The 144,179-nt window shown below is 41.4% G+C and overlaps 2 protein-coding genes across 2 annotated transcripts; both read right to left on the reverse strand.

Annotated features, from left to right (window-relative positions):
- Window positions 1-44,687: 44,687 nt before the first annotated feature.
- Window positions 44,688-74,503, reverse strand: nup35 (nucleoporin 35). The gene is made up of 9 exons (XM_072579054.1): window positions 74,120-74,503; window positions 69,935-70,102; window positions 67,619-67,746; window positions 64,273-64,330; window positions 63,096-63,240; window positions 55,714-55,783; window positions 50,486-50,614; window positions 45,812-45,973; window positions 44,688-45,718 (listed from the first exon to the last, which is right to left on the reverse strand). The coding sequence occupies exons 1-9, from the start codon at window positions 74,130-74,132 to the stop codon at window positions 45,641-45,643; spliced, it is 951 nt and encodes a 316-aa protein (XP_072435155.1). The 5' UTR covers window positions 74,133-74,503; the 3' UTR covers window positions 44,688-45,640.
- Window positions 74,504-82,217: 7,714 nt separating this feature from the next.
- On the reverse strand, window positions 82,218-94,683 carry dusp19a (dual specificity phosphatase 19a). Its single transcript, XM_072579055.1, has 4 exons — window positions 94,209-94,683; window positions 90,919-90,965; window positions 87,697-87,849; window positions 82,218-83,253 (listed from the first exon to the last, which is right to left on the reverse strand). Exons 1-4 carry the CDS (start codon window positions 94,429-94,431, stop codon window positions 83,065-83,067), a joined length of 612 nt encoding a protein of 203 aa, XP_072435156.1. The 5' UTR covers window positions 94,432-94,683; the 3' UTR covers window positions 82,218-83,064.
- Window positions 94,684-144,179: the final 49,496 nt, after the last annotated feature.

The following is a 144,179-nucleotide window of genomic DNA, read 5'->3' on the forward strand; positions in this document are numbered from 1 at the left end:
TGATATAGAGTTGGAAGGTGTAGAATCTGTGTGGGTAGAGTTGAGGAAGTGGAAAAAAGATTCTAATGTGAGTTATGTACAGGGCCTCTGGCAATAATTAAAATGCGGGGAAGAAAATAAATCTGGAGATAGAAAAGGCATGTAAGAAAGGCACGTTTACATTAATCGTGCAGGTCCTCAATATGCAGGTGGACTGGGAAAATCAGGTTGGTGGTGGATCCCATGGAAAGGAATTCATGAAATATCAATCAAATTTTTTTTTGGAGTATCTTGCGGTAGAGCCCATTAGGGAACAGGCAGTTCTGGATTTGGTGATATGTAATGAGATAGATTTGATTAGGGGGCTGAAGTTGAAGGAATCCTGAAGAGGCTGTGATCACAGTATGATAGAATTCACATTGCTATTTGACAGGGAGAAGTTGGAGTCAGATATAATGATATTACAGTTGAGTAAAGGAAACCACCAAGACATGAGGGAGTTGCTGGCCAGAGTTAACTCTAAGGGTGGTTTAGCAGGAAAGACTATGGAGCAGCAATGGCAAGAGTTTCTATGGATAACTGGGGAGGCACAGCTGAAATTCATCCCAATGAAGAATAAACATACTAAAGGAAGGTGAGGCAAACATGGCTGACAAAGGAATTTAGGGACAGTATAAAAGCAAAAGAAAAATCATACAATGTGGTGAAGACTAATAGGAAGCCAGAGGATTGAGAAGTCTTTAAAAACCAGCAGAGGTTAACCAAAAAAGCAATAAACAGGGAGAAGATGAAATATGAGGCAATTTAGCGAGCAATATAAAAGAAAATTGCAAGAGATTTTTAGATATATAAAAGAGAGAGGCAAGAGGTTGTGGAGGCCAAGTCAATGAATGTATTTGACAGAGCTAGGTTCCTGATTAGTAATGGGAGCAAGGATTACAAGAAAAAGGCAGGAGAATGGGTTTTAGAAACGTATCAGCCAGGATCGAACGATAGAGCAGATTTGATGAGTGGCATGGTCTTATTCTGCTCCTATATCTTACTGCTTTGTAGTAAACATACTCAAAGTTGAGCTTCCACAGCTCTCGGTGATAGGGAATTCCAAATGTTCACAAATCTCTGAGTAAAAGTATTCCCTTTCATCTCAGACCAAAGTGGCTTCCCTTTATCCTTCAGTTGTGCCCTAGGACTTTAGGTTTCCCAAACCAGGAGAAAACATGAACTCATGGCCTCTGGTGAGATGACAGCCACTCAGCAGCTTCAGCACAAGGCTGCCTGCCACAACAAAGAGATGAGCAACCAGCATAAAATCTGCAGCCTGCCTGCATCACTTCAATCGGGCAAAGGTGAATTGCATACTCTAATCTGTAATGAGATGACATAGTATATGATGATATAACAGTGCCATCAGCAGTCACGTGCTAGAAACTTAAAGAGAACAGTATGCACCAGAGACACACACATTTACCTGTAGAGAAGCAGGTACTATAGTGTAAATAATAGCAGAAAGGTACCAGAGTCAGACTTTAGCTGCTCTTAGATACAGCAAGTTACTAATTTCTAAATGTTATATTAAATAAGGAACCAAACCACATACCATGAACCTCAAGCCCATTTCAATTCAGTTCTGATTCAATTTAGTCTCTAAGGTTAAACTATGAGGAGAAATTATGCAGACAAGGTCGTAATTTAGAGTATTGGAGGCTAATTTGATCAAAGTTTTCAAGGTAAAGGAGAATTGATGGGTTTCTGCTACCTGGTGAATCAATGACTAGTAGACATTGCCCAAACACTTCTTCACTCCATTATATAAATCTTTTCATCTATCATCCCTAAAAGCAGTTCACATTATATCATCAATTCAGGGTTGATGATTTCCATTAATCAAAATTCTTAAAAGAAATATCAAATAAAAATAGGTTTACTTATTTTCACAAATGCTTATCCAACTGTCAACCATGTGTCAAAGGTAAACACAATTGCAGCAAGCTCCTTCATCAATAAAGTTTTCATATTGAACCTTGGACATTCTTTTAAATAAATATATACAGGAATTCTTAAACTTTTATTTTACAACACCCGCAGTACTTTTAGGGTGAAATTCCAGAATTCAACATGATGGCAGCGAAGGAACAGCGATATATTTCCAAGTCAGGATAATACAAGTTTGGAGGAACTTTGCCAGTGGTGATGTTGCCACATGTCAGCTTAGCTTTTAGGGGGCAGGCGGCCACAGATTTGGAAGATGCTGTCAAAGGAGTCTTGACTAGTTGTTGTCGTGCGTCTTGTAGATGGGACATATCCACTGCTACGAGAGTGCGCTCATGATAGTGAAAATGAATACGTTTATTCATTCACTGAAATGTGGGATTAGCTGGAAAGGCCAGGATTGTTTGCCCAAGTCTAACTGCCCTTGAGAAAATACTGGTGAGCCCCCACCTACAGCTACAGTTCATTAAGTTAGGGTAGGTACACCCATTATGCTGTTTGGAAGGGATTCCAGGATTTTGATCCAGTAGTACTGAAGGAACAGTGATTTAATTCCAGTCCAAGTCAGTGTGTAGATTGGAAGGGAATTTGCAAGCTCTGGTGTCCACGATTGCCTTTTTAAGTGGTGAAAGTCACAGATTTGTAAGTGCTGTCAAAGCAGCGTGGCTGCGTTGCTATATGATATTTTATATATGATACACACTGCTCTGCATCAGAGATAGAGGGAATTGATGTTTAAGGTAACTAATGAGATGCCAACCAAGAAAGTGGTGTCAAATATCTTCAGTTTTGGAATTGCACGCATCCAGGTAAGTGAAGTGCATTCCTTCACGTTCCTGATTTGTGCCTTTGTAGGTGGTGGACAAGCTTTTGAGTGACAGAAGGTGAGTTACCTCCATAGAATTTCTGGCCTATGACCTGCTTTTGTAGACTTGGACTGTTTATATGGCTAGTCCAGTTCAGTTTCTGGTCACTGGTAGCCACCAGGGTATTAGTTACATATGGGAATTATTGAATGTCAAAGGAAGACAGATAGATGCAAGGTCTCTTATTTACGAGCTCAGCACTTGCCACATATCAGCCCAACCCTGCTATGCATAAACATGGACTGCTTCAGTTTCTGAGAAGGTCAAATGAAATTGGACAATATGCAATCTTCAGCAAACATCCTCACTTTTGACATTATGATGGAGGAAGAGTAATTGAAGCAGCTTAGAACACTACCCCAAGGAACTTTTGTAGCACTGTCCTGGGTTTGAGATGATTAGTCTCCATCAACAACCACCTTCCTTGTGCCAGGAATCTGGGGAGTTTTCCATCTAATCCTGTATTCAATTTTGCTCGGGCTCCTGGATGCCAGGTTGAATCAAATACTGCCTGATGTCAAGAGCAGCCACGCTCACCTCACTTCTGAGTTAAGCTTATTTTTATACTTAGAATGAGTTTGAAATCAAATTTGAAACCCAGTGCCCCTCAAGGGACCTATCTTAAACAAGTATGTTGCAAATTTAACTTGACATTACAACTTAATAACTCCATTTCACCAATTGTGCAGTCAGCACTATTCATTCAGACAATACCTATTCTAACAGAATGTTGCCATTGAACAGAAGATTATAGTATAACAAAGCTTCATCATCCTTACGATTCATAGGAATCTACTGAGCACAGTTTGTAAACTAAAATAATTGCACTATTTCGAGTTAACTTGTAACTAGCCAGTTCAATCAAATTTGATTTAAAATGCTATTTTGCTCATATTCACTTGTCTCTTTGCAAGGCATCAAATTTAAAAACAGGGTCAAAATGCTCTATTCCTGCAAACTCCTTGAAGTGAATGCATTGTAAAACTACCAAAAATAGAGGACTGTCTTAAAAGCAGCAGCAAAAACCAAACCATTTTAAATATGTTTGTGATTCTGCAAGAAAGGATGGTCCCTATCATAATTACCTTTCCACACGCAAAAGCCATAGTATGAATGAGCAGTTGATGCTTAAATCCAAGTTGTGGCTGGACACATATACATCACCTCTCAGTTGAACTTTTAGATCTACATCTCACAAACTTGCTTTGTTAAGTGTGACGCTCATAGATCATCAAACAAAGTGCAGCATGTGGGTACCTACGTTAAAGGGTCCTTAGGGGATCATTTTGAAGTTAACAATATATTTTGAAGAATGCAACAGCTCTAAGATGCCTTTGACAGAAGGCAATGACTGAAACTTTCATCAAAGCTTCAACATCTTCTCTTGACATTTGAATTCTTAACATGGAAACCTGGTTGAAGAAGACTGCCTTTTCCACCTTTAAATGTCTTGGTAATCCTTAACAGACTAAGCAAGACTTTGTTGAAGATTCTAGGCCCTGGTATATCAATGCTTTGTGCATGTGCTGTGAAAGAAATCAAAGCTGAAGATGTTGATTCATTATACATTCCCTCATGTTAATTCCCAAAAATGCGTTTATCATTAAGATAAGAGCAATAGTAGGCCATCTGTGCTTTTGAGACCATAAAAGGAAGTTGTGTCAGGATACTAATGTATTGCAAAACACGTTCATTCTAGAATACAACTGAAGTACAAGAGGATCTATCTCACTCTCAGGGATCATTATACATGGCAACCAGTCACCTTTTAATATCGACCCCATTGATGTAAAATCAACAATGATCATATGCCTGAAGTTAAGGGAATATTCTTCATGCAGTTGTCATCCTTGGTACTGTGGTGAAATTCTTACCTGTGAAGCAAAAGACACTTATTATTACTCAGCTGGAGTATTAGGTACAGCTTGTAAACTAAAATAATTGTATTATTTTGTACAGTTGTGCGCACCACATGATAGAAAAGATGTGAATGCATTGAACAGAGTGCAAAAGAATGGTTCCAGGGTTGAAAACTTTCAGTTATGAGGAAAGATGGAAGAATTGAAGACTGCTCAGCTTGGATATAAAAAGATTAAGATGCAATCTGAGGTTTATTAGATCATGAGGAAGTTGGAAACAGTAGATGGGGAGAAACTGTTCCCACTCATATAATGATCAAGAACCAGAGGCCACAGATTTAAAATGGTTTGCAAAAGAAGTAATTGCAAGATGAGGAAAAGCTTTCTCACACAGCAAGTCCTCAGGGTATGAAATGCACTGCCTGAAAGTTTAAGGGAGGATTTCATATTCTTGGGGCATTGACACCAGTTCTGGGCAAGGTCAGTACTGGCTGGACTACAAAGCAGCTGGACCGTGACTGATGTGCTAAGCAAAGTATTTGCTGGAGTGATTGGGGAGGTTTAAACTAAAATGGCAGGGGGATGGCAATCTGATGGGAGTCAAAGGAAAGGCAATCAAGGACAAGAACAAAAGACAGAAAATGGAATACGTAGTGATAGACAGTGAAATCAAGAGGAGAAAGTGAGGACTGCAGATGCTGGAGATCAGAGCTGAAAATGTGTTGCTGGAAAAGCACAGCAGGTCAGGCAGCAAGGTAAGGAGCAGGAGAATCGATGTTTCGGGCATGAGCCCTTCCTGTCTAAAGCCATTCCCAGCATCATCCCTACAGTGAAGAAGTCAATATACAACTGATGCTACCATTCTTTGCCCCTTGTGTTTCTCAGCTCTCTCTATACAGATTCCATTGCAGCTAATATCCTTCCTCACTATTGCGTTAATTTTCCCTTTAACCAGCAATACAACTCCACCACATTCTTCCATTTTGTCTGTTCTTCCTAAAGACTGAATACCCTTGGATATTCAATTCCCATCCTTGGTCACTCTGTAGCTATATATCTGAAATTCCTACTATATTATACCAGTTTTCATCTATTTGCATGGTTAATTAATGCACTTTATTGCAAAAAAATGTTTGCTAAACATTTAGGTACAAAGTCTTAAGGCTTTTATTTTAACATTACTTGTCCCATTCCTATTATTTTTTACTCTGTCCTTGTTTGAACCTGGCTCTTGATTTCAGATAACGCCCCCCTCCACCCCCCCCCCCCCCCCCCCCCCCCCCCCCCCCCACCAACCCACCGTCCCCTCTTGGCTCCTTCCCCTGCCACCGCAAGAATTGCAAAATCTGCACCCACACCTCCTCCCCTACCTCCATCCAAGGCCCCAAAGGAGCCTTCCACATCTATCAGAGATTTACCTGCACTTCCACACATCATTTACTGTATCGGTCACTCTCGATGTGGTCTCCTCTACCCTGGGGTGACAGGATGCCTACTCGCAGAATGCTTCAGAGAACATCTCCCGGACACATGCACAAAACAACGCCACAGTCCAGACACCAAACACTTTAACCCCCCTCTCTCATGCCCCCAAGGACATGCAGGTCCTGGGCCTCCTCCACTGTCATACCCTTACCACCCAACGCTGGGAGGACGAATGCCTCATCTTCCTCCTTGGGATCCTCCAACCACATGGGATTAATGTGGATTTCACCAGTTTCCTCATTTCCCATCCCCTCCACCTTATTCCAGGTACAACCTTCCATCTTGATACCGCCCTCACAACCTGTCGTACCTGTCCATTTACCTTCCCACCTATCTCCTCCACCCCCCACCTTCATCTACCTCTCGCATTCTCAGCTACCTTCCTCTCAGACCCACCCCCTTCCAATTTTTCTCTCATTCCCCTTGGGCCACCCCCTCATTCCTGATGAAGAGCTTATGCTCAAAACATCGATTCTCCTGCTCCACAGACACTGCCTGACCAGCTTTACTTTTCCTGCACCACACCCTTTGACTATTTCCAATGACAGGCAATCCAAAACCAGGGGATACAGTCCAAGGATTCAGGTTTAGTGAGATCAGTATTGAACTTATTTTGTACTGAAATAAGGAGAATTTCTTCACCCAGAGATTGGCAAATCTTTGAAATTTGCTTCCACAGAAAACAGTAGAGGAAAAAATCATGATTTCATGGAGTTGATATAGCACTTGGGCTAAAGAAATCAAAAAATATGGGGGAGAAAAACCGGGAACAGGCCATTAGGTTGGATAATCAGCCATGATCATAACAAATGGCAGAGCGGACCCAAAAGGCAAAATGGCCTCCTCTGCTCCTTTTTGCCATATTTCTATGAAGAGCCAATGCAGAAATGATGGGCTGAATGTCCTCCTTCCACACATAACACTTCTGTGTAAAAGTCATGGGTTCAGTCCAACAAAGAGACTTCAGCACATAATTTTGGATGGCACTTCTGTGTGGTGCTGTGGGAGTGGCAAGGGCAAAAGCATTAAAAGTCTCAGCCGGAATGCCGTGGGGGCCACAGACTTTGTTATACTTCTGGCACTGATGACTTGCTGCAGCTCCCTATCAATAGGACTCCATTGACTCCACAGTACGTATCCCACAGATCTGGGAGAAGTAAGGCTTGATTCCCCCACCCACTCCCAACATTAGTATTGCAGCAATTATAACTATTATTGAAAAGGAAAATGAATCACATTACAGAATTTATTAAGGCATTCACCTCTTGTTCATCTTGAAAATCTTGAGACATAATTATTGTGGCTGTGAAAATCCTCCCAAGGACCCACTGTGATGACGAATCCAAGAGAAATGTCAAGAACACCACCAGAAACTCTTCATTATGTTCAACAACCTGACCAAAGCATTGACTCAGTGAATCACAAGCATCTGTGGTTTGTTCGCCAGATTTTGATGTCCAAAAAACTCATCAAATCCTAAATAAGTTTCACATTGAAATCACTGCAAACATCTTGAGGAGGAGATCTGGAACTCCTCCTGGATCAAAATCGAGGTCAATGTCAAGCAACATTATATGATAATTTCCATACGGTTTACAACCTGCTTGACGGTGGCTATTCTTTCATTTGACTTGATTTATCATTGTCACATGTATCTAAGTACAGTGAAAAGTTGCCCTGTGTGCGGTACAGGAAGATCATTACACATAAATGATATGGTTATTGAACACAGTGTGGAATACAAAGTTACAGCTGCAAAGAAAGTACACGAAAAGCAAGATCAACATTAGATTTGAAATTTGAGAGGTCCATTCAGAAGTCATATAATGGCAGGGAAGAAGCTGTTCTTGAAATTGTTGATATGCATGCTTAGGGCTTTGTTTCTTCTGGCTGACTGGAAGAGATTGTAACTGGAGTGGGAAGGGGCTTTAATGATGTTGGCTGCCTTTCAGCGACAAGAGAAGCATAGATGGAGCCAATGGATGAAAGGTTGCCTTGCATGATGATCTGGGCTCTTCAAAGTTCAACCACACTCTTTGTGAATATTAAATACCTTCTAGCTGGAACCTCTCTAAATAGTAGACTCTATGCCAAAATTAAACTGACCATCATAGACATACATGACCTACAGATCACAAATGACTGCAGTATTATTGTACGCTCTGCAATAATTTGCAAGCCACTCTGTCTTTTCAATTCTGTCCACAGGAGACTTAGCCTGTCCTTAAATGTTGCCAAAACAGAATTCTGCAAACATTCCACTTTCCATATATTTTGAAGAGGAGATTCTGGAACATATTGAGCATTTCCAATACCTGACAAGTGCCTCTTTCAAAATACCTCTTTGACATTAAATAAGCTGCATTAACTCATCCTTGTACAAATCACAGCATCTGGTGTTTGACAACGAAGACGTCCGCAAGTCAACAAAGGCACTAGTGTACAAAGCAACTGTTGTCACCACACTCTTAAACAGTAGTGAGCCCTGAATTGTGCATCAGTGACACATAAGAGCAAAAAAGAAATTCCATTAACTGTGCCTCTTCCACATTCTCCAGATTCAATGAGAGCACCATCAAACAAAATGGACTAAATGCTGGGTCCAACTGTCCGTGAACCTTCTCCCCTGTCAGGTCCTGTTTCCTTAATTCTTAAGCGGCAGTGTTCCAGGAATGAACAAAGAAAATTGTACAAAGGCAGTCTGACCACTTCTTCTAGTGTGGCAACATTAACAATAATGGCTGGGAGGTGCTTGCTACTAATCATTCAAAATTGCAACAACTTTTCCATCAAGCTGCATCATGCTTTTAAGTCCAAGTTTAATATTGAGGCCAAGCAGCAGAAGAGAAGGGAAGAAAAGGAAACAAATCCTGCTTTCTAGATCCAACTACCTCTTGGGACATTGAGTCCCTTGTGTCCAGAGAGGTGTGTGTTAAGAATCAACTTGTTCAATCACAAAACAACACACAGTAGAAACTCACAACCAAGTAGATTTAATGTTCAAATCATGGGACAGTCAATGACAATGATGATAGCTTGGATGGAAGTACTAGGCTATTTCGGATAACATCCAATCAGATCAGACCTCAACCTAAGGCTCCATCTGCTTTCTCAAATGGGTATTAAAAAACATGTCACTATTTGAAGAACAGACCCAACGTTTTCTTCATTAAACAACATCAAAAACAGATGGTCTAATTATTTATCATAATACTGTTTGTAGACATTACTTGAGTGCAAATTGTCTGTTGCTTTTCATAAATTACAAGTGTGACTACATTTTCAGAGTCCTTCACTGGCTGAAACACACATTGTGAAATATTCAGCAGTTGTGAAAATACTATATAAATGCAGGACATTCACTTTCTCTTTTATGTGAGTCTCTTCTCAGTTTGACAGGTTACAAAAATCGCTGTCCTCTGACTATTGAATCAACCGCTTGAGGCATGCAAATTAAAGAAAGCAATAAAACTCATTTGCAAATGTTATACATTATCATGTTATTAAGACGTTGATGAATTACAATGCTCTTGAAAAATTGCAAACTCAACTACATTAATTGTCTTTTAATGCATATATTCGTTATAACTTGACAATGAACACCACACTTTGTCATTTCCTCGAGAAGAGTGGTTGTTAGATTTTGCATGTGTCCATTAGTAATACTGCACTTTTTTTTATTGATTTCTGACTGGTTTTATCTTTTTGAACATGTAATTAGGCAGCATGCAATATGGCACCCTCCCCATACATCTTTCTATCTATCATGCAGTAATTTCTTCAGTTCATTACCCCTCCTCATAGTACTCTTTCAATTTTTCTCATGCTGTATACTCAGGGCTCCATACATAAATTTATAATTTTTGTAGCCAAGAATATTCCACCATTTGTTTTGTGAATAAAAATGAAGGCTTTAAACACTGTTTAACAATAGATTTCTAAGAATTTCAAAGAAATTGATGGGAATTCGCAATAGATAAATTAGCAATTGTAGAGAGAAAAGATAAAATTATCAGTTCAAATCTAAACCCTCATGAGAAACTTCTGATTTTTATTCAGATTGTCTTCTTGTGTCAGTTATTTATTTTAGTTAGCATTTATTTACAATATTGAGCCATGGAAACATTGAATTTGTACATATTTAATAATACTGTAAAAGAATCAAAGGCTATTTATACAAGATGATAACGCTATATATTGGCATCCATCTTCAGCCAGAAAATATTATCTAAATGACCCATCTTAGTTTCGCCCAGAGGTCAACAACTTCACAATTGTCAGTTTTCAGTCAATTTAAGTCATTCCACATGATACCAAGAAACAGCTGAATGCACTGGATATGCAAAGGGATGGTCCTAACAATATTCTGTTATAGCAATAATATTGAACTTTACTGCTGTGGAACTAGCTGTACCTAGCCAAATTCCAGTACAGCTGCAACATTGGCATCTACCCAGCATTGTGAAAAATCGACCAGGTATGTCCTGTGCACAAAAACAAATAGGAAAAGTCCAACACAATGTTAAACTGCATTCAGTCAGGTCTTGAAGTAAAGTAATAGAAGGGGCCATCGACACTGCTAATTACTAAGGAATCTGTGGATGAGTCTTGATTGCACTTGCTATTTGATGTGTTCCAAGCACAGAATTGGATTGCTTCCAACAATGGAATCTTGCCAATGAATGTTTCCAATCCTTCAACGCCTCATATGGGTTTATTCACATCACAGATTCCCTGAGGTAACTTAAGGCCAACAGAGTACCCAGGAAAAGAGTCTGAACCATTAAAGATCTCCTAATGTAGGTTCTCATTTAGTCACACTCAGCTACTGTACTACACCACTACAGAATGGCTTCACGTAAGTTTTTGATGGACTGCAAGCTGTGAACCCAATATCTTCACCTACCTCATATGCTAAAGCCAAGAATCACGGTTCAGAGCTCATGATTAGGTAACACTGGAAATGGGCGAAGGTGAAAGAGTCTGAAGAAGGAATCGACAGAGAGAGGGTACAGTGATTGAGAAGCTGTAATAGCCAAGTTTGTTACCTTGCCCATAAGGAAACTAGCAATCTGATGCATTGAGACAAGAGATGACCAATTATATAACTTCTGGTTGCTCTAGAAGTAATTGCACTGAAATAAAACAAATCCAATGCGGTGATGCTCTATATAAACACTGAATATCACAGAAAAACTAAGCAAGATAGATCCACTGAGCTAGATAACAAAGACTAAGCATTGTAGCAGAATAGCACAGTGAGTAGTGTCATAGGAGACAAACAAGATGAGAAAGATTAAGAGGAATGATGTACTCTGGTCATAGTAACAAACAATATTGTTAGTAACATTGGTTAGGTGCTGTCGCAGTGACATGGCAGAGGCAATAAGATTATTGGAGAAAATCAAAAAGGGAGTTGCAGGAAAGATTAACATAGATGAAGAAGACAAGAAGAATGTTGAAGAGTAAAAAGAGATTGAACATGGGCCACTAGTCTCTGAAGTTAGATGCTAGTAGATAAAAAATGCAGTGAGCAACTACAGTCATGTGCAGCATTAGCACTAAGAACTGATTGGTTACCTTTTTAGTGAAAATGAGGCTGAAAGAGAAGAAGGCAAGACTAATAGATGAAATGAGAAAGACATTATGGCTGAAGAGAATAGTACTAAACAAAAACATAGGATAAGAAACACAATAGGGGAAACCAGAGGAAAGTTTGGTTTGGTAGGGAAGCAGGAGACAGAAAATAGAATGGGAAGTTAAAATAGCTCTAGGTATCAATTTTTGTACCAAAACCTTTACAAGCTCCTCACACTAGTTTTTGAGGTGAGTATGAAGTGGACACAGCAAAAAAAGACAGAAATATATCATTTGATATTATACATTAAAAAAGATGACAGATTTAAAGAAACAGTTTGTTCTAGAGATAAGAAGCTGAGGGGTTATCTTTGCACTTCCAGAAGCTTCTCAATTAGACCAGAGAAAAGTAAGATTCAAACATTCTTTCCATGATCTAGCACAAAGGCAGCGTTTGGTATGCTTTCCTTTATTGGTCAGAGTATTGAGTACAGGAGTTGGGAGGTCATGTTGCAACTGTACAGGACATTGGTTAGGCCACTGTTGGAATATTGCATGCAATTCTGGTCTCCTTCCTATCGGAATGATGTTATGAAACTTGAAAGGGTTTAGAAAAGATTTACAAGGATGTTGCCAGGGTTGGAGAATTTGAGCTATAGGGAGAGGCTGAACAGGCTGGGGCTGTTTTCCCTGGAGCGTCGGAGGCTGAGGAGTGACTTTATAGAGGTTTACAAAATTATGAAGGGTATGGATAGGGTAAATAGGCTAAGTCTTTTCCCTGGGGTTGGGGAGTCCAGAACTAGAGGGCATAGGTTTAGGGTGGGAGGGGAAAGATATAAAAGAGACCTACGGGGCAACTTTTTCACACAGAGGATGGTACGTGTATGGAATGAGCTGCCAGAGGAAGTGGTGGAGGTTGGTACAATTGCAACATTTAAGAGGCATTTGGATGGGTATATGAATAGGAAGGGTTTGGAGGGATATGGGCCGGGTGCTGACAGGTGGGACTAGATTGGGTTGGGATATCTGGTCGGCATGGACGGGTTAGACCGAAGGGTCTGTTTCCATGCTGTAAATCTCTATGACTCTATAACTGAACAAGTTGTGTGCCAAATTTTCAAATGTCCGGGCGATTTCGCTCTCCGTTGATGCTACCAAAGCTAATGGGTTTTCCCATCACCTTCTGTCATATTTGTTTTCCAGGAGTACTTTGACTTTAATTAGGAAGTCAGAAGCCATAGCAAAGTCAAGGTCTTAATATTGATAAACACATCAAAGGTGGAGATGAGGGAGAGGTAGAGTATATCAATAGTTATAGAATATTGTGGTAAATGAAAGAACAAGGTAAAAGGCCGCAAAATTTCAGCATGGAAGAGTAAATACATACAAAAGGTACAACTAGGATGCCATATACTTTGGATTTTTAATACTGAATTACCTCAGGTTGAATAAAAAGTGAGTCCTCGTCCCTCACAGCATAAAATGTGTCTCAAGTTAACCAATATTTAGCAAAACGCAAGATATCTTCTTGATCAATTTACTGAATATAGTATGTACTACCACAATGATTTCTCAACTTTGGAAAAGTGGAAGATGAAACATTTTATCAAACAGGCTAAAAATCAGATTGTAAACTGCCACATAGATTTAATAGACAGGAAACAGACAATAGTAAAAGCAAAGAACAAATTTAGATAACTGTTACATTTATATCAACTTGCAATACAGCAACAATTATAAACACTTTCCCATCGACACTCTGTATAAAACTGAATTTTATATCACAATCTCTTACATGTAGATTTGAAGCTGACCAATTAGAGACACTGACTTATGCCATCTCTGAATAATTCAAAATGACTTCAAAGCTCGCAAAAAAAATAAACATAAAGCCAAAGCTAGTAACAAAGCTTCTGTAAAATGGACATAAAGAATCATGACCCACTCTTGCTAAATACCTGACTCAAATTTTTCATTGATCCCAAGCAACAAAGCATTTTAAAACAGTGTTTGCCCACATGCAATCAAACACGTACTTCAATAGATCCACAGGATACTTTGTCTTTAAAGTGAATGGATTGTCTCTGCCTGGAAACATGTGATTGTGGTACACCTGACAGTAGTTGCAATAATCTATGGCCTATTGCCATCATCATATTGAATGTAATGGACAAGGCAAGGAAATACATAATGACGATTTCTGCATGCGTAGTCCATTGTTAGCTATACTGAACAGTTGCTGTGTTTCCTGAAGTGTTGTGCACTGAAAGGATTAGGACAAATGAAAACCATTGACCTATACTCCAAGACAATACAACAACATAACAAAATGATAGAAAACAATAGGAAATGGCAAAACAGCAACAGAAATAATTCAGAGATATAATGGCAAAGAAAAATGCAATTAATTAATCATTTTTACTATTAGGGAATGTATTTCACAATAAGCTTAATCAAAGAACACAAGAATACATAAAGAATTAACATTCTTGGAAACAGAACCTTGTGCAGTGACCACATCCTTGTACCCTAGAATACTGTGAATAAACGAAATATGACCTGCACTGGGTTTGTCAGTTTTGAAATAATCTGTGGTATTGTAAATTAACTTTCAATCTAGTAAATATGACAAAGTTATGGGTTTCCTCTGAAAAAAAATCAAGATGATCGTAAGCAATATGCTAAAGTGAAGGATAGAGCAGAAAGAAGGTTTAAAATAAATACTTGGTGTTTGCTTCATCATTTTGACAAAGCTGTAGTGCTTTTGACATACTGAATAAAATCTGGATATATATTAAACTATCCCTCAAAAGTTGGAGTAGAAAATAGCAATAAAAATAAAAAGTGATGGAAACAATCAGTAAGCTGTGTCAGTGGAGAGAGAAACAAAGATACAGAGAAAAAAAATTTACATCCTGTTGGAGTTGAGTCAGAGACAAGCAGGGAAAGAAAATCCTGGAAATCAATATCGGGTTGGAATCCAAATATGATCCTATCCTCTTCTGACTTACTAGGATTGAAGATGAGGGGGATCTTCTTAGGTGATGGCAATAATTAATTCACCTGATGAAGGGGCAGCACACCAAAAGCTTGTAATTTCAAATAAACCTGTTGAACTATAACCTGGTATCATGTGACTTCTGACCTACTTAGATGATGGCAATAATTAAGAAACTATTAAGGTTTGTTAAGTCTGATCCACGATTCCTGGTTTCCCAAACTCTCAGCAACTCGTCAGGGTCATCAAGGTGACTGGGTGCACAGGAGGAAGAACTTCTGCAGTGAAACTGACAAATTGGCAATGGTTTGATTGATTACACTGAAGAAGTCCAGCCATTGGTATTTGAAAAAAAATGTTGTCCCACCACTTTTCCTCTTTCGCTGCTTTGTAGGTAACCACCAACTTCTTGTAAAGTCCTTCACCTGACTTGTATTTCACTCACTCTCAGCCGAATTTTCCTGTTGCCTGCCTTCAATGCAGCTCAACACAGCATATTCCATTTTTACTGAGGATTAGCAGGAGAGGCCACACTAGCATCACAGTCCTAGCAGTAGTAAGAAAGTTGGACAGACTTTGAGTTCAACCAAAAGGAGACAAAACTCCCAACACAGACTTGAAAGGCTGAAGCTCAGTTCTCTCGACATGTCTGAGTCCAAATACTCAGGCTGAAGCTCAGTCCTTATAGGTCACTATTGATATCTGCAGCCTCCTGGAACAAGCTTCTGTTTTTGACTCGAGAATGCAAAATGCTGCAAAAACTCTGCAGTGGCATCAGTGGAGAGAAAGAAAATTAAAATTTCAGATCAATGACCTTTCAGAATTCAAAAAAGATAGAATGGAAGATCTTTTAAGTCAGTGGAAGGGGGAGGGGCAGGAAAAACAAAGGAAAAGATCTGAGATAGGGTGGATGACAGGGCAGTTTAAATAATAAAGATTTCTGATAGTGCAGCTAACATGGCTGTAAGGCTTAAAAAAGATTGTTCACTGCCTCCACACACTTTCTGCAATATGCTCCAGAAGGCACTCCTGAAAGGACAAACCTATGGGTCTAGCCTAGTTGCTGCAAAACTCTCCAAGTAGTTGGATCACTTGCATCACCTGCACTCCATGGAAAAATTTTGTACAGGAAAACAATGATCACGTATTCATCATGAAATAGTCAACAGGTAGCGTCCTCAAGACCCTGCCAGAAAGGGATCGGGTGAATCCTGTTGGGTGGTTCCCCGAGCACTGCTGGAAGGAGGAGGCAATCTTGAAGTAATTGTAGCAGAGCTGTAACATCTATAAGTTCTTGACTCTGCAACAACTACTGCAGCTGACAACAGGGTCAGTAAGATGTCCAAAACATGAACAAGATGCCCATCTCCCATTTGTGATTTTTTTTTAAAGTTCAATGGTCAGAGAAGCCCAAAAGCAACACAATATTTCACAACAGCATGTAAAGAAGGGACAACCAAGAAACAACATTAAAGATTTTTATAACTACCTTTCATGGTATACAAGCATGTCAACAAAGTCCAAATGCAAACTGTAATGTTATAAACCCCAAAAGTAATGCACAACGTGTGTTATGTGCCAAGATTGGCATTGGCACATCTGCAGATATCACTCCTCTTACCCATCTTACATGAGATGTATGGCCATAATGTGCTGCAGTCCACATATAATAAGCCAACAGATTACAATGGATCTGATATTCCATTCATTGATATTATCCATCTTAAGTGTCACTATAGCTCCTCAGGATGGACACACAAAGGGATGAAGACATGTTGTCGATACAGCAAGACTTTCTATGTGGCCATCCACAAGTTCGCTGATGACACCACTGTTGTAGGCTGGACAGCAAACAATGATGTGACAGGATACAGGAAGGAAAGAGGGAGCTTGGTATTGTGGTGCAATGATAACAATATCTCTCTCAATGTTGGCAAAACAAAAGAACTGACCATCGACTTGAGGAAGAAAGGAGGAGGACATGCCCCAATAGAGCTGAGATAGAGAATATCGAGACTGTAAAGTTCCTAGGAGTGACGATAACTGAAATTGTCCTGGACCTCCCGCATAGATGCGACAGTCAAGACGACACAACTCCTCCTCTTCTTCCTCCGGATGCTTTGGAAATTTGGCATGTCCACAAGGACCCTCACCAACTTTTACAGATGCACCATCAAAAGAAAACTGTCTGGGTGCATAACGGCCAGGTATGGCAACTTCTCTGCCCAGGACTGTAAGAAACTACGGAAAGTTGTGTGCACAGCCCAGAGCATCATGAAAGCCAACCTCCCCTCCACGTACTCCATTTATACTTCTCATTGCTGTGGAAAGGCTGTCAACATCAAAGAACCCTCCCACCTCAGTAATGCTCTTTTGCAACCTCTCCTGTCAGGCAGAAGATACAGAAGCTTGAACACAAGCACGAACAGGTTCAAGAACAGCTTCTTCCCTGCTGTTATCAGATTGTTGAATGGACCTCTCTAACTTCAAATCTAATGTTGATCTTGCTTTTGTGCACCTCCTCTACGCCATAACCCTGTATACCTCACTCTGTCTAAACACCCTATGATCTGTATGTCCTTACATCCTACAATCTGCCCATACTGCTCACAAAACAAAACTTTTCACTATACTCAGGTACATGTGGCAACAATAAATCAAATCATTGGTCTACCAGCATATAGAGGTGACCAGATCGTGAACAGCTGCTGACTTCCTTGGTGGAAAGGATGCCCTCTTCCTCCTATCCATAGGAGAGTTCCTCACCTCAGTTTGCTCGTCCATGGATCACTGTATAGCTAGTAGTAGCAAGGAAGGTGCCTTCACATTGATGAATATGTTCAGCATGTAAGAGAGTGCCATGAATGTTGTTCAAGAACTGCAGGGTTCCTCCAGATCATCCTAGAAAGTAGAAGTATTGTTTCTGCAATGTAATAGTCTGCACAATATAAGGCAGCATGGATTTTGTTATTGATATGCTGACAGTTTGTGTCATCAATGGACATCCTTTGCCATTCCAAGAGCCATGCTTCAGTAAGTCATAAGGCTCAAATACAGATGATACGGAAGCTACTTTAAAATAGAAGTATTGCAGCTACTGCCTGGAGACTGGACTTTGACCTGCATGATGCACAATGTATGGTTACAAATCAGCTGGACAGAGAAGGAAAGGAAGCCCTTTCAAGAACAGTATATCTTAGCACACACACTACTTCCAGCAAGAAACAATGAATTATACTGTACTCCCTTAGAAAATAGAGCCTCAATGACCTCCATTTGGTGGAACGGTGATGGTAAATTATGAGATGTTGGAAATAATCCCTGTTCCAGCATGGAGGAACATATAAAGATTCATGGTAACAGTCACCTTCACACCAAGTGGCAAAGTAGTTCTCACACTGCTGTGTGGTTGCAGTTGAGACAGCATGAGCTGGCTTATTTCTGTGAAAAATTCCTTAGTAGAGTATACACATCTGACATACTTTCTTACTGAACATCACTCACTCCATTCACTCTACAATGCTGTGGTCTGAGGTGAATGCCTACAACTGCACCTGGGTCTGGGGTGAAGTGCTTTTTACAGAATCTTTGAAGTCAAGACAATGGTCTTTCAGCACATGCCACATCACTCCCTTTAGACAGAAACAAACTTAAAAAATTATAGAAAGCAAAAGAAAATTCCATAGTTCTAGCAACTTGCAACAGAATTCAATCAGCAACCGACCCAAAAATATTTGATGATCTTTTTAAATAGCAAAGGTGGGTTTTATTCATGTTACTGAGCATATGTTAAGCTGTATGAGGTTAAGAAGAGACTTTGAGTACTGAAATCCAAAATAAAAACATTGGCATAAAATTAGTATTGCATGCTGATTGACTTAATGATCGGTCAATGCTAAACGCCTCCAATAAACACTGACTGTGCACTTGCAAACAGTCCCAGTAAAATGGCTTTTGACTTGACTCACCATTTTGAATCTCCAAGGCCTGACAGAGCATCCAGAAAGGAAGATTTTGTGACTTCTGTGGTTTTCTTTTCTTTCCTGCTGATAAAAAATTATTGTATGAAAACTCAATATTGATGTTAAGACATTGTTAATAAGCCTTCAGAAAAAGATACAACAATTAGCCATGGAGGAAAAGTAGAAAGACCAGAAATGAATCAGTTCACATGCTATGCTGGAATTGATTTCAATAATGGAACTGCTAAGCTCTTTGATGGAGTATTTATTCAATAAGGAGTTTGTTACAATTATTACATTACCCAAGTTTAGTCTGCTGATAACAGTAGAATACTGCCAAGGATTACTGGTCCCATCAGAAATTAAGCACCAATAGCTATCAAGTTTTATTAAGTCAACTCTACTGTGTTCATTGATATTTGTTCAGCTGAGCAGTGCTAGGCTCTGTCAATTAAAAATTAGCAAATTACTGTAAAATATGAATATTCTAATCAGCTATAAACAGGAGTCTACTTCATGGAAAAAAAAGGGTTCCTAAATAAATTACAAGTAGAATAAGATCCAAAAACACCAGTGGATTAAAACAACACAGTTCAAACAATAGAAATGAACTTTACCATTAGCTTTTACAAATCAAACTGCAGTGGACTTTTCCTTATTTCAAAGTGTAGTGAGTACAGTCAATTATACACATAAGAGGATAATTTGGATGGCTTAAGTGGTACTATGAGGCATCAGCAATAGCAAAATGATATATCACTATAATTTTCCAGTTTATGTCTTGGCATGTCCTCCAACTCCTTACTTACCATCAAGCCTTAGACTAACTCTGGTTCAATGGGGATTTCAGAAATGTGAGCAAAGAAAAGAGCAGGGCTTGCTTTAGAATTATATGACAGCCATGTGTTCTAACAAAGGATTTCCTGAATTCTAAACCCAACGAAATAATTTATTGATCGAGCTAAGAGACATCATAAGCAACAATTCAGGGAACACTCTGTAGTCCGAACATATCCAATGCACAATGATGACGGCTGGCGTGGGAGGATGGTTCCATATATATTCTGATCCATAAACACGACAGAACAAGGACAGTAATATCTTGGGAACACCACTACCTCTGACTTTCTCAATAGCCTGAATAAGTCATTTACTACTATGTTCTTTCATCACTACTAAGTTAGTACCTTGCAATTCTCTACTGAATATACTGTGGCAGCATCATTGCCATTGTTTTGACCAGATGGAGGAGAAAGAATTGACTCTCTTGTTTTAACCCCTCCTTGTGAATTGTAACAAATAATTTTATTTCTTTGTTAGCAGGCAGTCATCACATCTTAGTTAAATCTTGGTTAAATAAAATGGTAGAATCAATTTTAAAGATTTCCTTTTATGAAAGGAGGAGAAAATTCATGATCTATTAACCCCAAGAAAAAGATTAGAATTGCAATATAAAACATACACACAAACGCAGGTGCTAAGTTTAGAAAGAATAGGTGAAGGGTGTCTACTACAAACAGAAGGATAAAAACAGATACGGTTTAAAGTTCTTAGAGTCCTTGAGGTATGAGATTGCAGCCTGAGTCCACAGCTGTTTAGTTGTTGCCTTGTTTCCTCAGCAACAGTGAAACTTGTAGAATCTTGGAGCTCTTGGGAAATGGCTATTTTCCCAAGTTACTTTTCATCGGACACATCTTTTGAGAGATGGTAAGGAACAGGGTGTAAAACAGTTTTCCAGGTTCTGTTATTATGCATCATCTTTTTCTTTCTCTCTGCTCTATCAAGCAAACTATTGTAATATGGTTTGAGTCCAGCTCCACTGCCTTTCCAAACTGAATAGTTCTCAATCTTTAATCTCTCTACTTGTGAATTTATCATGAAGGTGTAAATTAAACAAGAGATGTACATTTCTTGACACTGTTTGAATTCCTGTTTTCATTGCCTTCAGGTAAAATGGTAATTTCATTGTGGTTGGCTTTGTGTGTATGTGTAGATTCCATAGACCTGCCTTAGCCTGCGATCAGATGGCCAAGGCAACCATTTTAGGTCAGTGTTGGTCCTCTTTCAAAATCACTTTCATCTATGAACATCTCAGGTTGAAAATAAGATGGTGTAAATCGAATATAGACAGTCTGTGTTTACTATTATCATAATAAAAACACACTGAATGCAGGGAAAAGACCTCAGAAAACATCAATGACAGGGTTGCAAAGTAGGAAAATGCTAAGAGATGGCAGGGGGTGAAATAACTCCACAGAAGCCAGTATCTCATCATCAAGTGATCCATTACTGACATGAAGCAGGACCTTGACACTGATACAGCTGGCTCTCAGAGTGAACTGAACCTCTGACACCCCTTCTTTTTTTTCTATCAGCCAGGGCTCCCTGATTGGACAGATTAATAGCCCCAATCTGGGAACTCCTATGCTATGAGGTCCACTTGGCTGACTTCATTACAATCATTATAGAAGGAGCCTCAGAAGACTTTCCACAAATTGTTAATACTCTGGAGTGTGTTGAAACATTCGACAGTAAGAAGGAAAATCTGAATGACAGACCTTGGTCAGTCAGACACATTAGTCTGTAGGGAAGACCTTGTCATTACTGCAACCATTAAATAACTTGGAAGGCCGTCACGCGGCCAGAACTAGAAGCTCTGGAAGCTTCAGTTACATTGGATTTATATCATCCATAAGCAGAGGCCATGATAATGTCTTCTGTTAAGGATTTTCTCTGAAACTTCCTTGGAGGCTACTGTTTGGTTTTGAAATGCCCCTTAGGTCTAAAGATTTTGGTTTCCAACTTGACTGTTTTCAAAGCAGAAATTTGATCCTCCATTAAAGGATATTATCAAAAGAAGAGACTTGGTGCTGGGAATTTAAAAACTAAAAAACTATTATTTCCCTTCATCCACCAACAGCTTGTACAAAAATGATCAGACTCTTCTGGATCAATTAGGCTCCCAACTATTTCCATTCACACTGCCAACTACAAAACAGACTCTGCAACACATGTAAAAAAAATCTAAGAGGAACAGAAAAATACTGAATTCACCCCACAATACTTCTTCTCCCTCTGCTCCAGGTCTCTCTACTTAATCTTTGCAAACAGTCTAGCTGACAAACATTAAAGAAAAAGAAAACCATAGAAAGAATTTTACTTTTTATCAATTATTGTTCCAGCAGTGCTTTCAATGCAGGAAAATCAGTCCTACGAGGTTTTAGAAGGAGAAAATCTTTATTTTAAAATGACTTGGAACATTACAGATATATGTGAGTAAATTATGCTGTAACTGTGGGAGTGAGCAATGTTGCCTTTGTCTTTCACCCCTTTCTCTCTCTGAGAGGCCTCTTTATACAACCCTCACAATATTCCAGTTTCTTCCTCTCTCTCTTTCTCTCTCTTTCTCACACACACACACACACAGGCAGAGCCATGTTACCCATACTGAATCCCAACCATCCTGGTTTCTTGCGCTCTCCTGGTTTATTGATGCTCTGTTCCAGCTCTCCAATAAAGACTACCACCTACCACCTGATTAAGGACTTTTCCCCAAAACGTCTATTTTCCTGCTCCTCGGGTGCTGTGCTTTTCCAGCACCACACCCTCGACTCCCACCACCTCTTGCTGACCCTTAATCATAGCTTCTGTCTCGAGAGGAGAGTAAATGCAAGAGAGAGGGAGCTTGTGATTGGAGGAGTTAGGCAGCAGCACTAGAACCAGACTGCGATTGGGGGAATAGCCCCTCACAGGTTTTGCCTTAGAGGTTCATTTGCAGCTGCTGCAGGATGTTATAGGTTCAGAACCTTGAAGGATTAATTAATTAGAGACCATATAATAGTTGTTGTGAGGAATTAGCAGTTATCAGATTTCAGTCAATCCAAGCATTTGATGTTGGAACAAGCAGTCCAATTTTCTAGGGTTACTGGAGATAAAATGCTGTCTCTGCTTTCACTTCACAGATGCTGCCAGACCTGCTGAGCTTTTTTCCAGCAACGTCTGTTTTCATTTCAGATTTCCAACACCCAATTTTCTATGCAGACAGGAATCAGAGCCTAAGATAGGTCAATACTACAAGGAAACATCAGCATTCTTCTGATATGGACAGATGGACAGGCCCCAAGATGGGCAGGGATTATTCGTGAGGAACAAAATGAGGCAGAGCAGGTAGTTAATGAGATAGGTTTGGTAAGATACAGCAAGAATATTTCTTAGGCACCACCGCAAAAATCCCTCCAAAAAAAAAAATTGATACAGTTTGAACTCAGCCAAAAACATTCATAAGATTCAACCTTACATATCTAGGATATTATTCACAAACAAAGCATCACATTGGGTTCAAAGAAGACAATCAGTGAATTTCTGGCACCGATGTATGTAAATGGTATACAGTGCTTCTTTGGCATGGTGAATCAAGTGGGAAAATCTTTCCCTAACCTAGTATGATGATGCTGCTCCTTGGTTTCATTTTTCCAGAGAGGTCATAAAAGCAGCGATTGCAAAAGTTCTAAGTTCGAAGGGTTTTAGGGCCAAATTGATTATAGCTAATAGATATTGTCTCAGACAAAAGGTGTTCAAGTTTTTAAAAAACTTGCACAATGAAAGGGGAGTGGCCAGTTCTCCCAGGTCAGCTTCTCTCTGGTTGGCTTTGGTTTTTGCAGACTGGCTCGTCACTGAAAACAGTCAGTGTGAAGCTGTTAAATCCAAAGCAGCAGGTCCATGCTGATCCTCTCTGTCTCTGATATCTGCCCTGTAAAACCCTGAGTTTTATTTATACTTTTGTTGCAAGTATTTGGAACAGCATCATTAAGTTGGGATAATCTGTTGGGTTTTCAGATAGGTTAAGTTATTCTATATTCTGTTCTCTTTTATTTGTGTTTCATTCAATAATCTGGTGAATAAATTCTGTTTTGTTTAAAACTAAATGATTTGACCAGCTGCATCATGCCTGGAACATCTGCTATACACCTGCTTAAAACAACTAGTAAAGTTAGAGTCTGGTCTACTTTCTTGAAATGTTTTGAGGGGGTCTGGCCTGGTCAATAACACTCATCAATTTTACTCAACCATACAGGAGCTTTTGAAAAATGGTCAGCAAGGTACTGGAGACAGAAACAGACTACAGAGAAATTTCGATTATCCGAATGAGATGGGCAGGCAATATTTCATTCAGATAATTGATTATTCGGTTAATTGATTATTCGGTTAATTGATTTCTTCTGGGGCTCAGAGTTTTCTGTGAAGTCTGCTTCCTGTTCAGGAGACCAGACAAAAGCACACAGTGTGCGAGACCCCGCCCTCTGTCCGCCCTCAACCCCGCCCCCAAACCATTCCCTGGCCATCCCCCAAGCCCGTCAGCTCCCACCCAGCCCCACACCCATCCCCCAATTCTGTCCAACACCGCCGCCCCCCATCCCCTCCACCCCCGCACCCCACCCCCACTACCCCCCAACCCTAGGACAGCCAGACTGGACACCAACATTAGACTGCTGCTGCCTTGGTGGGGTAAGTCTCCAAATAACACACACACACACACACCATTTTGACAGGTTCCACCTCTGCTCTGTACAGGACAATGTTGGAGAGATTATCTGGAAAAGGGGGGGTTTAGGGTTCACCCCCTTGTAGAACTCCAGGGAAAGTGTAGGGAGAGAGAGAGGGGGTAGGAGGTCAGTCTTTTAGAGACGGTGCCCGGACTGTTCTCGGAAGCATTTCATTGAGCCAAATTTGTTTTTAACCATTATACCTGTAAACAAAATACATGATCAGGGTTGAAACAGATCTTTGACATAATGTTTCTATCGAGACCTTGAGATCCCCTTCGGATAATCTGATATTCGGATAATCGAGGTTCCTCTGTACAGATGTTGAAATGATTAATCTTGTTTTTTATAAATCAGTTTTAGCATCTTACAATCTAGGCTCGTTTAATAAAGTAGCCCCATTTGCATCATCCATCAGAAAAGGGACAGTCCTTATCCAAGTGCAAATTGATAGAACAAGATACTGGTGTATTTTATGTCAAGAGCTTTTACAGAGACTGAACAGAAGCATGTTACCATAGGGAAGGAAGTGTTAGCAGTTGCATGGAGATGTAAAAAGTTGACTGACTACCTCATGGGACTCAAATTACAAATCAAAATGGATCACAAGCCTTTGGTAATATTATTCGTGATCAAAATAAATCTCAAAAGTTTATTTACAAATGACAAGTTTCAGGTTTGGACTGATGAGTTAGGACTATGGTATGGTCCATTTTTCAGCAATGACAAAGTCATTCCCCTGAGAGCAGCAATGGATCAAGTAGAAAAATATCTTATTCTTATAGAAGCAGAGTCTTATTTTACATTTATAACTGCTACTTTTTGCACAACTGAGGGCAAACCCAAATAAATTTGTGCAGCTCAAAAATCTGACAGAGTGCAGAAAGGTCACCAACTTTATCTGCAAAAGATACCATGACCCAAAACAACACTTGACAGGCTTAAAGATTTAACCATATAATGGTTATACCAAAGTTAATGAAAAGAGCAATCCTACAGAAACTCCTTGGAGATATCTAGGTACCACAAAGTACAGAGCCAATAAATTCATCAAGATTTCTGGAAAGGCCACGAGAAAGGTTAGCAACAGATTGATTTGATTTTAACAGGAGGGCGTATTTGATCCTAGTCAGCTATTATTCAATATGGATTGATATAATAAGACTTTATTCAACCACAGTAGACTCACTGGTCTGAACACTATAAACACCATTTGCAATACAGAGAAGAATTAACATTGGGAACTAAATCTTGATTCATGAATGGGGATTTCAGGAAGTTCAGTTTGGTAGCAGGCATCACCCGGGTGACAGGTTCTTCACTCTACTCTCAGTTCAATATAAAGGCAAAGTGAATGGCCAAGATTGTGAAGTCACTGATGCATAAGAATGGAAAATTGTAATTAACTCTATTGAATTTCAGAGCAGTCCCATTGAATAATGGTGCTACCCAGTGTAATTTGTTAATAGGGACAAGGTTGAGGTTGAAAATGGATGTACCAGTTTTAAAACACCAACACAGGCCAACCATAGCCTCTCTGGACCAAGAACATATAATCACTGGAGAAAAGCTACAAAAAAGAAGCAGAGATACTACAACTCAAGACAAAAAATTAAAGCCAGAGCAGAAAAGCACATTAAGGGATAGGAAGTTGGAAGCCACAATCATCAGGTAAACAGATCAACTGAGATCCAAAGGGTCATTCAGGAGCAACTAAATAATCCTTTGTTCTTACTTCAACTAACAAGGGCAGCACGGTGACTCAGTGGTTAGCACTGCTGCCTCCCAGTGCCAGGAACTGTGGTTCACTTCCTCCCTCGGGCGACAGTCTGTGTGGAGCATATTCTCCCTGTTTCTACATTGGTTTCCTCTGGGTGCTCGAGTTTCTTTCCACAGTCCAAAGTTGTGCAGTTTAGGTAAACTGCCCATAGTGTCCAGGGATGTGCAAGCCAGGTGGGTTAGCAATGGGAAACCTGCAGGGTTGCAGGGATAGGGTGGTGGGGGTGGGTATAGGTGGGCTGCTCTTTGGAGGGTCGGTGTGGAATCAATGGGTCAAATGGCCTGCATCCACACTTTAGGGATTCTGTGACATGAGACTGTGTCTGATTATCACAGGATACACTACAGTCATGCCTACACGACGTCAGACAGTTAAGAGATGGTGCCTCTATTCCTGACATGGTATAGCAACCCATCAGCCTCATATTGAAGTCATATTCTAGTCAGAATTGCTGATCAGTCTGGACTTGAGATTCAGACTTGTGGATGGGTGGTGAGATAGTGATAACGGCAATAAATATTTTAATATTACAAACACTACATCAGTTGTAAAGATAAAATAATGGAGTAATGCAGATTAAATAGAAACTTGAGAGGAGATGTGATAAAACAAGATGAATGTAAATCATTGTGATGCAGTTGCTGGCACGACTCTGACATCAATGAAAGGGAAGTACCAGTCTAGAATGAACATGTGAAGAGAAATGTCTAAGATACTACACTGTACTTTATAACCTATTACATATAGATGCAAATAGATGAGTGATACTGTACTTAAGGAATTGAGACCCTTACTTAGAAATATGGGTTAAGCATTCGTCTGCGTTCCAGGACAAAATGTTTGTGCTGACGCCCATAGCCAAGATACTCCAGCCTGGTAGCTGAGTGTGCAAGTAGTAGTATTGATCTAAAACAGAAGATTGAGCAAGAAGGAAGCGAGATTAAAGTTAACAACAAAGAAATTTTCAAATGCAAATAATCCCATAGAAAGCTGAGAGAATGGGAAGTAAGGATGGAAATAGAAGCAGAATAAACAAGCAAAATAGAGGTCCAAAATCAATCCTTACATATTTTGGTGAAGTGCACATTTAAGCTTAGATCACAGCTTCTCATAATTTGATGTGATTATTTATTAAGATTTTTGATGCATCCTATTTATGCACTTACATATTTTTATAACACTAAATGCAACACTAAGTGACTGATAGTTCTATCAGTCTCAATTTGTATTCTTGTAATCATTATCATGCCTCACAGGATCATGATATTACAGTTCACTCAGATTTATTTGCACAAATCTCTCTCCTAAATTGGAAGTAAAGTTACAATATTAATGTTGGCTGCAAGGAAATAGTCATGTAATTAAATGCATTAGGAATTCAGTCACCTTAGATTTGCAGATCTGCAATGTTGCATTTAGTATATTACACTGTATTAATTTTATCACAGCCACTAATATCAATTTTGTTTTCTGCAACTTGATTTTGTACTAGAATTATAAATGAGCAAAGTTACAACAATAAATATTCACTTTCATTAAACACAACAACTTGTATTTATATAGTGCCTTCAATGTAATAAAACATCCCAAAGCACGCCACAGAAGTACATATTATAAAGCAAAATTTGAGACCAGGCTACAATGATGAGAATTTGAATCTGAGATGTTGCTTGTCACCAATGACTGTAGGTCAGCAAGTACAGGGGTGGCAGGTTAGCAGGGCATATTTCAAGAAAGGACATAGAAAGAAGAGCTTCAGGTAACCTCAGGTTTACAGAGGTTAGAATGTAATAGACTAGCATTGGAACAGTCAATTCTAGAGGAACAAATACATGGATGAGATTTTCAGCAGCAGGCAGGGGCAGAGTCAGGCAATGTTACAGGGATTTAAATAGGCAATCAAAGTGACAATACGGATATGTGGTCAGAGTTCATTGTGGTGTCAACTATGACACTACGTTTTCAAACAGTTAGATTCAACTGGATAGTTTGTCAAGGACAGGATGAAATCTATAGCTTGGAAGGGTGCGGGGAAAGTTAGTTTAGAATAGCATTAAAAGGCTGTAGCTTCAATCTTTCCAATATCGAATCAAAGGAAATTTCTGCTCATCCACGACTGGATATTTGATCGGATTAGTTAAACATTATTTCACCATTACAAATCCCCACTGACTCTTCCTAGTCAAGTCACCTCTTTCCATGTGACTATTAATTCTATCCCAAATAATTGTTGCTAGAAACTTCCCCAAAGTTAATCCGACAGATCTGTAATTGCTGACATTATCCTTACATCCTTTCTTGAACAAGGCAATAACGTTTGCAATTCTCCAGTCTTCTGAAACCCACCAAATACAAGGAAAACTGAAAGATTATGGCCTGTGCTCTGACAATTTCTAGCCTCACTGCCTTTAAAATCCTGGGAAGCACCTCATCTGGTCCCAGTGCCTTGTTAACTAAGAACGACAAACTATCCAAGAATTCTTTTTTATTAATTTTAATAACTAATAACCATCCTGACATTATCAATTCTCTCTTCTTCTTGATCCTTCACACATCATTCACCTTTTATCAAGCAAACTTTTCTCATTATCTCTTCCTTATCTCATCGCAAACTTTTTTTCACAACTCTTGCAAAATGTTTTCACACCATTTGTAAATTAATTTTTGGGAAGTTCTTGTTGTTTTTATCTGTTACCAGTCACATACATTCAAGAGTTGTTAATAATGGCTATCCAGTCTTGAATGCTCCTGGATCTTATCAGAATATTGAAACCATGTTATAGTTCTATAATACTCACAAATTAACATTGCATCCCAATAAGTATGATGATTTTACACAGCTTTGAAGTATGATTGTCTGTTGTACATAGCTCTTTTCTATGATAAGAGGCCTCAAATGTTGTTTCCTGTCACAGTCCAGTAGCTCTTGGTTTATCTGTGAAAAAACAGCTTGCAGCTTTCAACTAACAACTTTAATTCAAAAGTCTTTCTGGCCTTGCAAAGTACGCTGACATAATTTTGTCAGTTTTCAATTTATTGGTCAAATTATGGCAAACGTGTATTCTTGCAAGTCAAATACAAATTCATGACTTTGTTAAGAGCAGTTTTGGTCCTATGACAGACATGAAAATGTAATTGGTGCAATTCAACAATACCTTCCAGGAAAGATGAACAGGGATAAAGAAGGCATCAACACATTCAAGGAGTTGGATAGGAATGAGGTTGGAATTGGGGTGGTGCTAAGTGCCTTTCTTTTGAGATGGGATGGGACACCTAAAAATGGATATTAACCCAAGACACAGTACTATTAAAGATGTCACCTAACATGAGGAACAAGGAGAAACATTCATGAAGTTGATGCTTTGAATGCAAGAGAACAGATTTAGAAATGAAATAGGAATTTGCAAATAAAGTATACTTTCTCCCACTACACATGTTTAACAGGAGTTGCTTAGAGCAAATTTAATCTTGCCCATTATGGGAAGCCATGGCCACTTAATTGTAGAAGAGGCAGTGTGTCAGGCTATGAGCGGCAAGGATACCTCCCACAATTAAGTCTGAGGCAGAAAGAAGCTGATGCAAGAAAATTTCATGCTTGTGGTGGAACATCAATGAGATTTCAATGAACCATTTGTTACCAATTATCCAAGGTCAGAAGAATTTAGTGGCAGGGGCTGGCACTGTAAATCACACTATTCTCCTATCCTTTGACCCCTTCCGTTGCCCCCATGACACCCTCCATGTCAACTCATGTTGGCTTCATTCACCTGTACTGAAATATCCTCCAGTCGCACTGATGGCAGGGGTCAGTCAGCCTATAATTCTCTTCCATCTGTAGGCAGGGCAGCATTCCTATCACCAGGCTTCTGAATCCCAGTGATTAGGATATGCCTGAAGGACACTGAAATTAGTCAGATCTCCCCCACGCAAGTGCCACTGAGGTCTCATTAGTTCTCTAACCTGTGGATAAGACCCCATGTTGTCCACATTAAATCCAGCCTCCTGGTTTCCATGGTGAAAGAGACTTGAACAGGGAGACATTATCTCCTATCATGCTCTACATTCTTACGTTCTTAAGAGTGCCTTGAATTTGACATTAGACACTACTGGAAAAGAAGTGTTGCAGATTCTAGGGAAACAGACAGCACACTATCAGAAATAATGGACTAGGAATGTGTTAAGATTTGTCAGATCCATTGGAAAATTGCAATACAGTGGAAACTCGATTATCCGAACAAGGCTGCTGCTGCCTCTGTGGGGTAAGTCTCCAAATAGCACACACACACACACACACACCTTTTTACTGCAAATTTTTGACAGGTTCCATGTTTGCCCTGTACAGGACAATATTGGAGAGATTATTCCTGGGGTGGGGGGCGGCACGTTTATGGTACACCCCTCTGTAGAACTCCAGGAAAAGTGTGGGGAGAGGGAGGGTGGGAGGTCAGTTATTTGCATTTGGAGAAAGTGCCTGTTTAATCACTGTAAAAAAAAGACGTGATCACTGCTGGAAACACATCTTTGATGTAATGTTTCTATCAGGACCTAGAGATCTCCTTCAGATAATTGGTATTCAGATAATGATTTGGAGATGAAAGCAGCTCAAGGTGGAGTTTAATCCACACCAATGTGAGGTGCTGCATTTTGGGAAAGCAAGTCTTAGCAGGGCTTATAAACTTAATGGTAAGGTCTTTAGGAGTTTTGCTGAACAAAGAGACCTTGGAGTGCAGGTTCATAGCTCCTTGAAAATGGAGTTGCAGGTATCTACAAGCTGGACCAAAGGGTCTGCTTCTGTGCTGTACATCTCTGTGACTCTATGACTCTAAGAAACCTGATTAGAGACATGGCAAATAGTGATGAGACCTCCATTAAATAGTCTACACTTCCAGCATCTTTCCCTTTAATTAAATAAATCATGACAAGGAAACAAAAGAGAAGAAATTAAAAATGGGTAACACCCTCAGTTTTCCAACTGTTATCTGAGAATCCAGGTGTGCTCTCATTTGCCCATTCTCTCACACTGACTCTCAGGTTATTGAGATAGCTGCAATGGGGTTTGAAGCATTCGAGCGGGGGGTATCAATGCATAGCAGGCATATCAGACCATCCTGTCTCTAGAACCACACGGACTCTGTTCTGAAGAGTTCTGTTCAATAAAGATTGAGTCATATGAAATCCCTGAGAATCAGCTCAGGGGATCTGATATGGGCAAACAAGTTTGTGCTGGAATCCAACCAATTATTTTCATTCTGTTTCATTGGCTGTTGGCACCAATGGTTAAACCAGCATTGGTTATCCATCCCTAATTGCCTTTGAGATGGTGGTTGTGGTAAGCAACTTTCCTGAATCACTTGCCTCTGATAGGACTTAAAGTGGCACTACTTGAAGTGTGAGATCATACCAGACATCACTGTAATTGCACTGCCTAACTGAGAAGGCCCTGAACTAATGAGAAATCCCCAGGACAGGACATGAACAAGAGGCCTTCAAGAATTAGATGATCACGTGAGAAAATACAGGCACCAGAGTTCACATGATCTTTATGTAACCATTGGGTCTACTTTCACATTGAGTAATATTCAGACAGATTCAGAGCGAAGTACAAGTGCAAAACTCACCTTGATAGTTCTGCCTTGAAAACCAGTAAGCCTTAAGAGTACTGACCATTCAGCCACGTGGTGAAGGAGACAAGTGGTTACAAATGTACCTGAGGTGGTGACACAGACTGTATAAGTCCTCTGGGGATTTGGGACTCAGAGGCGAATGGTTTCCCACCCTCCAGGGCTGGCTGGAAGTCTTCAGGATTGTGAATTAACTTTCTGGAGACCACTACAAGAACATCAAGAAAGAAATTAATGACAGGATATTAAATTAAGACTTTTGTGAAGATCTGTAAGCTTGGTTGTCATTAGAGTTGTTGATCGGTTCACCAAGCTAGTTGTTCCTTTTTGCAAACGTTTCATCTCTCTCCTGAATGACATTTTAAGTGTAGGGTAGCCTCCAGAGACTACACAGCACTGAAGATGTCACCCAGGAAGGCCCTTCATCTCAGAGGTCATTCTTGTAAACATCCTCCAAAAGCCTCTCCAAAGCCAGCATGTCCTTCCTTAGATACAGGGTCCAAACCTTCTCACAGTATTCCTAATATGGTCTGACCAGAGCATTTTACAGCTTCAGCAGTGCATCTCTGCTCTTGCATTCGAGCCCTCTTGAAATATTAAAACTGCATTTGCCTTATGAGCTACCAACTTAACCTGCATCTTAACCCAAAGAGAATCCTGAATTTGGATTGGTAAGTTCCTTTGTGGTTCAGATTTCCAAAGCCTTTCTCCATTTAGAAAATAGACTACCTCTCTTCTTCCTTCCAAATTACATGACTTCACAATTTCCCACGGTATTCCATCTGCCACTTCTTTGTCCATTCCCCTGAACTGTCCAAATCCTTCTACAGCCTCCCTACTTCCTCAACACTACCTGTCCATCCACCTATTTTTGTGTCATCTGCAAACTTAGCAATAATGTTCAGTCCCTTCATTCAATTCGTTAATGTATAACATGAATATTTGTTTGAAAACACAACTGTTCAGAGCTTTGCTCCTTCTTCAGATGCTAGGCTCTGAAAACTCATTTTCAAATAAACCTGTTAGACTATAACCTGGTGCCGTGTGATTTTTAACCTTGTCCAACCCAGTCCAATACCAGCACCTCCACATCATCAATGTTTGTAGTCCCAACATGGACGCCTGTTGAACTCTACTAGTCACCAGTTGCCAACCTGAAAAAGACCCCCTATTCCCCCTTGCTGTCTTCTACCAGTCAGCCAATCATCTATCCATACCCGTACCTTGCCCTTAATACCATGGGGTCTTACTTTATTCTGAGCGGCATCTTGTCAAAGGCCTTTTATTTTTTTATTAGATTACCTAGTGTGGAAACAGGTCCTTCGGCCCAACGAGTCCACACCAACCCTCTGAAGAGCAACCCACCCAGACCCATTCCCCTACATTTACCCCTGACTAATACATCGGACATTACAGGCAATTTAGCATAGCCAATACACCTGACCTGCAATTTAGCATAGCCAATTCACCCGAGTGTGAGAGAAAACTGGTGCACCTGGAGGCAACCCACGCAGACACGGGGAGAATGTGCAAACTCCACACAGCCAGCTGCCCGAGGCTGGAATTGAACCCGAGTCCCTGGTGCTGTGAGGCAGCGCTGCTAACCACTGATCCACCATGCCTTCTGCAAAGACAAACAGATCATGTCCACTAGTTTTCCTTTGTCTAACTTGCTAGTTATCTCCTCAAAGAATTCTAACAGATTTATCAGGTATGCCCTTACCTTGATGAAGCCATGATGAATCAGCTCTATTTTACTATGCACTTCCAAGTGCTCTGCAATCCCATCCTTAATAATGGAGTCTGAAATCTTACTCCCAAGGTCAGGCTAACCAGCTTATTTCCTGTCTTCTGCCTGCCTCCCTTCTTAAATATTAATTGTCTAGCCCTCAGATCTTCTTCAGAACTCTGGGATGTAGTCTATCAAGTTTAGGTGATTTATCCACCTTCAGACCTTTCATATTCCCCAACACTTACTCCTTAGTGATGACCACTACACTCACTTTTGCCTCGAAGTTCTGATATGCTATGATCCATGATCTGAAGTACCAATTCACTGCCTCTGCCATTTCTTTATTCCCCATTACTACTTCTGCAGCCTCATTTTTCAGTGGTCCAAAAAAAAACTTTCCGCAACCTTCTCATGTTACTAGCTAGTTTGCCCTCAAATTACATCTTCTCCCCTTTATTTCAGTTTTAGTTCTCCTCCATAAGTTTTTAATGGCTTCCCAATAATCTTCACCATATTGTATGCATTTATAGAGTCACAGAGATGTACAGCATGGAAACAGACCCTTCGGTCCAACCTGTCCACACCGACCAGATATCCCAACCCAATCTAGACCCACCTGCCAGCTCCCGGCCCATATCCCTCCAAACCCTTCCTACTCATATACCCATCCAAATGACTCTTCAATGTTGCAATTGTACCAGCCTCCACTACTTCCACTGGCAGCTTATTCCATACACGTACCACCCTGTGTGTGAAAAAGTTGCCCCGTAGGTCTCTTTTATATCTTTCCCCCTCTCACCCTAAACCTATGCCCTCTAGTTCTGGAGTCCCCGATCCCAGGGAAAAGACTTTGTCTATTTATCCTACCCATGCCATCATAATTTTGTAAACCTCTATAAAGGTCAACCCTCAGTCTCCGACGCTCCGGGGAAAACAGCCCCAGCCTGTTCAGCCTCTCCTAGAGCTCAAATCCTCCAACCCTGGCAACATCCTTGTAAATCTTTTCTGAACCCTTTCAAGTTTCACAACATCTTTCCGATAGGAAGGAGACCAGAATTGCATGCAATATTCCAACAGTGGCCTAACCAATGTCCTGTATAGCCGCAACATGACCTCCCAACTCCTGTACTCAATACTCTGACCAATAAAGGAAAGCATACCAAACGCCTTCTTCATTATCCCATCTACCTGCGACTCCACTTTCAAGGACCTATGAACCTGCACTCCAAGATCTCTGTTCAGCAACACTCCCTAGGACCTTACCACTAAATGTATAAGTCCTACTAAGATTTGCTTTACCAAAATGCAGCACCTCGTATTTATCTGAATTATTTATTTTGTTTTTATGCGGTTCCTGACTTCTCTCGTCATCCACAGTTGCCTCACCCTCTCCTTAGCATGCTTCCTCTTCTTTTTGAGCGTCTGCTGTGCCTCCTGAATTACCTCCAGAAACTCCTGGTATTGTTGTTCCACTGTCTTCCCTGCTGGGCTCCCCTTCCAGGCAACTCTAGTCAGCTCCTCTTTCATGTCTTTGTGGTACTTAATTTTAATATTGTTCCATCGGAATCTTGCTGTTGCATCTCAAACTGCAGGGTGAGTTCTATATTATGGTCACTGGCCCAGAGGGGCTCCTTCACCTTAATATGCCTCATGACACATCACCAAATCCAGAATTGCCTGCTCCCTGGTGGACTGTACTACAAACTGCTCTGGAAAAAACCTTTGTAGATATTCCATGAATTCCTTTTCTTGGGACCCATAGCCAACCTAATTTTTCCAGTCCACTTGTATATTGAAGTCCCCCATTATTACTGCAATATGCCTTTCTTACATGTCTTTTCTATTTCCAGATTTATTTTCTGTCCTACATCCTGATGACTGCTAGGAGGTCTGTACATAAATTCCATCAGGGTCGTCTTTCCTTTGCAATTTCTCAACTCCACACTCAAAGAATCTACGCCTCCAACTCTATGTTACTTCTTGCAATAAACTTAACTTCATTGTTAATAACACAGCCACCATCTCACTTACATTCCCCTACCCTCCCGCCACCCACCCCCCAAAACTACATGCCCTGTTGATAGGATGCATATTCTTGGATATTTAGTTCCCAGCTCTGATTCCTTGCGCCACATCTCTGTGATATTCACAATTTCCATCTGCTACCAGCTCATTCATCTCATTTCATATACAGTGTGTTTCAACACTCTCAGTTTTGCATTTGATAGTCCCCCTGCTCATAGTTGTCCCCTTATCTGCTCTGCATAGATTCCTGACCCATTCCATAACTCTCTGTCCTATTACTTCTTCTGGAAACTTCAATAACCTCTGCTAGGTCCTTCCTCCCTTTAACTTTTTCCATAATTTTGCATGCAATGGAAGCCACTGCTGCCACCTGCCTCCCCCACTACCACCATTTAAATCCCAATCCACAGTCCTAGTTTTGCAATTCACCAAGACTCTGGTCCCAACATGATTCTGGTGGAGCCTGTCCTGATGGAATAGCTCCCTTCTTCACCAGTACTGGTTCCAATGTCCAACATTTACCTCTTTAATCTTGTTGACCCTGTGCCAATTTGTTTGGGTTTAGGTAGTAATCTGGAGATTATGACCTTTTCGGCTCTGCTTATTAATTTAGCCCTTTGCTGCTCATCTTCCTTCAAAAGAACCCCCTTCCTCTTTCTATCTATATCATTGGTACCTATGTGGACCACAACAATTGGATCTTTCCCCTCCCACTCCAAGTTCTCCGACAGAGATCCTGAACCAGAGCACCAGGCAGGCTACACAACCTTTGGGCTCTCAATCTTCTGACACAGAAGTGTTTATTCCCCTGATTACACCTACATTTCTGCTCCCCCCAAACCCCCACGTTTGGCTCAGTGTACCACAGTGCTATGACAAGTTTGCTCATCCTCCCTAAAGCCCTCACTCTTACTCATACAAGGACCAAGAATCTTAGACAAGCCCAAGGGCTGAGTCTCATTCAGCATTCCTTCCTGAGTCACTCTACCTGCCTCACTCATAGTCACAGACTCCTATCCCTGACCACTGAACAAATTCAAGGTAGCTAATCTAAGGAGTGTGACTGCATCCTGAAGTACAGGATCCGAGTAACTCTCCCCCTCCCTGCTATGTCACATTGTTCAAAGCTCAGAGTCCCGCTCATCAAATCTGAGCCAAGTTCCTCAAGTAATCAATACTTGCCACAGATATGGTGGCAATAGGGTTCACCAGCTCCTACGTCATGCAGGCACGGCATATTGCCTGACACTGCGTCTCTATTTTATTTAGTTAACTCGGAGTTTGATTTTTAAAAATTTCCCACCGGTCTTTTGATTTGTAACCTGCAAATATTTCCCCTATTTACCTTCAATCTGAACGTGACCCATATTAGTCAAATTAGTAGCTAGCAACAACCAGTGCATGAGCTTATGGTTTATCTATGATGTCACTCTTTGTTTTGTGCAGGGCCTCTGATCCTGGGCTCCAATCTATCCTGTAAAAAAATATCCTGACAAACTATGAACCAAAAAAAAGCAACCAAAAACTACCTTTTCCTCCCTCCACCGAATTGCTATGCTGCCTCCAAATTTCCTGAACTGAATACTCACTCAGGCCATGTCTCACTCCAGATATGAACTCTCCTCACAGCTTACTGCTCATGTGCTTTAAACAGGCCCTCTCTTAAATAAAGGCCACACAAGTCATACTCCTAAGAGAAAGTGAGGACTGCAGATGCTGGAGATCAGAGTCGAAGAGTGTGGTGCCGGAAAAGCACAAATCGGTCAGTCAGCATCAGAGGAGCAGGAGTCAACTCTCCTGCTCCTCAGATGCTGCCTGATCGATTGTGCTTTTCAAGCACCACACTCTTTGACAGTCATATCCCTGTCAATAATAAACATTCTGAAAGCTGAGGTGGGGTATTTTCTATCTTAATTGAGGGTGGATTTTAAGTGGGACTTGCACTTCTTGCAGATCAAATCCCATGCTTCCACCCTCCCCTTAGCAGGTCAGAATAGAAGTAGTTCTAGACCACTAAATTCACTCCTAGTACCTCAGCTAGTGATTGTGAGAGAGCTGAAACTGTGGCAGAGGGGAATTTGGACTTTTTTGTGCCAGCTGCAGAGCTACTTTATGGGCTCTGGAGCCATAAACTTTGATTTTAACCAGAGCAGGAACTGAATTGGGATTGGGGTGGGGGTGGGAGGGGTTGGAGGTGGAGGAGCACTACAGTGGGAAACAAAGCAAGTAGTGAACTGTCCTGACATTAGCAGCAAAAATCATGGGTAACTAACATCTGGTCATGGTCGACATGCCCCACATCACATAGTTGCTTCTGGAATTAACCATGGAGCACCAAGCTAGTAGCAGGAACCATCCTCTGGGGCTCAGATTAATGACAGAGGGTTCCTGCTCGTCGCACTACACTAACAAAGTTTTTTAAAAAATTACAAGACCTTGGACCTCTTACTGGCTCCAGCTCCAGTTTTGCTTGACTATCCAGGATGACAGCAGTTGCTGGTTCATTGTTCAGGCCAATAGTTATACAGCAGCAATTTAACTGGAGCTGAATTCATACATTTAAGTAAGGAGACTGCTGGCTTCAGGGGATTTGTATTCTTCCCACTCACTAAGAAGAGCAGGTAAAAATTGAAGAATGGAGGGATTTATTTTGGATAATTCCCATGACAAAATTTAACTACTATTGGTTTTTGACTGAAATGCTGTTTATGTTACTCATGATGACGCCTAAATTTCATTCAGAAATATGCTGAACAATTAAAAAGTCATGCTAAAATAGGTGCACAAATTCTAACAGAACTGTGTGAATATGAAGGTCTTACAGTGGTTGGCACTGCTGCCTCACAGCACCAGGGACCAGGATTCGATTCCCGCCTTGGGCAACTGTGTGTGGAGTTTGCACATTCTCCCAGTGTCTGCGTGGGTTTCCTCCAGCTGCTCCGGTTTTCTCCCACAGTCCAAAGATGTGCAGGTTAGGTGAATTGGCCATGCTAATTGCCCATAGTGTTTGGGGATGTGTAGGTTAGGTGCATTAGTCAGGGATAAATCTACAGTAATAGGGTGGGGCAATGGGTCTGGGTGAGTTACTCTACAGCCCAACAAGTCCACATTGACCCTCCAAAGGGCCTGTTTCCACACAGTAGGGATTCTAATTCATCAAAACCTCACTACATATCAATATTTCAAAAATTCAGTGTTGCCATGTGAAGCTTACCTTGAAAACCAGCAATATATTTCAAAATATGGTACAGGTCTGCCACCTGGTGGACAAAATGTATATATTATCCAGTATTCTGAAGGAGGATAGAAACCAAAAGAATTGCAGAAACTGTAAATCAGAAACAAAACAAATTGCTGGAAAAGCTCAGCAGGTCTGGCAGCACCTGTGCAGAGAAATCAGTTAACATTGCGGGTCGAGTGACCTTCCTCAGAACTGGTTTAAGGGTCACTCAACCCAAATTGTTAACTCTGACTTCCCTCCACATGCTGTCAGTCCTGCCAGCTTCTCTAACAATTTCTGTTTTTGTTTGGACAAAAATGTATATATGAACTAGTGAGTTCCTAGATTAAGGTACACTCAGGATATCATCAACTATCAGTTTTAAGTTTCCTGATGCATATGGGGAATTTCCACCATCATACTTACCCATGAACAAAATATTTTTAATTGCAGAGTTTGAAATTAATGGCTTTATCATTATATCTAACTGCAATGTGCAAACAATTTAATGAAAAGAAGCTGTGGCACCAAGGCTGCCAGTTCGCTTTAACTGTTTTCAGATGTGATGAGCCTTAGCAAGGCTGCACTTATCCCCCATCTGTAATTACCGAGAAGATATAGATGTTTATACGCATTTATGTTATTTATTATACAAATAGGTATCAGTAATCCCAGTTATTAATTACATTCATATAGTGGACATTAAATGAACAATTTCCTGCCGCTTGTCATTCGCAAGCGTGGATATTCTCTCACTCCTGCAACCTGTTGCCACAGGCTACTTGGGTTAAAGAGGCTTTGATTAGATGTTAAACACAGGAAGTCAGTAACCGTCCCCAGTAATAACCTTCTGAGAGTAGGACATTGACAAAGCAGTTGAAGATGCTCGAGTTAACACTTTCCGATACACGATGAGTAGTATCTGGAGACTGCAATGACTGATGTCCAACAACTGCAATCTTCTGTTGTGTCAGGTCAACAGACACTGGAAGGTTTTTTTCCCTTTGCGCCCTGCGCACTGCTTATTTTTTCCGAGGGCTCCATGGTTCCATAGTTAGTTAAGTGTTACCTGATTGTGAAGAACTCTTTTCGCATTATCTCTGTGACTGTTATTGGGACTTGTTTTTAATAATCCTTCCAAAACTTTATTGATGATTACAAGAAAGTGAGATCAGATTTATCATTTTTCTGGGAAAAATGTAGCTAATTAGCTATACCTCACCAAAGAACCACAAGCACCTCTCACCATTAGAGTGATAATTGTTGCACAGCTGGAGCTTCAGCACTCTACATTCAGCACACACAAAGCAAAGCGCAAAGCTGGCCTCAGTGAACCATCACAGCTTTTGAAGGGATTGAACGCATGCTGTTAACATTATTTTGTCCTACACTCCAACTCTTTAACCAACTGAGCCTCACTGTGGAAAGAAATTATCTAAGAAATCATCTACATTGCTGGACAATATTGATTTCACAGCTATAATGAATTTGGTTAGAGGCATCTGACCTCTTCAGCTGGATGTTAGTTGGGTTTGAAGCATTAATGTACCTGGTGTACCCTTTCTTAATGTGAACTGGTTTCTGATTTTTTTTTTAAAATTCATTTACGGGACAAAGGCATGGCTGACTTGGCCAACATTTATTGCCCATGCCTAAATCCCCAAAGGGCAGTTGAAAATCAACCATGTTGCTGAGAGTCTGGAGTCACATCTAGGCCAGACCAAATGAAGATGGCAGTTTCCTTCCCTAAAGGTCATTAGTGAATTAGGTTGTTTTTTCCCCAATCAATAATGGATTCATGGTCACCATTACACTCTTAATTCCAGATTTTTTTTGCATTCAAGTTCCACCATTTGCTGTGGCGAAATTCAAACCTGGCTTCCCAAACATTAGCTAGTCTCTGAGTTAGCAGTCCAGTGATATGACCACTAAACTATAAAAGCTCAATGGAACAGGCTTTGGGACACTTGTGAACACTTTAGCTTTGTCTTTTGAACTGGTGTTTATGTTTACATTAGGACACAAGAGTTACTACAGCTTCGTGTCTTCACTCTATAGCAAACGTTAACATTGTCAAAGAAAAGCAAATCTTGGCAAGTCATTTATCCTTCCGATTAAACTTGTAATATTCACGACTCCAGTGCTGCTCCTGATTTGCAGAAATTCAATTGAAAACAATCTGTTGTTCTCAATGTTGAGCTATGCACTAAATCATGACAAATGTGTAATTTACTAAGTGAATAGTTGCCTCCAGTTTCACTGCTATACCATGATTTTCATACAAGTCTTACCTATTTGCTTCCATTTTATCTTTCCATTGTCATAAGGTTTAGAAGTAATTTAATATTAATATTTACAATTAGAACTGGTCACATAAACATGCATATGAATACATGCAAATTCCCAGTTTAAACACTGACTGATCACATTGTAATTGCATGCTTTTCATCATTAAAGAGCTCTGTTGCACTCTTTAGATCATCACATATGGTCCCCAGTACTTCTCCAAACAGAAGTTCCTCTTCTACTGACAAACAAGGGTAACTAAAGCAGATAAAAGTCTAGAGCAGCACAATAACAATATGAAAGCAAACACAGAAAATAAGCATGGAGGGCTATACAAGACAAAGTTAAAATGTCATACAAGCACAACACATCACATGTCTCATTCACAAAAAAAAACTAAGCACACGACAAAAAAAAAGACAGAAGCAAAAGAAATCGCAACAAAAACAATGTACAGAGAACCACAAGATGACGTAGAGACGCCACCAAAAAGACAAAGACAAAATAAAGAACATACAAATGATCCTGAAACAAATGGCAAGATTTATTTATAAACTTAAAAAAGTTACAAGGCTTTACCATTAGAAGTGCAGAATCAAGTTTTGTTGCATTGCACGACCTCACTCAAGTGGCAAATGTCATTCAAAAATATAAGGCAAATGTCATTTTCAGCAGATCTAGAAGCTACAAATTAAGTTACAAAATAGCTCCTAAAAGGCAACCATATAACTTTGAGACAAAGTCCATATATTTTCAATTACTCTTAACATCATTGGTTATTTTGTAGTGGGAATGACTAATAATTAAAATAGGTTTGTGTATTTTAAACACACCAATAATTAAACCGTTTCTCATTATTTAGTTCTTATTGCATCCATGAAGTATTATTGCAATAACGTTTGTGGTGCTAACTATTGAAATATATTCCTGCTGTGGAGACTTGCTAAGCAATTAACTAAACAATTAAGTTAGACATGGTGATTAAGAAAATATGCTAAGATGGATAACAGTTGTGTTATAAGTAAAGAGGAGTGCCAAAAAAGTCAGAGGAGTTCAAATTCTAACTGTAAGAGCACTTACAAAAGGCAGATGCCCACAGAGGCATACAGTATCTCTAGATGCTTCTGAAAAGGGCCACTCTGCACATTAATCAAACAACATTGCTCACACAAGTGTCTCCTGTCTGAATACGAAGCCACACAGCAGGCGTGCCACAACATCAGTGCCTTATTTGATGCAGCATTTGCAAAGCTGGTCCAATCAACATATGTCTGTCACTCACCAAAGACCATACATTTAGCAGGAAGAGGGACTCAACATTAGTGTCAATTAACAATGAACAATTTGTGCACAGTGACTTTTGACTGTTTTTGGCTTGCTTCTGTGGCATTTGTGGAATTACAATGTTTCTCTAATAATGATTTTTGACAGCTAGTGACTATAATCAGGAAGGACACAGGAATGGTATGGGGACAATGGACATAATGCCTCCTTGTCCACATCCTGGCCATGAGATGGAACAAAGGAAAAGAAATTTGCCACAATGGGGATAAGACGGCTCTACACAGAAGACCATATCCATCAGGCGTTTTTCAGGAGCATTCTCTTACTAATGTTTCACCAAAGAACAGTGTCTGCGGTGACTTTTCAAAGGATCACCATGTCTGAGATTGAGGCCATTGACACCAGTCCTTAACATACACCCACCCCCTCCAACCAATTCAGACAATTAAACAAAATCATTAGCTCATGCAGTCAATGGCTTTGTCTGAAATATGGTTTTAATGTTTATCTCAAATGTCATAATGTTTAAGCTTTGTATTGCATTTTATATTTGTAGTAACACGTATCATGTAACGCCGTCATTTTAATAAAACCAAGTTATCGTGGATGCAGATATTTGCTCTTGTATGCTAAAGCTGGTCATTATTTCAGCATTATTCTCAAAAGCAAAATAACCTTGGCTTCTTTTATCGATTGCAAACTGGCTTTTAAAACCCCTGTAATCTCCACTCTCACTTTCAATACTAACTGCACGGACCCCATAACTTCTGTCAGAGATCAAGGTTATCCAAGTCAGTGCCTCTGCTGCATTTTGATCTTCCACCTGCACACTTGATACAAGCATGGCCTTTTCCAAACAAACATGGCAGGCCTTGTACACTCTATCCCCGTGGAAACCAGAGGTCACCTCAAACTCTTCTGCCCCTGTCAAAACTCTCACCTAGTCCCATTCACCTATCACCCTTGCATTCACAGAACTACACTGGCATCCAGTCAAACAATGTCTTTATTTTAAATTTTATATCTTTGTTTTCAAATTTCTCTGGCACTAATTTCAATATCCAATATTTCTTCTGACCCCACAATTCACTGAAATATTGCAATTTCCTCTCAACCACAACCCTTTAAAATACTGTAATCCCTCAACTCACAACCAAAGATATGCACTCTTCCTTGGTCATGACCATATCTGAGTTTAATATCTCTACCACCAGAGGTCACATATTCACTTGCCCAGGTCTCAAATACTCTTGCTGTCTCTTCAACTTATTTGTTTCCTTTAAACTACCTTTAACTTCTCCTTGACTGAATATTTGGTCATCTGATTCAAGGTCTAACATGGCTTACTGTAATTTTGTTTTAGAATGATAAATCATCCCAAGATGCTTCACCATGTTCAAAGTCTTCACAAATATAAGTTGTTGCTTCTACCAGTCTCTTAAAATGTACAATTTCTACCAGAGTTCACTGGATAGTGGTTATATGTGTAAAGCTTACCTGCCACTTAAACATTTGCGAGGGTCACTGAGGTCAGCTGCTCTACATAACATTGCCCAAAGATGTACTAACCTACAAGCCACTACCAAAGTAAATACACATGCCAGAGAATTCCTAGAGGCCTGGCACTCCAATCACATCGCCATAAATAAACACACAGATCTAGATACCATCTATCAACCCCTCAGAAAATGAACAGGAAATGACATCACCACAAACCCCAGGAACCCCATCCTGGACAAACATATAAATAGAAAGCAGGAGACAACAGCTTTGCTTCACTTGGAGGTCGCCACTGATGATGTTACCTAGCCAGGTAATGAAACATCTGGATATCAAACCTACAGCTCAGCGAGCAAACCTACACCGTAAACACACAATGGTGAAGAAGCATACCACATCATGGAGTAACTCAAGATTTGTTCTACAAGTTTGACATGTGGGAGATGGAAAATTACTATGAAGTCAAAAGAAAGAATTAAACTTTTTTAAAACTTAATTATATTATACTTAGCCTTTAAGTATTTTCACTTAAAAAGAGCCTGGGAAATTTAGAGCACGAGTGACTTTGTAAACAACACTTGCAGAAAGAAAGTGTTTATATAGGTAGTAGTTTCTCTGACACCCGTCCCCAATAATACTGATTATTGAAATGTATATCTACCAATCATCTTTTTCCACAGGGACAGCAATATAGAAAGATATCCCCAGTGCTTTACTGAAGCATTCGAATATAAACAATTTAGAGATCAACTCAGCAAGATTTTAATAAAGCTCTCGCTAAATACATGTTTATAAATTGTGCAATCAATATTGTGCAATAAATTTGAACTCTTACTTCATCCCATACTTCAAAGCACTGATTCTTTGGGCTTCCATTTAGTCTTTCTTCCTTTCTCTCCAACAGATTAAACATTATGCAAATTTCTAGGAGAGAATTTATGTATTAAAATCAGGAAATAACATTGCAGATCAGACTACGAGTGGTGGAACATGATCACTTGATGCATCCAACTTTATTTTCAAACGTGTTGTCATGACACCATTTTATATTTTCAAAGGTGTTATCTTTTCAGGGCTCACTGCTGGACAAGGTGTTCTAAAACAGATTTTTGGAATTCCAAGAATGAACTGTTGTTATAAATACAAATAATTCTGTAAAATATGGTTAAGTTAGAAAGGTTTCATACAGAAGCCTCATTATCTATTGCAAATCCCAATCAACACAGTATGTATTTGTCCTCGAAAAATATGTCCTTTAAAAACTTGTTTTACTAATCAATAAACAGCAAAAATTACTATCAATACTTAGTGCTCAAGATTTAAAATTTGGAACGGTTTTGGCATTTTAAAAAATTCACTACCAAAGTTTAGCAGTTCAAAGCAACACTGCCAGTTCAGTACAAGAAAACAAATGCTGGCACAGCATGTCATTTATAATCACACATCATCATCGATTTTCCTAAATGTACAAAGGTTATTTATTTTTTCTTGATAACATAGATTAAAATTACATATTTAGACCAGAGATATATTTCAGTTCATAGAAATACAGTACATGATCAGGAAATTTTCCCTCCCAACCTAAAAATTTTCCACACTAGAGAAATGCATGCACCAAAAAATTAAAAAGGCAACAATTTTACATTTTAACACTTATTATCGATTTGACGTTGTATACCCACCCTTGTTTTCATACTCCTGTAAACTTATGCATGAAGTCAAATTTTAAAGTGCAAACTATTTACAGGTTACCTGGTCTTGATAAATGCATACCCTCGACCCAATAACAGTGGTTATACAACTAACCAAACTATTAGTGGTTAAACTTTTTGCTGTTGTGAGAGCACGGTGCCTAATTGCACATCAAGTGTTTTTCAGCAACTGGAAGTCTTCAGGAAAAAAAGCTATATTCTTCAAGCTCCTCAAGAGGAACACTACCAACCAAACATGTATTCCATGGCTTTAGAAACAAGACTCTCATCTTTCCTTGGAGTCTGCCGGTCTGAAACCACCTAAAACAAAGAAAAGGGAGTATGATTAGATTTAGCTCAAAGAATTAGCTTAAATTGAATAGCAGCACCAAATTTCCGTTTTTCCACATGTACCTGATAATCACTGCTACAAGCTTTATATGCTGCAGCCAGAGGCCTCATTGTAGTTGTTCTTGGTGTGCTAGGTGACTGTACAGTTGTACCGAGAGTATTGATAGTTGGACTGAGGACTGAGAACAGTGTTCCATTAGCTCTATCAGATGTTTCCATAACACACTGCATAACAGAAAAAAAACAATTCAGTCTGCAGTATTTTCAAAATTTCATTAAACTTCAAGTAAATTATAAAGGTGAGACCTTTTTTTCCATAACCCTACATTCCAGATACCTCAAGATAATCATAAAATCTGCCTATGGTTTGCATATAGGTACATTAAGATATTTTTCTGTCTAAACATTCAGGGATGTTTTGAGATGGTTTTTAGTTTTTCCTTTCTTCCCTGAACTTAAATGGTGTACAAGGGTGTCATATCATCACGAAATGCCAATATCAAATCCAAACAGGTTGATACAGAGCACTCAGAACCATCTGTTACTATGGCTCACTTACAAGACAAAGTAATTAAAAACCTATTATAGTTGCTTTGCTTAGTTGTTTCACCAATACAGCATCAATAAAAGGACAATATTTACTATCAGATTAATGCTGTTTCTAATTGTGCTCCTGTAAAGTCTGCCTATTCAAGAATTTCACAATACTTCCATTCACACACTTAGCGCCTATATTCATACTCCCAGTTCCTCATCACATACCAAACCACCCAACTCCCATCCTTTAAAGAAATAAATTTTACAGTTGATACCCAATAACCTATGAGGAAAGGCTGAGGCACTTGAGGTTGTCTATGAGGAAAGGCTGAGGCACTTGAGGTTGTCTATGAGGAAAGGCTGAGGCACTTGAGGTTGTTTTCTTTGGAGAAAAGAAGGTTTAGGGGTGATTTGATAGAGGTGTACAAGATGATTAGGGGGTTAGATAGGGTTGACAGTGAGAACCTTTTTCCGCGTATGGAGTCGGCTATTACAAGGGGGCATAGCTTTAAATTAAGGGGGGGTAGATATAGGACTGATGTTAGGGGTAGGTTCTTCACTCAGCGAGTCGTAAGATCATGGAATGCCCTGCCAGTAGCAGTAGTGGACTCTCCCTCTTTATGGGTATTTAAGCGGGCATTGGATAGGTATATGGAGGATAGTGGGTTAGTGTAGGTTAGGTGGGCTTTGATCGGCGCAACATCGAGGGCCGAAGGGCCTGTACTGCGCTGTATTGTTCTATGTTCTATGTTCTAACCTCCAGTATCAGCTTTCTCTGCAACCTGCTGTTCTGAATTTAGAATGAAGTCCTGGGCTCCATCCCAGTGATAGATGTTCAGTTAGTGCAAATAGCTCTGCCGGCACTGACCAGCTTATGCCACAAGATGGAGCCTGTTTTAAATTGATAAGTAAATTCAGCTGCACCAGCTGACACCCAGAAGCATATGCAGTAGCAGTAAAATCTTTGAAATACAGAGGAACCTCTATTATCCAAACGAGATGGGCAGGCAATACTACATTCAGATAATTGATTATTAGGTTAATTGATTTCTTCTGGGGCTCAGAGTTTTCTGTGAAGTCTGCTCCCCGTTCAGGAGACTAGGCAAAAGCACACTGTGCACGAGACCCCAGCCCCAATCCATCTCCATCCACCCCTGTCCCAACTCCCCCCAGGACAGCCAGACTGTACACTAACAGTAAGACTGCTGCAGCCTTTGTGGGATAAGTGTCCAACTAGTGCATGCACAGACACACACACCTTTTTGGGTACACCTCTGTGTAGAACTCCGGGGAAAGTGTGGTGGGGAGAGAGAGCAAGATAGAAAAAGGGAGAGAGAGAGAGAGAGAGAGAGCGCGCACGAGTGCGAGAGCGCGCGAGTGAGAGAGCGAGAGCGCGCGCGCAAGAGAGAGAGCAAGCGCGCGCAAGAGAGAGAGAGCAAGCGAGCGCAAGAGAGAGAGAGCAAGCGAGCGCAAGAGAGAGAGAGCAAGCGAGCGCAAGAGAGAGAGCAAGCGAGCGCAAGAGAGAGAGAGCAAGCGAGCGCAAGAGAGAGAGAGCAAGCGAGCGCAAGAGAGAGAGAGCGCACAAGAGAGAGAGAGAGCGCGCACGAGAGAGAGAGAGAGAGAGCGCACGAGAGAGCCCAACCAATCATTTAGAGATGGTGCCTGGACTGTTCTTGGCAGCATTTCAGTGAGCAGAGTTCATTTTTAATCATTGTATCTGTAAACAAAAGATGCGATCAGGGTTGAAACAGCTCTTTGACATGTTTCTATCGGGAACTTGAGATCCCCATTCAGATAATGCAATATTTGGATAATTAATATGCAGATAATCAAGGTTCCTCTGTATAAAAGGAACCTCAATTATCTGAACATCAATTATCCAAATTTTGGATTATCCGAAGAAGATCTCAAGGTCCCAATAGAAACTTTACATCAAAGAGGCATTTCAACACCGATCGTGCCTTTTGTTTACAATGACGAAACAGGAACTCTGCTAACTGAAATGCTGCCGAAAACAGTCTTGGACATCGATGGGAGCCCAAGCACCGTCTCCAAATGACTGACCTCCCACCCTCTCTCTCTCTCCGCCCACAGTTTCCCTGGAGTTCTACACAGGGGTGTACACTTCACCCCTCTTCCCCAAATAATCTCTCCATCATTGTCCTGTACAGGACAAAGGTGGAACCTGTCAAAACGTTGTGTGTGTCTGTGCGTGCACGCTATTTCGAGACACATCCCCTAAAGATCGCAGCAGTCTTGCTGTTGGTGTCCAAACCGGTTGCCCTGGGGTGGGGGAGCATGCAGGGGTGTCGGGCAGCCGGGTCAGGGGTGTGGATAGGGTTGGGGGGGGGGGAGGAAATGGGACGGTTGGACGGAGTTGGGTGTGCAGATGGGGTGGAGGTGGAGGTGGACACAGGGGTAGGGATGGCGCAGATGGGAGAGGTGGGGTTGGACGGGTTGAGGAGGCAGACAGGGTCGGGGGTGGGGGGGTGGGGGGGTCGGAGGCTCGCACCTGGTGTGCTGCTGCCTAGTCTCCTGAATGGGGAGCAGACCTAGTAAGTGCTCACTGTATCAATCCCATTGAACTGATAGGGGGTGCTTCAGCAATGCTGCAGGTCCCTTATACACAAGTGTGTGTCTGCTTAGAAACAAAGACAGAGAGAGAGGGAGCAAGGCAGGCTGAATGAGGAAAAAAGGAAACTTCAGAAAGCTCAGAGCCCCACACGAGAGGTATTGAGTCAATTAATTGAATAATCAATTATCTGAACAAAATATTGCCCGCCCATCTCATTTGGATAATTGAGGTTCCTCTGGAAAGAGTTTAAAAACCTAACAAGCAACCAAAAATGAAAAGAAAAATTTAGTTAAGAGAAAGAGGTTAAACATGTAACATTGTTGTAATTTTTATAAATTGCATTACATTGCACGAGAAACGTTGAAGATGAACACATTCATTACAGGATCGTAGGTGTCAGTGGATATTATCTTGCTTTTTAATAATTATACGTAATAATTGCAATTATATTGCTTGTTTTAAAACTGATTTTACTTCAGATTATATTCTTTATGAAATGTAGGAATGTAGACCATTTCAACTTATAAAGTTTTAAAGTGCGTTCTGCTTAGAAAGGTTTAAAGCACCTAATGGTACAATGTTTTTGTATAGTGGCATTTTATCTTGCAAGTTATTTCAGCTAGGAATACACAGGCTGTGCATGCACAGTATAGTATTTCGATCTGTGCATATTCTGCTCTGATAGAAAATGCCTTCAAGAACATTACTCTGACTTTAATATTAATGAATTCACTTAAAGTTGTTTTACTTAAAGTGTCAATTTTCAGGAACACAACCACAACTCCTGTGTAGAAAATGTGTAGCCAAACCAACTAAACTAAATATTTTTAATTGTAATAAGAGCACATCGTTATCCATGCTTGTGCAGCTGTATGGCCTATGACAATGTAAATCTTCCTAAAATATGTCACAAATGGAGCTCAGATAAAATTAAACATCTAATCGGAAAGATGGTGGGTAACTTGAAATGGTTCAGCTAAGATTTACAAGGATCTTGCCAGGATTGGAGGTTTGGGCTATAGGGAGAGGCTGAATAGGCTGGGGCAGTTTTCCCTGGAGCGTCAAAGGCTGACGGTTTATAAAATCATGAGGAACATGGATAGGATAAATAGACAAAGTCTTTTCCTTGTGGTGGGGGAGTCTAGAACTAGAGGGCATAAAGTTTAGGGTGAGATGGAAAAGATATAAAAGGAACCTAAGGGGCAACTTTTTCACACAGCGGGTGGTGCATGTATGGAATGAGTTACCAGAGGAAGTGGTGGAGGCTTGTACAAATGCAACATTTAAAAGGCATCTGGATGGGTATATGAATCGGAAGGGTTGAGAAGGATATGGCTCAAGTGCTGGCAAATGGGACTTGATTAGGTTGGGATAGTTGGTCAGCATGGACGAGTTGGACCGAAGAGTCTGTTTCTGTGCTGTACATCACGATGACTCAATCAAATCAGATATATTAAGGCAGGTGACCAAAACATTGTTCAAGATGTACATTCATTACACTGGCAATGTTTTGCCCAAAGTCGTTTCATCTTGGGTTTCATCAATAAATTCTGAAAATAGTCTGATAAAAACTTCAATTTTCAGAAATAAACTTTATATCAGGACTTCAAATTTTAGCAACACACCTTATCGATGCATGGCTTCACTCCAACCATGATAGCTTCTCCAAAGATCTTTCCATCTTTACTTAAGGCTTTCCTGGCCTGCAGTTTAGACTGATACTGAATATGCATCCAGTTCCCATTGTTTGACATCTGTGTAATATTCAAATCAATAAAGAGATTTAGATAAAACACTGATTTAAAATTACAACAGAGAGCTGTAAAAAGGCATTTTCCCATAGCTTAACTGCAGATTATGTTAGACAGTTGAAAGGCCCATACACAAATCAGTAGCATACTCAAAATTAAAGGACTTGTGAATACTGGTGAAAAATGACATGTCAAATTTTATACTGGCAGGATAATATTCATTTGCTTGGTTCCATTTAAGCACAGGACTAGGGGAAAAGCACTTGGTCCACTTCATTTATCATATCTGATATTTTCACAATAAGTTACCAGTTTTAGAAAATCTTATTTTCAATATTTGAAGAATTGTACATTACCTTGCTAAAGTAGGTAAATTTGTCATGATTTTGTCCACACTGAATTCAGGAACATAAAGGCTGTGATTATTCAGTTTGTTTTTTGAAATCAAAACTGTTTAATTTTTAATTTCTCAATAATACTAATTGTTCAGTTGTAAAGCAGCAGATTGTTTACAAATTTTGCAGGTGTGGTCTTAGAACAGAAATAATCATGCAGATCTGTACAGTGCACCTTAGGTCATGAAACTAATTAGTTCACAACTAGGTAACCAAGTTATTGAGTAGGGGTACAACATTTGGTTGAATGTTTTAATTTGGAAGGAACGGAAGAGAACGAGAAAACTTTGTGATGATCTGTGAAAGGTAACTAAAGAGCAATGCAGATGAAGCACGGACGCACGGACACAATCCTAACCGATTTGTTATTGGCAAACATCTACAAAAAATGTAGCATTTTGATAGCCTCAAGACAGGTTGTAAAAAATATATTTGCCAGAAGTACAGAACCTAAAATTATTAGACAGGAGAAAATCCCTATAGAAATCATACATCAATATTCATTTACATGTCTTGCATAACTAACTTCAAATGCTTGCAATAATTAATTATACATATTTGGCATAATTGAAGGAATCTGCATTTTAGTACAATGAAACAGCTTCAGCACTTAGTTAAGAATTCAAGATTTTCTTTTTGCTGACACTGCAGTTCTATTCACTCTGTTGTGTTTCCAGAAAAAAAAAGGAGAGACATTGTTTGCTAATGTGGGGCACTGTGCATACAATCAGCTTCAAAGCAAAGCTCTTTAAAAGTTACTCTGGAAAATGTACAAGCATTTGCTGAATTTTTCAATTATTGAAATACCAATAACTTCAGTCTGGTCATGCCAATCAAAGTAGGGTAGCAGTCCATTCTAATTAAGTTCATAATGTGCAGTTCATTGAATAAGAGTACCAATTTATTAACTGAATCCAAAGTGAATGTTTTCTACATATTAATCCAGGTTCTAAGTAAAAGTTCTCAGTAGTGGCAAATGTAAACATCCATTCTGTGAACTATTGATTACTCCACAAGTTAAAACATTACGAACTTACTCAAAGAACTAAACAGCATTTCATTAACTATACACTTATTAGAAATTGTGATAAGGCACGAAAATAAGAAGTTTATGCATTACGTACAATGGCTGGTGTTTACACCAGTTTAAATCTGACTGAAATCATCAAAGCCAGTAGAAAAAAAACACTTAAACAAGTTCACAGTAAAGTAGTTTTCCATAATTTTTAACACTGATTTACAAAACATCTCGCTGAAAGTGGGTTACCGACACCTGCATCCCCCACCCCACCAAACTGGCAAAGAACCCCATTCCCAATCAAATTTAGAAGTATCACAGATCGCCACTAATTGCATTCATATAAAAAAGTTCTTAAAATTAACCTTACTTGTTGTAACAGGTTTTGAATAGACAGTTAACTAAAAAAACAAAAAAAGTGATCAGGTCAAGGGTTCTGGACCTGCATGTCTTGTCACATTTGGGGTCACAAGCTGCCTCCCCTACCTTCAAGCAGCAACAGACACTACAACTGTGGACCTGCTGGATCAAGACCCTCTCACCCAAAAAAAGCACATGGTGGACAGTACATCCCAAGTGGTCTACAATGGCAAAAAGCACTTTGATCAGTGGGTCAAGGAGTTTTGCTCATTGACACAATGCCATTAGATGCCCTGAAGTACAACTCAGTCACTGTCAGAGCACAGAATAAACTTGAAGGTTGGGTTAACTGAGCTGAAAATGGGAATGGTAGTTTCAATCATTGCTGCATTTCTGCTCCTATCTGTCTATTGTATAGACTCCCTGCACCAGGTTAAGGACTCTGCTCATTTGGTACTAACAACCACATTAAAAGTGGCACAGAGAGGGGAGAGGAGTGGCTAAGTGATTAAGAGAGCACACAGGGTATTTGGCAGAGAGAGGCTGCAGAATGTGGGGAGGTATATGAGTGCAGAAAGGGATTTGGGAAGAGGGACTGCTGAGTGATTATGTATGCTTGAAAAGAGGGGTTGCTGAGTCAGTGGGTTGGGCAAGGGATACAAGAGACATGCTACTGAGAGGGGAGGCATGTTGAGAAGAGGTATGTGCACCTAGTTGGGGGAGGGATGTAGGGTGAGCAAGATGGGCTGATTGCAATGGTCTGCAGACTTTAAAGAGGTCTTGTTATTACAGAATATGGGGAGCTCACTGAAATGTACACCAGTTCACAAAATGATAGTTTTAATGTACCTTGTAAAACAGACTTTCACTTTTATTTACGTCAATCCATAGTATGTAGACTTTAATGATATAATTAATTTTAATGATTTGTTTACTGTTATTTTGTTTTTCTTGGCATCTGGGGTTGTTAATTTTCAGGTGTTAAAATCGAGTCAAATTGGAAGAGAATTTGGGAAGCACTGGACATTAGTGAAACAAGTAAAAATCCATTCTAAACAACTAAAGACATTTTCATTTAGAAAATCAGAATACTTACAAACAGTAGATGAGACACTTCTTAAAATGGCTTTATTGTGATAAATGGATTAGTAGTGCTGGAAGAGCATAGCAGTTCAGGCAGCATCCGAGGAGCAGTAAAAATCGACATTTTGGGCAAAAGCCCTTTTTTTATATTCCTGATGAAGGGCTTTTGCCCAAAACATCGATTTTACTGCTCCTCGGATGCTGCCTGAACAGCTGTGCTCTTCCAGCACCACTAATCCAGAATCTGCAGTCATTGTTTTTACCTTTATTGTGACAAAGCCAATTCCAGCTGCATTAAAGCAAACATCAGGTTTCCACTTACATATGCATAGCTGTTTTAAAAAACAATTTTCTCTTCAATGCCCTCTTAAGCAGGTTTATAGGAATTTTTACGTCTGATTAGGGTTCAACTTTTCTTCCAAACAAATTTGCATAACTTCATTTCAGAAAATCAGGGCAACATCTAGTGCAATGAGACTCAGCTTGCCAAACGTACTCGAAGCCAAAAAACTAACACAATGCAATTCAAAATTAAAGTCTCCCTAGAGTTAAGAATGCAAGAACAAAAGAATTAGGAGCCAGAGCAGATAATTTAGCTCATCGAGCCTGCTCTGCCATTTGATAGGATCATGGGTGATCTCATCTTAGCTTCATAGAGTCAGAGTCATAGAGATGTAGAGTCATAGCATGGAAACAGACCCTTCGGTCCAACCTGTCCATGGCGACCAGATCTCCCAACCCAATCCTGCCAGCAGCCGGCCCATAACACTCCAAACCCTTCCTATTCATATACCCATCCAAATGCCTAGATATTTTCCCTGGGGTCGGGGAGTCCAGAACTAGAGGGCATAGGTTTAGGGTGAGAGGGGAAAGATATAAAAGAGACCTAAGGGGCATTTTTTCATGCAGAGGGTGGTACGTGTATGGAATGAACTGCCAGAGGATGTGGTGGAGGCTGGTACAATTGCAACATTTAAGAGGCATTTGGATGAGTATATGAATAGGAAGGGTTTGGAGGGATATGGCAGGTGGGACTAGATTGGGTTGGGATATCTGGTCGGCATGGACGGGTTGGACCGAAGGGTCTGCTTCCCTGCTGTACATCTCTATGACTCAATTACACCGCGGAAAAACATTCTTTCCACACCCATTCCGTCAATCCCTTTTAGTATCTTATATACCCCAATCAGATCCCTCCTCATTCTTCTAAACTCCACAGTACGGCCAAAACTGCTAAAATGCTCTTCATAAGATGGATTACAATGTTGATAAATGTGAAGTCATCCATTTTGGTAGGAGTAACAGTAAAAAGGATTATTACTTGAATGGTATGAAGTTGCACCATGCTGCTATACAGAGGGACCTGGGTGTCCTTGTGCATGAATCACAGAGGGTTGGTCTGCAGGTACAACAAGTAATTAGAAAGACAAATGGAATTTTGACCTTCGTTGCTGAAGAGATTGGAGTTTAAAAGCAGGGAGATTATGTTGCAGCTGCACAGGCCACATCTGGAGTACTGCATGCAGTTTGGTCTTCTTACTTGAGAAAGGATGTACTGGCACTAGAGGGCGTACAGAGGAGGTTTGCAGTGTTAATTCGGGAGTTGAGAGAGTTGGCTTGAGGAGAAACTGAGTAGATTGGGATTATATTCATTGGAATGTAGAAGAATGGGGATGGGGGGGGGGGGGGGGGGGGAAATCTTATAAAAACATATAAAATTATGAGAATAGATAAGAAGGAAGCAGAGAGGATGTTTCCACTGGCAGGTGAAACTAGGACAAGAGGGCATAGCCTCAAAAATTAGGGGCAACAACTTTAGGACTGAATAGAGAAGAAACGTTTTCACCAGAGATTCTAAATCTATGAGATTCTCTGTCCAGTGAAGTAGTCGACACTACTTCAGTACATGATTTTATAACTAAGACAGATTTTTTTGTTTGACAATAAAGGAAATAAGAGAAAGTGAAAGAGTGCGGGTAAGTGGAACTGAGTTTATGAAAAGATCAGCCATGATGTTATTGAATGGCAGAGCAGGCTCAAAGGGCCAGATGGCCTACTCCTGCTCCTAGTTCTTATGCGATGTTCTTTCATTTCTAGAACCAATCTAACGAAGCTCCTCTGAACTGCCTCCAAAAGTTGATTTGTTTTACACTAAACAACAAACTTGCACTACTTTCAGCAATATATAGGAAAAAACACCCCATTCCAAATAGCAATTAGAAAGCCGAATCCATTAAAAAACCTACCACATGCTTTAAGATGTTTCCGTATTGTGCAAATTGTAGAAGGATGTATGAAGCAGATGCTGGTGGAAACCTGCAATGGAAATTTCCTTAGTATAAGTAACAGACTATATTGCAAGTTAAACACAAAAGTTCAAGCATCAACAATGACAAATTTTCAGTTAAGAGGAAGAATCAGCTTCTAGCCTCTAGCATGTTTCAGTATAAATACATGTACACTGTACCCAGGCAGACAAATGATTTGTTTTCAAGTTTATCCCAATACTACACTAAGTGGTCAGCTAAGTCCCCAATTGACACCTCTCAACAGCAACACAGCCAAGACTGTAAACTATTTCATGAAAATCAATGTAGACATTAAAGCGCCATTAATGTTATACGAATCTCTAAATGCGTTCTAGTTAGCACATTATGAAATATTTGCAAGTACCAGATATTTCCCAGCCTACTACCAACCTATTTAAAAACTTTGTCATTCATTGCTACAGCCCAAAATAACTGCATTTTCTAATTCAACATATCAAGTTGCTTAAATGACGTCAAATTCAAATGTAAAAATACTTCAAGTGGAAGTGAGGATGCTCTCAATATAAATTAATTACGGTTTAATAATTAATAGAAATCTTCACCAATAATTTTGTCATTAAGCAGCAACTTAAGGTACAGTTACAGATGCAATTTGTTTCAGTAACTTAGAGGACTATCAAAAAAAATCTTACATTTCTTCCACTCATGATCCAAAGTTCTCTTCAGCCAAGATAGTAAGGTTAGTATATGACTTGAAACTGTTATCTAATCATGTCACCCGTCTACATGTATAGAAAGAAAGGCTACTTCATTTCTAGCGATCCAGCGATAAACCAGTTGAGTGAAAAAATGCCTAATGGAATCAAGGCAAATACAACTGATCAGTAGCCATGGGATTCTAGCTTAAATCTCCTAATTTGAAACATTCCTACTATCAAAACCAGGGGAGTATCTGTTGAAGTTAGTGTAACGCTATATATTCTAAGTCTCATAAGATGATAAACAAAATTATGCTACCATAAACAGCTTGTCAGAAAGACTGAAATCCATGGGATAAAAAAGGCAATGAGATGGGTAGAAAAATGAGCTAAAAGGGTTGGTTACGATGAATGTTTATTTTTAAAAATGGAGGGAAGTGTACAGTAATGTTCTCCAACAATTGGTATTTGGACTAATGCTGTTTATAATGTACATTAATGAAATGTAGATTCATAGAAGAATCAAACTGCAAAAGAATATTAGGAGAAAGCGAGGACTGTAGATGCTGGAGATCAGAGTCGAAAGTGTGGCATTGGAAAAGCACAAGTCAGCCAGCATCCAGAGAATCGATGTTTCGGGCATAAGTTTCATCAGGGAGAGAATATTGATGAGTCTAACGAATGAGCAAATGTATAGCATATTCAATTCAACGTATAAAATGTGAAGTGATACACCAGTAGGGAGAATAAGGAAAGACAACACAAAGCAACTGTTAAAAATTAAGAGTATGCAAGAGGTGATGGAGTAATGTTTGTGCACAAACCTTTTAAGGGAATAGGACAGATTAACAAAGCATTTATGATCCTTACATATACCTATGGAGTACAAAACTCAGGAATAATATCTTATACCTACACAAAACACTCATTCAACCCTAGTGCAACATATTGCAAACTACGCTTTAGGAAGAACATGAAAGCTACAGATAGGGTACAGAAGAGATTTACTAAAATAATTCTCGTGGTAATAAGAGATTTCAGTTACATGGATTTACTAGCCAAATTGGGTTTCTTTCCTTAGAGCACAGAAGGTGAAATGTTCAAAAGTGTTTAAAATGAGAAAGGGTTTAGCCAATGTAAATGGAAAAACTGGTACCAATGATGCTGAAATGTATAAAAGTGGATAAATCCCCAGGACCGGATCAGAACTCTGTGGGAAGCTAGAGAAGTGATTGCTGGGACCCTTGTTGAGAAATTTGTATCATCGATAGTCACAGGTGAGTGCCAGAAGACTGGAAGTTGGCTAACGTGGTGCCACTGTTTAAGAAAGGTGGTAAAGCACAAGTCAGGAAACTACAGACCAGTGAACCTGATGTTGGTGGTGGACATGCTGTTGGAGGGAATCCTGAGAGACAGGATGTACGTGTATTTGGAAAGGCAAGGACTGATTTGGGATAGTCAACATGGCTTTATGAGAAGGAAATCATTTCTCACAAAACTGTTTGAGTTTTTTGAAGAAGTAACAAAGAGGATTGAGCAGTAGATGTGATCTATATGGACTTCAGTAAGGCATTCGACAAGGTTCCCCATGGGAGACTGATTAGCAAGGTTAGATCTCATGGAATACAGGGAGAACTAGCCATTTGGATACAGAACTGGCACAAAGGTAGAAAACAGAGGGTGGTGATGGAGGGTTGTTTTTTCAGACTGGAGGCCTGTGACTAGTGGAATGCCACAAGGTGCTGGGTCCACTACTTTTCATCATTTATATAAATGATCTGGATGTGAGCATAAGAGGTACAGTTGCAGATGACACCAAAATTAGAGGTGTAGTGGACAGTGAAGGTGGTTACCTCAGATTACAACAGGGTCTTGAGCCGATGGGCCAATGGGCTGAAAAGTGGCAGATGGAGTTGAATGCGAGGTGCTGCATTTTGGAAAAGCAAATCTTAGCAGGACTTATACACTTAATGGTAAGATTCTAGGGAGTGTTGCTGAACAAAGAGTGCAGGTTCATAGCTCCTTGAAAGTGGAGTCACAGGTAGGTAGGATAGTGAAGGCGGCATTTGGTATGCTTTCTTTTATTGGTCAGATCATTGAGTATAGGAGTTGGGAGGTCATGTTGTGGCTATACAAGACATTGGTTAGGCCACTGTTGGAATATTGCTTTCAATTCTGGTCTCCTTCCTATCGGAAAGATGTTGCAAAACTTGTAAATTTTCTCTGAACCCTTTCAAGGATGTTGCCAAGATTGGAGGATTTGAGCTATAGGGAGAGGTTGAATAGGCTAAGGCTGTTTTTCCTGAAGCATCGGAGGCTGAGAGGTGACCTTATAGAGGCCCCTAAAATCATGAGGGACCTAGATAGAATAAATAGACAAAGTCTCTTCCCTTGGGTGGGGGAATCCAGAACTAAAGTGCATAGGTTTCAGGGGAAAGACGTAAGAAAGACCTAAGATGCAACGTTTTCACACAGAGGGTGGTACATGTATGGAATAAGCTGCCAGAGGAAATGGAGGAGACTAGTACAATTGCAACATTTAAAAGGCATCTGGATGGGTATATGAATAGGAAGGGTTTGGAGGGATATGGGCCGGGTGCTGGAAGATAGGACTAGATTGGGTTGGAATATCTGGTCGGCATGGACAATTTGGACTGAAGGGTCTGTTTTTATGCTATTCATCTCTAAGACTCTATGACCCATGGACCAATAGCCAGAGGGAATAGGAAGGCAAGCTATTTGTTCTTTTAAAAAGATGTCTTTGCAGGGATTTGACATACACAGCCACATAAGGGAAATGAAAATTGATTCAAAATTAGCACAATGAATATAGATAAATACTTGAAGAAAAATTACAGGGATATGGAGAAGACTGGTTGAATGAAACTTAAGGCAATGTATTTTAAAAGTAACAAAACGTTCTGAGATGATTCACAGGATTATGAAACAATGTAGAACTTGCCCCAAAATACAGCCAGAAAATTTTTACGTTACCTCAAATTTCTAGAGATGGGAATGTGGGAGACCAGCTATTAATGCATTAGAATAGTCAAGTTTAGACAAAACAAGACATGAATATGATATTCTGCAGTTGAATTCAGGTGGTGTTAAAGTGGTGGAAACAGTCAGCCTTGGTGATGATTTGTCAATGCAATTTTAAGTTCAACTCAGGATCAAACATGACACCAAGGTTGCAAATAGATTAGTTTTAATCTTCAACTATTGCTAGGGAGAGGGGTAGAACTGGTACCAAGGGAACAAAATTTGGAGATGGGCCAAAACAAATGGCTTCAATCTTCCTTATATGAGCATAAATTTCATTAAATTGCAAACTGGAGCAGATGTTGAATAAGCAGTTTAATAATTTAACACCAAGAGGAGGAACTGAGGAAGGTGATGGCAGTTACACAGAGCTGCGTGTTGCCTGCATATGTACATGCACTTATGGTTGTCACTGCACTACATAAGTGAGAAATGGGTCAGGCAGAACAGATTCCTAGGGCAAAACCTGAGGCAACAGTGCAGCAGAATGGTAAGTCTTACTCTGGAAGCAACTTGACAGAAACATGGGCAGAACAGTTCCACCAAGCTGAAGGACAGTGATGGAACATTGAAGGATGATGTGGCCAACTGTGTCAGAAAAGGTGCAAGTATGTAGTGTGGGATGAGGAGGAATCATTTTCATATTCACACAGATGTTATTTTTAATTTTATAACAGTTATTTCGATAATTTGGCTGGGGTCAATCCAAATTTGAAGTTCCGTAACAGTCAAGTACAAATTGAGAGATGACAAGATGTTTAATGATTTGAGAAAGGAAGGCTGGGATTGGCCAGTAGTTGACAAGTGCTGGATGCTTGAGGATGACTTTGACAGGATGAGGCAAAGACTGTCCATAGTAAACCAGGAACCCCTGTTAATAAGTAAAACACCGACGAATAGTGGAGGGTGTTGAAAATAACATTAAATGCTATTCAGAAGCAGTTTGTACTTAAGTAAACGCTCCGCCTGACCAAAGAAAATCACGGACATGAGGTGGTAGAGGACAGCATAAAATTAAAAGGGCATTTAAAAATGCAAAAACAGTATAGATTCCAGAGAATAGGACAAATACAAAGAGCAAGAAAGGGCCGCAAAGCAGCTTCTAAGAACGGCTAAAAAGGATTTCAAAAGGAAACTTACAAAGGGACACAAGACTATAAAAAAGAGATGTTATCGTTAATAAAGGATAAGTGCCTGGTGAAGATTACTGTTGGCCAACTTAAGGTTGAGTGGGGGGTGGATAATGTCAGTCAACACGGAGAAATGGTAGATATACTGAATGATTACTTACTTTAATATTCACAGAAGAGGAGGATAGCTTGCTGGAAGTCTCAAAAGAAATTAACAGAGGGATCAAGGATAGAGTCTAAACAATATTAGCTTTAGTAAATCAATCAATCAATCATCGACAATGGAAAATGTAATGGAACCGAAGACTGAAATCTCCAGGACTTGATAGCTCTCGTCCAATGATGTTAAAGGAGGTAGGAGAACACGATGCAGATGCCCTAACCATAAGCTTTCAGTGTTCCATGGATTCAGGAGTTGTACCTCTGGATTGGAAATTTGCTCATGTCACTCTGCTCTTTAAGGTGACAAAGGAATCCAGAATTACAGACCAGTTAGACTAACATCTATGGTGTGGCTGGAGTCTATAATTGAGGGTAGGGTAACTGGAAGTTTTTAGTGATCAGTTAATCAGGGAGAGTAAGCATGGATTCATGATGGGTAGGTCACATCTGACCAAATTCAGTTTTTGAAGAGGTGACAGAAGTGTTGGGCACAGCTAAGTCAATATTGTTTACATGGACTTACAGAAGATTTTTGGTGAAGTCCCACAAAAGAGACTGTTAGGCAAGGTGGAAGCCCACAGAATTCAGGGCAAATTACTGACATGGATTGGAAACGAGTTGAGTGGGAAGGAACAGATTTGGAATAATGAGTAAGCACTCAAGTTGGCAGGGCATGACTAGTGATGTCCTGAAGAGATCTGTGTTGGGGACTCAATTATTCACATTATTCATTAATGACTTGGATAATGGCATAAAAAGTCAAATATCCAAGTTTGCTGACAACACAAAACTGGGCAGCATTGTAGACAGTGTTGATGACAGCATAAAAATACAACAGGATATTGGTCAATTAGGTGACTGGACAAAGCTATGCAGCTATGATTTTAATATAAGCAAGTGTGAGATCATTTATTTCAGACTGAAAAAGAATAGATCTGGGTTTTTTTTTAAGAAAGCATAAAGTTAGTTATAGTAGGTTTCCAGCGAGATTTGGAGGTTCAGGTGCACAGCTCTTTCAAATGCCATGAACATGTGTAGAAAACAGTCAAGGCGGCAAATGAAATGCTGGCCTTCATATCTAAAGTGGTGGAGTATAGGGATTGTAGATGTTATGCTGCAGTTATACAAAACCCCAGTTAGACCCCACTTAAAGAACTGTGGAAGGATGTTTTGGCCTTGGAGGGTGTTCAATGCAGGTTTACAGGAATGATACCTGAACTTCAAAGGTTAAGTCATGAGGACAGATAAGGCCTTTATTCCCTAGAATTTAGAATGTTAAGGGTTGATCTAATTGAGGTCTTCAGGACATAACAGGGAAAGACAGCATAGATAAAGATAAATCATTTCCACTGCGATTGAATATTCCAGAATCAGGGAATATAGTCAAAGGATTAGGGCCACGCCATGCTGGAGATATTTGAAGCAATTCTAGATGCAAAGAATAATGGAGATTTGGAACTCTCTCCCTTAAATGGTGGTCAATGCTAACTCAATTGTTAAATTTCAATGCGAAATAGATTTTTTTTAATGAAGCAAGACTATCAAGGAATATGGGGCCAAGGCAGACACATGGAGTTCGGCCACCGAACAGCCATGATCTTACTGAATGTTACAGCAAGCTCAAGGGTCTGAATGAGGTGGTGATTGAAAACAGGAAGAAAGAATAATATGAGAGAGAGCTGTTGGTTTGATGAGTCGACTGGTCTCTTTTCTGTACTGTACTATTCTTGAATGGAAAGATGTTACACAATTTTGAAAATGCCACTTCAAAAATGCAATTTTAGAAAACATGCTAGGTAGGAGAAAAAAAAAAGTACTACATAAATGCAGTTACTTGCAAATTAGATTAATTATTGTCTATGTACACACAAATAGTTTTTGAGGGAAAGTATTACATGGCAGTTACAAATGTAATTAGTTCAAGATTTAAACATAATCAGCAAATAGTAAAGCTACTCCAGATTGAAAGCTAGTTTGTGTTGCAGTAAAGTAATATCCAAAACGTCTTCTGGCTTAAATTCTGAAGGATGAAAAGCCATTTAATCTAAATTAACTCACACAAACAAAATTACCCATCCAAACTAAAAGTACAATTCCCTGAAAGTTGAACTCAACTTAATTCTCTTCATCAGAACTGTTCTGAAACATTAACTCTGCTTCCTTCCCAGGTGCTGCCAGACCTGCTGAGTTTTGCGAGCAATTTTTGTTTTTATTACAGATCTCCAGCAACCGCAGCTCTTTGATAGATAAAACAACTTAATTCTCATCTTTGATCCAGGAAAATAGAGTTTCTACAATTCCAGAAGAATGTACAAATCATACAAACCCAAAAACTGTGATCCATGTGTCATCTAAATGATCATCTGAAGTAAGAGATTCTCCTTGTGTGTAGAAAGGATCTGCCTGGGCAGGAGAAAGAGTCGCCTTTCTGTGCTGGCCAATACTGGCTGGACTAAATATACTAGTGGTACCTAAGGAAGAGAGATAGATTTTTCTAATTCAAGTGTACAGTCGTCACATCATTACACTCCTTTTCATGACATGAATTACTCAAGGATACAAATTTAAAATAAATGTATTCTCTATTCAGCAGTAAACAAAACTGAGCTTTAAGGAATCAACCCCAAAGCAGAAGGACCACACAATTTTGAAGAAAAGGATCTTGGACTTCAAATGAAGACAGGAAAATCCCACCAATAATTTAGAAATGGTTTTAAGATACTTGGCATATACATATGAAAGGAGATGTTGTAAACTAATAACAGGTTCAGAAGAAGTGTACCTTTGTAAACTTAATCATTAGATTTATCATGTTGACATTTTACAATCTGCAATCAGGAATAGAATGCAAGATCTACAGAACATTTTTCTGACCAGGAGATATCATGTCACTGGTACTAATGATTAGAAATATTAAGCAGTTAGTCAGCTAGGGGATTTACAACCTCAAACACCTTATGATAGTAAGAGAGACATCAACATCCACGACTGGATTGTTCAATGTATCCCATTCACACAGCAACTTAAGAAGTCTACTGGCCCCTCAGTGTATTGCTCATCCAAGGCAGCAACTTTGACTTACTATTCCTGAAAGAAATGAGAGGTCTGTGATTTCAACTGGCAACTCCATGGGAAAATAATTCATCACAGATGTAAGCAGTCAACTGACAGCGAAGTAGTCAGAGGTGGTGTTCATTTTGTAACCAAAAACATAAGCCTGCCTATCAGTTTAGGAATGAGCCACAGCTCTGACAAGTTAAACTACTGTAAAGGTCTTGTGTATTAGAACACAAAAAAAGGTAGAAAGAAGCAAATTTATATCTTTATCAGGAATACATTGACAATGAGGAATTCTACATACTTTCACTATAAACATTAACTGTTACATACTATATCGAAAATAAAGAAATCAGATTTGATGAAGACTGTAAACTAATAGCAGTGATGTTCTATACCAAGAAACGGCAAATACTTCAATGAAGAACTACACAAAATAAACATACCTGATCCAGGAGTTACATTATTTCCAGAAAGAGGTGTTTGAACTTTTTGAACATTAGCCTGCAATGTGAAAAACATCCAATGAGAAATTTTGAAAAGTAATCTTAAATTTGATGACAACAAATGATGTAAATTTCTAGCAACCTATGCAGAAATACAGTGTGGTGGAAAAACAAAAATCATGAAAGGAAGCGGAGCAATTCCTTTCAACACCTGGACTCCTCAAAACGCAAGAAAACTGCAATGCCAGAGATTTTGAAGCAGAATGTACATCCACACCAACCACATTCAGCATTTGGCACAGACAGTCCTGCAAAATAAGGAAGAAACCACTTTCCTTAAAATAAAAGGCTGTGGTTTTAAATATTAATTCCAAATACACAGCAGAAAGCATTCAAAAATAATAAATGATAGAACACTAAAGAGAATGCACACACTTTTCAGACTTTACAATATTTGAAATTATCATATAATCTACTACAAACTGATGTGTCACGCTTACCCATTTAATTATAGGCAGAGAACTACCTGCAATGAGTTTCATTCCCAGCCTCTTGCCTTTATCTAACAAACATCATTCCACGACCATTGTATCTAGCTTCCTGCCAGCTGTCTCAGAACTAGACTGCATGCAGTGTGTATTTATTGACCTTGGATGAGTTCCTGCCCACATATCCTTGCGACAAGATCACTCATTTTAAACTCCGATTTTCCCCATTTTAGTTTACTTAGTGATGAAACCTTCATCCATACGTTTGGCACCTCAAACTTGCCTACTTTAATTCACTACCATCAATGAACTTGAAGTCACCAAAAACTCTGCTGCTTTAATTTAATTTATCGACCATCACGGTGTTCATTGAACTATACTGGTTCCCAAGTAAGCAACAGCTAAATTTTAAAATTTCCATCTTTGTTTTCAAATCTCCTCAGCTCCCTATACTCATCTAATTCTGGTTTCTCGCATAGAGTCAGAGATGTACAGCATGGAAACAGACCCTTTGGTCCAACTCAGCCATGCCAACCAAATATCCCAACCCAATCTAGTCCCACCTGCCAGCACCTGGCCCATATTCCTCCAAACCCTTCCTATTCATAAATCCATCCAGATGCCTTTTAAATGTTGCAATTGTACTAGCCTCCACCACTTCGTTTGGCAGCTCATTCCATACACATACCACCCTCTACCCCTTAGGTCCCTTTTATATCTTTTCCCCTCCTCACCCTAAACTTATGACCTCTATTCTGGATTCCCCCACCCCAGCGAAAATACTTTGTCCACTGGTGAACAAGGTTAGATCTCATGGAATACAGGGAGAACTTGCCATTTGGATACAGAACTGGCTCAAAGGTAGAAGACAGAGGGTGGTGGTGGAGGGTTGTTTTTCAGACTGGACGCCTGTGACTAGTGGAGTGCCACAAGGATTGGTGCTCGGTCCACTACTTTTCATCATTTATATAAATGATTTGGATGGGAGCAGAAGAGGTATAGTTAGTAAGTTTGCAGATGACACCAAAATTGGAGGTGTAGTGGACAGCGAATGTGGTTACCTCCGATTACAACAGGGTCTTGATCAGATGGGTTAATGGGCTAAGAAGTGGCAGATGGAACTTAATTTAGATAAATGTGAGGTGCTGCATTTTGGGAAAGCAAATCTTAGCAGGACTTATACACTTAATGGTAAAGTCCGAGAGAGTGTTGCTCAACAGAGACACCTTGGAATGCAGGTTCATAGCTCCTTGAAAGTGGAGTTGCAGGTAGATAGGATAGTGAAGTAGGCGTTTGGTATGCTTTCCTTTATTGGTCAGAGTATTGATTACAGGAGTTGGGAGGTCATGTTGTGGCTGAACAGGACATTGGTTAAGCCACTGTTGGAATATTGTGTACAATTCTGGGTCTCCTTCCTATCGGAAAGATGTTGTGAAACTTGAAAGGGTTCAGAAAAGATTTACAAGGATGTTGCCAGGATTGGAGGATTTGAGTATAGGGAGAGGTTGAATAGGCTAGGGCCAGGGGTGGGGAACCTGCGGCCTTCTAGGCCATTATATGTGGCCTTTTGAATGAGTCCAAATTTTGCAGAACAAATCTTTTATTTTTATGTTTTTTCGTCCTTTATTATTTTAATTTTAATCTTAATCTTAAATTGAATGTACTTAAAATACCAGAGAGTAAAAGAAAATTCAACGAAATAATCCTCACAGACTGACCACCACAATTAAAGAAATGTGAATTTTGAACAATATATAATTGAAGTTTCTTGGATGCGGCCTTATTAGATTACAACTAACATTATGTGGCCTTCCAATATGAAAAGGTTCCCCACCTCTGGGCTAGGGCGGTTTTCCCTGGAGCATTGGAGACTGAGGAGTGACTTTTTGAGCTTCATAAAATCATGAGAGGCATAGATACGATAAATAGACAATGTCTTTTCCCTGGGATGGGGGAGTCCAGAACTAGAGGGCATAGGTTAAGGGTGAGAGGGGAAAGATATAAGAGAGACCTAAGAGGCAACTTTTTCACTCAGAGGGTGGTAAGTGCATGGAATGAGCTGTCAGAGGAAGTGCTGGAGGTTGGTACAATTGCAACATTTAAAAAGCATTTGGATAGTTAGATGAATAGGAAGGGTTTGGAGGGATATGGGCCGGGTGCTGGCAGGTTGGACTAGATTGGGTTGGGATATCTGGTCGGCATGGACAAGTTGGACCGAAGGGTTTGTTTCGGTGCTGTATACATCTCTATGACTCTATAAACCTCTAAAAAGGTCACCCCCTCACCCCCCGACACTCCAGGGAAAACAGTCCCAGCATATTCAGCTTCTCCCTATAGCTCAAATCCTCCTATCCTGGCAACATCCTTGTAAATATTTTCTGAACCCTTTCAAGTTTCACAACATCCTTCTGATAGGAAGGAGACCAGAACTGCATGCATCTCCAATTTTAACTCCTCTTGTACTGGTGATCACATTTTCAACTGTTTGGGTCCCAAACCTCTCTAATCCATACCCTGCCTTCCTCCTTTAAGAGGTAGTTTTTAAGCAATGTTTTTCTGCAATGGTCCCTGCATACATAAAATTGTGCCATGCAATATCAGTTTCTTCTCCCCCCCCTCCAAGTCCCTTTAAATTTATGGTCTCATTCAGCCTGATAAACAGCCTCACCTGCTCAGTTTCATGGAGACATTAGTCACCTGTCCTTACATGTTTTGCTGTCAAATTTCACTTTACAAGGCTCTTATGAAGCATCCAGCTCTAAAATTCCCCAGAAAAATATGGTCACATTCAATACAACTGAGGAACGGAAACATTTTACCAATTAAAAACAATCCTTACAGTGTATCTAGTTTCTTACCAGTTGTCGTGAACCTATGGGTGAAAGTCCAGTTCTTGTGGTTCCCAAATCATCATACAAACTACGAACTGGTGGTGCGCCACACTTATCTTTCGGAGTGGGTACAACTGGTTGAGGTGGTGTGCCTCCTGTATTTGAGAAAATAGAAATGAGAGACAATATTTTACTATTCAAGGTGTCTTTACTGCACTAGCTTTACAAATTAAACATTTGTTAATAATATAAAAGCTGAGCAACTTAAAGTTTTTATTCATAGTTATGATTAGGAGTTGCCAGTGTTGGACTGGGGTGAACAAAATTAAAAATCACACAACACCAGGTTATAGTCCAACAGGTTTATTTGAAAATACAAGCATTCAGAGTGCTGCTCCTTCGCCAGATAGCTAGTGGGGCAGGATCATAGGACACTATTTATTTTTATAAAAGATCAATGTTTCACACAACAATGCAATGCACTGAACTAACCTAGGTTAAGTCTTTAATCACTTAGAAAGGGGATGCAGATTTCAATTCTATAACATGTAAATTCCAGAACTTCTTTCAAATCACTATCCTGAGGTTTTATCAGTGTATTAAAAAAAAGTGACAACTCAGCCCAAACAATGCATTTAAACCTGTGAGATTAGAGTCTGTCTGTATGCCAACCTTGACTCAGACTGGTTCTATTTCCAAAGCTGGAATTTATAAAATGTCACATGGACTGACTGCCTACTGACTGAATGTTTTTGGAACAAAATAGAATGTTTCTGCAAATACAATTCTGCAGATGCAAATTCACCCCATAGGGTGTGTGTGTGTGTGTGTGTGTGTGTGTGCGTGCGTGCTTGATAGTGTGCGCCCCTGTGACAGCGTACATATCTGAGAGATGTGTGCGCACGCGTATGGGAGAGGGTCAGTAAGAGTGTATGTGTTTGTGAGACAGAATGTACAGTATAGTGGGGTCACCTGTACTGTGACGCAAACCCAAGATCCCGGTTGAAGCTGTCGTCATGAGTACCAAACGTGGCTATCAGCAGACACTACAACAATGAATGAATGAATGGACATTGTTGCACAATCGCCAGACAGGAATGTCCCCTCCCATTGAGTGAACTTTTCAGCAGTCAAGGACATTCGGCCTTGGATCTTCAGGTGACCGTCCTCCAAGGTGGACTTCAGGGTACTCAACAACACAGAGTTGCTGAGTAAAGGCTGATAGCCACACCAAACAACCCTATCGCCCCATGGCCAAACACTTCCAGCCACTTCCCACTCCTCCAAGGACATGCTGGTCCTGGGCCTCCGCCATCGCCACTCCCTAACCACCCTACACCTGGAGGAAGAACAACTCATCTTCCACCTTAGGGCCCTCTAACCCCATGGCATCAATGTGGATTTCACCAGTTTCACTTCCCCTCCCCCCTCCAATCTTATCCGATCCAACCTTCCAACTCGGCACCGCCCTCATGACCTGTCCATCTTCTTTACCACCTATCTGCGCCACCCTCCCCTCTGACCTATCACCATTATCCCCACCTATCATACTCTCAACTACTTTCCCCACCTCCCTCATTTCTCTCTCCACCCCAGAGGCTCCCAGCCTCATTCCTGATGAAGGGCTTTTGCCCGAAACATCGATTCTCCTGCTCCTTGGATGCTGCCTGACCTACTGTGCTTTTCCAGCACCACACTCTCAACTCTGACTTCCAGCATCTGCAGTCCTCACTTTCTCCTAGTTGTATGACAGATCGATCTTGTATAAAAGTAAATTTTGTGTCCTAGATACCTGACGAAGTTGCAGCACTCTGAAAGCTTGTAGTTTCAAATAAACCTGTGGGACTATAACCTGGTATTGTATGATTGTAACTGCATATTTATGGATAAATAATAAATAACACTAAAGTAAACTGAACAGATTAGACATGAAAACGTAGCAACATATACAATGATTTCTCCAAAATGTGGAGGCTTTGTCACGTGTATATTCAGACTTAATCAAAGCCCCGAAGTTTTAATTCAACATCTATATTATTTCAAAATCTAAATTCAGCCATTATTACCTAAGTATTCCCCATTAAAGAACATAATAAAAAGTTTGCAGATCACAACTTTCTACCAAAGCAGCATAGTATTGAGGAGAATTATCAATTTTGTTTAACAGAGTGAGTATCAGAGCAAGTTGTTTCAGTTAAAGTATTTACTGAAAACATGAAAAATATCCAAATACCTCACCCATCACCTAGTATATATTAAAATTAAAACTGAACTTTCCAAATACAAATTAAATATCGACTAAAATGTCATTGTTTCCCAATGACATTGCTCGACCCCACTTGCCTCCAAAAGGAGATCGTATGTCCATTATTCCTGCCAAAGTGCCACAAAAGTTACGTGGTTGAGGAGTTATTGGGGCTGGTAAATCTCCCATTAAGAAACCAGGTAAAAACTGAGCACCTGCACCTGGCTTAGGAGATGTTGGCGATCCCAATGCCATTGGTTCAGATCCTATAAATCAAGAGAAAGAGATCCTTAGAATATAAAAGCAATACAATATATGCAAATAGACTTGAATATATATTACAATACCAATATTATATTGTTCTTAAATGAAGAACATTCACTTTTCTAGTGGTGATGATGTAAAAATTAAAAAGATTTGATAGAATAGACTTGCTGAGACAGGTCCACCTATGGAAGAGGTTAACACTAATGGGCTTAGAATAGACAGTTGACAATTATGCCTGAAGAAGAATTCAGGACAAACCTATTTACCCAGAGAGTGGTTACAATGTGGAAATTACGACTCAACAGAACAATTCAGGCAAATATCAAAGACACATTTAAAAGGGGAGCTTTATAAGCATGAGAAAGTAATGAAGAAAATACAGACAGGATGAAATAAAGATGGGTGCGAAAAGACAGACTCATACGGAGTGTAAACTCGAGCACAGAGGAGTTTCGTTGAACAATCAATCAATTTTTGTTCTGTGAATTGCATGTGATTTACATTCAAGATACTAGTATGGACAGATCTTGGTTTCCCAAATTATGATGTATCCATTAATCATAACAGTAGTAAAACACTGACATAAAAGGCCACAAATGCCAACTGTAAGGGATGCAAAAGATGAGAGCATGAAAAGGAACCCAGCATAATTTGGAACGGACATTTAGTTTGTGCTTTAATGATTGGTCTGTTTAAATTTCCAATCAGATTTCCAATTTAACATAATGAAGAAGAGACAGTCCCAAGGAGACTCCCTCTGCCGATACTGCCAGGGAAGACAGCCCCTGTCCCCAACCTCCTAAATCCCACCCACCAAAATCCCACCAGTGACATCAGCAGCGCATGTGCATACAGACATTTCCTATCGGCTACCATAGCCAATTACTATCACAGGCCATGTCTGATCATGTCCAGAGGGCCATTTTGTTGGCTGTCTCTTCTTCATTATGTTAAATTGTAAATCTGATTGGTCTGTTTAAATTTCCAAATCATAAAAGGTCAGACTCGCTGGGTTCCTTTTCATGCTCTCATATTTTGCAAAAGTGTAAGCACCGCAGCACAGTGGCTCAGTGTTGAGCACTGCTGCCTCACCGTACCAGGGCCCCAGGTTCGATTCCAGCCTCTGGCGACTGACTGTGTGGAGTTTGTATATTTTCTGTGTCTGTGTGGGTTTGCTCCGGGTACTCCGGTTTCCTACCACAATCCAAAGATGTGCAGGTTAGGTGAATTGGCAATGCTAAATTGCCCATAGTGTTAGGTGCATCAGTCAGAGGGAAATGGGTCTGGGTGGCTTACTCTTTGGAGGGTCGGTGTGGACTGGTTGGGCCGAAGGGCCTGTTTCCACACTGTAGGGAATCTAATTTTTAAAAAACTAAGTTGGCTGGACACAGCTTCTGCATCAGACTCTTGAAGCTAATTCATATGAACATGCCTCTAGCCTGGGAACTGATTTAGGATTTATTTTATTCTGATTCTACCTGCAACATTAGCCTTATTGTTAACCAAGTATGAAGCTCAATGTTATACTACTACCTGTGCAAAAATGCTCAAGGAGTGTATTTCACAGGTTCACTCTGAAGCAATTTTACTTTTAATCTGCTAGATATGCTATTGATATAAACAAATTCCCAGACTTGCAGTTCACTGCAATATAAACACCAATTCACAAGTCATGTCAGTCACAACCGACTTGGAAAAGTATTACTGTCTTTGTTTCATGTGACAAAGAAGGCCTCTTGTATTATGAATCTATGACTTACAAGGAAAACTGCACTTGCTTATTTTGGGGTAACCCAAAGGAAGTTGAAGAGATCGAATAAGCTGGTCCAAGAAATTAACCGTAATGGTAGAATGTTCAACTACCAAAGAACAGGATAAAATGAAGCAGTAATTTGACAATTTTACACTCATATACATTACAGAAAGCAAGTGTTTAAAGTGGTTCTCTTCAGTTCACTTCTATCAACATTTTTCATCCCAGAATTCACCATTTACAGCCATAAAAGTTATAAACTTGAAAGCAAGGAAGCTTGATATAAAAATAGAAATTGTTGGAAACCTTTGCAGGTCTGGTAACATATGCAGGCAGAAAGCAGAGTTGACATTTTGGGTCCAGTGACCCTTCTTCAGAAGTCTGACATGTTACTCTAAAAGTAGTTAATTTTAAATAACTCCTCTCAAGGAACCAACAAACACAGCAGACAGAATAGCTTTCCACCAGACTTACGTTCAAGTATCAACCTGATCTATTCTAATTACATCAAGGCAATGCACCACAAGAATGATTTAAACTGATCCAAGCACATCAAACAACTGGTCTTGGAGATTAATGTCTGAATACAACATCTATTCCTACCTAAGTGAAATTTATATCTTCAATTACATCTTATTTGAATAACCATTTCACGCCACCTTACACTCCTCATGCATACCCCACACTCGTATGGTGTTGAGAGCCTGAAATCATTAACAACTTGATTCTGATGACCTAAGCTTATCATATGCAAGGCCACAATGCAAGAAGTTTGGGCACCGATTCCATCAGTCTGCTTTCCAAACAGCAACAGATCACTCTAAGCTGAACAGTCACTTCAGCTCTGAAGAAGTCACGTAGACTTGAAATGTTTGCTTGTTCTCTCTCTCAGTGGATGCTGTCTGCCCCGCTGTGATCTCCAACACTTGTTTTCAGTACAGATTGCAGCATCTGCAGTCCTTACAGGAAATATTCGAATTTGGTTTCCAGCATCTGCAGTCATTGTTTTTACCTCGTTGATTTTAACCCTACTGCGAATCCTCTTGCAAGGATGCCTGCCTTGAAGAAGTTTTCCTCCTCTCTCTACAAGAATCTCAGGGACTCCCTACTCTATGCTACTTTCTCCCCACCCCCACCCTCCTCTAGCTTATCTCTCCAAGCTTAAGGCTCACTGCCTTTAATCCTGATGAAGGGCTTTTGCCCGAAATGTCAATTTCGAAGCTATTTGGATGCTGCCTGAACTGCTGTGCTCTTCCAGCACCACTAATCCAGAATTTGGTTTCCAGCATCTGCAGTCAATGTTTTTACCTTACAGGAAATATGTCGATCCAGAAATAAGATGTGCTTCCTTTACTAGCTAGGCCTTTTAAAAAAAAATCTGGCAAATGAACTTAGAGGTCGAAGGCAACAACCTGATATAACTTCTTCAAATTAATTATCTTTTTAAACTCTTTACGTTGTACGTAAGGGCGTTGGCTGGCCATCCGTGGCTGACTATTTAGCATTCTCTTGTAACCCATGTGGCTGGGCTTTGCTCATAAGAACCACACTCTTAAAAAAATGTATCTTTCATTGTATAGCCGCCCTGTGGAAAGGTCATTAAGTGATAACTGCGTTAAATAATTTTTAAGAATTGCAACGGCCAGATAGGGTCACAAATTACAAACCATTAAATAAGTCTGGTTCAACACTGATTCTGAGCAAAGTAAACCTTCCAAAAAAGAAACGGCACTGGCTCGATTCAGTGCCGGAATTCCACCCATAAAGATCAGAGTCAACTAGGCCCCGGTGAGTAAACTCTGGTTTCCAGCATCTGCAGTCCTCACTTTTGACCGGTGAGTAAATTGCGATCCTACATGTAACGCACATAAAAATCTCCTCATATGGCGATCCATAAACAAACGGTGCTGTCGAATATTAAATTCGTTCCCGACATCCCATGTCCGGATGACAAAAGTTGATTGAAACAGTTAAACACCGGGGGAAGCCTTTTTTCCCCACGTCCATGTGCGAGTGGCACCGCACCACTTCCTTCGTCTGACGAGCTCCTGCTACGGTGCCAGAGCCGGGTCCCACACCGACTCTCTCCCTTCCCCCGATAACACAGCACCCATTCAACACCCCGTGTCCTTACCCCCACCCCGCCATCTCCCAAACCGCGCGCGCACACACAACCAACCGGCCCCAGACCCCAGCTCGCGCGGCCTCGCGCTACCGGACCCTGGCCCAGGGGCTCGCGCTCAGCCGTTGAGCCGGTTCTTACCTTGGAACTCCATGGCCGCCGCTTGCAGCGTGCGAGCGACACATAGATCTGAGATCCAGCAGCTCCTTCTTCACCCCGCTGCCGCCTCTTCCAGCGAGCTCCTTCGCCGCCGCCGCCGCCTCCTCCTCCTCCTCCTCCTGCGAGCTCCTTCTTCACCTCCCCGCCGTCTCCTCCAGCAGCTTCTTCACCGCCTCTTAGCAATCGCCTCCTGCACCAATTCTGTGCACTTTCAAAAATGGCGGAAAATCTCCAACTGTAAGAGCGGAGCTGCACGATGGGAAAAGCGTCACTCACTTTAGTTGATTGTGTTTCCTTCCAAGGGTTGAGCGTGGAAAGAATTGGCTCCTTGGTGCAACACTTCTCCAATTAGTGTGAGACTGAATGGAAATCAGCCAAGCTGCTTCCCAAATTATACAGAAAACGCCCAAAGAGCAATGAGTCTTGTGAGATCAAATGGTGTAGAGAGAAATGACTTTATCGTCATAGTGTTAATAGGAATGTTTAGAGAGTTTGTCTGTGGCATTTCGACTGATCTGACATGCTTAAACATGTAGGACCAGCACTACAGATTGGCTTGTAGAATTATAGAGTTTCTTGTTCTGTCCTAGTTCCACTTGTGTGTGCACATCAGCAGGGATCACTGATGTCAGTCATCCTGAAAGGATTTAATCATGGTTCTACACCTCCCACACACTCCCCCAAGTCAGAGTCTTTTGTTCTACCCGTTTACATCATTATAATTCGAACATTAATATAAAACAAAAAACTGTGGATGCTGGAAATCTGAAAAAATACATAAGAAACAGGGACCGGAATAGAAATTGCTGGAAAAGTCCAGCAGGTCTGGCAGCATCTGTAGAGACAAATCAGAGTTAATGTTTGGGTTGAGTGACCCTTCCTCAGATCCATAATAGGAAAAGGAGTAAGCCATTCTGCCCCTCGAATCTGCTCACCATTCAATACGATGATGCTTAATGCAACATTTTTCATGTCTACTTTCCTGCCCTTTCTCACTAACCGTTGATTCCCCTACTGACCAATTATCCATCTCAGCCTTAAATAAACAAAAACATGAATTACTGGATAAACAGTTAACATTTTCAGAACAGTTCTGAAGAAGGGACTGGAACTTAACTTGTTTTCTCTCTGCAGATGTTGCTCGAACTGCTGAGTTTCTCCAGCAATTTATGTTTTAGTTTGTTATGAGCTATCTCATTATTTATAATAACTGACATGTCTGCCCCAAAACTCCATAGACTGGCCCAACAGAAAGTCTCCCCTTTTCTGGCCATTGCCCTTCCCTATTCCCTAAGATGTAGTTCATTTTTTCCATGGTTGTTCATATGAGGCAGAGTGCAGGAAATGCAGATGCTACATTTCCCAAAGCAGATGTTGAAGTTACTCCCCAAATTATAGAGAGGTATAGAAGGATTTCCTGACACCCTTTTCCCCTTTTTGTCCTGCAGGTGCAGAGGCTTTGCCTCCTTCATTGACATTCTTTTAGATGCCCTTCACTTTCAGGATATTGTGACAAATACAGTCCATGTCCCTATGGTCATGTCAGCTTACACACCCAGCCTGTTCAAGATTCAGCCTTGCTACAAGCAGAAAGTGAATTATTGACATCCCACGAAGGGCTGAGAACAGCCAAACAGTCCAGAGAATTGGAGTGGGGAGGGGGTAGTGGGAGTGAGAGGAATTTTAAAAGCTAAACGTTAAGAGAAAAAGACTGACTACAGTTTTGCAAACTCGTCAGTAGAATATGAATTGACCAGGGCACTTGTGCTCCATGTTGTAGACTGGGATAGCAAGCTAGGAGAAAGTGAGGACTGCAGATGCTGGAGATCAGAGCTGAAAAATGTGTTGCTGGAAAAGCACAGCAGGTCAGGCAGTATCCAAGGAGCAGGAGAATCGACGTTTCGGCCATTAGCCCTGGGATAGTAAGCGCCTCAATATAGTGAACCTGTACAGGACGTTCAGGTGCAGGCTAGCTAGAAGTCAAAGGAGATCTAGGTAGATTGGAATAGAGCACCTTGACTGATGGATCAAAGAATGCAACATCATTTCAGCACAAAGAGACTTTATAGCATGTTGACTGGTCTGCTGACATGCTTGAAGGTGTAGAACTATCACTGCAGATCTGCAGGTTGACTTGCAGAATTATAGAATTCAACAGCATCTCTTTGGGTAACTTGTGGTATCATGGTAAAGACCCTATCTACAGAGGCCCCTGGTATACAGAAGTGATTTGAAGGCCATGCACAATGAGCTTCCATACATTATCGGGAAGGATTGATTACACTTAAGCAAACCTGGCTGCACAAAGGATATTGAGGCACAACATCCCTTCAGTTAAAAGAAGCATTAGGACAATGGGGTGGTAAATAGACTAAACTATTTTGGATGACAACTTGCTCCAAAAAGCTCTATATGTAGTCCCAAATATTTTCTGATGATAAGGTGGGATTTAAAGTAAGGAATCTTCACTGGGATAACCATCTTTAGTCATAATTCTTTGGCTTATCAGATCATAATACCCAATGTCATTATCATCTTGACTGAAAATTGTCCCATACTTGGCGACAGCAGTGTTGTCATGCAGCTTGACAAAATGGTACACTATATGAGACATCAGCATTACAATAAGAAAGTCCTCACTGAAACCTGTCACCTGCTGCAGCAATAATTCCAACTTCAAATTGTGAAAATAATTACATTGCCAGCAATTACTAAGGTGACTATGGTGATGAATATTTATGTACTTGTGTCATTCCAGGCTGAAGCTACAGATACTTTAAATATCTTGCAATTTGCTGTGCACTGTTGCATTATTGATGTAATTGGGGTTCTCAATTCATCAGGCGTTAAGTAAATTTTGATCTAAAATACAAAAGCAAAATGCTATGGATTCTGGCAATATGACCTAAAAACAGAAAAGGCTGGGAAATTGGTCAGGGAGCATTTATGGAAAGAGAAAAACACAGGGAAGATAATGCAGGTAGCATTTAATTAGGCAGAAGGGTGCTAGGTATGGACCACTGCCTTTTTGCTATTGGTCCAGTTAAGTCCAGGGCAAGAGGATCATGATTAGATTCCCTACAGTGTGGGAACAGGCCCTTCAGTCCAACCAGTCCTCGGAAGAGTAACTCACCCAGACCCATTCTCATTCCCCTCTGACTAATTGACCTAACACTATGGGGCAATTTAGCATGGCCAATTCACCTGATCTGCACATCTTTGGACTGTGGGAGGAAACCAGAGCACCTGGAGGAAGCCCACACAGACACAGGGAGAATGTGCAAACTCCACACAGACAGTCGCCTGAGGCTGGAATCGAACCTGGGACGCTAGTGCTATGAGACAACAATGCTAACCACTGTGCCGCCCCAATGGCCTCCCTGCTCTGTTGCCAATTGAAACAGTTAATAACGTTCTCTGGGTATCATCTTGTTGCCACTGAGGAAAAATGTATGGGAAACCTCTCCAACTAGTGGGTAAGATCCCTGTTGCTTCCATTAAATACTGTCCACATGCTTAATCTTTCAGGTCAATCAGTCTTCAAAATAACTCAAAAAATATAAAAGGCTTTAAGTAAATGAAAGGAAGAGGATAAAAAAGAACAAAAGTGATGTAATGAATAACAGAAGAGATTAAATGACCAATGTGTTGGGAACACAGGGCCAAAGGGAGAAATAACGGACATGTATAGAATCAAAGAACATGCTTTAAGCTTGTAAATTTAAAAAGGAGCCAAGAAGGGATAATTCAACAAGTAAACAACCAGAAAGGAGAAGCCAGTGAGCCTAACAGACGCTACAGGTAGGTCAAACAATTGAAAATGAGGAACCTTGGGATCGTAGGAACCGTAGAGGAATTATTTGATCTGGATAGCATTCACAAGGAGTGAATAGCAAGAAAAATAGAATAGCAAAAACAAAAATTAGAAACACAGCTGGGGAAAGTTGAGACAAGAAGTATCATTTAATGAACCTGGAAATGTTAGCGTCACATACCGATGTATATCAGGTGTATATATAATTTAAAAGTACTTTGGGGAGGACACAAAGTTGAGTACAAAGATAAGTAGACATAATTTACAGTTCAAATTAAAACTGAGAAGTTAAACCCAAGCGTGGCAAAATTCTGGAGTTGGAAGCAGGATCTTGCTGGAGAAATTGAGAGACAATTATCCCCTTCCATCACCAAACTAACACCAATCTCTTTTTAGCCTGTGTCCACATAAAATTAAGCTTCTAAGTGTAGCATTGGTGGGAAGCAAAGCTGTTTGGCACCAATATTGTAGCTCTAAGTACAATCTGACTCAAAGTTAGGGCTCCACATGACATGAGAAGATAGTGTGCTACGAATATCTGTTGGAGGTCATCTCCTTCTGCTTCACTTCAGCGTTACTATGAACCTTGGAAATTTAGTTGTCGGGGCAAAGCCTGAACATATAGAGTAGAATCTCGATTATCCAAACGAGATGGGCACAGAGTATTTTGTTTGGATAGTTGGTCATTTGGATAACCAATCTGAGATCATAAAAAAGCGATAATTTACAAGTGCCAGTTATCCGAACATTTCTCAGTTATCCGGCAATGCACACCATAATGCCATTTAACCAATAACTGATCTATCGTAAACAAGTGGTAATTTGAGTGCCAGTTATCAAACATTTCTCAGTTATCCAGCAATGCACACCAAAATGTCATTTAGTTGATAACTGATTGCTGAGTTGCCTAATGCTGTTTTTACGGGACCTTGAAATCTTGTTCGGATAATCCGAAATTCAAATAATTGATGTTCAGATAATCAAGGTTGTACTGGGTAAACAGCTTAGCCATACTTTACCAATGTCATTTCAGAATTTTTTTTGCAGAAATATATTCTTGACAAATTCATCACTAAATGGCTATGCAGAAAGAGTGACGGCATGTTTCAAGATTCTAAATTCTACAGTTAAAGTTAAAAATTTAATCAAGCTCCTACTCACATCTTGATACAATCAAACCTTGTCATAAACCACATTGAAATAACTTGTGCTACATGATTTATATTACCTTAAACCCTTTATTCATTTTTACCAATGAGTGTTGACCATTCACTCTTCAGTTTTGTTTAGGGCAATACAACTGAAACTTACTAAATTGCCTTTTCTTTCAAAAATGCTGACTGACCTTATATGTATTTCCACCATTTTCTGTTTTATCTGAACGTTTTCAGAATGTTAGCCTTCAAACATACTTTTCTGCTTGGATGTTATTGTTCACAATATTAGCATTTTGGATTTGAAAGCAGAGATCAAAATATGATTACGGTGAATCCCAGAGTTTAAGGACTGTTATGGTGACCTGATTTGATTGCAATGACAACAGGACATCTTTATGATGTAATCACTGTGTGCAACTGAGAAATACGGTTGATACCAACTACATTAATTTGTTATAACAGCAACTATTTACCTCCGAATACAAAGTAAAACTCTGCAGAAGCCAGAAATCTGAAGAAACAAACACCAAGTGCTCAAAATACATAGTGGGTCAGGCAATATGTGCGGAAACAGAATCAAAGTTACCAGGCTAAATCTTATGTTTTTTTCAGCTGTGAATTTCATGGATCTCATGAGTTTACTTGTGTTATTGTCCCAATCTTGATGCTAGCTAAACTCTCCCACTTGCCAAATCTGGAAGAACATGCAAGTGCTGGCATATACTGGAATGGGCCAGCATCTGTAGCACTAGCCCCAAATTAAAATGGCCATTGTGTGCTTGGAGAAGCACAATCAGTCCAGATTGTTGCCTTACATAGTTTGTGACATTTTCTGTGGACATGGAAGATAAGGAGAAACTGGTGCCCCACTTTGTGGACAATCATCTGGAGATCCTGATGGACAGGGTGGTGCAGAGGAGGGATGTACTTTTCCCCCAAGAGCACCAAACTCTGCCAGCCTGGTCCAAGCTTGCCAGCTTGATCAGTACTGTTTCCATGGTCCAGAGGAATACTCAGAAATACCACAGAAAGGACAGTGACCTTCTACACTCCACACGGGTTGGTGCCACAATGTTCTCTCTGCTGCATCACATTGACTCTGCTATTGCGTCTGGCTCATGTTCTACCATGTTGACAATTGCAAGCAAAGTCTGATTAGTTTTCATACCCAATACACTTGATGACTTGCCTCGACAGCTTTCTGTGGCAATGAGCTCCATAGGTTCCCAGCCTCTGGCTGAAGAAATTTCTCATCATCTTTTTAAATGGTGACCCTTTCACTCTGAGGCTGTGCCCTCAGGTCCTAGTCTCTCCTACTAGAGGAAACATTTTTTCATGTCCACACTAGCCAGGCCTCTCAGTATTCTGAAATCCCCCACTCATCCTTCGAAACGCCATCGAGTACAGACCTGAATTCCTCAATCACTCCACATTTGACAAACTCTTCATCCCTGGAATCATTCTCGTAAACCTTCCACAAGGCTGTCACATCCTTCCTTAGATATGGGGCTTAAAACCACTCTCAATATTCCAAATGTGGTCTGACCAGAGTCTTTTGCAGCCTCAGCTTTGTATTCTAGCCTTCTTCGAAATGAATACTAACATTGTAGTTTGCTTTGGAATAAACTATTCAATTCTGGTCTCCCGACTGGAGGAAAGGTGTTGTTGAAAGGGTTCAGAAAATATTTAGAAGGATGTTGCCAGAGTTGGAGGGTTTGAGCTATAAGGAGAGGTTAAATAGGCTGGAGGCATTTTCCCTAAAGCGCAGAGGCTGAGATGTGACCTTATAGAAGTTTATCAAATCATGAAGGGAATGGATAAGGTGAATAGTCTTTTCCCCAGGGAAGCAGAGTCCAGAGCTAAAGGGTATAGATTTAAGGTGAGAGGAGAAAGATTTAAAAGGGATCTAAGAGCAATGTTGTCATGCAGAGGGTGGTGCGTGTATGGAATGAACTGCCAAAGGAAGGAGTGGAGACTGGTGCAATTACAGCACTGAAGGGATATAGGAATAGGAAGGGTTCAGAAGGATATGGGCCAAATGTTGGTAAATGGGATAGATTAATTTAGGAAATCTGGTCGGCATGGATGAGTTGGACAGAAGGGTCTGTTTCCGTGCTCTACATCTCTATGACAATAAATATGCTTTGATATAATTTGGACAAGTTGAGTGAGAAAATACATTGCAGAAGCAGAAAACGTGATAAGTGTAAGGTTATCCACTTTGCTAGCAAAATCAAGACATTATTGTCTGATTGAAGGTAGATTGGGAAGGGGAGTTGAGTTGCAAGGACACCTGGGTGTCTTTGTTCACCAGAATTCAAGTGCAGGAGTAGGGGATACCTTGCTGCAGTGGTACAGGGCCTTGCTAAGATCACACCTGGTGTACTGTATTCAGTTTTGGTCTCTTGAAGAATGTTCTGACTATGGAGGGAGTGAACAAAGATTTACCAGACTGATTCCGGAAATATAAGTATCTGAATCAGTCGGGACTATATTCACTGGAGTTGAGATGAATGGTGGGGGATTGTCATAGAAACTTACAATAGTTTAATAAGAGTAGAAAGGGTAATTGCAGGAAAGATGTTTCCAATGACTGAAGACTTCAAAAGTAGGGGTCAAAGTCTAAGGTTACAGAGTCTGCCACAGAAATCGGTTGAAGCTAAAACATTGGATATTTTCAAGAAGGAGGAACATGGTACTTCTTGCCCGAAACGTCGGTTCTCCTGTTCCTTTGATGCTGCCTAACCTGCTGCGCTTTTCCAGCAACACATTTTTAAGCTCTGATCTCCAGCATCTGTAGTCCTCACTTTCTCCTAGTTCTAAGGGATCAAAAGGTCAGGAAAAAGGAGATTCAGGGTACTGAGTTAGATGATCAGCAATGATTATATTGAATGGCGAAGCAGGATGGGAGAGCTGAAAGACTTACTTCTCCTATTTTCTATGTTTCTATGAGTATAAAGATGCTTGCTTCAATAGTTGCAGTTGTCTAAAATCTAATACAAAATGAACAATTTATTGGCAAATGTAAGATCCATGTAAAAATGTCCAAAAAGTTGAACAATAGATTCACAGATTCCACAAAAATACTAAGCAGTTATTGCAGAAAATGTAATGAGAAACCAAGTAGCTGCTTTATTGGTATACAGACATCATTTTGTAACACTGTAATACAGTTTCATCACAATGCTCCAAGCTACACTAATTAATGAAATGAGATTCAAGTGTTTTTTGAACAGATCCATCTTTTCATTTCCATTTCAAGTGATATAGGCACTTGTATATTTGAAGATCCCCAGAAGCAGATTAAAAATGTAGATAGGAAATATATTGTGAATTTTCTTTTTTAAAAGTCTGAAAATGACTAAGGTCTGGTTTGTAGACAGAATTTCATTTCAAATGCTGTTTCCAATGGCAGAAGCAATCTGAATAGATATTCCTGCATTAGAAAGTCTCCACAGCATTTCGGTTTTTAACCATTTCTACTTTAAAACTTATTTTATACAAATTCAAGATGATTTTCTTTCTTTGACATCAAGTGCTTTGCAATAATTCTCTATTAGAATTTATGTTATAAAGTATTACATACCATATAAATACTGTCTTACAACTATACAATATTTAAGTTACAGTGATCCACAATTTTCAAAGGCAAACGACGATGTGCACAAAATAGTTTAGATTACTTTTAATGTATAACAATATTCTAATATCTCATAGTTAGGACACTGAGTTTACAATATAGTGTGTCCTTTTAGTCCATTCAATTTTCATAAGTTGTAAATGTGCAGCATCCAAACAAACATTAATGCAAATATTGTTGCTGACAACATATGTTAGCATTGAAAATATTACCAATAATGAATTTAACAAAAGGTTCCAAATGTCTAATCCCACCATAGCTTTGCTAGTTTCCATAAAGTTATCAGTTCTTTTCATTCAGGACCATATTGCTTTATTCATTTCTTTGGTTGGTAATTCCTTAATTGTTCCATAAAACCAGGATTAGGATTGATAGCTTGCCTTGCGTTCTTCACAGTTGAGAAAGCATCCTTAAAGCTAAGTCCATGTGCCGACATGAGATAACCTATTACTATAGATGCAGAACGTGACACTCCAGCATTGCAGTGGACCAGCACAACCCCATTCTTGAAAAGGAAAAATGAAAAACAAGACAAATTATTTTTTCACATAAAAATGTTTTAAAATGATTAATATTCAATATAATAATTGAAAACTTTTTACATCAAATTAAAAAAGTAACTTAGGTTCTTAAATAATGTTCTTAATTTTCAGAATCTTCAAAATACATTCTCAACTATACACAGGATTTTAAATACTGAGAGAAGTATTCAGTCTGCAAGCAACTTTCACTGAAGGAGTGATTAAACATCTTTATTTCAGAACGTCCTAAATTATATAGAAGCTATGATATTCCGTTCTAAGTATTATTTTATTAAATATTGATGCTGTCCATCAACTTTTTGATTTAATCCAAGAATAATGCCATTTGATAACCTGATGTCACCTCACTGAAAATGGAGTGTCTTTTTGCTTTGAATTTTGAATACATTTTTGGATTTACTTTTTGATGTTTTACCTGAGTAATCCAAAACACTCCTACTGGATTCCTGGACTAGATAAATAGTTATCAATTTGTGTTTTCCATTTTATTTTTAAGCTTGTGTCCACAAATACTACTTGGAATAAAAACAGTTTGTACCATGAATACCAAATTGTACCAAAATTAATTAAAAATTAAAATGCAAAATAAACAAAAATTAATCTAAATTTGGCATTCCAAATGAGCAATGAAGTTGCATGAATTCTAAACAACAAACTTGAATGCTTCACTTCAGTCCCTTGGATTTCTTTCCAACTCAGAACAATGAATGACACTGGGGATAGGTAGTGAAGTGGTGTTTTCTCCTCTGCTTTCTTCCTGTTTTGATTTGGAGATGCTGGTGTTGGACTGGGGTGTACAAAGTTAAAAATCACACAACACCAGGTCATAGTCCAACAGGTTTAATTGGAAGCACGAGCTTTCAGAGCACTGCTCCTTCATCAGGTGTTTGTGGAATACAACCAATTATCTTACAACTATGTACTCCACATCTTAGCATGCTTAGATAGAATGGCCAGACTTAACCAGATTAATTGTGGGTGACCTTCCCTTACCTATCCTTGTCTTCTTCCTACCAATCAGTACTCTTTAGCACTGATCTCCCCTACCAGTTTTCCTCCAATACCAATATGTTTTCTGCTTCTCACTATCCTACAGACTGCTTCCTCCTACCAGCAATCCTTGTGGCATCTCCCCTGCTTATTACATGCTTCTCACTGGTTGAACCCTCTTTTCTGCCACCAAAGCCGAGAAATAGCACTTCCAACACATCTGTGACTAAGTTTGAAACCTTTTCCAACACCTCTACCTTCATGTCTTGCCCATTCTTCACTCCTCAACTACTTAGAGTCATAGAGTCAGACAGACCTTTCGGTCCAACTCATCCATGTCGACCAGATATCCTAACCTAATCTAGTTCCATTTTCCAGCACTCAGCCCATATCCCTCTCAACCCTTCCGATTCATACCCATCCAAAAGCCTTTCAAATGTTGTAATTGTACCAGCCTCCACCACTTCCTCTGGCAGCTCATTCCATACACATACCACCCTCTGTGTAAAGACATTGCCCCTTAGGTCTCTTTTATATCTTTCCCCTCTCACCCTAAACCTATGCCCTCTAGTTCTGGACTCCCAACCTCAGGGAAAAGACTTTGTCTATTTATCCTATCCATGCCCCTCATGATTTTATAAACCTCCATGAGGTCACCCCTTAGCCTTCAATGCTCCAGGGAAAACAGCCCGAGCCTATTAAGCCTCTCCCTATAACTCAAATCCTCCAACCCTGGCAACATCCTTGTAAATCTTTTCTGAACCCTTTCAAGTTTCACAACATCCTCTATAGCAGGGAGACCAGAATTGAATGCTATATCCCAGAAGTGGCCAAACCAATGTCCTGTACAGCCGCAACATGACATCCCAACCCCTGTACTCAATGATCTGACCAATAAAGGAAAGCATACCAAATGCCGCCTTCACTATCCTATCTACCTGCAACTCTACTTTCATGGAGCAATGAACCTGCACTCCAAGGTCTCTTTGTTCAGCAACATTCCCTAGGACCTTACCATTAAGTGTACAAGTCCTGCTAAGATTTGTTATCCCAAAATGCAGCATCTAGCATTTATCTAAATTAAACTCCATCTGCCACTTCGCAGCCCATTGGCCCATCTGATCAAGATCCCATTGTAATCTGAGGTAAACTTCTTCACTGTCCACTACACCTACAATTTTGGTGTCATCTGCAAACTTCCTAACCATATCTCCTATGTTCACATCCAAATTATTTATATCAATGACAAAAAGTAGTGGACCCTACATGTTTTCGCTTTCTACATTGTCCTCTCTACCTCCTCTCACTCATGATCCAACTCAGTCTAAATTATTTTCAAGGCTGCAATCTAATTAAGTCTAGTCTAGTCAAGGGCTCAGCACCAATAACAGATTGGTTATTCTGGCATTATGTTTCCCATCCTTTTCAGTTAAAATTTCAAGTCAGGCTTATAGAAAGTTCAAGCATGTCATTATCATGAATGGAATATTTGGGAATGAGAAGTAATGAAAAGTTACAAGATGAATTTGTGGGAGGACAGGATCTGTAAGGAAACAAAATAAAGGCAAAATATTTGAGCACCAAAGGGAAGTGTTCAAAGGACAAGAGAGAAGGAGGAAATGAAAGGTAAAAGAAAACTTCAGAGATCAGATGACATCACTGGAAGCAACAAAGTGTTAGGTATGGTAAAGGCAAAATGGTCAGTGAAGATATCAGTAAGGAGGGGGGAACTGGACTGGAGCAGAATTGGTGGAGCTGGCAGCTTACAAGTCATGAAAGGAAGGAAAGAGAATTGATTAGTAATAGGAAAGAATATGGCTGAGGAAACAGGTATTTAACCAAGCAGTTACAGTTCTTCATGTGGTTTTCCAGTATCATTCAATGACCTAACACGGTCCATAGCTCAAGACTTAACATACCTCTGTCTGGATTCTCTTCCAAATCAAAAACCCAAAAGCCAAGCTGTAAATTTTGCCAATAGTTTCGGTACCTACCTCCCATCTTCATTAGAACATAAGAACTCGGAGAAGGAGGAGGCAATTCAACCCCTCAACCTTCCTCTGCGATTTGTTATGACTATGCTTGATCTCATCTTGGCCTCAATTCATCTTCCTGTCCACACTCCATAACATTTCACCGGGTCAATTCTCGACCTGCCACAAATTAATGGAAGGCAAAACTCTAGCTTTTCTCGATTCCTAACCCACTCCACCTACTATCTACTGACCTGTATCCTGGCAACATTGTCTTGGTGAATGGTGCCTACATCTATTCTTGCCTCACGTCCCTATCAAATCAATGCACTAGACCTGTTAATTAAAAATATCATCAATGGCCATCTACCTATCACTTTTCTGTCATACTACCCAACATCTCATATCCGAAACAAAAAGAGCCAGAATAATACCAGGTACAGTGGCACAGTGGTTAGCACTGCTGCCTCACAGCGCCAGAGACCCGGGTTCAATTCCCACCTCAAGCAACTGTGTGGAGTTTGCACATTCTCCCGTGTCTGCGTGGGTTTCTTCCCACAGTCCAAAAAAATGTGCAGGTTAGGTGAATTGGCCATGCTAAATTGCCCGTAGTGTTAGGTGAAGGGTTAAATGTAGGGGAATGGGTCTGGGTGGGTTGCTCTTCAGAGGGTCGGTGTGGACTTGTTGGGCCAAAGGGCCTGTTTCCACACTGTAAGTAATCTAATCTAGTAGAGTGGAAAAACAGCAAGAAAAACCAATGGAAGAGACAAGGAATCAAAAGACACAAGGAAGCAGTGTGGTGTGTAGACACTTATAGAATTGCACTATCGTGATATCGACAGATAAATGAGTCAGAACCAAATGCCATAAGAGATTGATTAGTTTAAATGAATAACAAAGTACAACATTCAAACCAGCCTTGACCAGTTTGATGCTGTACAGTTTATATTTGTTGAGAATGAATATTGCATTCCAATAAATTACATACAACTATCCTATTATGGAAACATTCTCTGTATTATTTGTCTTTTCAACCACCATTGTCACTGTGGAGTGGCCATCATATTTCGTTCCTCATGCAGGCTTATAAATGAATCCAGCAACTTTAAGTCTGCATGACAGTTTCATACTGCCAGTCATGACATCAAAAGGTGATAAAGACACTGCAAAAAAAGAGTAATAACCCTTTCAAATGGCATCCAGTCATAAATAATAAAACATAGTTGGTCAACAGTGCATGTGTGGAGTCAATTTCTCCCTATTTGCGTTCCTTTGTCAAAAGGAAAACTAAGTCTTGTTCAGTGGAAAAAGGAATAAATTATTCATAGCAGACACATCAACAATTTAAAATACTTGTATATTTTATTAATAGGTCACTTTCTTATCTCAAATGTTCTAATTACAAGGAATTAATATTGTCTCCTTACCACCTATATTCCTCACCTGTTCCTTTGCTTGGTCAATAAATTCAAAGCATTCTGGGAAGAATGAGATTATACAAGTCTCAGGGATATCCAGTATGGTAATACTTTTGTAAATGAACTCACATGGAAATGCATTTTCAACACTATATCCCACATTCAAGATATGAGAAATCTTTGGAGAGAAGAAAAGTTAGAATTAATTGATATAAAGTTCTATGATTGACCTTAAATTCCATCTGTATCATTTCTCATCTGACGGAAAAGCAAATTGTCTGGCTTAAGTAAAGTATCCATAATATATTGGCAAATGCACAAGTCACACAAATTGACTCAGCCTGTAGCCTTTTCTTCCACAATGAAAGAAAACTGTCTCTGAACTACTTACATACAATTTGCTCAGGTACTTGTAGCATAGGAAATCATGACAGACAACCTGTCCATGGGTACTACATTATTTTTAAGTTGCTATTGATGTGGAGAAGGAAAACTTGTAACACAGAGGTAGCATTCTTGTCCCTGAGCCAGAAGTTCTGGAGTTTAGTCCCACTCCAGGATTTGACAGCCAAGGACAGTTCATTCATAACACAATAAATCAATCTGGGTATCAGTTTGCAAGTCCTTCCAACACATGCCAATGGCAGACAGTAACATGGTTAGAGATTCCTGTTCAGTCATATTATGCAAAGAGATTGGAGCTTCTACCATCACTACCCAGAATTCCAGAATGCAAAACAGCAGAGTAGGGGAAAGTAAAATGGACACTGCACTGGAGGTGGTCACACCTCTCAGACTACATAAGTGAAAATTGATCTATGATTAGAGACAGGAGGGTGTGACTGCAGGTGAGACAGGAATGAGAACTTGGGAGTTACAATTGAGGAGCTTTGGACCTTGCAACTGTCCAACAGTAATGAGGTCTGTACAACCTGTGCAGATGAGTGGGGACTGCAAGAAGAATGAGCGAATTGATCACAGCACTGCTCTGCCCAGGACCATAAGAAACTACAGAAAGTTGTCTACACAGCCCAGACCATCATGGAAGCCAACCTCCCATCCATGAACTCCATTTACACTTCTCGTTGCTGCGGAAAGGCTGCCAACAATATCAAAAACCCACGTCACCCCAGTAATACTCTCTTCCAACCTCTCCTGTCAGGCAGAAGATACAGAAGCTTGAGCACACGCACCAACAGGTTAAAAGTCAGCTTCTTCCCTGCTTTTCACAAACTTTTCACTGAATTTGGTACATGTGACTACAATAAATCAAATCAAATGGGTGTGGGCAGAATGAGTTTCAAGTCATGATGTACTGGCACCAATATGATTTGATTTGATTTGTTTATTGTCATGCATATTGTTACAAAATCCAGTGAAATCTATTGTATAGTATCGCCACTTCTGGCTCCAACTTCGAACACAAAAGTAAACCAAAACATAGGAGTAAAAGGCAGACATATGAAGAAATAAAGAAAAACATGTGTTCAACTTTACAGTCCTTCTCATTAATTGCTTCATCATGGGCCTGGTGCCCAGACACAAGTCCCTTTTACCGCTCTCCCACTGGAACTAAAGTCGCCACTCTTCGGCGCCATCTAGCCTCCAACGACATCCACGCTACTATGAGTCCTCGATGGACCTTGCGATTGCAGCTGTCTCTGATGCTGCCAGGTATCGCACCAGCCCACATCCAACTCCACCACCGCCGTGAATCCACTTCTGGCCCATCTCGCTGATGATGATGCCAACAGGTCTACTACTGGGCCCAAACTCAACTCCACCATTACCTCCATGAACCTGCACTGGATGCAGACACTGCCGGGAACCCAAATCCACCTCCACTGCAGTTGCCATGAGTCAGTGCTGAACCACCTCAATGATGTTCAAGCGGCCGGGAACCCAAATACGCTTCTGATGCCACCATCTTGAGCCCACCATGAGCAAGCTCTTCAACAAGGGTTAAAAGAAAGGGAAAAAAGAAAAGTGGACAGAGCAGATAAGCCCCGGGTTCTGAAACCCTACTCCATCCCCATTTTGTTGGAGTATTGGGGTAGAAGGGAGTTTGATGACAAAATTATTCATGTAATTGATGTATGCTCAAACGTCTGAGTCTTAAATGGAAAAGGTAAAAACAATGACTGCAGATGCTGGAAACCAGATTCTGGATTAGTGGTGCTGGAAGAGCACAGCAGTTCAGGCAGCATCCAAGTAGCTTCGAAATCGACGTTTTGGGCAAAAGCCCTTCATCAGGAATAAGGGAATTCCTGATGAAGGGCTTTTGCCCAAAACGTCAATTTCGAAGCTACTTGGATGCTGCCTGAACTGCTGTGCTCTTCCAGCACCACTAATCCAGAATCTTAAATGAAAAGGTGAAAGCTGCAGTAAATAAGAACTGAAGGTGGGAGCTGTTGAGCAACTTGAAGAGGATGAGATGTGAAAGGCAGAAATGACAGCTGTTTACTGGGTAACATTATTAATATGTGGAAGACCAGCTAAGTTATCTGGAGCAGACTTTTTTCCAGGAGCCAAGGCTGGAGGTAGGCTGAGTGGTGTGAATAATAAGAGAAATGAGATGAAAAGCCATCAACCTAAAACACTCACATCAAGTTTTATTTCCACAGATGCTGCCTCACCTGTTGAGTTTTTCCAGAATTTTCTGTGTTATTTCAAGGAAATAAGGAAGTAGTCATATATGTAATGAGCAGCAGTTAGAAGTGAGAAACCGGAACATTCTTCAACTCCTCGGCCAAAGAGTGCCAGGATCCATTGCTGAACCAGCACTTCAGCAAAGATCACCTCACTCATTATTAATCAATTATTGCAAGGAGACATAGTCATCAATGTGACAATACTACATTAGGCAGCGCCTTTAATTGTTGAGTCTTCAGAGGAGCTAAGGTTATTAATTTAACACAGTAATTCCACATTTTGATTGGGGTATAATTTTTTTTTTAAATTGCCTGGACTCTCCTGAAGCTACTCAGCAACTGCAGCTGAAATAATTGACAACCTTACTTGTTCCCAGGCATCACAGGTGCTAAATTGTATTGGCTGCTCAAAGCCAACTTGAGTAATGATTTCACGACCAGTTTTACATATGGAGCAGTCCCTGCTTTCTGACAGAAATGCACTTTAGTACCATTCAGTAAGCATATGCATAAGTCTTGTTCTGTAGCACTACTTCACTGACCAAGAGTTTCTTTTACTGAAACACTACCTAAACCCTGAAGCATTTTCATGTTACCTTATAATCTTTTAATTTTTCATAGTCATGGGCCACATCTTGGGATGCTGGAAGAAAATTAAATAAAAAAGAAGAGTCAGTAATGTTCTTAATTTTGGAGAATTGGAGAGTGGAATAAGATGTCAATAGCTGTATCGAAACAAACTAGGATAAAGTTATTCAGGGTACCTTATGCAGCTTTCTTTTATAAATGGAAATCAACTGATCTAAACAGTAACATGACGCCAAAAGGGTTGGAAGGGAGAACAATTTTCTACTTGGTAATTTTATGCAGTGGATGTACTTAACACCAACAGGCTTAAGTGGTGGATAGACTTTCCATGTTATTGTACTCAAGCTGAAAGTCGATCTAGCTGAAAAAGAAGAATCAGTAATGAGGGAGACAAATACTAATTACCACTTCCAAGTGTAAACCGAGCTAAATTTACAACAATTAGTTCACATCATGAAAGTCATCAAGGATTTTTTAAAACTGAAATCTTATAAATAAATGTACATTTAATTAAATACAGAAAACTCATGCCAGGTACTGACACCAACAGAATAACTGAGTCAACAGGATCTTTTAAAAATTGTTCTGTAAATTAACTCTCATGATGTCATACCACAACAGCAGGAAAGTCTGGTACACTGAAAATAAATCAGATAAGTTTGGACCACAATAATCTCTGTTGGTATTTTACATTTATTTGTGAATGAAACTGCACAAATTAGTAAATCATTTCTAAGTACATGACCCTATAGGAAGAACGAGGTTATGATTATATTGCCTTCTAAGTTTTAGACTATGGGTAAATATTGAAAGAAGGTTAAGTACTATCCTTGCAGAAAGGACTATAAAATTTAATAAAAAACAAAACTGGGGGAGAGGCGATCTGATGTGAATCGGCAAAATTTAGGATGCATAGGATGAGGAAGGAAACTGTAGAGGATGGACACTCTTGAAATGTGGAGCTTATTTAAGGAACAGCTACTTCGGGTCCTTGATAAGTATATACCTATCAGGCAGGGAGGTAGTTGTCAAGAGAGGGAGCCATGGTTTCCTGAAGAAATTGAAGCTCTTGTCCAGAGAAAGAAGAGGCTTATGTGAGGTTAAGGCGTGAAGGCTCAGTTAGGGGGCTTGAGATTTATAAGTTAGCCAGAAAAGGTGTAAAGAGAGGGCTAAGAAGAGCCAGGAGAGGACATGAGAAGTTGTTGGCGGATATGATCAAGGAAAACCCTTCTATAGGGATATCAGGAATAAAAGAATGACTAGACTAATATTAGGGCCGATCAAAGATAGTAGTGAAAAGTTGTGTGGAATCTGGGAACATAGGGGAAGCACTTAATGAATATTTTTTGTCAGTATTCATATTGGAAAAGGGCAATGTTAATGAGAATATGGAGATACAGGCTACTAGATTAGGTGGGATTGAGGTTGACAAAGAGGAGATTTTAGCAATTTTGGAAGATCTGAAAATAGATAAGACCCCTGGGCCGAATGGGATTTATCCTCGGATTCTCTGGGCAGTCAGGGAGGAGACTGCAAAGCCTTTGTCTTTGATCTTTGTCATCATTGTCAACAGGAATAGTGTCAGAAGACTGGAGGATAGCAAATGTTGTCCCTTATTTTAAGATGGGAAGTCGGGACAACCTTGGTAATTATAGACCAGTGAGTCTTACTTCAGTTGTGGGTAAGGTATTGGAAAAGATTAGAAGAGATAGGATTTATAATCATTTGGAAAGGAATAATTTGATTAGGGATAGTCAACACTGTTTTGTGAAGGGTAGCTCGTGCCTCACCAACCTTATTGACAAAACAGGTGGATGAAGGTAAAGCGGTTGATGTGGTGTAAGGCACTTCAGTAAGGCATTTGATGAGGTTCCAACAGTAGGCTATTACACACAAAATACGGAGTTTCAGGATTGAAGTTGATTTAGTGGTTAGGATCAGAAATTGGCTAGCTGAAAGAAGATAGAGGGTGGTGGTTGATGGGAAATGTTCATCCTGGAGCTCAGTTACCGGTGGTGTGTCATCAGGATCTGTTTTGGAGCCACTGCTGTTTGTCATTTTATAAATGATCTGGATGCGGGCGAATAAGGATGGGTTAGTAAATTTGCAGATGACACGAAGGGATGCAGAGTTTTGGATGTTGTGGGTTACAGAGGGATGTAGCTAAGATGCAGAGTTAGGCTGAGAAGTGGCAAACGGAGTTTAATGCAGAAAAGTGTGAGGTAGTTCATTTCGGAAGTAACAGGGCTAATGGTAAAATTCTCGGCAGTGTAGATGAACAGAGTGTTCAGGTACATAAATCCCTGAAAGTTGCCACCCAGGTTGAAAGGGTTGCTCAGAAGGCATATGGTGTTTTGGTGATTTTTGGTAGGGGGATTGAGTTTCTAAGCCACAAGGTCATGCTTCAGCTGTACAAGGCACTGGTAAGGCCACACCTGGAGTATTGCGTACAGTTCTAGTCACCGCTTTATAGGAAGGATGTGGAAGCCTTGAAAAGGGTTCAGAGGAAATTTAGTAGGATGTTGCCTGGTATGGAAGGAAGGTCTTACGAGAAAAGGCTGAGGGAACTGAGGCTGTTTTCGTTGGAGAGAAGGTTGAGAAGTGACTTATTGAGACGTATAAGATAATCAGAGGGTTAGATAGGGTAGACAGTGGGAGCCTTTTTCCTCGTATGATGAAGGCTAACACGAGGGGACCAAGCTTTAAATGGAGGAGTGATAGATTTAGGACAGACATCAGGGGTAGTTTCTTTACTCAGACAGTAGTGGGGCATGGCACGGCCTGCCTGCAACAGTGACAGACTTGCCAATGTTAAGGGCATTTAAAACGGGCTTTGGACATACATATGGATAATAATGGAATGCTGTAGGTTAGATGGGCATCAGAGTAATTTCACAGGTCAACACAACATCGAGAGCCGAAGGGCCTGTACTGCGCCATAACGTTTTATGTTCTATAACGCTTTACTTATAGTACTTATGCAAACTACAAAAAACACAGGTAACCTGTACAATTCTAAAAATCTTAACTTAGGATGACTTCCCACCATAGACTGTACCTGTACAGCAGAATATAATGACCCTAATGTCTACGAGCATCTATCCTATTAAGTGGTTAGTGCCCAGAAATTTGAGTTTTTGATCTGCAATTACATTCTAAATGAATTTTTTAAAATTTTTAAGTATATTACTTTCCCCCTTCAGTAATCAAAACAAATGTAACAATTCTACGTAAATGATGCAACAGTCATACCACAATGAACAGAAGCTTTAGAGAATGTTAGTTCATGTTAGCTCACCGAGCATTAGCCAGGGTTTGACAACACCAATATTCAGATCAAGGCTGGTGTCCTCGACATAACCGCAAGCTCCATCCGTTTGTTGAGCATCTTCAACAATTTGCACTCGAGCGTCTCTCAATGTTTCAATAAGTCTTTTCCCAGTTATGGTTGTTACTCTGGTGCTCTGTTTCTTGAGCGAAGCCTTTGAGAAAGCCTCGATTTCATTGGCAAGTGAATGCATCACATTTGAATGGGAGAAGCAAGTCAAACAACGGAAAAGAAAGGCAGTGAAATGCACTAAAATGTCAATTATGAATTGAGAATACACTGTTCTGTATTCACTGAATTGATCGATTGTAAAATCAGTTACTTGGACCTAAGTATATTAAATTCAAGGCTACTTTCACACTGCGTTTCCTATTCATTTGTCTACTTTTTCACGGAACATAAGTGAAATGCAACACCACCAATAAAATCGCTTGCGTTAAGAGTCACATAAAGAAAGTAAAACCCCACAACTCCAAGCCTACTGCCACCTATACCAGGAAGACTACAGTTGCTTTGTTTTGGCAAGTACTGCACAGTTTATACTGTAATTGTATTGGCGACTTGTTTGAGAAGGTGCAATATAATAACAGAGATACAGACAATGATTTGTGGGATTAGGACATTCCTTTTACAAACAGAAGATCTAACATATATTTCAGAAGAAGTATCTATCCAAGTTGAGAATTTATAAAACGAAGACATTTAATGGGAATTTAAAATAGATCAGCGAGATCAATAGTAATTAAAAGTCAGTCCAAGAAATTCAACCACACAAAATGTGACCTCAAGCACTAAAATTGGGGCATAAACCAGCAATTTAACATGCAAAAAAAATGCGGGTACATTGAAGCCTTGCTATAGATGTACAAGCATTCTTGAGACCTGGAGTTGTGTGCCATTTTGGTCTCTATACCTAAGAAATATACCTGCCATAGATGAAGTGTAACAAAGATTCACCTGGCTGACTTCAAGGATGACAGGTTTGTTGTGTAAGGAGAGATTGGGTCGAGTGAGTTTGCATTCACTCATGTTCAGAAGAATAAGAATTTGTAGATCAAGGTAAGATATAACATTCTGACAGAGTTGGACAACCAGAATGCAGGGATAATGTTTCCCTTGGCCTGGAGTTCTAGACAAGGGAGATCACAGTCTCAGGATACATGTTAGGCCATTTTGGATTGAGTTGAAATGTTGTCACACAGAGGATGGTGAACTTGTGGAATTCTCTACAACAGAAAACTGTGGAGACCAAGTCACTGAATATTGTTAGAAAATAGATTTCTACAGATTAAAGGTGTCAACAGTTATGGGGAGCAACTGAAGACAAAAAAATGCTGGAGATCACAGCAGGTCAGGCAGCATCCAAGGAGAGAAAGCAAGCTAATGTAACAAGCAAAGCTAAAATATAAGGCAGGAATGGGTTCACAATCTGAAGGTGTTGAACTCAACATTGAACCCAGAAGGTTATAAAGTGCCTAGTCTGAAAATGAGATGCTGCTCAAGTTTTCGTTGTTATTTGTTGGAGCATTGCAGCATTCTCTGAAACGATGTCCTCTCTCCTCGCCGCCCACTCCATTGGGACTGTCTGTTCTTTCCAGTCTAGCAGTTAGACACACCATTGTTCTGCCATTCTCACATTCCAATCACATCACCTAAATTATCAACATCCTTTCTCCCCCAACACTCCAATCTCCACCCCCCCCACACTATTATATAAATGCTGCCCCCTCTACACTTCATGTCAGCTCTATGAAGAGTCATCTAGACTTGAAACATTAGCTTGCTTTCTCTTCATGGATGCTGCCTGACCCACTGCGATCTCCAGCATTTTTTCATTTCAGTACAGATCCCAATATCTGCAGTAATTTACTCCTATATTGTGGGGAGAGAGCAACAGTGATGAATTGAGATCGAGGATCAGCCATGATCATTTTGAATGCTGAAGAAGCTCAGTGGGCCGAAGGCCTTTTTCTGTTTTCTACGTTTCCACCTCACCCTCCAAGAGACAGCATTCATGCTAGTAATGCCACTGTACATACATCTTACCAAGGCTGATTGACAACAACCCTCAGTGTCACATGCATCATGTTTACTCAAGGCTCTTGCCCACCTCATCCTCTGCAATGATAAACCCTCTTGCCTTCTGCCTCCTCTCATGGATCACCACTAACTGCTCTTGCATCCACTTGCATCATACTTAACTTCACTCTTTGTTTCATTGCAGGAGATATTAGTCTGCAACTCAGCTGACATCAGGCTCTCACTCCCTATGAGGAAAAACTTCTGGATCTGGCTGGAACAAAACAGAACCACTCTTATAAGGAAAGCATGGCACCATTGGCAACCAACACAGTAAGCTTCATTATATTGTGATGCTCTCCCATTCCCACCAGTAGTTCTAACTCATTCTTTATCTGCCAAGATTTAATCTATCTCCAACAACAACTAATTTCCTCTTTTTTTAAGAGGGCACCCAGAGAAGTTCCACATGGTGACCAGTGTCAAAAAACCCTCAGCTACACCACCACCTCTGAGGAGGAAGACAATCAACTCTCGGACAATACACTGGCAAGACCTTCACCTGCACACTCCACCAGTTTAAAGACTTCCCTCTTAGTGGGTACCCTAAGATGAGACTCAGGAGACATAATGTGTTACACACAATACTAATACATATCTGCAACTATCGAGGATTAAACACCTGACATCTCTGGCACAGGCAGAAGACACGCATTTGTAGTTAGCCATAAATGACTTGGTCAGTCTGCAGAGACAGACACAGAGGAATCAGGCAACATTGTCAGATACAGTCAGTAAAGTGAATCAATGGATAAAGGAGCACACAAGCGTTCTCTACTGCATTGACTTCAGCATGTGAGCATCTGGCAACTCCATGGAAATCTTGGAAACCACTGTGGAGATCCTGGTCCAGCAGAATGCTCAGTGTCTGCAAATACACACAGACCAAAACTTCATTGTTTTAGTCATTGTTAGCATTAATAAGAAGATTACCAGGGGTACAAGGGACCTTGATTTCATGCCAGGTGTCCTTACCGCTCAGAGAAATGGGTCGGTGCCAACGGGCACACACATGGTGGAGCAGCAAACACAAAGGCACCCTAAAGGTTTCCTCTGTGGAGACTCAATAGGTACCTGGCTCCTCCACTTCCTCCACTTGTAATCTCTAAGGCATCAGGGGATGACTGCCCAAGTCTCCCAGGTCAACAAGGATAAACACAATGTAGGCTCTTCGAACCTGAGCTGTGGACTTCGGACCTGCATCTTGATGTAGTGAGAGGGAGAGGAATTAGAAAGCACCTTGTCATGGAAAAAGGGATATGATAAACTTAAATTAGGATTGCTTTTCCCCTCTTAACCTCTGACACATTAAGGTATTGTTTGGACTTTTTTTAAATTCACAGCCCTTAATAAAGTAGGCCAAAAGGTGTTCCACAAAAGTCAGTTTTTGAGTTCCAATTTATGTAATAAACCCACAGTAAAAAAACCTTCAAGATTAAGTCAATGGTAGGGTTCATTAACAAAATATTCAAAACTCAAAGAGAATCACATTGCTATTCTATTCACACACACAAGTAATTGATAAACTAAGGAAGACAAGAGAGGAGATAAGATATAGATTGTAGGTTTTGACAAATCCAGAGATATTTAAAAAGTTCCCTTGAGCTATAATGTCCTGGAGGATCAGTATTCAATAACATTTTCCACAGTAACCTAGTCCCAGAAATGTTCTTCTCGCAGGCAAACTGTAGGATTCTTTCCATCCAGCAACTAGAAGATAGAGGTGGAAGGTGTGACACAGGGTGCTAACTCAACGTGGAGTCTTGCTTTTCCTATGAAGGTCAACCAGCACCTCCCTTTGAATTCCAGAATTTAAGCAACTCAGCAAACTCAGATTTTTGTCATATGAGAAAGAAAGACATTTCAAGTATTGTCGTTCTGGTTCAGTAGGAAACAATGTTTGTTAAGCTATCAGAGTAGTTTGACCTCCCTCATTCAAGTATTCACTGCAAGGTGATATGTTTGCAGTACAGAATTGGTAAATATTTTTAGCATAATAGGTCTTGATGTTCTCAATTGTCTAGAGCTGACAGGATGCATTCTTCAAATCCTTGATATCTGCTTTAGCTATAATGTCGACACAATGCATGGTGTTCAGAAACTTCTGGAAATATGATCATGTGATCAAACTCAGCAAGTTTTATGGGTCCAGAAAGTTTATCCATTATTAAAGAAAACAGAATTTAAACTTTGAAATAAAGAAGTTTTTTTTATTATTGATTCATTTGAAGTGGGGGTTACTCATCAGGCCAGCATTTATTGACCATCCCTAATTACAGTCATAGAGTCATAGAGATGTACAACACGGAAACAGACCCTTCGGTCCAACCTGTCCATGCCAACCAAATATCCCAACCCAATCTAGTCCCACCTGCCAGCACCCGGCCCATATCCCTCCAAACCCTTCCTATTCATATACCCATTCAAATGCCTCTTAAATGTTGCAATTGTACCAGCCTCCACCACTTCTTCTGGCAGCTCATTCCATACACATACCACTCTCTGTGTGAAAATGTTGCCCCATAGATCTCTTTTATATCTTTCCCCTCTCACCCTAAACCTATGCCCTCTAGTTCTGGAATCCCCGACCACAGGGAAAAGACTTTGCCTATTTACCCTATCCATGCCCCTCATAACTTTGAAAACCTCTCTGAGATCACCCCTCAGCCTCCATTGCTCCAGGGAAAACAGCCCCAGCCTGTTCAGCCTCTCCCTATAGCTCAAATCCTCCAACCCTAGCAACATCCTTGTAAATCTTTTCTGAACCCTTTCAAGTTTCACACCATCTTTCCGATAGGAAGGAGCTCAGAATTGCATGCAATATTCCAACAGTGGCCTAACCAATGTCCTGTACAGCCGCAACATGACCTCCCAACTCCTGTACTCAATACTCTGACCAATAAAGGAAAGCATACCAAACGCCTTCTTCACTATCCTATCTACCTGTGACTCCACTTTCAAACAGCTATGAACCTGCACTCCGAGGTCTCTTTGTTCAGCAACACTCCCTAGGACCTTACCATTAAGTGTAAGGTCCTCACATTGCTCTTAAGGAGGTGATGGTGAGCTGCCTTCTTGAACTGCTACGGTCCATTTGATATAGGGAGACCAACAATACCATTAGGGAGGAAGTTCCTATATTTTCACCCAGAGACATTGAAGAAATAACAGTATATTTCTAAGTCAGGTAGTTGAGTGGAACAGAGAGGTTTATATAGCTGGTGATTTTCCCATGTACCTGCCACCCTTGCTCAGCTAGATGGTCCTTGCCATTGGTTTGGAAGGTGTTATCTAAGGAGCCTTGGTTAATTTCCACAGTACACTGTCCAGATGGGTGCACACTGCTGCTATTTAGCATTGGGGGGGATGGTGTGAGTGAGTGTTTGTGGATGTGATGCCAACAGAATGAGCTGTTTTCTAATGAATGGTGTCAAGCTTCTTGAGTGTTGTGAGAGCTGCACTCATCCAACACTTGACTGTGCCTTCCAGATGGTGGGCAGGCTTTGGACAATCAGATGAGTTACTCGCAAGTGAGCTACAGGATTCCTAGCCTCTGAATTGCTTTTGCAGCCATAGCATTTGTATGGTTAGTCCAGTTCAATTTCTGGTCAATGGTAACATCTAGGATGTTGTCAGTGGGGGATTCAGCAATGCTAATGCGATATGAATGTCATGGGGGCGATGGTTAGATTCTTTCTTGTTGGAAATGTTTGTTGCTTTGTATTTTTGTGGCACTAATATTATTTGCCATGTGTCATCTCAAGCTGGATATTGTCTGGTCTTGCTGCTTTTGAACTGCTTTAGTATGAAGAGCCACAAATGATGTTGAACATTGTGGAATCATCAGTAAACACCCTGTTTCTGACCTTATAATTGATGAGGCAGCTGAAGATGGTTGGGTCTAGAACACTACTCTGTAAAATACCTGCAGAGTTGAAATGACTGACTTTCAAAGAAGACAAACATCTTCCTTTGTTCCAGAAATGACTCCAACCTTTGGAGAGTTTTCTCCCATGTTCCCATTTATTTTGTGCAATGCATCCATTTTGAGAATTGTGATTTTCCTGAGGGTGTAGTATTGCGATCAGCAAGATTTTATTGACAGAACCTGATAGATAGAAATTAAAATATATTGGTGGTCACCTCACCCACTTAGCAGAGACACTCTCTAAGTGAAAACACTGCATCTGTAAAGTTGGGAATATACTCTGAGACAATATTACAGATCTTCTCTATCCTGTGAGGTCAGCATTTGATTAACACCTTGATCATCCTTGGACCAGGACTAGCTCCATGGATGGAATAAATGAAACTAAATAAATTTGACCTAGCTCTTTGTGGAGATATCAAACAATACTTGACACAATGCTGTCAACTGTAGATGAAGATTGTGGTCATGGTCTACTTCTGTCTTATTCATGATTGCGATATTATGAGTAATACAAACAAAACCAGGTACATTCTCAATAATCCTATTGTATTTTGATGGTAGATGTCTTAGCTGAAAGCTCAAAGAGTAACTGTTGGAAACAATATGATCCAAATGTTGCAAGCTCTTCGGATTCTTTTGTTAAAAGGACAGACCTAAGGCCATGCTTCCCATTTAGGTTTTCTAAAGAAATTGCTCTGGAATGTTTAGGATTTAATTCTTCCAGAATTGGTATTTTCTGTAGATATGTCTTAATTGCAGATTGAAGCACCTTGGATTTAGGCATATTCTACTCTTTCTTTAAGACACTAGTGATGAAGCCACTTCAATCTTTGTGATACAGACTTCTGAACTGTACCAAATCAGTCCATCTTGTTTAGATCCACTCAAAGTTTCTGGAGAACATGCATACTGCACTTCTTTACAGGATCAATAAACTGGGTTGCATCATTTTTAAGATACAAAATTGCATCATATTTAACATTTCAGTAAATCCATTTGGTACAGGTATTTGAGATTCTTAACTGATTTGACTGCGTTGTGATTGGTCTGTTCCTCCAAAGTGAGCATAGTTTGAATCTCATGAACTGTGACTTTATCCAGACATTCCTTCTACTCCTGGACCACTGCTATCCACTGGGTTGAAGGCTAGACTGCCTTGCAGTGGCACTGCAGAGTGATTCTGTCAATGTACAGAATTGGTGATTTAATATAAACCACAAGACTCTCCCTCTTAGGCTGTTCCATGGAAAAGTTACATGTCTTTCAGGATCATAAGAAAGGACCTTAAGTTAGATATTTGGACCAGTCTGCTCTGCCATTCAATGAGGTCATGAATGATCTGTCAATTCTCAAGTTTATTATTTTGCCTTATCTCCATAACTGATTAAAGTTTTGTCTGTCTGAATCATATAGTCATAGAGTCATACAGCATGGAAACAGACCCTTGGTCCAACTAGTCCATGTCGACCATATTCCCAAGCTAAACTAGGTAAAAAACAATGAATGCAGATGCCGGAAACCAGATTCTGGATTAATTGGTGCTGGAAAAGCCCAGCAGTTCAGGCAGCACCCAAGAAGCAGTAAAATCGACGTTTTGGGCAAAAGCCATTCACTCTGCCTGTATTCCTGATGAAGGGCTTTTGCTCAAAACGTCGATTTTACTGCTCCTCGGATGCTGCCTGAACTGCTGTGCTCTTCCAGCACCACTAATCCAGAACCAAGCTAAACTAGTCTTGCTTGCCTGAATTTAGCCCATATTCTTCCAACCTTTCGTATTCAAGTACTTATCCACATGTCTTTTAAATGTTGTCACTGTACCTGCATCCACCACTTCCTCTGGCAGTTCATCCCACACACAAATCAGTCTCTGTGTAAAAATGTTGTCCTTCATGTCCTTTTAAATCTTTCTCCTCTCACCTTAAAAATATGCCTCCCAGTTTTGAACTTCCCCATCCTAGGAAAAGAACCTTGCTATTCACCTGATCCACACCCCTCATAATTTTACAAACCTCTATAAGGTCACCCCTCAACCTCTCATGCTCCAGCAAAAAAATCCCAGCCAATAAACCTACTTTATATAGCTCAAACCCTCCATTCCCAGCAACATCATTGTAAGTCTTTTCTGAATCCTTTTCAATTAAATAATATCCTTTTAGCAAGATGACCAGAACTGCACACAGTACTCCAGAAGAGGCCTCACCAACATGCTGTACAACCTGGAGATCCCAACTGCTATACTGCAAGGTCTGATCAATGATGGCAAGCATACCCAATGTTCTACAACACTATCCTTGGCCCTATCATGTATTGTATAAGTCCTGCCCTTGTTTGTTTTACCAAAATGCAGTACCTCACATTTATCTGAATTAAACTCCATCTGCCATTCTTCAGTCCATTAACCCAATTGATCAAGATCTCTTTGTAATCTTAGATAACCTTCTTCATTGTTCACGAGACCACCAATTTTGGTGTCGTTGGCAAACGTACTACCCTTGCCTCTGATATTCTCATCCCAATCATTTATATAAATGACAAATAAAAGTGGACCCAGTACAGATCCCTGTGGAACACCGCTGGTCACAAGCCTCCAGTCTGAAAAGCAACCCTTTACCACCATCCTCTTATCCTACCATCAAGCCAATTTTGTATCCAATTGGCAAGCTCACCTTGAATCCCATGTGTTTTTGATTTTACTAATTAGTCTACCATGCAAAACCTTGTCAAAGACTTTACTAAAGTCCATATAAACAACATCGACTGCTCTGCCCTCACCAATCTTCTTGATTACATCCTCAAAAAACTTAATCAAGTTCGCGAAACACAATTTCCCTTGCACAAAATCATGCTGACTCTGCTTAATCATTCATTGCCTCTCCAAATGCATGTAATCCTATCCTTCAGAATCACCTCCAACAGCATACACCCCTACTGTCAGGCTCACAGGTCTGTAGTTCTCATGCTTCTCCTTTTAGCTTTCTTAAATAAAGTTACAATATTAGCCACGCTCCAGGATTCTGGCACCTTACTCCTGGTTATAGATGACATAAATATTTCAGCGAGGGGCCTTGCAATTTATTCCATAACTTCCCACAATGTTGTGGGGTACACTTGATCGGGTCCTGGAGATTTATCCATCTTTATGTTTTCTAAGACCTTCAGAACTTTCTCTTTTGTAATTTGAACTGTTTTCAAAACATCCAGCCTCGGGTGATTGTCTGTGTGGAGTTTGCACACTCTCCCCGTGGTTGCATGGGTTTCCTCCAGCTGCTCCGGTTTCCTCTCACAGTCCAAAGATGTGCAGGTCAGGTGAATTGGCCATGCTAAATTGCCCATAGTGTTAGGTGCATTAGTCAGAGTAAAATGGGTCTGGGTGGGTTACTCTTCGGAGGGTCGGTGTGGATTGCTTGGGCCGAAGGGCCTGTTTCCACACTGTAGGGAATCTAATCTAATCTAATCAATATTTATTCCCCCAAGCTCTCTTGCCTCCATTTCTTTTTCTACAGTAAAATCTGACATGAAATATTCATTTAGAATCTCTCCCTCCTCCTGAGGTTCAACACATAGTCGGTCTTCTTGTCCTTAAGGGGCCCTATTCTCTCTCTAGTTGTTCTTTTGCTCTTAATGTACTTGTACAGTCTCTTTGGATTGTCCTTAATCTTATCGGCCAAGGCAATCTCATATCCTCTCTTCAACACGCCACCCTGTTCCCTAGTCAACACCTCTGTCTCAGGCTTACTGCTCTAGCAAAGTTCAGTGCAAGCTGAAAGAATTATTTTCCACCTGGGGACCCTGCAGTCTTCTGGACTTAATATCGAGTTCAATAACTTTAGGACTTTAGGACTCCTTACCCCAATCCCCACAACCAAGCTTTGTTATCACACAGCCTGCTATTACACAACACCCATTGTTAGCCATCAACAATCCCCATTAATAAGTCCTTCGCCTTCGCCTCTCAGCTCCTTCGCCTCCGCCGCATTTGTTCCGATGAGGCCACTTTCCAAAGTGGTGCTCTTAATATGTGCTCCTTCTTCTCCAACCGTGACTTCTCACCTACAGTTGTTGACAGGGCTCTTGACGTTGTGCGCTCCATCTCCTGCACCATAACCCTCACCCCCTCCCTCCCCTCCCAGAACAAGGATAGGGTCCCTCTTGTTCTCACCTTCCACCCCACCAGCCTTCACATGCAAAGAATAATCCTCCACCATTTTTGCCAACTCCAACACAATGCCACCACTAAACACATCTTCCCTTGCCTCCCCATCTGCATTCCGCAGAGATCATTCCCTCCGGGACAACCTAGTCCACTCCTCCATCACACCTAACACCTATCCCATCACACCCGGCACCTTCCCATCACACCTAACACCTCTCCCATCACACCCGGCACTTTCCCATCACACCTAACTCCTCTCTTATCACACACGGCACCTTCCCATCACACCTAACACCTATCCCATCACACCTGGCACCTTCCCATCACACCTAACACCTCTCCCATCACACACGGCACCTTCCCATGCAATCGCAGAAGGTGCATCACCTGCCCCTTTACCTCTTCCATGCTCACCATCCAAGGCCCCAAGCACTCATTTCAGATTAAGCAGCATTGCACTTGTACCTCTTTCAACTTGGTCTATTGCATTCATTGCTCCCAATGTGGTCTCCTCTATATCGGAGAGACAAAATGCCAACTGGGTGATCGCTTTGCTGAGCACCTTCGGTCTGTACGCAATCAGGTCCCTGACCTTCCCGTGGCTTGCCACTTCAACACACAATCCTGCTCCCATGCCCACATGTCTGTCCTTGGCTGCAATGTTCCAGTGAAGCTCAACGCACACTGGAGGAATTGTATCTCATCTTCCCACTAGACACTTACAGCCTGCCGGTCTCAGCATTGAATTCAACAACTTCAGATGATTATCCCATCTCGACCCCTCTGTTTTCATTCTGCTTCGTAATTTTATTTCATTTATTTTATTTATGCCTTTTTAAATGTTTTTTTCACTTCTGTATCTCTTATTTCTTGATTGTCTCTCTTTCTCTCATTCCTCACTCTCTCGTCACCTTTTTCCTCTCCTCTTCCCCCTTTGCTATCCTTCTCCCCTGTTTTCCATTTTGCCTCTGCTTCACCCATCCCCCCCCCCCCCCCCCCCCCCCCCCCCATCCCCACATATTTTGTCACATAGCACTGGTTTCAGCCTTGGTCATTCACAGCTCCTAATCTCCCTATAATCTCTCTATGCACTGTCATTATCACCTCTTTATTGCTACCTTTGTTTCTGGAGCCATGACTCACCTTCTCTCAGCCTAGTATAAATACCTCCCTATCTCTCCCATTTTTTAGCTTTGACAAAGGGTCAGTTAGACTCGAAATGTCAGCTTTTTTCTCTCCTTACAGATGCTGCCAGACCTGCTGAGATTTTCCAGCATTTTCTCTTTTGGTTTCAGATTCCAGCATCCACAGTAATTTGCTTTTACCCATTAACAACTATTCACCCTCCTAGCCAGATCGTTATCCACGCCTATGTCTGTTTAACTGCTCTTCTCTCTCTTTGTGATCTATCCACACCTACCATTTACTCCTTACCCCCACCCTATCTTGTGCATAAAAATCGACATTTCCAAGCTGCCATCAGTTCAGAGGAAGGGTCACATGACCTGATTTCTCGCCACAAATGCTGCTAGACCTGCTGAGCTTTTCCAGCAATTTCTATTTTTATTCCCTTTCTTGCTATCATACTTATTCTATTCCATACTAACAAAGGTATGCCACCATTCTTTCCTTTCTGCTTATCCCTTTGTAAAGTCACGTGCCACTAAATATTTACTTGCCTTTTTGATCTTCTTGTTATCATGCCTCCATAATGGTCTTGAATTCATACTCTATAATTACTATTTTTGCCATTAATGTTTCTTTTTTGATCCCAATACCATGTGAACTCAAATAAAGAGTTATTATTTTTGAATTTTTACCATTTGAGCCTATTTGCTGCTTTGTATAATGCTTGTACACGCTCCCTTTTCCTGTCAAATCCGGAGTAAAATCCTGTCAAATTTGGGGCGGCATGGTGGCACAGTGGTTAGCACTGCTGCCTCACAGCGCCAGGGACCCAGGTTCAATTCCTAACTCAGGCGACTGACTGTGTGGAGTTTGCATGTTCTCCCCGTGTCTGTGTGGGTTTCCTCCGGGTGCTCCAGTTTCCTCCCACAGTCCAAAGATGTGCAGGTCAGGTGAATTGGCCATGCTAAATTGCCCGTAGTGTTGGGTAAATGTAGGGGAATGGGTGGGTGGCGGGTTGGTGTGGACTTGTTCAGCCGAAGGGCCTGTTTCCACACTGTAAGTAATCTAATCATTATCTGTATAACTGACCTGCAATGCTGCCATAATGTTTTGCCCAATGTCACTTGATGCCACATGCTTTGCAGACATCATACAGTTTTTGGGTATCTGTTACAGATTTTGTTTATTTGATGTGCATTGCTGATCATTGCAATGGTGTTGGATGCACGTGAAGCATATAATTGCTGTTGGCCTGTCACTATACTTGGGAATATGCATCAGTAGCTCTTTCTCTTGCCCAGAAAATCTTGCCTAAAGGCTTTAATTAATGTTGAAGTAATCACAAATTCAATCAACAATTTACCATTGGAAAAGTTACAGCCATGTCCATTTGAGCAGCATCTTCGGGCAAACTGTTTAATGGACTTTTGACCTTTCTATCTTTACAACATGAGGTGAAGTCTGTTAATTCTGAAGATAATTATTGCCTTTAGCTGATCTTTGAAAACGTCCCACATCTTGGTCTTTCTAATCATGCAGGAAAGACTTTTATTGTTACTTTCTCAGGCCTACCAGTCAATTGATCTGTAAAATAGAAATCTATATAATCTTTTAAGAGTTGTAATTCAGTCGAAGTGTCAGTACATGCTCAGTCCATAAATAAGTGTTTGTTTGCCATTCCTCGTTTCAGGGTCGTTGTGTCTTTATGAGAGGTACCGTGCCATGCAGCATTTTTAAAAATCAATCTCACTAATTTCACTTCTCTTTATTTTTGTTTGTATTTGCTTTATTGGCTTTTGTTTTTCTCTGTTCTTCTTCCTGTAAGAACTGCGGGTGGTAGTTGCTAGTTTCTGCCTCTAGGTGGCAGTCATACCAAATAAGGAGGAAGATGTCAGTTTTGACGATCACGTGATTTGGAGAAAAAATGGTGAAAACCCAACTGAGGCTGCATTAGCCTTTTTTAAAAAGTAGACAACTGCTATTTTATGTTAATGCTGTAACTTCTTCAAGGAGAGTTTTAAAGTTTTATTTTCATGACCATTTAACTGTCATTTATTTTAAAGTCAGATCACGCATCTGTTGTGCTTGTTTCTCTTTAATGGGAGAGAGAGAGAGAGAAATAGAGTAGTCATTGTTCTTCAGTACAGGTTTGTTGCTTTTAGTTTTTAAAATTTTTGTAACTTCAACATTTGAATTTAGAACCTTTTCAAAAGGCATTAGTTATCTTTCATAAAATGAAGAAGTGCACATACTGGAGATGTGAAACAAAAATAGCTAGAGAAACTCAGCAAGTCTGGCAGAGTTGAAATTTTAAGTCCAGTGATCCTTCATATAACTCAAGATGTGGCAATGCTAATGCTGTTCTTTTTAATGAGAAACTGGGTGTGGATATTGTGGTATTGAAGAATCTAACATATTTATTACAGCTGACTAGTAAAACCAAACATTCAATTATAATTGTGTAACATGCTTCTAGTGGCTTGTCATAATTCAAATCATCTCAGAATAAGGTAGAGAATTGCCCCATTACATCCTTAGATTAGATTACCTACAGTATGGAACAGGCCCTTCGGCCCAACAAGTCCACACCAACCCTCCGAAGAGTAACCCACCCAGACCCATTCCCCTACCCTATATTAACCTCTGACTAATGGAGCTAACACTATGGGCAATTCAGCATAGCGAATTCACCTGACCTGCACATCGTTGGATTGTGGGAGGAAACCAGAGTACCCAGAGGAAACCCACACAGATACAGGAGAACATGCAAACTCCAAACAGACTGTCACCCGAGGCAGGAATCAAACCCAGGTCCCTGGCGCTGTGAGGAAGCAGTGCTAGCCACTGTGCCACCCCGCCTAGATTATATGCTCTGCTACAATGATGATATCATGGGCATGACTCTTAATAGTACACTGAAATTCTGATTGTGAAACAAAATACAACAGTGAATGTGGTTTGGGGAGTCAGGAAGTGAGTTACACACATTAGGTTTCCCAGCCTTTGACTTGCTGTTACAGACACAATGTTTATATGACTAGTTCAACTTATTTTCTGTCAATGGTAAAACCCGGGATGTTGCGATTCAGCAATGGTAATGTCACTGACTATCAAGGGGAGATAGTTAGATTCTCTCTTGTTGGAGAAGGTCATTGTCTAACATTTGTGTGACAAATATTACTTGTCATCTTTCAGTTGTAAAGACTAAGTTACTTTATATTTTGTATTTTTGATTTGGACTGAAATGGAAATTGACTTTTTTAAAGCCAAGGATTGTGGAAGGAATTGCTGCACTTTTAAAACCACATGATTAAAACTGATGGTGTGCGATGTTTACATTGCTGCTTTGTTCAAGCAGTAGGCGATACTGTTTGTGAAAGGCCTGGCACTGGGTGTTAAACTGAGATTTGGCCAGCAACACGTAGCTGATTGGATTGTGCAGTTGTGAACAGCCATGGAAACTAAAATCTCCATCCCAGTGACAACTCATTGATTCGTTCCTGGGTAGGTGAACAGCTGGAGACTGTGAACTTCACAGGGAGTAGCCTCAGACCTTTGGAAGGACAGGTTGTGTGTCTCCATCTCTGTAATAAAAACACCTGAAGCTTGAAGAAAGACAATTATTTTTCCCACCAATTGCTGTTAGCCAATAACTGGAGACTTTGTAGTTAGTATCCCAGTGGCTTTGTGCCTCCTGCAAAGAAGTGAAAGAAATTTGAGAAAAACAACTGTTGAATAAGATTTCCTGGCAAACCAAAAGGATCATCTCAGTGAGCCTGCACTGCTGCTATTGAACTATTTTTCCAACATCCATAAAATCAAAGTGACTGTTTGTATGTGTGTCTCAGTGCTATAAAAAAGGGTTAGAATTTTAATTAGTAGAGCCATATGTTGATAGTTCATCATGGTTTACTTGTGATTAGAATGTGCTTATTTGTAATAAAAATCACTAAATGAATTGTTTGTTAAGCACAGGAATCTCGTCTCCGTTCTCTGTTAACTTGATTCCATCAGACAGGTAAATTGCTTTGATTAAATCACTAAATTTTGTGGTGATCATAGGAACAGTGAGCTTTAAGAATCAGCACATTTTCTCAAATGGATCACAACACAGTCCAAGGTTGAATGTCACCCAGCAAGTTAAATCACCTGCCCCTGAAATTCAATGGCAGTTCTGTTATCCAAACTCTCACTGTCAATATTGTGGGAAGGGAGTCAATATTGTCCAGAAGTTTACCTGGTCAAGGCGTAAAATATGACTAACAAGAATAAGCCAGAGACTGAGTCATCTAGCACCCCACAGGCATCATCAGGAAAGTGATGGCATAGTTTCCAATTGTCTGAATGAGTACAGACATGAAATCATTGAAAAAGCTCAACATCATCCATGACAAAGCAGCTAGCTTGTTGTGCACCCCAGCCAGTACCTAAAACATTAACATAAAACCAAAACATTGTGGGTGCTGGAAATCCAAAATCAAAAAGAATATGCTGAAGCTCTCAGTAGATTTTTCCCTATTTGAAGTGAGCAAAACAGCTTCAGATTGATGACCTTTCATCAGAATTTAAACATTCACTGCTGCTAAAACTGGTGATTGTGACAGCAGTATATCCCACTTCCAAGGTGTATTACAGCAAGTTATTGAGGCTCTTTTAACAGCACATCATAAACTTAGGATCTCTGTCACCTCAAAGGACATGGTAAATAGGTACACTAAACACAAATTGTCTGCCAAGTCACATATGATCTTGTCAATATAATCACTGTTCCTTCAAATCCTGGAACTCCCTATTGAACAACAGTGTGCCTTTATGACATGAATTGCAGCAATTCAAGAAGGCAGGTCACTGCCACCTTGCAAAAAGTTATTCAGTATGAGCAGTACGTACTGGTTTTGTCAGTGATTTACACATTTCATGCATCAATAAAGAATTCAAAAATCCTTTGTGGGAAGGGAAATAATGAGAAATTTCAGGAGATGCTTTTTCAATTGATTTGACTACTTCACCTCCAAATCAATCTTCATGTTTAAAAGCAGAATTTGGTTAAAGTAAGAAAGATTTTGAACTTCTATGCAACATTTCAACCTCAAAATGTTCCAAAGTACTTTACAGCCAATTAAATATTTTTGTCACTGTTGCAACATGGGAAACAGAGCAGACATTTGGACACAGTTACATTGTACTAACAACAATTATGCAATGGTTTGGTAATATGTCATAGTAATTTTGAGTGATGAATAAATATAGATTAGTACCCCAGAGAAATTCTATGTTTTTCTTCAAAATAGTACCATGGGTTCTTTCACAGCTGACTGAGAAGTCTGTTTAATTTCTGCCCTGAAAGACAGCATCTCTAACAGTGCAGCATTCCTTCAGCTTAGAATTTTCACTTCACTTGCTGAAATGAGCATGAATCTGTAACCTAAGTGACAGTGATATTGACTGAGCCAAACATACAGTAAAGGCGATTACAAGTCCCTACTTAAAACATATCCTTGGAATTGGCTTTGTTTCGACATATGGCATGCAAAAATGAATTTATTCCAGCACATTATAAGCATATAGAAAAGTTAATATTCAAAATGCAAATAATAAAATAAACTCACCAACTGCATTTGCTGCTGATCAACTTCACTCTTCACTGTAATGCCAAAATCCTGCCCAAAATACAAACACAATGCCAAAATGATATGATTTTTCAATCTGGTGCACAAAGACAAGCATATTTTATCTGCAGGAAACATTCAACAGAAAATTGGAGAGAAATTGACATAGTGCCAGAGACAACAGTGCGCACATGCCTGATCTACTGAGGGAGAAGCATAAGTGCAATTGGTGATTGGACTTTATTTGACAAATACTGGCAAGCTGCTGCCCATTGACAAGCTTGAGAATTTAGGCACTGGGAAATTGTGTGTCACTGAAATCATGTAAACGCACCAATTAAAGGTTTTCACCAAGTTCTGGTCTCAAATATTTATCTCTTCCACCTTGCAGAGACTGGGAAATCAAATGAATAAAAGTTCAAAGATAGATCTCCAGGTTTTCCACTTGTGAAGATAAGCAGAGTTGCTAAACCTCATCTGAATACCAAGTTAGCCATGCCATGTTTATTGAACAGGATGCCAATAAACATGATATCTGGGACTCCCAAACAAATGGTCAGCCTAGTGCCATCTGGCTCAGTCTACTCTGGCATATCCAAGTTGGTACAATCTGCAGCAGGGAAATTCAAGTCTTAGCTACCAGAGGTCTGGATAATGAGTTGTCATGAGACCCTGTACGAGTCATAGCAGCCACTTTCCGTTTCCTCAGGGAGTACTTCAAAGAACCATGAGAAAATAATGCCTTGTGTGGGAACTAGGAACTCAAGAGCGAGGAGGCAAACATAATTATTTCCATACTTCCAGAAAATATAGAATCTCCACAGACTGGAGTCAGGCATTCAGTCCATCAGGTCTACAGCGACCCTCCAAAGAGCATCACACCCAGACCCACCACCCTACCATATCCTGCATTTCCACCGAGCCTCCACGGACAATTTAGCACGGCCAATCCACCTGCACATCTTTGGACTGTGGGAGGAAACCAGAACACCTGAAGGAAACCCATGCAGACGCGCTAACTCCACACAGACAGTCGCCCGAAGGTGGAATCAATCTTGGGTCCCTGGCACTCTGAGGGAGTAGTACTAACCATGAGCCACCATGCTGCCCAATGTCATAGAAAAGTTTAGGTTTTTAAAGTAGAGATAGTTCTTGCAAAAATTGATGATCTTGCAATACTAGGTTACATAAATATCAGTTTTGGTATTTTCCTTTAGGGTGAAAAGATACAATGCTATTGCAGAGGAACACAGATTGTTTCAGCTGAAATTCTCTTCAGTGACTGCTGCCAACTGTTCTGGTTCCATCCAACTGTTAGACTCTTCTGGGTTCCTACCCTTCTTTTCTCTCACTTGTCTCCTCTTCATTATGTTGAAGGCCTTCCTCTGTTAGTGGCAGCTGCAGAACAAAGCCATCCAGCATTTGAAAAACTTCATTTATATCGGTCACTCTTTCTGGACTGTATTGCAGTCTTGACCAGGCAGATGAATTGTTGTTTATAGACTTCAATTGTCTGTTTGCTGAGTGTGTAACTGGTTCATGGATCTGATTGCACAATACTTTCTCAGGGGATTCGTAATTGTTCTGTTTCAAAGCAGCCAGGCTTTAGCTTGCGTGCTGAGACAGTCAGGAATGGGCATTTTGAAATAGAAAAGTATCCGGTCCACAGGATGTGAAAGACACCATAAACTGTTTTAAAAGCTACACTTACTTTTTTCAATTTGTTACGGACATTGATACATTAAAGTATGGCAGTCACCAACCAGATAATGCAAGTATTCTACATTTTGAGAAAGATCCAATCAGTCATTGCCAGGACAGAGCTCAGAAACCACTACCCTTCTGGAACCTCACACCTTAATTGTGTGGACATTGTATCTCCCAGTAGGAACTGAGATCAAAGTGGAATCTGTTGCAATTCATTATGCCTGAAATGTTGCCAATAAGTCAGCATTTATCTCAAACAATGAACGATGATTCAGATTTATAGAAACATGGACCGTGTTTCTGAACTGAATAACAATTACTATTTATTATGAATAAATAGGTGTTAACTATAAGTAAACAACTATGCACTGTTGACACATAACACTAATAGTTAATACTCAAAACCTCTTATAAATCCCTCCCTACGCATATATACGGACAGCCACAAAAGAAATTGGTGGGGCATGAAGGTTTAACCTTGTATACATTTGAAGATGCTAATGGTTCTATTTACCTCATAGTACTGGACTCTTGGCCAGAGGGATAGAAGCTGATTATTAAATGGAAAAGAAACACATAGACTGATGCCTTCATTGCCCATACATGACCAAAATCCTCCCGGTCTACGGAGAGTTTAACAATAATCTCTCTACCCCATCACATCACGATGGTAAAATCTAGCTTATTGCTAACATCCTGTCTGCCTGCAAGGCTTTCCTCAGAAAATCAGACTCCACGCTCAGTTATGCCTGCCTCAGGTCTGATTTCTCCTCAAAGCCTAGTTCTGTGGAAAAAGTGGGCCACACACCAACATCATCTTGCTTTACTTTGTCAACTTCAGAAGAAATGCTGAATCTGAACACTTACAGAAAAGAATCTTCACTGCACACTGACTATCTGGACTCAGACAACAATTACAAAGATTAATTTGTATATCTTTGATTGAGAAGATATACTTAATTTTAATACAGTGCGTGTTCCCAATGCAGGTCACTATTTAAGATATTCATTGAGAGCCATCTGTATGTTCAGTGACATCAATCTCCAATGATAGAAATCTGCATGTATAGATTAATGGATTATGTGGGCAATGCCACCTTTATGACAGGCAGCAGGCACTCAGTTGCTTGGCAGTGATGTAGCACGGTCACTCTGTTTCTCCACTTTGGCACTCCATGCTCCATCTCGTGGTTCCGTTGCCCATAAACTAAACCTCATCATGCTGTCTTTCCTTTTTTGTCTTTCTTTATATGCTGTGTTTGGTGTTTGTATTGTGATGGTCAGCCACTGGATTTGATGTATGAATAATCTGTGCTTGTGCTGTAAACTGGAAAGAGAATTTGTTTTGAGTCATTTTACAAAATTGGTCTACGCATGCAGGGTTCGAGAGAACACCATTGTTAGAACACCATTGTTCTGCCATTCTCATACACCATCACTTGATCAGCTCTATCAACACCCTTTCTCCCCCAGCACTCCATCCTCCCACTGTTGAATAAATGTTGTCCCCTCCACACTTCACTTTAGCTCCGATGAAGAGTCATCTAGATTCAAAACGTTAGCTTGCTCTCTCTCTCTCCATGGATGCCACCTGACCCTCTGTGATTTCCAACATTTTTAGTTTTCAGTTGGGAGAAGACACAGCTGCCCATTTTAAAAGGAACAAAAAGAATTTTAAAAAAAATCTGTTTACAGACAAAAGAGGAGAAAAATAAAGGAATTCAAATAACCCATCCTCCCTGCCCACAACAAAAGCATAGGCTGGAAAAAAAGACACAAGCTTGTGTGATTCAAACCATCACACACCAGTGTTATGCCATATTGTATGTTGGACATCAAGCCCCACTATTCTCAGATTTGTCACAAATGTTGAAAAAATTTATCAAAAGTATGAAAGGACCCCAATTTGCCTGGCTGATAGATTGAGGTTTGTAGAAAACATGAACCAGGTTTCTGAACTGAACAACAATTACTATTTATTATGAATAAATAGGTTTCAAGTACAAGTAAACAACTATGAACTGTTGACACATAACTCTAATAGTTAACAATCAAACCCCTTATAAATCCCTCCCGACACATATATAGAGACAGACCCAAAAGAAATTGGTGCTATGTGTGGTGGTAACAAAAGGCTGGGGGAAGCAGAATTCGATGGGGTGTTCCTTTTGTTTCCCAAGTCCTTCAGTTCTCTGATCTTTTCCTTTGGATACCTTATGCTTCTTCACAGGAGGCATAAAATATGTGACTTATAGCAACTGGTGTGAGAGAAAAAACAAACTGGTTTTCTTCAAGCTTTTGGTATTTTGCTGGAGAGACACACCACCTGCTCTTTTAGCATTCCAAAGGCTGAGACAAGTATCACTCAGACCCACAAGCTTTTCAGCTATCCAGGGACCAATCAGATAGTTGGTGTCAGACTGATGTCCTTTGGCATTCACAATGGTCACAATTCCACAAGCCAATGAGTTACCAGTTGTCAACTGAATCACACTTTCAATACACACACTGGAGCCTTGCTGTCTCCTCTTACACTTTCTCCCACTGCTTGCAAAGCAATAGTGTAAACCAATTTACAATGAGTTTCAGTGACTTGCTTTTTAAAAGTACAGCAATTCCTTCCTTGGTCCTTTGCTTTAAATTTGTACAGGAGAAAGTGAGGACTGCAGATGCTGGAGATCAGGGCTGAAAATGTGTTGCTGGTAAAGTGCAGCAGGTCAGGCAGCATCCAAGGAACAGGAGAATCGACGTTTCAGGCATCAGCCCTTCTTCAGGAATGAGGAAAGTGTGTCCAACAGGCTAAGGTAAAAGGTAGGGAGGAGGGACTTGGGGGATGGGTGTTGGAAATGCGATAGGTGGAAGGAGGTCAAGGTGAGGGTGATAGGCCGGAGTGGGGGTGGGGGTGGAGAGGTCAGGAAAAAGATTGCAGGTTAGGAAGGCGGTGCTGAGTTCGAGGGATTTGACTAAGACAAGGTGGGGGGAGGGGAAATGAGAAAACTGGAGAAATCTGAGTTCATCCCTTGTGGTTGGAGGGTTCCTAGGCGGAAGATGAGGCGCTCTTCCGCCAACCGTCCTGTTGCTATGGTCTGGTGATGGAGGAGTCCAAGGACCTGCATGTCCTTGGTGGAGTTGAAGTGTTGAGCCACGGGGTGGTTCGGTTGGTTGGTCCGGGTGTCCCAGAGGTGTTCTCTGATATGTTCCGCAAGTAGGCAGCCTGTCTCCCCAATATAGAGGAGGCCACATCGGTTGTAGCGGATGCAATAAATGATGTGTGTGGAGGTGCAGTTGATTTTGTGATGGATATGGAAGGATCCCTTGGGGCCTTGGAGGGAAGTAAGGGGGGAGGTGTGGGCACAAGTTTTGCATTTCTTGTGGTTGCAGGGGAAGATGCCAGGAGTGGAGGTTGGGTTGGTGGGGGGTGTGGACCTGACGAGGGAGTCACGGAGGGAGTGGTCTTTTCGGAACACTGATAGGGGAGGGGAGGGAAATATATCCCTGGTGGTGGGGTCCGTTTGGAGGTGGCGGAAATGACGACGGATGATACGCTGTATATGGAGGTTGGTGGGGTGGTAGGTGAGGACCAGTGGGGTTCTGTCCTGCTGGCGATTGGAGGGGTGGGCTCAAGGCCGTAGGAGCGGGAAGTGGAGGAGATGCGGTGAAGGGCATCGTCGATCATGTCTGGTGAGATATTGCGGTCTTTGAAGAAGGAGGCCATCTGGGTTGTACGGTATTGGAACTGGTCCTCCTAAGAGCAGATGCGGCAGAGACGAAGGAATTGGGAATATGGGATGGCATTTTTACTGGGGGCAGGGTGGGAGGAGGTGTAGTCTAGGTAGCTGTGGGAGTCAGTCGGTTTATAGTAAATGTCCGTGTTGATTCGGTCGCCCGAGATAGAAATGGACAGGTCTAGGAAGGGGAGGGAGGAATCTGAGATGGTCCAGGTGAATTTGAGGTCGGGGTGGAAGGTGTTGGTAAAGTGGATGAACTGTTCAACCTCCTCGTGGGAGCATGAGGCAGCGCTGATACAGTCATCGATGTAGCGGAGGAAAAGGTGAGGGGTGGGGCCAGTGTAGCTGCGGAAGATGGACTGTTCCACATATCCTATGAAGAGGCAGGCATAGCTGGGGCCCATGCGGGTGCCCATGGCTACTCCTTTGGTTTGGAGGAAGTGGGAGAATTGGAAAGAGAAGTTGTTCAGGGTGAGGACCAGTTCAGTCAGTTGAAGGAGGGTGTGTCAGTGGAAGGGTACTGGTTGGAATGGCGGGAAAGGAAGAAGCGGAGGGCTTTGAGTCCTTCGTGATGGGGGATGGAGGTGTACAGGGACTGGATGTCCATGGTGAAGATAAGGCGTTGGGGACCGGGGAAGCGAAAATCATGGAGGAGGTGGAGGGCGTGGGTGGTATCCCGAAAGTAGGTGGGGAGTTCTTGGACTAAGGGGGACAGGACTGTGTCGAGGTATGCAGAGATGAGTTCAGTGGGGCAGGAGCAGGCTGAGACAATGGGTCGGCCGGGGCAGTCAAGTTTGTGGATTTTGGGCAGAAGGTAGAAACGGGCGGTGCGGGGTTGTGGGACTATGAAGTTGGAGGCGGTGGATGGGAGATCCCCTGAGGTGATGAGGTTATGGATGGTCTGGGAGATGATGGTTTGGTGGTGGGAGGTGGGGTCATGGTCAAGGGGGCAGTAGGAGGAGGTGTCCGCGAGCTGGCTTTTAGCCTCAGCGGTGTAAAGGTCGATGCGCCAAACTACTACCGCACCTCCCTTGTCTGCCGGTTTGATAGTGAGATTGGGGTGGGAGTGGAGGGCTGCACGTTCCGAGGGTGAGAGGTTGGAGTGGGTGAGAGGGGTGGAGAAGTTGAGGCAGTTAATGTCGCGGCGGCAGTTGGCTATGAAGAGATCGAGGGCGGGTAAGAGGCCAGCACGGGGTGTCCAGGTGGTTGGGGTGTGTTGGAGGTGGGAGAAGGGGTCGTCAGAGGGTGGTCGAGAATCCTGGTTGAAGAAGTAGGTGCGGAGGCGAAGGCGGAAGAATTGTTCGATGTCACGCCGCGTGCTGAACTCGTTAATCCGAGAGTGTAGGGGAATGAAGGTGAGGCCTCTGCTGAGGACTGATCTTTCATCCTCAGAGAGGGGTAGTTCTGGAGGGATGGTGAAAACACGGCAGGATTGGGAGCTAGGACCTGGTGTGGGGCTGGAGCTGGGAGTGGGGGCGGGGTTGGGTGTGGGGGCGAGGACGGAGATCGGCGTGGGGGCGGGGTTAGGTATGGTGACGGAGATCGGTGTGGGGGCGGAGTTCGGCAGAAACGGTGTTATTCCCGATAGCCGTGGAGGCTGCGAATCTGTCGGTGATGGTCTTTCTGGCGATCGTGGAGGCGGTTGTCTGGGCGGCGATCGCGGAGGCTGCGAGGTCGGTGGGGGCGGAAGTGACATCATGGTTTGCGGTGACAGTTGCTGCCGCGGGCGCTGTAGTGGCCGCGTGGTTAATGGCGCCAGAGTGATTTTGGAGGCCGATGGAAGATTCTGGAACAGTTGAGGAACCCAGAGTGTGGGGGTAAGTACATGAAAGTTTTTGGTACTTACTGTTTAATTTCCGATATGGCGAGGAAGAACTGTTTGTTTAGTGTATGGATTCTTCTGTGGATGAAGAACAGTAGAGGTCCTTTGCAGGTCTGTGAGAGTGTTGCCCTGAGCTGGGGTAGGTCTAATTGCAGGGAATGTAGGTAGCGGCGCATGGCTGCAAGTGTGGAGCGGAGGATCCAGAGGGAGGTCTGTTGCTGGAGGCTTCGGATTTGTTGTAGGTACTTGTTGTCCTGGTTGGGTCCAAATTTTGTTGGTCTGAACGTAGTCCAGAGTCCGTGCGGGGTCAGTCGGTTCCGTAGACAGGTGCTGAGGAAGGAGATGTGGCTGTGGTAGCGAGTCTGTTTGAGAACGTGGCTGAAGAGCTTCTGTGCAGAGGAGATGACCTGGGGTGTGCAGTGAGAGAGGGACTCACTGAGATCCTTGTAGAGGGAGGAAGAGAGCTTCTTCAAGGAAGGCATCCTTGCAAGAGGATTCGCAGTAGGTTAAAATCTTCGAGGAGAAAGTGAGGACTGCAGATGCTGAAGATCAGAGCTGAAAATATGTTGCTGGAAAAGCGCAGCAGGTCAGGCAGCATCCAAGGAACAGGAGAATCGACGTTTCGGGCATCAGCCCTTCTTCAGGAATGAGGAAAGTGTGTCCAGCAGGCTAAGATAAAAGGTAGGGAGGAGGGACTTGGGGGAGGGGCGTTGGAAATGCGATAGGTGGAAGGAGGTCAAGGTGAGGGTGATAGGCCGGACTGGGGGTGGGGGCGGAGAGGTCAGGAAGAAGATTGCAGGTTAGGAAGGCGGTGCTGAGTTCGAGGGATTTGACTGAGACAAGGTGGGAGGAGGGGAAATGAGAAAACTGGAGAAATCTGCATTCGTCCCTTGTGGTTGGAGGGTTCCTAGACAGAAGATGAGGTGCTCTTCCTCCAACCATCGTGTTGCTATGGTCTGGTGATGGAGGAGTCCAAGGACCTGCATGTCCTTGGTGGAGTGGGAGGGGGAGTTGAAGTGTTGAGCCATGGGGTGGTTGGGTTGGTTGGTTGGGACAGAACCTCATCTTCCGCCTAGGAACCTTCCAACCACAAGGGATGAACTCAGATTTCTCCAGTTTTCTCATTTCCCCTCCCCCCACCTTGTCTCAGTCAAATCCCTCGAACTCAGCACCGCCTTCCTAACCTGCAATCTTTTTCCTGACCTCTCCACCCCCACCTCCACTCCGGCCTATCACCCTCACCTTGACCTCCTTCCACCTATCGCATTTCCAACACCCATCCCCCAAGTCCCTCCTCCCTACCTTTTATCTTAGCCTGCTGGACACACTTTCCTCATTCCTGAAGAAGGGCTGATGCCTGAAACGTCGATTCTCCTGCTCCTTGGATGCTGCCTGACCTGCTGCGCTTTTCCAGCAACACATTTTCAGCTTTAAATTTGTACAGTTCCCAAATAAATTCACAATCCAAAAGAAAAATAAAAGCTGACACTGTCCTATTATATATTAATAGACTGGAAAGCCTTGTAATTCATGGTGGTCATATGTAACACTGATCAATTAAGGGCATCCTGCAATGTGTTCCAAATCCCAAAAATCTACTGTGGTGTATTCTTCTGTCTAAAACGTGAAGGTGTTTTCTGTAGCAAACAAGACGTTGGTTCTATGTTTAATATGTACGTACTGAAGACTGAATGACATTGTTTATATATGCTGTGGTAGCTAGAATGGACACTAGGAGCAAAGACATTTAGTACCGCAGTAGCCCTGAATGCAATAAACAATTCTGTGCTACCTGCAGGATGTGACACAACACAGTGACAAAATCCATGGAGAATCAAAATCTCCAGATGCACTGCACGTCAAGAACTACCATGTATTGTTGTGGGTCGAGAGTGTGGTGCTGGAAAAGCACAGCAGGTCAGGCAGCATCCGAGGAGCAGGAGAATCAACGGCACCGCACTGTGGCTGAACACTTCAACTTCCCCTCCCACTCCATCAAGGACATGCAGGTCCTGGGAGCTACCTTCCCCCCAGCCCCACCCCCCTTCCCATTTATCTCTCAGTACCTCAGCCCAAAAGCCTCATTCCTCGTGAAAGCCTTATGCCCGAAAAGTCAATTCTTCTGCTCCTCAGATGCTGCCTCATCTGCTGTGCTTTTCCAGCACCAGACTCTCAACTCTCAACTCTGATCTCCAGCATCTGCAGTCCTCACTTTTTACTATGTGTTGTTGTGGACCAATTATCCCTGTTAGAAACGTAAAGGCTCTTATATTTTGTTTATGGGTTGTGGGCATCCTTGGCCCCTCCACAAGAGAAAGTGGTGGTGTGCTGTCTCTTGAACAGCTGATTCCTTGGGGTGCAGGGACACTCACATCTGCTATGGTGGGAATTCCAGGAATTTTCTTCAGGTGCATTGGTGGGAAAGAGTGAATTTTGAAGGTAATGAATGAGGTACAATCAAGAGCGCTGCTTTGTTCTGGTTGGTGTTGAGATTCTTGAGTGTTGTTGGAGCTGCTTCATCTCGGCAAGTAGAGAGTATTCCATCCTTCTCAAAGGAATAATGTCTCAATGTTTTTTATACCTTCACGTGCCTCTTGACCAAAGCCATATCAACTTACTATTTTTTGCTCTTCTCACCCATCCTATATAATGGGCTGTTTCTTAGTCACCCAATACACCTCAACTACTTAAAAGTTAAGTCCACATTTCATGACAGATTAGTGCCATGACCAAAAAGCAATGGCAGTTCCATTCCAAATCAGCTCCAATGAAGCAACATTACTGTTAAAATTGGAAGTGCATTGATAACAATTGTAAAATATTTGGAACTTTCCCATAATTCTTTCATGTTTGCTGTAGATATCGACTGGAATTGTTTACAGTTAATTTGGGACTTCTGTTTTACTCATTGGGACGATAAGGCCTTGTTACCAACGCTAGCATTTATTATCACATCAATTTTTTCCCCAAACAAGGTGTTGATGACTGGACTTCCTGAACAGGTCCACAGTTGAAGATGAACCTGCTATAAGTCATGGAGTTCCAGGGGTTTGACTTAGTGACCTTCAAATAAAGGCACTATATTTCCACATCAGGAGGATGTCATGTAAAGGAAATGTTCTTCCTATGTGCCTGCTGTTCTAGTTCCTTTACGTGATCAAATTATGGGCTGAAATGTCTGTGAAATAAGCAGGTCAGCAGCATCCAAGGAGCAGGAAAATCGAATTTTTCCTGATGAAGGGCTTTTGCCCGAAACTTCGATTTTCCTACTCCTCGGATGCTGCCTGACCTGCTGTGCTTTTCCAGCACCACTCTGATCTAAACTCTGGTTTCCAGCATCTGCAGTCCTCACGTTTGCCTGTCTGTGAAATAAGTCTTGCTGACTTGCTGCCATGCATCCGAGAGATAGTACCAACTGCATTTCTAGTGTGTTAGTGTGGGAGAGAAATGGATATTTGTTTTCAGATCACTAAGGATCAACCAAACTGCTTGGATGGTATTGCACTTGTTGAATATTGCTGCAGTCTGCTGACATCCAGGCCAATGCAGAGCATTCCACCACACCTCTGACCTGTGCCTTGTTGGTGACAGAGTGGTTTAGAAGAATCAAGAGGCAAATCCCTCACTGCAGAATACCCAACCTCCTTTCTGCTCTTTCTGCCTTGGCTTCTACAACTAGAGTGTGGCACTTGATGTTGAACTGGAGCTTAAATGTGAATGTGTGAAATGATTTTAAAAAAATGTACACTGCATTGTTACTGAAAGATAAAGGTCTTTCTAATATCAGGTTGGATTTTCCTAAGATTTTAGAAAAATTGATAGGGAAGAACATTTTTCAACCCATGTGATTCTGTGAGAGGAGTCATAATTTTGCATGCAGAATAGGACCAGAGTTAGAATCTCGGTTCTTTCCTAGATAGTTGCTGAAATAACTCCAAAGAGGCCGGTATTCCATCACCAAATCACCGTTTATTTACACAAACCATCCTTGACCATAGTACTGCTTCATACAGAGTCAGGTACCAGAGTCTGACACTCACCCTTTTTCTTTGTGAGCCAGAGCTCTCTGATTGGACCAGATTAACAGCACCAATTGGGGAACTCATATTCTATGAGGTCTATTTGGCTGACCTCATTATAATTACTACAGTTGCCAGTAGGAAGCAGTTAAAATTGCGACTGATTCCAACAGTTAAAAAAACATTTTTCCAGTTTGCAGACATTTTAATCACTTGATAAACCTACTATTGTTCAGTCACTCCTTCTGGTAAACAAATAAGAATGAACCTCTTGAAATCAGTCTTTTTACCCCTTCACAGGGCTATCACTAGTATTCTTGCCAATATTTGTCTTTCAGTTAACATCACAAAAACAGATTATCTGATCACAGTTACTTTACTGTTTGTGGAAGTTGATGCACACAAGTTGGCTGCAGTATTTCTTATACTTCAACAGTCAAAAAGTCAAGACACTTCAAAAAGTACTTCATTTGCCCAGAATGCAATGGGCATCTGATTGTCATAAAAGGTGATGGATAAATGCAAACCTTTCATTTAACTGTTGACATGTCCCAGTATTTTATGAACTTCACATGGATTTAAAACTGGCCATAAAAGTTTGCACACAGATGGCTGTCTGAAGGTCAGGTTTTGTGGCTTAATACAATTCATCACCTCAATGAACCTTCCAGACTGATGTGATATCAATGCCTTTTGCGGAAACTAAATCAAAAAGGTTATCATCAATTGAATGAGTCTTTCATATAAGAAAAAAAAAGCTAGTTTAAACTCTGTGTTGTGCCTTTTACATTTTGAGAGTACACAATCTACCTAATCACCACCTGACATGAAAAAGGACTTTGAACTGTTTGAAGGTATATGATAAGGAAATAATTTTGTTGTCTGCTTTTAAAACAATAGCAAGAAACATTTTTGGAGAGAGTTCCAGCTGAAAGCCATCCAAGCAGCTACAAGTCAGCTAAGCAACCAAGTTAATAAGCAGCAGTACCTTGAAAGCAGGAAAAGAGCACCCCGCCCATCTCCCCAAACAACCTCTTCCAACTTTGTGGTCACCTAAGAAGCAACATCCTGAATTAAGACCAATTGACATGTGGCACTTAGAAAGAATCCTTTGCTTTACAAGATCTTCACATCAACTAATGAATCAATTCATCTGACAAAACAGGTCTGCATCAAAGGGACTGAGATGATCTCTGACTTGTGTCGTGTGGAGGGTGAACAGGCTTTGGAAATCAGGAAATGAGTTATTCACTGCAGTATTTACATGGCTTGTCCAGTTGAGTTTTGGTCAATGGTAACCTCCAAACATTGATAGGAGGTTATTGTATTACTTTCATTTGTATGTAATCTGTGTGCGTGTGTGTGTGTTTGTTCAGAAGCGTGGGAGAAATGGGTGAGATGGTGTATTTTAATATCTGGGGTCAAAGTTTGCGAATACATAACCTTCTTCAACATCAAAACTCAAAAGGCTTATTGCTGGTGTATTTGATTTTGAGAATCACTGAGAGGGTCAGAAAGACTGCACACCTTACATACAAAAACATTGACTGGGACATTAAGAAAAAAACATGAACACAATTTATGATACTTATATAACACTAGTCACATTTTCACCAAATTCATCAATGACCTATCCTCCATCAGAAAGGTTAGAAGTGAGGACGTTCACTGATGATTACACAATGTTCAGCAATAGTCATGACTCCTCTGATATTGAAGCAGTCCATGTCCAAATACCACAAGACCTACACAATATCCAGGCTTGAGTGGAAAAGTGATCAGTACCATTTGCACCACACAAATGCCAGACAATCGCCATCTCCACTAAGAGAGAATCTAATCACCAGCCATTGACATTCAATGGTGTTGCAATCACTCAATCTCCCGCTATCAATGTTTGGAGGTTACCATTGACCAGAAACTCAACTGGACATGCCATGTAAATACTGCAGTGAATAACTCATTTCCTGATTTCCAAAGCCTGTTCACCGTCTACAAGGCACAAGTCAGGAGTATAATGGAATACTCCCCACTTGCCTTGATGAGTGCAGCTCTAACAACACTCAAGAAGCATGTCACCATACAGGACAAAGTAATCCACTTAATTGGCATCACTTTCTCAAAAATCCACTCCTTTTATCACCAATACTGTAGCAGCAGCAGGTACAATCTAGAAGAAACTATAAACAGTGAGTTTCACATCAGTGGTTGGGAAACTATTGGAGAAAATTCTTAGGGATAGGAAAAGCATGGCCTAAATAGGGTCAGTTAATATAAATATCAATCTATATCAATATCCTTTTATTGTCACATGTAATCCATTGTAGGACTACAGTGAAAAGCTTTAACAATTCTTATGGCAACATCTTAGGTACAAGTACCGAGGTACAATTCTTGGATACAGCAGAGGAATAAAAGTGAATGCATTACACAAAGTAAGTTAAAAATAGGACAACATTAACAGGTTGACATGTCAGTAAACTCAGAAATTTAAAATAGATATTACAGTGTGGGAGCTCAGCAAAGAGCCTCTGCGTGTGGTCTGACCACCTGCGCTAGACCCCAGTCCAACAGCCGTCCCCGCTTCACTTGAAAACTCAGCTGCTCTGAGGCAGGTTTCAGGACTGCCTTCACTACGTCATTCTCTGCTCAGGAATCACTGCGTGCACGCTGCTCTGGGACTGCTTCCCCAGTCCTGCTGCTCTTGGGCTTGCAGCTCACATACTGCTCCAGGAAACATTACATGCATGCTGCTCCGGGGCTACTTCCCCCCGCTGTATAGGGGCATGCTGCTCGCAGTGTTCTGGGGCTCGGTGCTCACGGTGTTATTCCAGGGCGTGTAGCATGTGTCCTGCTCCAGGGATCGCTGGTCACGCTGCTTGTGGTGTTCCAAGGCACAGAGCCCACATGCTGCTCCACGGATCGCTACTTACGGTGTTCTGCGATATAGCCCACCCGTTGCTCCAGGGATCATTGCTCACAGTGTTCCAGGGCATGTAGCCCAAGTGCTATTCCAGGGATAATAGACGATAGACAATAGGTGCAGGAGTAGGCCATTCTGCCCTTCGAGCCTTCACCACCATTCAATATGATCATGGCTGATCATCCTTAATCAGTACTGGATTAGTAGTGCTGAAAGAGCACAGCAGTTCAGGCAGCATCCAACGAGCAGCGAAATCGACGTTTCGGGCAAAAGCCCTTCATCAGGAATAAAGGCAGTGAGCCTGACATCCATCAAAGTTTCACCTGCACATCCACCAATATCATTTATTGTATCCGTTGCTCCCGATGTGGTCTCCTCTACATTGGGAAGACTGGGCGCCTCCTAGCAGAGTGCTTTAGGGAACATCTCCGAGCCACCCGCACCAATCAACCAAACCGCCCCGTGGCCCAACATTTCAACTCCCCCTCCCACTCTGCCAAGGACATGGAGGTCCTGGGCCTCCTTCACCGCCGCTCCCTCACCACCAGACGCCTGGAGGAAGAACGCCTCATCTTCCACCTCGGAACACTTCAACCCCAGGGCATCAATGTGGACTTCAACAGCTTCCTCATTTCCCCTTCCCCCACCTCATCCTAGTTTCAAACTGCCAGCTCAGTTACTGTCTCCTTGACTTGTCTGACCTGCCTATCTTCTTTTCCACCTATCCACTCCACCCTCTCCTCCTTGACCTATCACCTTCATCCCCTCCCCCACTCACCCATTGTACTCTATGCTACTCTCTCCCCACCCCCACCCTCCTCTAGGTTATCTCTCCATGCTTCAGGCTCACTGCCTTTATTCCTGATGAAGGGCTTTTGCCCGAAACGTCGATTTTGCTGCTCGTTGGATGCTGCCTGAACTGCTGTGCTCTTCCAGCACCATCGCTGCTCACGGTGTTCCAGGGCAAGTAGCCCACGCGCTATTCCAGGGATTGCTGCTCACAGTTTTCCAGGGCATATAGCCCATGCGCTGCTCTGGGGATCGCTGCTCACGGTGTTCCAGGGCATGTAGCCCTCACGCTATTCCAGAGATCACTGCTCACGGTGTTCCAGGTCTAGTAGCCCATGTGCTGCTCTGGGGATTGCTGCTCACGGTGTTACAGGGTATGTAGCCCTCATGCTATTCCAGGGATCACGGCTCACGGTGTTCCAGGTCTAGTAGCCCATATGCTATTCCAGGGATTGCTGCTCGCAATGTTCTAGGGCAGGTAGCCCATGCGCTGCTCTGGGGATTGCTGCTCACGGTGTTCCAGGGCATGTAGCCCTCGCGCTATTCCAGGGATCACTGCTCACGGTGTTTCAGGTCTCGTAGCCCATGCGCTATTCCAGGGATCGCTGCTCACTGTGTTCCAACGCACATGATCCACGTGCTATTCCAGGGGATCGGTGCTCACTGTGTTCCAATGCACGTAGTCCATGTGCTGATCCAGGGATCGCTGCTCACTTTATTCTGGGGCATAGCCCACATGCTGATCCACGGATCACTGCTCATGGTGTTCTTAATAGAGTCATAGAGATGAGCAGCTCAGAAACAGACCCTTCGTTCCAACCTGTCCATGCCGACCAGATATCCCAACCCAATCTAGTCCCATCTGCCAGCACCCGGCCCATATCCCTCCAAATCCTTCCTATTCATATACCCATCCAAAAGCCTTTCAAATGTTGTAATTGTACCAGCCTCCACCACTTCCTCTGGCAGCTCATTCCATACACATAACATCCTCTGTATAAAAACATTGCCCCTTAGGTCTCTTTTATATCTTTCCCCTCTCACCCTAAACCTATGCCCTCTAGTTCTGGACTCCCACCCCAGGGAAAACACTTTGTCTATTTATCCTATCCATGCTCCTCATGATGTTATAAACCACTATAAAGTCACCCCATAGCCTCCGACACTCCAGAGAAAACAGCCCCAGCGTATCCAACGTCTCTCCTTAGCTCAAGTCCTCCAACCCTGGCAACATCCTTGCAAATCTTTTCTGAATACTTTCAAGTTTCACAACATCTTTCCAATAAAAAGGACACCAGAATTGCACGCAATATTCCAACAGTGGCCTAACCAATGTCCTGTCCAGCTGCAACATGACCTCCCAACTCCTGTACTCAATACTCTGACCAATAAAGGAAAGCATACCAAACGCCACCTTCACTATCCTGTCTACCTGTGATTCCACTTTCAAGGAGCTATGAACCTGTACTCCAAGGTCTCTTTGTTCAGCAACACTCCCTAGGACCTTACTATTAAGTGTATAAGTCCAGTTAAGATTTGCTTTCCCAAAGTCGGCATCTCACATTTATCTAAATTAAACTCCATCTGCCACTTCTCAGCCCATTGGCTCATCTGATCAAGATCCCATTGTAATCTGAGGTAACCACCTTCACTGTCCACTACACCTCCAATTTTGGTGTCATCTGCAAACTTACTAACTAAACCTCTTATGCTCACATCCAAATAATTTATATAAATGACAAAAAGTAGTGGACCCAGCACCAATCCTTGTGGTACCCCATTGGTCACAGGCTGCCAGTCTGAAAGACAACCCTCCATTACCAACCTTCTATCTTCTACCTTTGAGCCAGTTCTGTATCCAAATGGCTAGTTTTCCCTGTATTCCATGTTCAGCAGTCTCACATGGGGAACCCTGTCGATCGTCTTCCTGAAGTCCATATAGGTCTCATCTATCGCTCTGCCCTCGTCAATCCTCTTTGTTACATCTTCAAAAACTCAATCGGGGGATTCAAGATGGTGGTGACCCAGTAGGTCTGCTTTGCTGATCTCTGCACCAGAGTCCAGACAAAGTGGGACACTCACCCTCCCTTCACTTTCCAATTGTTGATATTAGTTATTTCCTGACCCTTGGAACTACTTCGCACCAGTTCTGCACTGTTTTGTGTAGTTTAAAGGATGAATAAGGGGAAAGGAGCATGGGGCTTGCATCAGGCAGGGACCACCCTGCAGCAATGGACACATCTGTGGCCATGGCCGCCCCAGAGAACTCATCTCCAGAGTGGAGCCTGATCTCAGAGTTCACCAAACTCCATGAGAAGATCGACTCGTCGATGGAGGAGACCCGGGCCAGGCTGGAATCGATCTTGGTCATGCTGCAGAGGCATGATCTGGAGATCCAACGTCTCAGGCAGCGTGTTGGGGAGCAGAGCAATGGGCCTCGGCTTTTGAAACCACGGCCGAATCCTCAGTGGGTTGGGTTCTGACCCTGGAACGTCGGGTGTGGGCCTTGGAGGAGCAGGTCGATGACCTGGAAAATCAAGATCGTCGGAAGAACATCCAGTTGCTGGGACTTCCTGAGCAGGAGGAAGAAAGTCAGCTTATCAGCTTTCTGGAACAATGGCTCCCACAGTTTCTAAGGCTAGAGGTTGAGGTAGGCCAGGTGAGCAGGCCCACCAAGTCGCTGTGTGTATGTCCAGATTGGACCACCGCCCCCACCCATTCCTCGTGCGACTCCAGAACTATAGAGACAAACAAATGATGCTGGAAGCCTCTAGAGCACTGGGGAACGATCCCCAGGCTATGATATATAAAGGATCATGAATTATGCTTTTTCAGGACTTCTCTCCAATTGTGATTTACAAGAGAAAGGCCTTTGATGATGTAAAACGGCAGCAGGACCTGAATATCCAGTATTCCATTAGATATACGATGATACTCCATTTCAACCACGGAGGGTCTGTGTTCAATTTTGATTTGCTACAAAAGGCAAAGGACCTCTTGGATTCTCTAAAATAGACTGGCCTGAATTATATAGACAATTATTCTATTCTGTTTTGTTTCTGTGATTTGCCTGGTTTACCTGGTTGTCGGGGGGTGTGGGTGTGATCTTGGTCTTCCTTTTAATATATGTCGGGGTCATAACTATCTCTTTTCCTTTTCTTTTGCTCCTTCTCCCCTTTCTTCTCCTCCCTGTTATCCTTTGTTTGGATGGGTGGTGGGAGTGGGGGGGGTTGGGGGGGGGAGCGGGGAGGTGGGGAAGAGGGGCGATTGGGGGAAGCGGGGAAAGGTTTTTTTTTGTTGTTCTACCAGGAGTGCCTGGGATTACAGTAAGGAGGGAATGGGTTGGGTGCCCACTTTTAACTTTGTCATAAGATATTGGTACTTACTTTCCTTACTTTGTGTTGTCTGGGGTGGGGTCATGGCTTCAGCTAGAAGGAGTCATGGTGGGATTAATAGGTAGTATGAGCACACCCTGTGGACAAGGCAGAAAGTCTCCTTTCAGTTATGTTTTATGCTGTTATGTTGTAGAAGTAGTTGTTGGAAGTTTTGGAAGTTGCATTTTTAAACTTACATGTACTGTTTATAGTTTTCACTCGTCATGCTATGAGTACGGTTCTTCCTCCCGGGTAGTCTCGGACTGTTTCAGATGACCATGGCGAGCCATTCGTTTAAATGGTACACCTGGAATGTTAAGGGGAGTCACTCACCAATTAAGAGAAGAAAGATACTGTCAAGCTTTAGAAAAGAGAGGGTCGATGTAGCCTTCGTACAAGAAACACACTTAACCGATAAGGGGCAGTTGAAGTTGCAACAACGATGATTCGGCCAGGTGTTTTAACTCGAAAAGCAGAAGAGTGGCTATTCTCATCCGGAAGAATCTCCCGTTTCAAATGCTAGGCCAAATTAAGGATGAGTCCTGGCGATTCATGATAATTAAAGCTTATGAGTGGAATATGAGATTCTGAATGTATATTATCCCCCAGCACATCCCTTTAAATTTGTAATGGATACGCTCTCTAGATTGATGGCACGTCATACAATTATTGGGGGAGACTTTAACTGCATTATTGAACCCAAGGTGGATAGGATGCCTTGGGGTCTTGTGGATATGTCTCCGCAATCCAGGCAGTTGGTGGACCTGAACAAAGAGTTGGCATTGGTGGATGTATAGAGATGTCTCTCCCCTGAAGGTAGGGATTTTACCTTTTTTTAAATAATCCATGTAAGTGCTATACCAGAATTGACATGTTTTTTGTCCCATCAGCCTTTTTGAACTCGGTATTGTCCTGCAGAATAGGGAATATAGCAGTTTCTAATCATGCGGCAGTGTACATGGAGGTCAAGGCCGGAGGTGGTGGGGTGAGTTCCCGGCACTAGCACATGGACCCTTTCTCCCTGAAAGATAGCAAGTTTATAGAATATTTTTTGCGGGAGTTTAAAATTTTTTGGGATATAAATTCAGGCATGGCCAGCAACCCAGCGGTGCTGTGGGAGACTGCCAAGGCCTATGCATGGGGTTTAATTATTTCTTACTCTGCGACCCGGAAATGACAGAGGGGAGAACAGCAACGTTTGCTTGAGGCTCACCTGAAGGCGGCTGAGTCAGCATATATTGAAAGGTCATCTATAACTAAATGACAGCAGATTACAGCCTTTAGGGCTATTTTGAATGCTGCGCTTACCCAAACAGCAAAGAGGGATATCTCTTTTGCAAAACAGAGATTATTTGAGTATGGTGATAAGCCAGGTAGGTGTTCAACGTACTTGACCAGAAAGAAGGATGCCCCCCAATCTATTATACTCATCAGAGAGAGTGCTGGTACTCTTACCTGCAATGCCAAAAAGATTGACGCAGCATTTAGAAAGTTTTATTTTGAGCTGTATCAGTCAGAGGGCTGTGAAAATAGAATGATGAGGATGGAATCCTTTTTTAAGAACCTGGACTTTCCGGGTGTAACCTCAGAGCAGGCATCCTTTCTGAGTGCCCCCCTGACAATTCAGGAAGTACAAGAGGCGGTAAGGCTGCTCCAGAGTGGTCAAGCACCTGGACCAGATGGATTTCAAAGAGAGTGTTGTAAAGAGTTTATAGAAAAGCTGGCTGGGCCACTCTTGGAGATGTACAATTACTCATTCAGTCAGGGCTGCCCCCCACCTTCTTTGAGAGAAGCAAATATTTCTCTTATCCTTAAGAAAGGAAATGCCCCAGAAGATTGCACTTCATCAAGGCCCATATCGTTACTGAACGTGGATTTTAAAATCCTGTCGAAAATGCTAGCGTTAAGGCTGGAGAGGGTATTGCCTTTTATTGTAAAGGAGGACCAGACGGGATTTATTAAGGACTGTAAATCTACCAATAATATTAGAAGAGTATTAAATATGGTCCAAATATGTCAGCAAAGAGCAATTCCGGGTTTGGTAGTCTCCCTGGATGCAGAGAAAGCATTTGATTGAGTAGAGTGACTACTTCTTCTATGTCATGGAACGGTTTAGTCTTGGGGAGATTTTGACCAAATGGGTAGCAGTGCAGTATAGTGATCCGAAAGCAGCAGTTCTCACTAATGTTATATGGTCAGATAGTTTTAGTGTCAGCAGGGGCTGCCATTATTATTTACATTGGTGTTCGAGCTGCTGGCGAAAACCATCCGGACAGATCCCAATATAACTGCCCCAGATTTAGGGTCAGGCAGGCATAAAATCACCCTTTGTGAGGATGACATCCTTCTCTTCTTAACCAATCCAATGACATCTGTGCTCCATTTAATACAAGTGATTAATCTATTTCGTTCGTTTTCAGTGTATAAAATCAATTTCATGAAATCAGAGGCCATGCCTGTGCGGGGGGTGGGGGGGGGGGGGGGGATGGTGGAGGGGTGGGGGGGTCTTCCTAACTTATTCAAGTTTAGGGATGGAACCTGTTTCCCCTTCCACTGGTCACAGGGAGGTTTTCTGTATTTAGGAATTTTTATTACCCTGGTTTTCGGTCAGTTATATAAAGCCAATTATGGGCAGCTGCTAGAGAAATTCAGGCAGGACCTTTGGCGTTGGGAAGATCCTCTGCTATCTCGGTTGGGCAGGATAGCTCTGGTTAAGATGAATGTTCTTCCTCGCTTATTATATCCCATAAGAATGCTCCCTTTGATGCTGCCAAGGCAAACATTGCGCAGGCTTTACAGCTGGCTTGGATCTTTTATTTGGCATCATAGGTGGCTTCTTATTAAGATGGATAAATTGCAGCTTCCGCAATGAGAGATGGGGTGCTGCTGGGAGGAATCTGGATTTTCCGGACTTTAGGAGGTACCAATTTAGTTCCTTGTTATCCCCTATGGCTGAATGGACTGTCACAATCCACAATCAATTTGGCTAGACATTGGGGCATCCCAGACAAAATGTCCCCTCATTAATTTATTGTTTATGGACAAGATGGATCACTGTAAAAACCCAATTGTCCTAAACACAGTTGAAGCATGGACAATGATGCAGCAGGGCAAGGGCAATTTACAAAAACCTTCCCCTTTCACTCCCATAGTGGAAACGTTGACATTCCAACCAGGTCCGATGGACTTTGGCTTTAAGCTCTGGGGGTCCAGAGTAATCTCCTGTTTGGAGATCTGCTTGATGGGGAGGTCATGATGAGCTGAGTCAGAAGTTCGAGCTACCGAGGAAAGATCTCTTTTGTTACTTCCAGGTTAGAGACTTCGTACAAGAAAAGACTGCATTGATAGTTAATCCCTACAAATCAGATATGGAGAGTGCACCGGTCTACAGGCACCCTCTCGGTTAGCACACTCTCTCACTTGTTAGGTACTAATGTTTCGAAGGACATTGAATGGCTATATAAAACTTGGACTCAAGAATTAGGGGTGGAAACCTCAGAGATGGAGGAGAATACCTGGGAAAATGTTAGGAAGATCTCGATTTGTAATAGGACCCAGGCTATTCAACTAAATGTACTCCATAGGGTTCACCTGGCACCAGAACAGCTTGCGAAATTCAAGACAGGAGTGTCCCCAATGTGCCCCAAGTACAAAATGGAGGTTGGTACTCTTACTCACTGCCTGTGGTCATGCCACTAGATCTGCAGGTATTGGGATGACATAACAAGTGCTTTGGTAAAGATTTTGGGAACTGAAGTTAGCTTGGATCCAGTATCCCTCTTTTTGGGTCTCCCAAATCTTTCCTCCCTGAATGCGCATGGGAAGAAATTGTTTAATGTTCTTTCTTTTTGCACGAGGAAGAATATCCTGATGAGCAGGGTGTCGGAGAATCCCCCAGGACTCTGAGTTGGCATAGGACAGTCATGGAATACAGCCCCCTGGACCTCCCTACGAATATGGTGCACCAGAAAACGGAATTGTTTTACAGAACATGGCAGTCCTTTTTGGATTATATTAATGTTGACATATCGGTTATATTATTCACGTCCTTTGTTTAGCCGTCAGGACTGTCTGTCTGTCTGTTTCAGGGCCCTTGGGAGGAGGAACCCCAAACAAATACAGGTCTACTTAATTGCCTCCAGTGGTGGGGAGCTGTGATGAAATTGCACTGAGTGCAGTAAATTAATTGAATATCATTTAAGTTATCTTGTTATAACTTGGTTTAATTTTATTTCATTTTTTTTCTTCTTTTTCCTTTGTTATTCATTGAACTGTAGTTTTTACAGGGTTTTTTGTTTCTTTTTGTGTTTCTGTAGTCTGTGGAGTAGAGTAGTAGTTTGTTTCCTATTATTGCTATTATATTATAAAGTTGTCATACTATTTTGTATTGGTTTTGTAATTTTGTAAAAAACCTATAATTTTTGTCAATAAAAATATTTCTCAAATAAAACTCAATCAAGTTTGTGAGACATGTTTTCCAACGCACAAAGCCATGTTGACTATCCATAATCAGTCCTTGCCTCTGACAACTTGCCAACCACTGATGTCAGGCTCATCGGTCTATAGTTCCCTGGCTTGTTCTTACCACCCTTCTTAAACAGTGGCACTACATCAGCCAAACTCCAGTCTTCCGGCACCTCACCTGTGACTATCGATGAGACAAATATCTCAGCAAGAGGCCCAACAGTCACTTCTCTAGCTTCCCACAAAGTTCTAGGGTACATCTGATCAGATCCTAGGGATTTATCCACTTTTTTGCGTTTCAAGACATTCAGCACTTCTCTGTAATATAGACATTTTTCAAGATGTCACCATCTATGTCCCTTTTTTTTCTTCCATGTCCTTTTCCACAGTAAATACTGATGCAAAACACTCGTTTAGTATCTCTCCCATTTCCTGCAGCTCCACACAAAGGCCGCCTTGCTGATCTTTTAGGGGCACTGTTCTCTCCCTAGTCCTGAACATATTTGTAAAAACCCTTTGGATTCTCCTTAACTCTATTTGTCAAAGCTATCTCATGTCCCCTTTTTGCCCTCTTGATTTCTCTCAAGTATACTATTACTGCCTTTATATTCTTCTAAGGATTAATTCGATCTATCCTGTTTGTAACCTGATATATGCTTCCTTCTTTTTCTGAACCAAACCCTCAATTTTTTTAGTCATCCAGCATTCACTATACCTACCAGCCTTTCCTTTCATCTTAACAGGAAAATACTTTCTCTGGATTCTCGTTATCTCCTTTCTGAAGGCTTCCCATTTTCCAGCAATCCCTTCTGAGGCATAGCCCACTCCCTGCTCCAGGGGTCTCTGCTCATGGTGTTCCGGGGTGTGTAGCCCCTTCGGTGTTCCAGGGATCACTGCTCACAGTGTGCCAGGAAACGTAACCCACGCGTTGCTCCAGTGATCACTGCTCACAGTGTTCTGGGGCATAGTCCACGCACTGCTGGAGGGATTGCTGCTCACAGTGTTCCAAGGCACATAGACCATGCGCTGCTCCAGGGATCACTGCTCACAGTGTTCTGGGGCATAGCCCACATCCTGCTCTCGAGATCACTGCTCACAATGTTCTGGGGCATAGCCCACGCGCTGCTGCAAGGATTGCTGCTCACAGTGCTCCTGGGCACGTAGCCCACGCGCTGCTCCAGGGATCACTGCTTACAGTGTTCCTGGGCACGTAGCCCAGGTGCTGCTCCAGAAAACAAAAGGGAGAAAGAACAGAAAAAGAATAGGTGGAGCAGAGGAGCTCAGACAAGAGTGTCCCAGCCTGGCTTGGTGCAGGGCAGATCATGTATAATGGATTTTAGTAAGGCTTTCAACAAGATTCCTCAAGGCATGCTCAGCCAGATGATGTATGGGATCCCCAGTGCATTGGCTGTGTGGATTCAGAATTGGCTTGCCCATAGACAGCAGAGGGTCATGGCGGAAGTTTGTTTCTCAGACTGGAGGTCCATGACTAGTGGTGCTCGGCAGGGATCCGTACTGGGACTTTTTCATTTTATGTTATATATAAATGACTTAGATGAAAATGTAGTTGGTAGGTTAGTAAGTTTGCAGATGATACAAAGACCAGTAAGTTGTTAACAGTGTAGAAAATTGTCAAAGGATACACGGGATATAGATCAGTTGTAGATATAGGCCGAGAAACGTCAGATGAAGTTTAATCTGGTTAGAACAAAGAACAAAGAAAATTTGCAGACCAGGAACAGGCCCTTCAGCCCTCCAAGCCTGAGCCAATCCAAATCCAGTCTAAACCTGTTGTCCAATTCCTAAGGATTTGTATCCCTCTGCTCCCCACTTACTCATGCATCTGTCCAGACGTAACTTAAATGAATCGTTCGTGCCTGCCTCTACCACCTCTGCTGGCAATGCGTTCCAAGCACTTACTACCCTCTGTGTAAAGTACTTGCCGCGTGTATCCCCCTTAAACTTTTCATCTCTTATCTTGACCGTGTGACCTTTCGTTATTGAATCCCTCACCCTGGGAAAAAGCTTATCTCTATCAACCTTGTCTATACCTCTCATGATTTCGTAGACCTCAATCAGGTCCACCCTCAATCTCCTTTTTTCCCCAAGGGAAACAATTCTAACCTACTCAATCTCTCTCCATACCAGGCAACATCCTCATAAACCTTCTCTGAGCCCTCTCTAAAGTGTCCACATCCTTCTGGTAATGTGGCAACCAGAACTGTACACAGTATTCTAAATGCAGCTGAACCAATTTTAACATGACCTGCCAGGTCTTATACTCAATAGCCCCTCCAATGAAGGCAAGCACAGCATAACCACATGCCTTCTTGACCACTCTATGTGCCTGTGCAACCACCTTCAGGGTGCAATGGACCTGAATTGCCGGATCTCTGATCATCAACATTTCCCAAGGCTCTTCCGGTTACAGTATAGTTCACTCTAGAATTAGACTTCCCAAAATGCATCACCTCACATTTGCCTGGATTGAACTCCATCTGCCACTTCTCCGCCCAACTCTCCTGTATTCTTTGATTGTCCCTTATACTTTCTGCGACTCCACCAATCTTTGTATCATCTGCAAACTTACTGATCAGACCACCAATCCCCTCTTCCAGATCAGTTATGTGTATCACAAACAACAGTGGCCCCAGCACTGACCCCTGTGGAACACCACTGGTCACCTTTCTCCATTTTCAGAAACTCCCTTCAACTACTACTCTCTATCTCCTGTTGATCAACCAGTTCTTTATCCACCTAACTAGAACACCCTGCACACCATGTGACTTCACTTTCTCTACTAGTTTATAATGGGGAACCTTATCAAACGCCTTACTAAAGTCCATGTATATGACATCTACAGCTCTTCCTTCATCTATCAACATGGTCACTTCCTCAAAGAACTCTATTAAGTTGGTAAGGCACGATCTCCCCTGCACAAAACCATGTTGCCTATCACTGATAAATCAATTCTTTTCGAAATATAAATAGATCCTATCCCTCAGTACCTTCTCCAGCAACTTTCCCATCATTGACATCAGGCTCACTGGTCTGTAGTTACCTGGAATATCCCTGCTACCCTTCTTGTACAGGGGGACAACATTAGCAACACTTCAGTTCTCCGGCACTTCACCTGTGTTTAAGGATGCCACAAAGATATATGTCAGGGCCCCAGCTATTTCCTATCTTGCCTCCCTCAGCAACCTGGGATAGATCCCATCTGGTCCTGGGGATTTGTCCACCTTCATATCTTTTAGGCCATCCAACACATCTTCCCTCCTTACGTCAACGTGACCCAGAATAAACAAACATCTATCTCTAATCTCAACATTCATGTCCCTCTCCTCAATGAACACTGATGCAAAGTAATCATTCAGAATCTCACCCATTCTCTCAGGTTCAACACACAACCTTCCTTCCTTATCCGTTAGCGGACTAATCCTTTCTCTCGTTACTCTCTTGCTTTATATTTATGAATAAAAGGCCTTGGGATTCTCCTTAATTCTGCTCACTAAAGTTATTTCATGACCCCTTTTAGCCTGCTTGATTCCTCGTTTAAGATTGGTCCTACTCTCCTGATAATCCTCCAAGGCCTATTCTGTTCTTAGCTGCCTGGACCTTATATACACTTCCATTTTCCTCTTGGCGAGTCGCACGATTTCTCCTGTCATCCATAGTTTACAAATCTTGCCTTTCCTAACCCTTGTTTTCAAAGGGACATGCCTATCCTGCACTATCTTCAACCTATCTTTGAAAGCCTCCCACATATCAAATAATGTCTCCCCTTCAAGTAGCTACTCCCAACCTACATTAATTAAAATCTCCCATCACCACCTGAAGTCCACATTGATGCCCTGGGATTGAAGTGTTCCGAGGCGGAAGATGAGGTGTTCTTCCTCCAGGCATCGGGTGGTGAGGGAGCGGCGATGGAGGAGGCCCAGGACCTGCATGTCCTCGGCAGAATGGGAGAGGGAGTTGAAATGTTGGGTCACAGAGCAGTGGGGTTGATTGGTGTGGGTGTCCCGGAGATGTTCCCTAAAGCACTCTGCTAGGAGGCGTCCAGTCTCCCTGATGTAGAGGAGACTGCATCAGGATCAACGGATACAATAAATGATATTGGGGGATGTGCAGGTGAAACTTTGATGGATGTGGAAGGTTCCTTTGGGGCCCTGGATGGAGGTGAAGGAGGAGGTGTGGGCGCAGGTTTTGCATTTCCTGTGGTGGCAGGGAAGGGTGCCAGGAAGGGACCGTGGGTTGTAGGGGAGTGTGGACCTGACCAGGTAGTCACGGAGGGAACAGTCTTTGCAGAAAGCAGAAATGGTAGGGGAGGGAAATATATCCCTGGTGGTGGGGTCCATTTGGAGGTGGAGGAAATGTCGTCGGATGATGAGGTTTATGCAAAGGTTGGTAGGGTGGAAGGTGAGCACTAGGGGGATTCAGTCCTTGTTACGGTTGGAGGGGTGGGGTTTGAGGGCGGAGGTGCAGGATGTGGACGAGATGCATTGGAGGGGATCTTTAACCACGTGGGAAGGGAAATTGCCATCTGGTGTGTTCTGTGGTGGAACTGGTCCTCCTGGGAGCAGATACAGCAGAGGCGGAGGATTTGGGAACACGGGGTGGCATTTTTGTGGGAGGTAGGGTGAGAAGAGGTTTAATCCAGGTAGCTGTGGGAATCGGTGGGTTTGTAAAAAATGTCAGTGTCAAGTCAGCCGTTATTAATGGAGATGGATTCTAAAGAAGGAGGCCATCTGGTGTGTTCTGTAGTATCCACTTGGCACGTCTGGCTGAAGACTGCTGTGTGTTAACACTGATGTACGTAGATAATAGACAAGGGTTATTGGATTATGTGAACTCTAGAAAATTGAATGAAGGTCTGTAGGGTTCATATCAAAGCTCACTTGATTTTCCATCCATTAATATGGTTCTGTGTGAAACAATCTGTTCCTTGCTTTCTGATTTCCCTACATCTGCAGCACTCTGTCAGTCCACACACTGGAACAAGAAAATTTGCATCTGAATGTCTATCACAAGCCAGACGTTTTCGTGCCCAATATATATTTCTATCAAAACATTTCAATGCAACAGGTGGTACTCTCTCTACAACACTTCTTCACTTGCATTATTTTCAGCCTAATCTATAAAAAGATTCAAATAGTTTAAAGTTATATAAAGAAACACACAGATGGAGAAATAAAGGTAGTGTTATTTTAATTTGTTTTGCTGTCTGCATTTAGCTGAAACTCTTCTTACAGTTTAGAGCAAAAAGTAAAACAGGTATCAGATAAAACAGCTTTTGTAATCTTTGATTGACTTGATCGATATTTTCCCCCTTCTCTGCACAACTTGAAATTCAAGAGCAATTCATCTTCTTACATGAATAGCTACAAAACTGATTAATTAAACTTTCTTAGCTTTTAAATAACTTGCAGATTTCTAACCAAGCATTTCTTGTATAGGAGCTGCATAAAGTAAGTGTTTCTACTGAGGTGACTGCTTGCCTTGACCTGCCTCAAAACATTTCCTTTCTCGGAAAAAGCATATACTTGACCCTAATCAGGTCTCTGCTAGACTGCCCTTTCAATCTCTGGTTTTCTAAATTAATACCAGTCTTTGATTATTCTGAACTGAAAGCAAGCTGATTGCCTTCATATTTGATCTACTCGTCATAAGCCACACCAAATGGTTATTTCGTTAATGCTCCAGGAGCTCACATTCACCCGCCCTTTCATATGCATGGAAATAGAACACTGTTCTGAAAAAACTGTCTGATCCAATTTTTTTTTGAAGTACTCTTCAAAACACATATGGCATTGTTTTGAAATCAAAACTATATTGCACATTTTTCATGAAACAATAAATATTGGCCTAACGAGGTACACACACGTGAAAGAATAAAATGAAGTATGGCACAATGAAGGAGCAAGATATTACCTGAGATGATGGCATAAAGTTGACCAATGAAATTAAGGTTGACTTATATGCAGATTCAAAATGTGTTCAGTTGGTGTGGGTGATTGCCATTTTGCAATGTTAAATGGAATGTAAGACCAGTCATTTATTTTAATATAATGCTGTATGGTGTATCAAATAAATTAATTGCTAAGAGATACCATTAAGGGACTCGGAAAGATGGCGGCAATTCTGTAGAACTGCAGTGGACAGCTCTGCCTAACAGCCAAGGCATACTGGTGTTTTTTGCCATCTCTGGCCAACTTAAATGCAGGAATTATTAGTTTTAAACCTTACAGAACACATCTTTGTTAATATTTGGGAGTGGGAAGGATGCCAAAGGGAAAAGGAGCTAGCAAACAGCAGCAGGGAGGACACTCCCCTACAGCACTTAGCAAACCAGAGACTGAAGCAGCAGCAGTCTCTCCTGAACCCCCCAAGGGCAGACCCACAGGAATTGGCTGCGGCGATGGAGAGACTTACCTTGAACGTTGGGGCTGCAATTGAGGAAATCCGTGGGGAGATTCGTGCCCAGGTCCAACCTATCACATCCATGCTGCAGAAGCATGAGCGGGAGATCCAGGGCCTCGGGGAAGAGGTGGAGGTTCGAACGAAGACCTTGGAAGCGGCGATGGAGTCCTCATGCAGTCGGATCCAGGTGCTGGAGCGAGAGGTGTGGGCAAGACCATCTCGACCACCTCAAAAATCGAGGTTGGAGGATAAATATTCGATTTGTTGGGCTCCCGGAAGGTGAGGAATGTGAGCAGTCAGTCAGCTTCTTTGATAATTGGCTGCTGAAGTTTTTGGGCCTTCAGGTCGAATCCAGCAGGCTGCAGATTGAAAGGGTTTATCGGGTTACATTGCACAGGTCTGGGCTGGTACAGCGCCTCGCCCAGTCTGAGTGCACTTCCAACATATGATAAACAAAAAGTAATAGAAGCCTCCAGATTACTGGGAAAAGATCCGCAGGCACTGCTGTACAAGGGGTCAAAAGTCATGTTTCTCCAGGATTTCTCAGCACCTTAAATTCCTTAGATGAAGTTAAAAAGAAGCTGAGGAACCTGGGCATCCAGTACACCATGAGATACCCCGCAGTATTCTGTTTCAGCCACGAGGACTCAGTTTATGCGTTTGACTTAGAGGATAAAGCTAAAAACTTTGTAGACACTTTAAAATAGACAGACTGGCCTAAGAATATGGTTAATGTTCGTCCTCTTTTCTTTATTTCCCTATGTTTTCTCCTCCTTTTTTCCCCATTTTTTCTCCCTAATAATTTCTTTTCTTGGAAAAAATCTTGGAATATATTGTTTCTTTTTTTATATAACTGGATTTTATAATGAGACATTTTGTGGATGTTCTTTGTTGTCTCCTACTTTTTTTTTGTTTGCTCTCTTTCTCTTTTAGTCACAAGTAGGGGTGACATGAAGCCAGGGATGGGTTGAGTGCTCATCCTGACTTTGTCTCTTTTCTGCTGATTTAAGGATCATCTCCTTTTTTTTGCCTAAGGCTGGGACACAGTCCGGGCTTGCAGGAGGGGTTGGGTAGGGTAAGAGCCCCCTATGGGCAGAGGGGGGAAGAGTCTTCCTTTTAAGGTTTATAGTGGTTTTCTTTGTAGTTTTTTGGTAGTAATAGTTGCTTGTAGTTATGATAGTTTTTGTACACATAATTCTTCAACTCTATGAGTCTTTATTTACTTGTGCTCAGCGGTTATAAGCAGGGTTCTCCCTCCCAGGGGTTCAAGGGTCTCTAAAGGGGATATGGCTAAGCATCTGATTAAATGGGGCATCTGGAACATCAAGGGAAGTCATTCACCTTTTAAATTGGAAAAAAAGTGCTTTCTAGCCTTAAGAGGGAGAGGGTTGATATTGCTTTGTTGTAGGAAACCCATCTTGATGATGGGGAACTCATGAAGCTACAACAGGGGGGTTATGACCGGGTATTCTTTTCATCCTTTACTACTAAAAGAAGGGGAGAGACAGTACTTATCCAGAAGAACCTTCCATTCACATTATTAGAGCAAATGAAAGAAGAGCAGGGATGGTTTGTGATACTTAAAGCCCTGATACATGGGGAGGAATATGGCATTTTAAATGTCTACTATTTTCCAGTGCATCCCCTCAAATGTTTGATCAGTGCTTTCTCTAAGCTGAGTGCCCTTGGAATATGGCACATTATTATGGGTGGGGGGGGGATTTTAATTTTCTTTTGGATCTGACAGTGGACAGGATGCCAGTGGACCCCCAACTATTTCTTCGCAGAACAAACAGGTGGCTGACTTATGAGAGGAGTTGGGGCTGATGGACATTTGGAGATGTCTTCACCCTACCAGCAGGGACTTCACCTTTTTTGCAAACCCACGTAAATGTCACACAAGGATTGACCTCTTTCTGGCTCCCTTGGCCCTTCTGGATTCAATTATGGGTTGTAAAATTGGGAATATAGCTATCTCTGATCACGCGGCAGTATATTTGGAGGTTAAGGCCAAGAGGGAGGGGCTAGGTTTGTATCACTGGCATTTGGACCCTTTTCTCCTTAAGGATTCCAAATTTGTGGAATACTTTTTGAAGGAGTTTCAGGAATTCTTGACTATCATCTCAGGCACAGCTAGTAGTCCGTCTATGCTATGGGAGACCACTAAGGCCTTTGCTAGGGGATTAGCTATTTCCTATTCAGCTAGCTGGAAACGACAGAAGGGGGAACAACAGCATCTGCTTGAGACGCAGTTGAAAGCCGCCAAGGCAGCATATTTTGTGCAGCCTTCAGTGACTAAGCTACAGCAGATCACGGCCCTCTGGGCTGCCTTGAATTCAATACTTACACAAAACGCAAAAAAAGAATTTGCTTTCATTAGACAAAGCTGTTTGAGTATGAGGATAGGCCAGGAAAGTATTTAGCATACCTGACTAGGAAAAAGCATGCTTTCCGATCCATTACTACAGTTCTAGACAGCGCGGGGTCCTTAGGTATGATGCCAAAAGGATTAATGAGGTTTTTTGGAGTTTTTACTCAGGATTGTATCAGTCTGAAGGTTGCGAAGACAGGAGGGCTAAAATGGAGGCCTCTTTTAAGAACCTTGACCTCCCAGGGGTAACCTTGGAACAGGCCTCTCTACTTAATGCCCCCTTGACAGTTCAGGAAATGCAGGAGGCAGCTAGGCAACTTCAGAGTGGGAAAGCGCCTGGCCCTGATGGTCTCCCGGGTGAGTTTTATAAGGAGTTTATAGAGATTCTGTCAGAGCTGACATTGGAGGTGTACTATAACTCCTATATGCATGAATGCCTACCACCATCTTTGAGAGAAGCTACTATTTCCTTAATTCCTAAGAAGGGTAAGGTTCCTGAGGATTGTGCCTCATACAGGCCCATCTCTCTATTAAATTCAGACTTCAAGATTCTGTCTAAGATCCTGGCGCTGAGATTGGAAAAGGTGTTGCCCCATATTGTTAATAAGGGGCTTTATAAGAGGCCATAAGTCCTTCAATAATATTAGAAGGTTGCTGAATATGGTCCACGTCTGTCAGCAACGATCAGTTCAGGGGTTAGTGATTTCCTTAGATGCAGAGAAAGCATTTGAGCAGGTGGAACAGCCGACTCTTTTTATGTTTCAGAACGGTTTGGGTTGGGTGGGGTCTTTGCGAGGTGGCTGGTGGTTTTACATCACCATGCTCTGGCCACGATCATCGGGATGAAGTCTGGGAATTTTATGACTGGTAGGGATAGTCGTCAAGGCTGTCCCCTTTCACTGTTGTTGTTTACGTTGGTGATAGAACTGTTGGCAGAGGCAATTCATCAGGACGTCCACATAACCGCTCTGGAAGTGGGATCAAGGGCACTCAAGATTACATGGTGTGCGGATGATGTCCTTCTGTTTTTATCGAACTCGATGACTTCCATACCCCATTTGATACAATGTATCAATTCATTTCAGGATATCAGATCAACTTTGCAAAATCGAAGGCTATGCCTTTGAGGAACCTCAAGGATGTGCCAGAAGTTGAAGGTGGCCCTAAGTTCCCTTTTAAGTGGTCACGGATGGGGTTCTGATACCTAAGCATTTTTATTACACCCAAGTTTCATTGGTTATTTCGGATTAACTTTGCTCACTTGCTCGACCACATTTGGTGGGATCTCCAGAGATGGGAGGTTCTTCCAATTTTATGGCTGGGCTGAATATCTCTCATTAAGATGAATGTTCTTCCTTGTTTGCTTTAGCCCATGCGTATGTTCTCTATAATGTTTCCCAGGTCAATGCTGCGGAAACTTATGG

This window comes from Chiloscyllium punctatum, chromosome 10, assembly GCF_047496795.1.
Source record: "Chiloscyllium punctatum isolate Juve2018m chromosome 10, sChiPun1.3, whole genome shotgun sequence".
Classification (NCBI taxonomy): Eukaryota; Metazoa; Chordata; class Chondrichthyes; order Orectolobiformes; family Hemiscylliidae; genus Chiloscyllium; species Chiloscyllium punctatum.

Coding starts and splice junctions, on each gene's coding strand:
- nup35 (XM_072579054.1), bottom strand. Junction 63,241..64,272: donor TAATGTAACTCCTGGATCAG/GTATGTTTATTT, acceptor TCTCTTCCTTAG/GTACCACTAGTATATTTAGT. Junction 55,784..63,095: donor ACATGGATCACAGTTTTTGG/GTTTGTATGATT, acceptor TTTCCATTGCAG/GTTTCCACCAGCATCTGCTT.
- dusp19a (XM_072579055.1), bottom strand. CDS start 94,431: ATGCATTCACTTGCCAATGAAATCGAGGCTTTCTCAAAGGCTTCGCTC. Junction 90,966..94,208: donor CAAACCCTGGCTAATGCTCG/GTGAGCTAACAT, acceptor ATTTTCTTCCAG/CATCCCAAGATGTGGCCCAT. Junction 83,254..87,696: donor TTGACCAAGCAAAGGAACAG/GTGAGGAATATA, acceptor TTCCTTTTCAAG/AATGGGGTTGTGCTGGTCCA.